This window comes from Lynx rufus, unplaced genomic scaffold (assembly GCF_022079265.1).
Source record: "Lynx rufus isolate CCGP_SWC_20201006 ecotype Redwood Valley unplaced genomic scaffold, mLynRuf1.p SCAF_34, whole genome shotgun sequence".
Classification (NCBI taxonomy): domain Eukaryota; kingdom Metazoa; phylum Chordata; class Mammalia; order Carnivora; family Felidae; genus Lynx; species Lynx rufus.
Window position 1 is genome coordinate 510545 of NW_025814850.1, and position 103617 is coordinate 614161.

At 53.8% G+C, this 103617-nt stretch overlaps 5 protein-coding genes across 7 annotated transcripts; 2 read left to right on the plus strand and 3 right to left on the minus strand.

Annotated features, from left to right (window-relative positions):
- The first annotated feature begins 8086 nt into the window (after positions 1-8086).
- EIF1 (eukaryotic translation initiation factor 1) lies at positions 8087-11098 on the plus strand. The gene is made up of 4 exons (XM_047093522.1): positions 8087-8261; positions 8970-9133; positions 9272-9373; positions 10226-11098. The coding sequence occupies exons 1-4, from the start codon at positions 8231-8233 to the stop codon at positions 10268-10270; spliced, it is 342 nt and encodes a 113-aa protein (XP_046949478.1). The 5' UTR covers positions 8087-8230; the 3' UTR covers positions 10271-11098.
- A 20703-nt stretch (positions 11099-31801) lies between these two features.
- Positions 31802-32238, plus strand: GAST (gastrin). Its single transcript, XM_047093329.1, has 2 exons — positions 31802-32012; positions 32135-32238. Exons 1-2 carry the CDS (start codon positions 31802-31804, stop codon positions 32236-32238), a joined length of 315 nt encoding a protein of 104 aa, XP_046949285.1.
- Positions 32239-36756: 4518 nt separating this feature from the next.
- Positions 36757-44835, minus strand: HAP1 (huntingtin associated protein 1). The gene is given in 12 exon segments (XM_047093246.1): positions 36757-36803; positions 37970-38270; positions 38272-38416; positions 39479-39567; positions 39702-39836; positions 40593-40723; positions 42133-42233; positions 42436-42581; positions 42714-42860; positions 43225-43319; positions 44360-44696; positions 44698-44835. Coding segments are annotated over 12 exon segments (1812 nt in total).
- Positions 44836-60684: 15849 nt separating this feature from the next.
- On the minus strand, positions 60685-85164 carry JUP (junction plakoglobin). Of its 2 annotated transcripts, none has more exons than XM_047093564.1 (15): positions 84955-85164; positions 74171-74380; positions 72273-72532; positions 71817-72055; positions 70860-71061; positions 69906-70050; positions 69692-69795; positions 67924-68262; positions 66615-66770; positions 66309-66428; positions 63303-63453; positions 63070-63191; positions 62220-62259; positions 61806-61971; positions 60685-61484 (listed from the first exon to the last, which is right to left on the minus strand). In XM_047093564.1, the coding sequence occupies exons 2-14, from the start codon at positions 74373-74375 to the stop codon at positions 61820-61822; spliced, it is 2235 nt and encodes a 744-aa protein (XP_046949520.1). In that variant the 5' UTR covers positions 74376-74380; positions 84955-85164; the 3' UTR covers positions 60685-61484; positions 61806-61819. The 2 variants fall into 2 exon arrangements, with proteins under 2 accessions (XP_046949520.1, XP_046949519.1); XM_047093563.1 differs by having other exon boundaries at positions 74171-74383; positions 84955-85163.
- An 11606-nt stretch (positions 85165-96770) lies between these two features.
- P3H4 (prolyl 3-hydroxylase family member 4 (inactive)) lies at positions 96771-103010 on the minus strand. Of its 2 annotated transcripts, XR_006964722.1 has the most exons (9): positions 102531-103010; positions 102023-102175; positions 101725-101896; positions 100924-101052; positions 99854-99999; positions 99143-99226; positions 97526-97670; positions 97045-97210; positions 96771-96946 (listed from the first exon to the last, which is right to left on the minus strand). XR_006964722.1 is itself a non-coding variant. In XM_047093581.1 (8 exons), exons 1-8 carry the CDS (start codon positions 103008-103010, stop codon positions 97188-97190), a joined length of 1332 nt encoding a protein of 443 aa, XP_046949537.1. In that variant the 3' UTR covers positions 96771-97187. The 2 variants fall into 2 exon arrangements, 1 of the variants encoding a protein (XP_046949537.1); XM_047093581.1 differs by having other exon boundaries at positions 96771-97210.
- Positions 103011-103617: the final 607 nt, after the last annotated feature.

The following is a 103617-nucleotide window of genomic DNA, read 5'->3' on the forward strand; positions in this document are numbered from 1 at the left end:
GTGGGCGAAGGGCCAGCTCTCCAGGGCAGGGACACCTTCTCAGTCAAGGTCACAGGCTCCGGGCCTGAAGCCAGCCCTGCAACTGGCTAGCTGTGATCTTGCAAAAACAATTTCACCATTCTAAACTTCAAAAGGAACAGCTCCTCTGGCTTGCTGGGGTGTCCGGCGGATTCGACGGGACAGTAAATATAAAGTGCGTAATGCCAGGCACTTGGAAGCCCGTAATAAAACAGTAGCTCTACAGTGAGCCATGGACTCCCTATTACCTAACCAAAGTGTCACAAGTTTCCCCCACCCACAGCCCAGGCCTGTGTTGAGGCAGAACCTGAAACCTCGCTCTGTCCCCAAGAGAACATCCTCTCTGCAAAAGAACCAGTGAGCCGTGGGGGTCACTAAAGATTCTGGAGGGACAGTGTGGATGCAGCAGGTAGAACACTGGGCACCAGGCTTCCCCCCTCAAGGCCCCCCAAAAGCTGTCATCTCTCCCAGCCCCTCCCCCTCCACCTGCCACGCCACCCACGGTTCACTTCACTGACCCCAGCTTCCCTGTCTGCACCGCCTCATCCCCTCAGGTCTCCCCTGGGGTGTCCATCCTCCACCCAGCGTCTTAGCTACATCCAGCCTCCCCCATCTGACAAGGAAGACCCCCAGGGCACCTGGAGCTGATCTCCTTAGAAACGGAGCCAGGGGTATCGTTAATAAATCCAGTGTGATTTTTTTCCCTGATACATACAGGAAAAGACACAGGCTCAGAGAGGTTATGCGAGTCGCCTGAGGACACAGAGCAGACAAGTAACAGGACAACATCTTTCAAATAGTCCCTTGACTCAAAACCCCAGTCATGCCAGCAAGACCCCCTTATAAGGACTGGCACCCCTCCCCTCGACCTGGCTGTCCCCAGGAAGCTCTCAGATCCTCCTGAGCATCTGGGAAGGAAGAAAGGACCACACGCGCCTATACATGCTCCCGCTGGCTCAGACGCACAAACATGCGCGCGTGGGCGCTCATACACATGCAGTGTGCACGCCGCACTCACCCGCGTACAGGCACACCACCCACACCTCCGCACACTCACACACACGTGCCTCTGTTCCCACAACGCCCACCAGTCTCTGAACAACAACTGAACTCTGTCATCTCCCTGACTCCTCCCGGGGCAGGCATGCGCCCATCTCAGTGTCGACCGGAGTGGGAGCTTCAGTCGTTGTTGAAAGAACAACGTTAAGTATCCGTTTTTTTTAAACTCCTGGTCTGTGTGCTGCAATGGCTGCCCGTCCACAGCATCACGGGTCACCCAGACTCACTTTTCAAATGTGTAGTCACACCGCGCAGCTCTGGCAGAGAATTGGGGTGCACTCCCAAGTGCTGGCCCCATGAAGGGCACGGCCAATGCGCTTACAAGGTCAGAAGCAGCCCAGAGGTTCCTCCTGGGAACCCAGCCCCTCCGAGTGGCCATGCAGCCCAGTGGGAAGGCCACTGCCACCCCAGCCTGTGTCCTTGTGCAAGCCCAGACACCTTACCTGCAGGAGGGCACTGACATCTGCTTTGTCAGGATTCCATGGGACGTGAGTGAGAGACACTCAGCACAGCACCCAGAATGTAGTGGGTACTTGACTTTAAAAAATTGTTTTAGGGGCACCTGGGTGGCTCAGTCGGTTAAGCGTCCGACTTCGGCTCAAGTCATGATCTCGCAGTTTGTGGGTTGAGCCCCGCGTCAGGCTCTGTGCTGACAGCTCGGAGCCTGGAGCCTGCTTCGGATTCTGTGCCTCCCTCTCTCTCTGCCCCTCCCCTGCTCGCACTCTGTCTCTCTCTCAAAAATAAATAAACATTAAAAAAATTTTTTTAATAATTATAATAATAAAAATAGAAGAGGTGCCTGGGTGGCTCAGTCAGTTGAGGGTCTGACTCTTGATTTCCCTTCAGGTCATGATCCCAGGGTCCTGAGATCGAACCCCACATCAGGCTCCATGCTGAGCCTGAAGCCTGCTTGAGATTCTCTCTCTCTCTCTCTCTCTCTCTCTCTCTCTCTCTCTGTCTCTCCCGCTAAAATTAACAGAAAGAAGTCACAGGAGCTAAGGTCTCAGGGGAAGCCAGGTGTGTGCTGATCTCCATTCCAACACGTCTAACACTCTTCACTTGATCTGGACCATCTACCCTCCTGCACCTCCCACCCCGCCTAGGGGACTCCTACTCCAGTGCCCCGTCAGAATGCAGGGTCTGTGCACCTGTGCCTGGCACTTCCAGCATCCAAAGCCTGGGCTGTCGGCTCCTTGAGGGCAGGTGCCAGGTGTGGCCCTTCACTTCCTCCACGAGCCCAGGCTCACTTTATCCTCCCCACCAGAGGCAACTGAGTCTACAGTTTGGCCACCCAGGTGGCCCTGACCAGAGGAGGGGAACCAGGGGCTCTGGCCTGTACCCCCCTGCCAAAGCAAGGCCACCCTTCCCTCATCCCATCTACAGGGGACTCCCCAGGGGAGGAGGAGGAGGAGGAGGAGGAAGAGGAGGAGGAGGAGGGGAAGGAGCAGAAGGCGGGGTAGAGAGGGCAAATGCTTTGAGCGAAGAGGCAAACAGGAACTGAGCGGGGTTCCCACCTTGGGTTGGCAGCAATGAGTCCCTGGCAAGGGGAGGAAACACCAGAGCAAGAAAGCTAGGCTGGGGGGGGGAGGCGGGGGCGGGCAGGCAGGGAGTTGGAGGAGAGTAAAGAAGGCCCGTCATATATACGAAAGCACCTTTGCTCTAAGGGTCCAGCTCGATGAGTTTTTGCCACTTGAATCAAGATGGAGGTCATTGCCAGCACCCCATAAGATTCCCACGTGTCTCTTCCCAGTTATCACCCTAGGGGCCAGGGGGAGAGGGGAGAGGAGGGAGAGGAGATACACTGTCAGCAGAACCCCAGCTTACTCCTAGCACGCACATCTTAACAATAATCACATGCGATCCAGGTCTGAGCCACAGCAAGCCCAACTCTGCCTGCCTCCTTTCCCAAGTGGTAACAATAGCAGATTCATTCACTTGGAGGGGGAGGGAGGGGTGGGGACACCATTCCAGCCATCTGTGTGTGTGGGCAGTGGCTCCCAAACGAGGAATGCAAGAAATATCACATGTATTTGACCTTCTTTAAATCAAGTTAAATCCCATGCCAGTTACCGTCCCACCAGCTGCCCAGAAAACCGATCTTGGATGTGACAAGGGCTTCAGCATGTCGCAAGATTCTCTCTAGGTCACAGGGTTTCCTGTAGCATCAGAGCTACAGGAAGTACCCTTGGACCAGATCATCCATCTGCACTAGTTCTCAAGAAGACACCTGTTTCCCCAGAGGATGCCACCCATTCCTGATGGGAGATTCTGCCGCTTCCATGCCAAGTTTGGGGCCCCGGGGAATTCGTATTGAGGCTGAGGGTCCCCAGGTGTCCCACACAGCCATGCCCTTGCCACACGGCCTAAGGAGATCACCACGAAGAGTCACCCACCTCTGTCCTGTCCCCATTCTGAGGGACTTACACCTGTCCCGTACTGCTTTCAGGGCTTCTCTCTCCCCTTTCACCTCTGGGAATCTGGCATAAACTGCTCAGTGACTTCTAGTAACGCTACATTTTTATCCCATCCCACATGATATATCGTCTTGAAATCCCCTTGAAATCCTCTCAAACGCCTAAGAGAAAGGCATCATTATCCCTTTGTACAGATAAGAAAATGGAGGCTGGGAGAGAGTGAGTCACCCTGGCAGGAAGAGGTGGAGGTGATACTCAGGTTCAGATACTCCAGAGCCTATATGCTGTAGTGCCCCCAGCTGCCGGGCCAGGACCTCAGAAGTAGGAGCACAGTAATGACTAGGCCAGCACTAACAGCAGGCACGGACGTCACTTCCTGATGAGTTTGTCCTGGCCCCATCATTACTCCCAAAGCTCCCAGAGCTGGGGCCACCTCCACACTGGACTGTGGACTCTTACAGGCCCTCCTTGGAAATGCTCCCAACCTGGAAACACAGAGCTTCAGACTTCAGTCCTGGCAAAAGTCCTGGCAAAAATTACCCGCTCCTCTTAGGGGGATAAGATGGAAACCCTGAGAGGGGAGCAGGACCACCCAGGAAATCGGTCCTAATCAAGAACCGGGTCACCTGCTTCCCTGACCACCTGCCCCAGGCCTGATCCCTGAACTGCATCCTGTCCAGGGCAAAGCAGGGTGTGTTTGTGGTGACAACTGTCTACGGTGCACTGAGGTCAGGCCTGGCACAGGGCACCAGGTCCCTGCACGAGAAGCTGGGGGATGTGGCTCACGTAGGGCTACCCTCCCTGCCCTGAGCCAGGAGGCCAGACCTAGAAGCTTTCTTGGGAGCCCAGAGTCAGACCTCTCAAAAGGATTTTTTCTCGAGGCGCCTGGGTGGCTCAGTTTGTGTTAAACATCCTACTCTTGACTTCAGCTCAGGCCATGATCTCACGGTTTGTGAGATTGAGCTCTGCGCTTACAGCATGGAGCCTGCTTGGGATTCTCCCTCTGCCCCTCCCTCTCTCTCTCTCTCTCTCTCAAAATAAATAAATAAACCTAAAAAGAAAGAAAGAAAGAAAGAAAGAAAGAAAGAAAGAAAGAAAGATTTTTTTCTTAATCCTCCACCCCAGAACTAGTAGAGTAACAGAGGTTACAGCCCAGAGCTAGGGAGCAGCCATTCCAAACAACTGAGCACCTACAATATATGTCCACGTGTCCATTTGACCAGCGTCGGGCTCCCACTGCATGCCAGGACTACACTGTAGAGGAGATAGGCATGCACCCTGCTCTTTGAGCTCACAGCCTGGCGGGGAGACAAAAAAAGGAAGGGGCAGAGCCAGGTTCATGGGCACGTAGCCTGCACAGTCACACGGGGCCCCAAGCTTGGAAGCGCTGTGTTTGGTTTTGCTGTCACCGTCTTGACATTCTTAACCATTTTTGAGCAAAGGGCCTCACATTTTTGATTTTGTACTGGGCCCAGCAAATCATGTAGCCAGTCCAAGGAACAGGCAAGCCAAGATGCCGTGATACATGCCCAAATAGAGGAAGTGGGGGCACAAAAAGGGCTCCAAATACAGTCTTCTCAAAAGAACGGATAAGATAACCCCAGCTGAATCCGGACGGATGAGCGGGACACATCACACAAAGAAGGGGGAAGAATGTACCTAGCAAAGGGAGAGCCTTTAGGGGCACCTGGCTGGCTCAGTTAAAGCATAGGACTCTTGGTTTTGGCTCAGGTCACGATCTCGCTGTTCGTGAGATTGAGCCCTGCATCAGGCTCTGTGCTGACAGTGCAGAGCCTGCTTGGGATATTCTCTCTCTCTCTCTCTCTCTCTCCCTCTCTCCCCCTTTCTGCCCCTGCCCCTCTCAAAAATAAATAAACATTTTTTTTCAAGGGAGAGCCATTGTACAAACACCCTGAGATGAGAAAGTTCAGGGTGCTTCATAGAAGTGGTGAATGCGGGGGAGCAGAAGGGCCAGAGCATTCTGAAGAACAACAAAATGGAGGGGTGCCTCCTACTGGGCATCGAGACTTTTGGTAAAGCTCCTCTAATTAAGGGAGAGTGGCTTTGGGAAAAACAGACCAGTGCAACAGAACAGAGACCCCCAAAACGAACCCACACACAAATGGAAACATGGTTATGACAGAGAAGGCATGAATCAGTGGGGAAATGATACATTATTCAATAAATGTTGCAAGAACGATCGGCTATCCATATAGGTTAAAAAAAAAAAATTAGACCTCTGTTTTGCACCACACACAGAAATAAACTCCAGGTGGCTTAAACACCTAAATGTTAAAAGTAAAAAAAAAAATTTAATATTTATTTTTGAGAGAGAGACAGACAGAGTGTGAATGGGGAAGGGGCAAAGAGAGAGGAGGACAGAGGATGTGAAGCAGGTCCGAAGCTGGAGTCGAAACCACAAACTGTGAGGTCATGACCCGAAGTCAGACCCTCAACCAACGGAGCCACCCAGGCGCTCCAAAAAGTAAAGCTTCAAAACTTTCAAAACAAACAATCAACAACAACCAAAAAAAGAGTATCTTTATAAACTGCAAAGCAGAGAAAGGATTTCTTTAAAATAGTGCAGAAAGGATCTTTTCCTAAAAGGAAAGATAAGCTGGACCACACTGCTAATTTAAAAATTTTGTATAACATAAGAGACTCTTAAAAACTGAGAACTGAGGGTTGATGGGGGTGGGAGGGAGGGGAGGGTGGGCGATGGGTATTGAGGAGGGCACCTGTTGGGATGAGCACTGGGTGTTGTATAGAAACCAATTTGACAGTAAATTTCATATTAAAAAAAATAAAATTTTGTATAACAAAATGTGTGCATACTCGGATTTATTCACTCTCTCCTCAAACCCCCTGTCAAGCACAGCCTGGTCTAGAAGGGTAGAGCTTCCCAGGTGGAGGGCAGGAAGGGATGGACAGGAGACTGAGACTGAGACGTCTAGCCATGCGTCTAGCCATGGTTCCCAACTTCCTGTATCAAGGAAGTCAAATTATTAACCAAAATTTTACTTAGTTAAGACGCCATCAAAACAAACTATCAAATACACCTAGCTTTTCCTTCCTCGGGGTTTCCCATCTGGCAGGCTCTCACCTTGCCCCACAATGGGCTCTTTCCCACCCCTAAGTATCAGCTGGGTCTCACATTGCCCTGCTTGTTCTTGGCATCTATCACAATCCGTCAGGTTTGTCTATGATCTCTCTCCCACTAGATTCCACGTGGCCAGTGACCCTGACTGTCAAGGGGTCTAAACAGGCAGCCCATGGGGCCAAGACACACGTTTTTTTGTTTGACTTGTCTACTGCTTTCCCAAACTTCAACTTATTGGCAATATTTAAAAATCAAGAGATTTTAGGGGCGCCTCGGTGGCTCAGTCAGTTGAGCATCCCACCCTTGACTTCAGCCCAGGTCATGATCTCATGGGTTCGTGAGTTCTGAGCCCTGCATCAGGCTTTGCGCTGACAGCACGGAGCCTCCTTGGGATTCTCTGTCTCTCCCTCTCTGCCCCTCCCCCACTCAAGTTTTTTCTCTCTCTCACCCAAAAATAAACATTTTTTTAAAAATCAAGAGATTTTCTATAAATATCAGAGGGTCCAAGTTGTCTTGAAAAAGATCCAGCACAATAGGCTGGAGGTGAGTAGCTGTTACAGCCTCTAGTTCTCACCCAGGCCCCCTCCACACCCCATTACATCACACTTGGCTGTCTGCACTCCTTTATCTTACCTGAATGGCCCCTGGACGTCTTTGGAATCTAAATCCACTCTATTCTCCCTTGCAACAGAGCAGTTCAATTTATATACTGAAAAAGCAAGAATGGTTGACTGTTTTGAAGAAAATATTTTGACTACTCTCTGGGAAGGCTCTCCCCCACACAATTTGGAGGGCACACAGGACCCCTTAGGGTGCCTGAATTCTTCTTTGCCCCCAGAACCAGAGTTACTCTCCCTTGAATCCACGCTAATGAGGTGGGCATTCTTTCCGTAGATTATATAAGTGACATACTTAAAGCAGATTAATCCAGTTTTAGATTAGATTCATCTAAACAATACGTGATTTAGTTAAGGTTTGGATTATATTATTTGTTGATTAAATACAAGTGCTGCCCTAAAGAAAGAGTTCGTGGGTAACTGGGTGGGCATGATAGTGGGAATGTGTCGCGTTTGGGAGGTTCAGCATCGAAATCCCATTTAAAGGGTGCCAATCTACCGCACGAAAAATCTTCTCCAAGCAGGTAGGGCTGCAACAGGGTCAAGAAGGTGGAACGTGCCAGAGAACAGAGGACTCAGGCTCTCCCGAAACCTCTGCCACTTTTCTGCGCAGCCCTGACACCTTCCTCCCGCACTGCGCAGGCGCCTAGACGGACCAACCTTTCCCTTCCCCTTCTACCACTCCCGGAATCGAGAGGACGCCCTCCCGCAGCAGAGCTCCTGCGCAAGCGCCGTCTCGCGTCCTCGCCCCCGGACCAATCGGAAACGGCGGCGCCAGGGGGCTGGGGCCACGACGTCGTGGGTGGGGCCAGGACGTGAGGGCAGCGCGCTGGCGTCACAGGGGCGGCTATATAAGTGAATACAGGCGCCGCCCCTCCGCCCCAGTCACTGAGCCGCCGCCGAGGACTCAGCAGCCTCCCCCTTGAGCCCCCTCGCTTCCCGACGCTCCGTCCCCCCTGCCCGCCTTCTCCCGCCGCCGCCTTCCGCAGGCCGTTTCCACCGAGGAAAAGGAATCGTATCGTATGTCCGCTATCCAGAACCTCCACTCTTTCGGTAAGCCGCGGAAAAGTCCCGTGGGGAGAAAGGCCTGGGTGGGGTGGCGAAGTGCTCCGGGCCCGGAAACCTGCCAGCGCTCCGGGCTTTCGTAAACTTGGGAGGAGGGAAGATCTTCGCGCTCGCAGGAAGCGGGGCCCGGCCGGGGCCCTGGGGTCGGTCCTTAAGTGCGACCGGAAGGAGCGGGCAGGGAGGCAACCCTTGGGCAGTCCCAGTGTCTATCGGGTGGCGCATTTACTAATGGCTCCCGGGCCGCCTTGGGCCCCACCCGCCCCCTCCCGCCACCCCTGCGTCACGTCCGTTACGTCACCGCCGTTGTCACGGACCCGGGAGTGAGAGGCGGTGCCAGGCCTAAGTGACAAACGCTCCCGCCAATGGGGCGGGAAGCTTGGCCCCGCCTTGGAGCTTTGGTTCCGGCCGGTTGCATCAGCCGGGTGGGGCACTGCCTGCCGTCCCAGGCTCCCCCGGCACGTGATCGGCTTCCGAGGGCGGGCCTGGGGCAAGAGGCCCGGGCTTTCCCCCGGCGCTGGGGAAGCCAGCCGTCCCGGACTGACCCGTTCCGGGGACGGCCAACAAGGACTTGTCTGACCTGATCTCAGCCCTGGCGATTTCAGTAGTTGTTTTCTGGGCGCGCCAAAGATCCATTGGGAGGGTGACAATGGCACCTGAGCCCCAACAGCTCTAACCGAGTTTGATCTTTCTTCCCAGACCCCTTTGCTGATGCAAGTAAGGGTGATGATCTGCTTCCTGCTGGCACTGAGGATTATATCCATATAAGAATTCAACAGAGAAACGGCAGGAAGACCCTTACTACTGTCCAAGGGATCGCTGATGATTACGATAAAAAGAAACTAGTGAAGGCGTTTAAGAAGGTAGGTATTCGGTGAGATCGTAAGAATATCACATTTAACTTGCTCAGGAGGGGGTGCTCACTTGTATTCTCAGGAGGAATTGTTGGTGCACTCGGGCTGCACTTCGTCTAATTTGTTTTGCTTCATTCATGCTTGCAGAAATTTGCCTGCAATGGTACTGTAATTGAGCATCCAGAATATGGAGAAGTAATTCAGCTACAGGGTGACCAGCGCAAGAACATATGCCAGTTCCTTGTAGAGGTGAGTTCCATCACTTGGTGATGATCCATTTGTGCCTCTACCCTGTCTGCATGTCCGATCCTTCCTACTCTATACTCAGTCTCCTGAGGACCTAGAAGTTGGTATTGTAAGACTAAGCAAAACAGTTGAGTTGAAGTAGATAAGTATTCCCAAAAACAGAAGGGACTTGTCTGCCTTATTTAATTCGTATATGGATGTACTTTTTTTGTTTGTTAAGTAATCTCTACACCTAGCGTGTGGGCTGGAACTTAAAACCCCCAGATCAAGAGTCGCATGCTCTACTTGACTGAGCCAGCCTGGTGACCACTTTAAAGATGCACGTTTTTTTTTGTTTTTTTTTTTTTTTTTTTTTTTTTTTTGTTTTTGTTTTTTTTTTCGAACGTTTATTTATTTTGGGGACAGAGAGAGACAGAGCATGAACGGGGGAGGGGCAGAGAGAGAGGGAGACACAGAATCGGAAACAGGCTCCAGGCTCTGAGCCGTCAGCCCAGAGCCCGACGCGGGGCTCGAACTCGTGGACCGCGAGATCGTGACCTGGCTGAAGTCGGCCGCTTAACCGACTGCGCCACCCAGGCGCCCCTAAAGATGCACGTTTAAATGGCACACAGATACTAGAATACACACGATGTCTGGTTGGCAGTTCCTAAGTGCTAAAATCCTCTTTATATCATTGGTTCTTTCCTGAGTACCCTGAGTTAAGAACCATTGTGCTCCTAGTGGTTGAGGTGTGTGCCTTGGCTCTTGGACTTCTCTTGCCCAGTGTAGGAGCAAGAAGACAGTTGTTGGCATCAGAAATCGGTGGGGGGGGGGGGGTTGATCCCCTATTATAACTTTGTCTTTTTTTCTTTGCAGATTGGACTGGCTAAGGACGACCAGCTGAAGGTTCATGGGTTTTAAGTGCTTTTGGCTCACTGAAGCTTAAGTGAGGATTTCTTTGCAATGAGTAGAATTTCCCTTCTGTCCCTTGTCACAAGTTTAAAAACCTCACAGCTTGTATAATGTAACCATTTGGGGTCTGCTTTTAACTTGGACTAGTGTAACTCCTTCATGCAATAAACTGAAAAGAGCCATGCTGTCTAGTCTTGAAGTCCCTCATTTAAACAGAGGTCAAGCAGTAGGCGCCTGGCAGTGTCCGGCCTGAAACCAAGCAGTAACGTCATGTTTCGGTCAAGCCCAGAGCCCCAAGATCACAGCCGGCTATGTCTGGCCAGAAGCTCCTCGGCTCTCCCTCTTCAGAGTTCCCTGCCCTAAGAGAATGTCACCACCTGAGCAGCCCGCGGTGGAGCTGAGAGGACAGGATGGGGTAAGCCGGCCACAGCAGCGGTGCTGCCACAGGGAGTCTTGGTAGTCAAAGAAAGATCCCTGGTGTCTCCAACCTGACCGGGCGGGCGGAGCTTAGAGCGGCCACCTTCCCTCTAGCAAGGTGTGATAGGACGTCTGACTTGCCACCAAAGTCTTTTTGACCAGACATATCCTAGCTATTTGATGTCCGAACACCAGAATGTGAGGCCAACCTTCTATCCGAGTTAAACTTCTGACAAGGGAACAAACTTCAAACCGATGTATGAGTCCTGTAGCTGGCTGTAGAGCTTGCACCTTACTAGCAGCAGCTGCCCAATGCCATGTGAAGTAACAGACTGGTTTTTTGGTTTATTTTTTCCTTCAGTTTTAATGTTATGTAATGTATTTAAGCCCTTATTTAAATAAAACTTGTTTTCAGAAACACCTGATTTGCAGATTGTATTTTATGTATAGTCAGTCTTGTACGTGGGAAGGAACCACAGAAAGGGGCAGTGGAGGGTAGTCTACGCCTGCAGGCCAACGGGGACCTCAACCTCTTGGCCAAGAAAACCTTCAGTGAGCCTGTCCCTTGCATGTCGCCAGAGCTGCAGTGTCCTTAGAGTCCTGAAAGGAGGGACTGCAGGGTGGACGGATTCACTGGTGGTCGTTGGGCCATCCCGGTTCAATGGCCATGGAGGAACTCACCTCGTGAACTGATAGAGCAGTTTGGTCGGAAACCCTTGAGTCCCCTCAGTGACAGGATCTTGCCTTTCTAAAGGTTGTAACAAGGGACAAACGTGGTGTGGGATTTAATCTGATCCTCGGACCCCTGGGAGGGACACAGAAGTGCTTTTTCCAGGGGATACGTTTATAGGGTTAACAGTTAAGGGACTATAAAGCAGTTTAAGAAAAAGGTCAGGCCATCCCTTATAGAAGAACAATGAATGTGATTCATTCTATTAAAATTCTGTCCGTATGTGGATCATGAACTGGTACCAATTGCAGATTGTAAAATACAGGCTTCAAACTACTGAGTAGTCATGAAGAATCCCCTTTTCCTATTGCTAGCCTCTTGTAGATACTGGTCAGCCTTGTGAAGAAGTCTGTATAGAGGCCAGCCTAGAACAAGGTGAAGTGTGGGGGAAGGCTGGTGAAAGGCTGAGCCAGTGGCAGCTGCCCTGAAAATAGGATTTTAATCTGGGAGGTAGAGGGTTATAACAAGGTCTTAACAAAACTCATGTGTTCAGCAAACAAGATTTGAGTGATACTTTTGCTTTTTAAGGTTTATTTTTGACAGAAACCGACTGCCAGCAGGGGAGGGGCAGAGAGGGAGAGACAATCCAAAATAGATTCCAGGCTCTGAGCTGTCAGTGCAGACGTGGGGGGGTGTCAAACTCACCAAGGGGTAGATCACGATCTGAGCCGAAGTCGGACCCTACTGACTGAGCCACCCAGACACCCCTTGAATGATAGTTTTAAATCAGTAAGATTGCATTACAAAGCAAAGGGCTATTCAGAAGCTTCTAGCAGCAACCCAGGAGGCCAACCCACAGAAGACCACAGTCAGGAAATAAGATAAAACAGTAAGAATTCCTGCTATAGGTTGATAAGCAGGTCCTGTGCTAGGCTGTTGAGATATCTTGCCTTTTAAGGACTTCCAGCATTCTAGAATGAGATTATTGAGAGTTAAGCCAGCAACATCAGTAATCCACCATCTGTAATCAAAATGGTTATCCGTGAACATGACAGGAGGTTTGAGAACACTCTTAATTCAGTATCTCAGGCCGGAGATAAAAGTATAGTTGTGTCCGTTGGATGGTTGGGGAAATTTGCAAGGCTAAAAAGTGGTAGGGTTTCCTCCAGAACCCAAGCTCTCCGTCCTTGCCCTCCCCACCAGGTGACCTGTACATTTCCAATTTAAAGAGTTCGTTTTACCAAGATCCGTATATGCAGTGTCGAGTGTGGGGATCGCGGGGCACACAACAGTAATCAGGAAGACACCCTGTGCTCTGGAAGCCGGTGGCCTGACAGGAGTGGAAAACCAGCACGCGGCCTTGACACGAGGCAGAAAGGAGCCAATGCCACCCCTGGCTTGGCCAAAGAGTCACAGGTTTGGGGGACTGGCAAATCTTCCCCACCCCGTCCACACCCACGGGGGCCAGGGAAGGCTTCATAAAGGAGGTGCCATCTGAAGCAGCGTGTTAACAGAGGAGTCAGGATCCAGAGGTGGGAGCACCCAGAGTATATGAGGGCCCTAAGGTAGCGCTTGGCTGGAACAAAGGCCTTATATAGAGCAGGAATAACAGTACTGTCTCTATGCCAGGCCTGTGCTGAGAGCTGGTATACACTGACCTGTTCGCTTAACAGGAGGGACTCGGCCCTAACGTTCTGAGAAGTGGGACAGCTGAGCCAGCAAGCAGGTGATGAGATGGAGCAGAGGGGAGGGAAGGCTGGAAGGCTGGTGTGATGTCAGAGTGGGCTGAGCCACAAGCTAAAACATTCAGATGTCAGCCTGCAAGAAGTCACGGTGAAGAGCAGATCTCGATGAGAAGCGTCTCCCAGCTCTGTGCTCTCGGTTCCTCTCCCCCCCCCACCCCGCCCCCACCCCCAGTCTCCCCTCTGCCTCCTCACTCTGTCTGTCCTCCCCTTCCCTCTCCTGTTTCCTCCCTTCTCACCTCACTCTCCTGGCCCCAACCAAGGCCCACCCTCTGCCACAGGGACAAGCCGACACAAACCCAATGTTCCTTAAAATTGTGTTAGCAAGACGAAATGAATACTGGTCAGCTAAAGCTGCACAGGAATCCACAAAAACTACTTTAAAGCCTATTCAAAGCTCACCCATAAATAGGACAAAGAAACATGGTCTATTTGGGAACTGAACATTCTACCAACTAGCTCTGCAATTGACCTGCTTCCTTATTTACCAGCCTGGTGCTGCCCCCTTGTGGCATGAGTGTCAAAACACAGTTTACTGTTCACCTGGCTTGGAAACGAAGCGCGAGCTCCCTAACTTTTCAGGAGATACACACTGTTTCAGAATTAGCAAATCGTGTGAGGCTCTGGCCATTTCTTCTCTTGGACTCCCTTAAATCCTCCTAGTTTAAATATTCATAAAACGTACTGTTCTTGGGAAGCTTGTTAAAAATTGAGATTCTCGGGGCGCCTGGGTGGCTCAGTGGGTTAAGCGTCTGACTTCAGCCCAGATCATGATCTCAAGGCGCATGGATTCAAGCTTTGCATCCGGCTCTGTGCTGACAGCTCAGAGCCTGGAGCCTGCTTCAGCTTCTGTGTCACCTTCTCTCTCTGCCCCCTCCCCCAATTGTATTCTCTTTCTCTTTCTCTCTCTCTTAAATAAATAAACTTTAAAAAAAATTCTAGGGGCATCTGAGTGGCTCAGTTGGTTAAGTTTCTGACTCTTGATCTGAGCTCGGGTCTTGATCTGAGGGTCGTGAGTTAAAAAAAAAAAAAAAATCAGATTAGAGGCCCCACCCAGGATAGCTAAGCTTTGCTGGGTGTCAGCTGAACAATCCACCTGCTTTTCAAGGGCCTACAAAAATGTCTGGGAACTGAAAGAAATTCATCATTTCCCAAATTTGACCCCCAAACTGCAAAACTCAGAATGCATAAGTGTTTAACACTACAAAAGATACCACTGGCTGTAACTGTAATATAATTCCTATATAACTATATGAAATTGTAATAAACATTTCTAGAAAAGGAACATTATTTGTAACAAAACTTAGATTTGTAAAGTTTACCAACATCTTTCCAAAAATACTACAGAAAACGTCTATTTGGCCTGTGGGTGTACTTTATTCACTTGGTATGAGGCACAACAGAACCTCTGAGGTCAGAATGTCTGGCCCACAAACTCCAGGAAATGACCCTGCCTCTAGAGCCACAGACTCTGATCCAGAGATTCTGATGTGGGGCCCAGGAACCTGTCTTTTTAACATCAGCCAATTCAAATGGGGGGAAATACTGATGTGGCTAATGGGGAGCTATTGAGGAAACATGAGCAGGAGAGAAGCATTACCAGAACTAAGTTTCAGGGAAAGAAATCAGGAGTACTGTATTTAAGGGGCACCTGGCGGGGCGCCTGGGTGGCCCGGTCGGTTGAGCGGCCGACTTCGGCTCAGGTCATGATCTCGCAGTCCGCGGGTTTGAGCCCCGCATCGGGCTCTGTGTTGACAGCTCGGAGCCTGGAGCCTGTTTCAGATTCTGTGTCTCCCTCTCTCTGACCCTCCCCTGTTCATGCTCTGTCTCTCCCTGTCTCAAAAATAAATAAAACGTTAAAAAATTTTTAAAATAATAATAATAAGGGGCACCTGGCTGGCTCAGCCGGTGGAGCGCACAACTCTTGATCTCAGGATTATGATCCAGACTCACGTTAGATGCAAAGATTTCTTAAAAATAAAATCTTTAGCGGCATGTGGGTGGCTTAGTCAGTTAAGTGTCCAACTCTGGATTTCAGCTCAGTGTGATCTCACGGTTCATGAATTTGAACCCTGCGTTGGGCTCTGCACTGACAGTGTGGAGCCTGCTTGGGATTCATTCTCTCTCTCTCTCTCTCTCTCTCTCTCAAAATAAAGTTAAAAAAAAATTTTTTTAATCTTAAAAAAAAAAAAAAAGAGTATTTAAGATGGTTTGAAAAGGGGGTGGCCAAGAGTCAGAACTTGGTTACCAGCATCTGAGAAACCAACCCCTGACATTTTGGCATTTTCACGTATGTGAAAATGTGGGCATTTCTTGCAAGACTGTCCAGAGCTTTTATCAGATTCTTTTTTTTTTAACAAGATTTTTTTTATAATTTTTATTTTTTTTTTATTTTTTTTTCAACGTTTATTTATTTTTGGGACAGAGAGAGACAGAGCATGAACGGGGGAGGGGCAGAGAGAGAGGGAGACAGGCTCCAGGCTCCGAGCCATCAGCCCAGAGCCCGACGCGGGGCTTGAACTCACGGACCGCGAGATCGTGACCTGGCTGAAGTCGGACACTTAACCGACTGCGCCACCCAGGCGCCCCTATAATTTTTATTTTTAAGAGAGAGAGAGCACGAGCACAAGCCAGGAAGGGGCAAAGTGGGGGGGGGGGGGACACAGAGGATCCAAAGCAGGCTTTGCACTGACAGCAGCAAGCCCGATATGGGGCTTGAACTCACGAACTGAAGATGGAGGCTCAACCGACTGAGTCACCCGGTCGGCCCTGCTTTTATCAGATTCTTAAAAGAGCCTGTTACCCAAAACCCCTAAGAATCACTGGCCTGTGGTTTCCTCCCCAGGCTTACAAAGCCCCAGGGACTAACAAAGGTTATCCAGGCACGGCAGTGCAAGCAGCAACATGCCTTTTCCAATATCGACTTTGAAAATTAATAACTATTTAAAAACATTTCTAAACAACTCCCAAACCGAGCGAGGGCCGGGCAAAAGGCACACACGCAGCAGCCGGACTCCACAGCCTCGGATGCCCCAGTGTGACTCACTCGCTCCCGAGCCGCTGTCGCCAGCCGTCACCCGGCCTCGGCGGTCTGGGTGGTTGCACAGTTTAAATTGTCTTTAATCTTGGTCCTTGATGGTCAATTTGTACCCAGAACGGACACCTAGTTAAAAACAGGAAGCACAGGGAACGCAGAGGTTGAACATGTTAACGTGGAGCGTGAAACACGACAGTCTTTTGTGTGGGTCACGTCACTGGCTCTCCATTTCTATGGAACAACAGGAAACAAGCATGAGGACAAAGTCAATGCAGAGAGATGTGACCGAGCTAGGTCCCACGGTCCACCTTGGAGACAGAACTGCAGACTCTCGCTACTCAGTATCCCCGTGAGCTCGTTAGGATTTTAAGCCTGATCCCAGACCTCCCAGACCCATCTTCATTTTTTTTTAAATTTTTTCATTCTTTATTTTTGAGAGAGCAAGCGAGCAAGCGCAAGTGGGGGAGGGGCAGAGAGAGAGGGAGACACAGAATCCGAAGCAGGCTCCAGGCTCCGAGCTGTCAGCACAGAGCCCGATGCGGGGCTCGAACCCACAAGCCGTGAGATCACGACCTGAGCCGAAGTCAGACACTTAACTGACTGAGCCACCCAGGCACCCCTCCATTATGGTTTTAGATGTGCATTTAAAACCCACAAAAATAGTCCAAGTATGGAAAGCAACAGGTATGAGCTGAATATGGACTGAGTTCATTGCACTAGCTAAGAGGTGCAGAAACCTGGCTGTCACATCAGCTGGGGAGTTCTTCGGTGGTACCAAGCCTGGGCTTAGCCCCCAAAGCCTCAGGCCAGAACTAGGGGGTGGCCCATGAGTGATGATTATCTAGCCATTCACGCCCATGGAACCCCATCAGACCTGCAGTTCCCATCCATCTGACTAAGAGGACTCCAGAATGTCAAAAACAATGCTGAAGAAGAAAATATGGTGTTGGCTAGATCTAATTGGACTTTTCCTTCATTGGAGCCAAAGACAGCCTGCATCTCTCATGTGGGATTTGCAATGTGCTTGTATGTGAGTAGCCTGAAACTCTTCTATCACCCCCTGGGAAAAATAATACAAAAGCTATAACAAATGTAAGGGGACCCCAATGAACATTAGATTTTTTTAAGTACATAATAAAATCTAAATCTACATTTTAATATACATTTGTTCTCAGAACCAAATGTGATGCAGTATCACTTTTTAATTGGTCTAAAGTCATGCTTTTTCTTCTAATTAAATCTAAACAGTGTTCTGTCACATTTTTATGGGGAAAGTCAAAATGTGTCTATGATTACCACAAGTTATATTTTAAATTGAACTTTAAAGAGAACCAATCATAACTGACCCACCTCAAATTACCTTTTAATTAAAATGCTGGGCATATGCCAGGCATTGGAAAGAAAAAGATTGAAAGTTTCCAGGTTGGTCCTCTAGATCATTGATATGACAGGGAAAAGGATTTTGAGTCCAAAAACGTCAAGACTCACTGAGCGAGAACTCAGCTGCTTTGCTGCTGGACGCAGGACAGAAGACATTCATGTGGACGGCTTCGTGGAGAGCTTGCCTGGGCTTTTGACAATCCCCAGTGGGTTCATGTAACTGGGGGCATCACGTAACTCAGCACCATTAATATTTGGGCCCCGAGAATTATTTCTTGGGGAAGAGGGACTACCTGTGTATCAAAGGGTGTTTAGCAGAATCTCAGACCTCCACACCCAGGCATGCTGGATGACCAAAATTATCTCCAGATTATTGCCAAATGCCCCTGGTGGGGGCAAAACCACATACTCCTTTTGAGAACCACTGGTTTAGTTCACCCTTTCCCTCCTGTTCTGCCAAACAGAAATGCAAAGGAAGGAGAGCAAATCATGATATCACAGAAGATAACCCTGCTAATTTTAAACTTCTCATAGAATGAACCATTCGTTCATTCATTCATTCATTCATTCAGTAAACATTTATTCAGCACACCGTACGTGCCCGGCACCCTTTGAGCCACTGGGGATACAGCACTGAACAAAGATCCCTGCCCATATGGAAGTTACATTCCAGAAGGGGAGGACGGACTGGGTTTCGGATCTCCTCGTCCCCTACAATTGTTTCCTTGCAACATTTGGTGCTGCATGCCAGCCCTCTTTGCTTCTCAGATGAGGTCTCCCACTAGCCACCCTGTGACCTCTCCACCTGCTTGAACCTTTCATCCCTCCATTCTCCAAATGTAGGAGTTCCAAAGGGACTAAGACAGTCTGGGCTTTCCTTGCCTCTCCCTTCTGGTCTCACCCTAGGTCATGACTGATTATGGCCTTCAGGGTTCATGCTCCTAACACTCTGTTTCCAGCTTCAACTTCTCGTTCGAGTCCAGAGCCCACTGCCAACTCTTTGTTGTGTTCATTCATTCGTTCACTCACTCATTCATTCACATTTATGGAGTATTCACTCGGTACAGGTGTCCACAAGGGGTGTGGGTTCAGCAACCAATAAGGCAAAGCACACCTTCTTTCTCACGGAGTCTATACTCCAGCTGGGGAGTCAGGCGCTAAACCAACCACTGCACAAACACCTAAACTATTTCAGCCATGCTTAGGCAAGGGGTCACATTCAGCCTGTGACAGGGAGAGGCACTCTTTCTCTGCTTTTTTTTTTTTTAACATTTATTTATTTTTGAGAGAGAGAGACAGAGCATGAGTGGGGGAGGAGCAGAGAGAGAGGGAGACACAGAATCCGAAGCAGCTCCAGGCTCTGAGCTGTCAGCACAGAGCCCGATGCGGGGCTGGAACCCACGAACCGTGAGATCGTGACCTGAGCTGAAGTCCGACGCTTAACCAAATGAGCCACCCAGGCGCCCCCTTTTTCTCCGCTCTTTTGCTCCACAGCACTTATCACCACCTGGACAAGTCTATAATTTAGCTTTGCTTGATTTTGACCATCTTCTCCCATCTCTTAGAATTCCCATGGCTGTAATATGCTAGTATTTTGTGGTTTTGGTTTCCTTTTTGCGTGCTATTTGAGAGAGCAGCTTTAAATTTTAAACAGTCGACGAGGAAGTTCTTCTTAAGGTGATCTCCCAGCTACCAGCTCTCTGAGTAGTTTGTCACAAACCTCTTTTTCATGTCCTAGTCTTTCCCTGGGAGAAGAGAAATGAGGAGTGAATGCAAATGAGGTTTTTCCTTTTGGGGTGATGAAAATATTCTGGAACTAGATAAAGGTCATGGTTGTGCAACGTTGTGGATACGCTATAAGCCACTGGCTGGTGTACTTTAAAAGAGTGAATGGTGGGCACCTGGGTGGCTCAGTCAGTTGAGTGTCTGGCTTCAGTTCAGGTCATGATCTCACAGTTAGTGAGTTAGAGCCCCGCATTGAGCTCTGTGCTGACAGCTTGGAGCCTGGAGCCTGCTTCCGATTCTGTGCCCCTGCTCTCTCTGCCCCTCCCCTGCTCTCTCTCTCTCTCAAAAATAAACATTTAAAAAAAAGAGTGAATGGTGGTGTGATATGTTCACTATATCTCAATTAATAGATCTTGTAGGGGTGCCTTGCTGGCTCAGTCAAATATCTGACTCTTGATTTCAGCTCGGGTTATGATCTCATGGTCATGAGATCAAGCCCCGAGTCAGGCTCCACACTGGGCGTCGAACCTGCTTAAGAGTCTCTCTCTGCCCCTTCCCCACTCATTCTTTTCTCTCTCTCTCTCTCTCTCTCAAAAAAAAATATGGATAGATAGATCCTATATATGTGGGTTGTTGTTTTTTTCAAGAGGTGCAGGGAGCACAGAGAGATAGGGACAGAGGATCCCAAGCAGGCTCCACGCTGACAGCAGTGAGCCCAATACGGGGACTGAACCCACAAACTGTGAGATCACAGCCTGAGCTGAAGATGGATGCTCAACCGACTGAGCCACCCAGGTGCCCCCCTATATACGTGTTTTAAATTGTATCATGTCAAAGCTGGATGGATGGACAAATTACGAGCAGGGGTTTTGCCCTTACCAAATGGAAGTACCACTTTGGGTTTGGTGACTAGAAATCTCCTTACCCTCTGCCAGGGAGAGTTTGGGATTTGGCTGGTTTATAAAAGCAGGAGAACCTCGGTAAAGCCTAAAGAAGCACACTGCCCCTTCTCCCTTCCCTGAAACAATTTTTCACAATAACCAAGTAAGATTACAGGTAAAATCAGACACCAGAACCTCCCTCATTTCCTTGGCCCTGAGACCACAACTCCCACCAACCCCACTCATTGGCTCAATAGATCACAGAGTTCAGGGAAGAGAAGGTTCACTGTCGAGGAAGCAGGAAAGCAGCAAGGGAAGGCTTTCCCCCCCCCCCCCAATGCTTACAGAATCCAACTGTCCAGGTTCAAGCCTCAGCTGTGCATTTGATGGGCTGTGTCCCGGGCTAATCACTGGGTTGAGTCTGGGATCTGACTTTACCCTACTCACAAGCTAATAAGCTATCCTATTAGCTTTTCACCAAAGGCAGAAGACACAAGACTCCTGGGTCAGAGACAAATAACTGTGTTACTCACAACCCAGCTGACCACATAATTTGCATCAATTACCCTTGCTCCCCAAGTTCCTTGGTGGTAACACAGCAGAGATGCTACACGGACAGTAGTTGTGAGGCAGCCGAGGACACTGAGCCTGGAAATCTACTGCATTTGTAGGAAGTAGTAAGCAAGTCTGCTCTACGTCCCGGAGGGAGACATTACCTCCTCTCTCAAAGACACTCACTGCAGACACAAACCCAAGAAACGGCCTGAGAAAAGAGTGGTCACGACCTTGGCATGTTCAGCAAGAACATTCAGGGAGGCTCAAGCCCATGGCGAACTGCTTCATTGCTTTGCCTAATTTCTCTGTGCCTCAGTTTCCTCACCTAAAACTGGGGGCAATAGTATTACCCTCCTTGTGGGGTCGTGGTGAGGACTCCAAGACATAATGCCCTGTAAAGTGCTTAGCATGGAGACCTGGCCAAAGAAGGGGTCCCTAAATTGTAATCACCATCATTAGGGGAAGAGGGAGGTGAAAACATGTCATAAACATGAGAAAGCTTGCATTTAAGAGGGCTTCAAGGTCCGGAGGAAACAGAAGGCTTCCCCACTTACTTGCCCCCCAAACTGTCCATGGCACCTTAAGCTCATATCACACTGTCTCTCCCCAAGAGAAAAGGAACAAAGACCCTCTTGATCAACATTGTGTTCCCAGGGTCAACACAGCACCTGGCACGAAGTGGGCACTGAATGAATGAATGAATGAAAAGTGAAAGCAGAGGAGTGCCTGGGTGGTTCGATTGGCTGAGTGTCCAGCTTCGGCTCGGGTCATGATCTCGCAGTTCATGAGTTCAAGCCCCGCGCCGGGCTCTGTGCTGACAGCTCGGAGCCTGGAGCCTGCTTCGGATTCTGTGTCTCCCTCTCTCTCTGCCCCTTCCCCACTCATGCTCTGTCTCTCAAAAATGAATAAATGTTGAAAAAAAAAGGGGGGGGGAGAAAAAAAGAAATGTGAAGGCATTAAGCGTCTGAGCTGGCAGGAGGGTCCGGGATGAAGGGCCACCGTGGGGGCACTGAACTTGACAGGACTGCATACCCTCCAGTGACGAAGGAAAGGAGAGCAGAAGGTGGGCTCGGACAGCTGTGGTCACGCAAGGAGAAGGAAGCTGAGGTCAGATGGCCTTGGGAGGGAAGGGAACGTGACTCACAAGGTTGCCAGGCAACCACCCAGCTGCAGAATATTAATTTGCAATTGAATCAACTGGCCACTTTGAGGAACTATCCTGTTTGCAGGGGTGGGGAGACAGGAGCTGAAGAAGGGGTCAAGGCTTAAGGATGGGGACAAGCCTGGCAGGTTCTGAAGCAGGACAGGGGCAGCGACCCAGGTGCATCGCCCATAAATGAAGTAAAAAACCGTGGGGGCCAGGCTGGGGAGGGAGGAAAGTGAGACCAGAGGGGGAAGGTGGGCTGTGAGAAGGAAGGCAGTCGGACTGACAGTTACAGCAAAGTCAGATTGAGCAGGAGCTGGGCTTCTGGAGAGAGGGTAGGCCAGAGGCTGTGGACCAGGAGAGGCAGCAGCACAGCCCAGAGAAGACCGGCCACGCGCACAGCTCCATCCCCTCACCCGTCAGGTGTCAGGCGTGAGCAGGCAGCTTCCCCTGGCCAACCCCTAACCCTAAAATGCACCTGAGGGCACCTGGATGGCTCAGGCGGTTGAGCTTCTGACTCTTGATGTCTGCTCAGGTCATGATCCCAGGGTCACGGAATCAAGGCCCGTGTTGGGCTCTGCGCTGAGCATGGAGGCTGGTTAAGATTCTCTCTCTCGGAGCACCTGGGTGGCTCGGTCAGTTAGGCGGGTGTCTGACTTCGGCTCAGGTCATGATCTAGCAGTCCGTGAGTTCAAGCCCCACGTCGGGCTCTGTGCTGACAGCTCAGAGCCTGAAACCTGCTTTGTATTCTCTGTCTCTCTCTCGGTCGGTCCCACCACCCCCGCCCCAACCCCTCTCATGCTCTCTTTCTCTCTCTGTGTCAATTAAATCAAGACATTTTAAAAAAATTAAAAAAAGAAAAGATTCTCTCTCCCTCCGCCCCTCTCCCTCACTCATGCTCTCTCTCTAAAATAAAAAATAAGTAAAATAAAATACACCTGAGTAAAGATTCTTCTCACATTGGTGCTTTTAGGATTTGTTTCCCATCTTAAATCCACTGATAGTGCTAAACAAAATACTCTCTAACATTTTATTATAAAAATGTTCAAATACTCAGAAAAGTTTAATTTTAATGTGAAGACTCATATGCCCACCACCTAGATTCCATAATTTATATTTTATTATTATCGATCTCATATCTATTCATCTTTTTTTATGCATTTCAAACTAAATGTACAGTAATACACTTTGACCTAAATACTTCATTAACTAGACTTCAACTTTGTTACAGTTTTTTTTTTAATAAAATTTATGTACAATAGAGTGCACAGTTCTAAATGTGCCCTGCAAACAGGGTTCTGGGCTTGATTTTGATTGGTAAGGGAGATAATAGGCCCTGTCAGCACCTCATCCAACAGTGGAGGTTGTTACGGTTAAGATATGGGAGGCAAAACAGTCCCCAGAGGGGGGTAGCCAGGATGTGACCCAGGGCTGTGGGAAGCAGAAGGTGGATGGACCTGAGGAGCCAGGGTGAGGCCAACCTGGAAGAGGCAGCGTTAACCTGTGAGGGGAGACTCTAGGGACTATTACCGGGAAGAGTGGAGAGAAAAATAATCAAGGAAAAGGGGGTAGAATATTCTGGAAGTCAGCAAGATGTAACAGCACAGATAAGTTGCAGGTAAGGCTGTGGTGATGAAAATACCAGTAATAAAGGTGCCTGAGTGGCTCAGTCAGTTTCTGACTCTTGATTTCTGCTCAGGTCATGATCTCATGGTTTGTGAGTTCAAGCCCCACATCCGGCTTTGCACTCACAGTGCAGAGCCTGCTTGGGATTCTCTCTCTCCTCTCTCTCTCTCTCTCTCTCTCTGCCCCTCCCCTGCTCCCATGCACCTTCTCTCAAAATAAATAAATAAAAACTTTAAAATATATACCAATAATAATAGCAGACCCTTACATAGAACTTACCATGCATCAGAGACCAAGTGGAGGCTACAGGTGTCTCATTTATCCCTCACCTTGACCCTCCCAGAAAGGTATGGGGAACATCCTAAGTGCATGACTTGCCTTAGATCACAGCTGGGAAGTGGTGAAGCTGGGATTCAACCCAGGGTCGCAAAGCCTCCTTGTCCTGACCTTCCACAATACACAAACACTAGTCCCGCACACGGACACCAGCCGCAGCCTGGGTCTCACCGCGGCTTCTGATTCGAGAAGACTTCTCATTGGTGCCCTGGGCACAGGGGTGGGCTTAGAGCTCCGCAGGCGATCCCAATGTGAGGTGTGGGTTGAGAGCCACCGCTCCAAAGACATAGGTGGGCATCAGTTGGGAAGGAGAGGGGGGCCAGAGAGGAGGCCAAAGCTGGAGTATGGGGGTGCCCTCTGCTCTCCCCTCGAGGCAGCTGGGCAGTCACCTGGCCCCTGAGCTCCTCCCGGGGCCCCCTCTCCAGCTCAGCCTGGTCCTGCTACCTTCCTACCCTGGGACAGCAGCGAGACGTCATGAAGCCACTTGTTCCTCCCCAGCCCCCCACTCCAGGAGGGACCACGCATGCCCAGGCTGCCTCCGGGGGTCACTGTCTCAACACCTTCACCCCTCCGAGGCCCCATTGCCTGGGACAGAGTGACTGAGGCATCCTCAGCTTCTCCCTCACCCACCATCAATAACCAATGAAGAACCCCGGGGGGCTGGTGGCTTCTGACAGCGGTTTGCAGCTGCCCGGTACTATTTCCCAGGACCGGCTCTGGCAGGGAGGGGAGTGGGGTCAGGCATGTAGAGTTGCCCCGGGGAGTCTCCCGCCCCAGGGATAGTCCTCCCCGCTGTCGTTATTAATTCTATTTTGTGTGCGCCCCCGCCCTGAAATCTAAATGCCAGGAAGCCATGACCGAGCCGATCACATCCACCTGTTACTCCTGGGGTCTCATCCTGTCCCTGGCTAATGGCAGGTGCTCACCACCTGGAAGGGAAATGGAACAGAAGAATGGCCCAATACTTTAGCAAACGTCCCCCTTCATCGTATTTGAAAAATCCCATGCAAATTCACACCGGGCCAGTTCTTACCTTACTTCACAATTTCAAAAGAAAACTTCCTGGTGCTGGAACCCCTAGCATTGGTGGGGCTGTTGCAGCCCAGTAAATTACCACAAACTGTAGAAGCTTAGGACGACGTCAATTCATTCTCTGATGGTTCAGTAGGTCAGAAGCCCCAGGTACAACAGGGCGCCCCGGGCGGAAATGAAGGCGTCACCAGGGCTGCGCTCCGTTCTGAAGGCTCTGGGTTTGAACCCGTTTCCAAGCTCTTCCAGATTGTTGGCTGAATTCAGTCCTTTGCGGTCCTAGGACCTCGGCTGGGGGCCTCTCTCAGCTCCTTAAGGCCACCTGCACTTCTCGGCCTGTTGCCCTCCCCCTCCCATCTCCAAACTGGCGAGGGCGGGTAGAATCCTCCTCGGTCCTCAAATCTCTGATTCATTCTTCAGCCGCATCACTTCTGCCTTTAGGCAAAGGACATTTGAGCCAGAGGACATTTTTTTATGTTTATCTATTTTGAAAGAGAGAGTGTGTGAGCAGGGGAGGGGCAGAGGGACAGAGAATCCTAAGCAGGCTCCACGCACTCAACTCAAGGAGCCCGACCCAAGGTTGGATCTCACAACCATAAGATCATGACCTGAGCTGAAATCAAGAGTGGGATGGACACTGAACCGACTGAGACACCCAGGCGCCCCCAGCCAAAGAACATTTTAAGGGCTTATCTGATTAAATTGGGTGCACTCAGGGGCGCCTGGGTGGCTCAGTTGGTTGAGCATCTGACTCCGGCTCAGGTCACGATCTTGTGGTTTGAGCCCCGTGTCGGGCTCTGTGCTGACAGCTCAGAGCCTGGAGCGTGCTTCAGTTCTATCTCCCTCTCTCTCTGCCCCTCCCCTACTCGCACTCTGTCTCTGTCTCAAAAAAAGTAAACATTTAAAAAAATAAATTTAAAAAAATTGGGCCCACCCAGACAATCCAGGATAATCTCCCTACTTCAAAGTCTATAATTACATCTGCAAAGTCCTTTTGCCATGTAACCTCATATATTCCCAGGTCCCAGGAGTCGGGCTGTGGACGTCTTTGGGAGATGATTATTCTGCCCTCCACACCCCTCCTGGGAGGAGAAAGATGCCAGAACTAGGAGTTTCAGGCCCAGATCTCCTTGGTCCTGTAAACCCAGGACAGGGATTGCTTCACCTGGCTGAGCCTTGGTTTCTTCACCTGTGGGACAGGGACACACTAGTCCTTACATCCAAGGACCATGGTGAAGAACAACTACGTTTATTCATGCAGAGAGCTTGTCAGCCCAGCACACAGCATTGTCACTCTTGTGAGAACAAGGACGGGGCCCACAGGGAGAGGGAGGGAGCTGGCCCCAAGGTCTGGGATATGATCTTCAATTTGGTAGACTCAGAAACTTGATTTTCTGGTCGCCCAGCTAGTCAAAGTGTTGGAGCCAGGAGTCCCCTCTGGCCTCACCAGTTCCAAAATCGTCCATACATCAGTCGGTGCTGGCCTCTGAGAGATCCAGCTTCCACAGATCCCATCCCTGCCACCGCCTGAGGGTGCAGCCCAGGACAAGTGTCCCTCTGAGTCACGGCCAGCGGGAGGGAAAACCTTAGATTCACACACGGTGCTTTTTAGGGAATCACCCTCCATAAGCCTTGGGAAAGGAGGAGCTCTGTGATGTGTGCAAAGCGTGTGCACAGACCTTGTGACCCCTCCCCTTCACAGCAGCCCTCTGAGGTAGGAATGAATGATTCCCATTTCGCAGACGAGGCTAACTGAGGCCCGAAGAGGATACAAACTCACGATGTTCCAGGCACTGTGCGTGGTGTTTTCTGCACATCACCTTCACAAGATTCCCCCCCCACCACCACACACACACCCAAGTTATTTTCCTCATTTCTTGGAGAAGAAAATAGCTCAGAGGAGGAGAGATCTGCCCAAAGCTCAACATCTGGAAAAGGGTGGGGCCAGGAATCCCTTTTCTTTCCCATTGGACACGATTCCCGGGAGGGCAGAACATGCAGTTTGGTGATTATGAGCACCTTGCGGGGAGTGCTGTCTCTCCACTCGGGGCAGAGCCCCCCCTGCTTGCCCCCCAGTGCCCGCAGTCGCCTGTTGAGTGGGATACACAAATCTGTTTGGTGCTGTCCCCAGCTGGTGTGACCAGCCTGTGAAGAAGAACCGGGGAGGGGGGGTGGGGTGGGCATAACCCCCTCCACAGCACAAGTCTTGGGTTCCGGTGCAACCAAGGCTCTGCGGAAAGCTTCTCACTTCTTGTCACCATGGCAACACGAATGTCTCCATGCCTCTCTCGTGTGAACAGAGCTGCTCCCCGTGCCACCCTGTCTCCCAAGGCCCCTCAAAGGCCCTTCTGCCTCTAAGATTCTGGTTTCGATTAACTGCCACCAATGCCTGCACTGGGTTTGTCATTTTCACTTATTCCATCCGCTGAGTCACTGAGCCCTGCTCTGAATTAGAGTGCTTATTCACCAGAACATTCTGCTCGCTCGTTGCCATGGACACCTCCCAGCCTGCTTCATCACCTGTTAATTTCTCAGCAAGGCTGGCTGTGAGCGTGGGTACCACTGCCCCTTATCCAGGACCCAACGGGCATCAAAACTCCCCCGGAAAAGGAGGGGCCGTGATGACGCATGAACAACAGCTAAATCTCTAATGCCAACTGTGGAAAAATCAAAAACAGCCTAGAGCTACTTACATCTGTCCAAACCAGGTCAAGGTGGCAATTCATCAAATAAGTCAACAAGCACACTATTTGTTTGGTTTTCTGGCATATCTTGGGCAAACTCTTTAGTCTCTTTGCTAACCACTTTAGGATGTATTTTTAGGGACACCTGGGTGGCTCAGTTGGTTAGGCATCCGATTCCGGCTCAGGTCATGATCTCGAGGTTTGTGGGTTCGAGCCCCACGTCGGGCTCTGTGCTGACAGCTCAGAGCCTGGAGCCTGCTTCAGATTCTGCGTCTCTCTCTCTCTCTCTCTCTCTCCCCCTCCCCCTCCACTGCTCATGCACTCTCTCTATGTCTCTCTCAAAACTAAACATTTTTTAAAAAATTTTTTTAAAGATGTATTTTTAGGGGTGCCCGGGTGGCTCGGTCGGTTGAACGTCTGACTTCAGCTCAGGTCATAATCTCACAGCTTGTGAGCTCGAGCCCCGTGTCGGGCTCTGTGCAGACAGCTCAGAGCCTGGAGCCTGCTTCAGATTCTGTGTCTCCCAGTCTGTCTGCCCCTAACCCACTCACATTCTGTCTCTCTCAAAAATAAATAAACGTTAAAAAAAAAAATGTCTTTTTACATTGAAAGGTGGTGAGTGCATTATGCAGATTGTTATCTTCCCTTGAAAATGAAAGGAGGGAGTCTCCAAGTATAGGGGCCTGAAGCAACTGCCCCGGGGAGGGGGTTTGCAAGAGGCAGGGGATAAAGGGCAGACCTGGGATTGAGAGGAGCTGCAAGCTGAATCCAGCCAGCACAGAGGGCACACATGGGGGGGTGGGGAGAGGGGTACACTCAGGATTTTCCAGGCAAAGGAGGTGAAGAGGCAACCAGGATGCAGCCCCCAGGCAGAGCGCGGGGCCATCAGCCCACGGCCCATTGCCCCCAATAACTACCTCACGTCCTGTTTGCAGAGCCCGGCAGGGGGACAGGGGATCAATACATCACCCGACATCCACACACTCCCTGCTCTTCAAACACCAATGTACGGAGAAATACGCTTCCCCTGAATCCAAGGTCACTAGGGGCATCTGTCTCATCTGCCCCCCAGTTGGACATACCGGAGGGATGATGCACACCAGGACTGTGACCCCAAGGACTGGGCACGGGGGCGGGGGGGAGTGGGCACTGCTCCCGACCCCAGGGAGCCTGTCTCCTGCCTGCCCTCGTGCCCAGCTGAGAAAATGCCCGCACCCTGCACCTGCCCCCACCGCTAGGAGGTCAACTCCCCTCCCTTCCCCCATGCGATGACTGATTGAATGACCGGGTAGGGCAGGGGCGAGGTACCTGTGCCCACCCCCTTTTGTCTTGCTGCAGGGGAGGCTGACCTCATGGGGGTTTGGGAGGGGCCACGAGGGCTTTAAAAGGTAGGGCTGGAGCACCAACTAGCACAAAGCACGGAAAGGAACCAGGCTGGCTATAGCATCACCAACCTCCCGGCTCTGCAGGTGAGAGGACCCAGGAGGGGGAGGAGAGGCTCTGCAGGTGAGAGCACCCAGGAGGGGGAGGAGAGGCTCTGCAGGTGAGAGCACCCAGGAGGGGAGGAGAGAGTCCGGGAGAGGGCTGATGGGACGTCTCCCTGCCCCAAAGGACCAGGCTCCCGCCTCGGTGTCTCCAGGGCCACCACCCTCCTCTCAGCTCAGGGCCGGACTAGGTCTCAGCTCTAGAACCCACCCTGGAGTGCCCTTTCCCCTCCTGCTGCTTCAACCGGGGCCCTGCCCTGCCCCTCTGCCTCCATGCTCACCCCAGTCCTGCAAGGTGAGAAGGACAAAGGCTATTCTCCCATTTCCAGGTGAAAAAACTGAGGCCCAGAAGGAGAAGTGACTGGCCAAAGTCACACCAATCATAGAGCAGGGCTGGAACTGGAACCCAGGGCTTCTGGATTCCATCTCAAGCTCTTTCCTACACCAGCACTGTCTGAAAGAACTTCCCATGATGATGGGGACTGTATCTGCACCATCCAATAGGGTACCCACCAGCCAAAGGTGCACCAGAAAGGAGGCTAGTTCAAAGAAGGAGTTTTTACTTTTAATTAATTTAAATGTAAAGAGCCATATGTGGCTAGTAGCTACCGTGTTGGACAATAACGTGGCTAACCTTGCTTCTTTAGCAGCAAGAACCCTTTCTCCTTCAAAGGAAATCTAACACAGAGCTCCACGATGACAGATAAAAGCAGTATTTTATTCCTAGAAACGCGTCCCTCGAGGGTAACATCTTTATAATTTACTTCTGATGAAGCCAATCAGAACAATGAGGCAGAAAGAACACAAATGCTGAGAAGAGAGTTTTAGATGTGAATTTTATTATTTTATTTTATTTTTCAATGTTTATTCATTTTTGAGAGAGAGCGAGCATGAGCGGGGAAGGGGCAGAGAGAGAAGGAGACACAGAATCCGAAGCAGGCTCCAGGCTCGGAGCTGTCAGCACAGAGCCTGAGGCAGGGCTTGAACTCACGAACCCTGAGATCATGACCTGAGCCAAAGTGGGACACTTAACTGACTGAGCCACCCAGGTGCCCCTAGATGTGAATTTTAGACTCATTTGAGGATCCAGTTTATTTCTGTATGATAGTTTCCCCCCAAACTCAGGTCATGCTGACACACGGGTGCCAGTGGTAACTGCTTAACTTTTTACAAAGACTTTTTAAGTTTATTTTTCAGAGAAAGAGAGAGAGAGGAAGAGAGAGCCTGAGTGGGGGAGGGGCTGAGAGAGAGAGAAGACAGAGAACCCCAAGCAGGCTCCGTGCTACCAGCACAGAGCCCCATGCAGGGCTCGAACCCATGAACCATGAGACCATAAAAAAATCAAAAGTCAGATGCTCAGGGGCGCCTGGGTGGCGCAGTCGGTTAAGCGTCCGACTTCAGCCAGGTCACGATCTCGCGGTCTGTGAGTTCGAGCCCCGCGTCGGGCTCTGGGCTGATGGCTCAGAGCCTGGAGCCTGTTTCCGATTCTGTGTCCCCCTCTCTCTCTGCCCCTCGCCCGTTCATGCTCTGTTTCTCTCTGTCCCAAAAATAAATAAACGTTGAAAAGTCAGATGCTCAACCAAGTGAGCCACCCAGGCGCCCCTTAACTTTTTTTAACAGCTTAATTTTTAACTGCTTAATTACAATCACAGGATATTCCTCTTAAGCAAAAATGGCAGGAGAACTTTCCTTCCGAGGGCTGCACAGAATCGGTGGGACCCGACCACACAGTGAATACACCAATGGTCTCCAGAGAGATAACCATACCGTGCTGTCTGGAATGCACCCTTTGGTATCACTATTTAAAAGTTCACTTTAGGGGCGCCTGGGTGGCGCAGTCGGTTAAGCGTCCGACTTCAGCCAGGTCACGATCTCGCGGTCCGTGAGTTCGAGCCCCGCGTCAGGCTCTGGGCTGATGGCTCGGAGCCTGGAGCCTGCTTCCGATTCTGTGTCTCCCTCTCTCTCTGCCCCTCCCCTGCTCGTGCTCTCTCTCTGTCCCAAAAATAAATAAACGTTGAAAAAAAATTAAAAAAAAAAAGTTCACTTTAGGGGTGCCTGGGTGGCTCAGTCGGTTGAGCATCTGACTCTGGATTTAGGCTCAGGTCATGATCGCAGGGTTGTGGCGTGGAGCCCGGCACTGGGTTCCACCCTCAGCATGGAGCCTGCTTCAGATTCTCTCCCCCCGCCCCCGTCCCTCTCCCCTGCTCGTTCTCTCTCTCTCTCTCGAAAATTAAAAAAAAACAAAAACAAAAAAACCACGTTTAGCGGCACCTGGGTGGCTCAGTCGGTTAAGCGTCTGAATTCAGCTCAGGTCATGATCTCACGGTTTATGAGTTCGAGCCCCACATCGGGCTCCATACTGACAGCTCAGAGCCTGGAGCCTGCTTCAGATTCTGTGTCTCCCTCTCTCTCTCTGCCCGTCCGCACCCCCCCTCTCAAAAATAAATAAACATTAAAAAAGTTTTAATAAAAACATAAAAGTTCACTTTAAATTACGAGATGTAAACATCTACAGGACCACTCACATGGCCTCAAATTCTGCAGAAGTTTGGAAACCGTTGCTCTAAGTTGTAAATTCCTTGGAGAAAAGCCAGTGTTGTAATTAGGGTGGGTGAGGAGGAAAAGGGCAGGGCTTGGGAGTTGCAGGGAGCAGGGGTTGCGCAGCTGGAACTGGAACTGGAAAAGCGAACTGAGGACCAGCCCACAGCCCCACACGGCGCTGCACCTGCCAGCAGGGAGGCACCTAGAGTCCATCTGGTCCAGGCCCCTGCCTTTGGGTCCCCAGACGGCTCCACCTTTCAGCCCCGCCCCTCTTTCCTTTGCAGACAAGATGCAACGACTGTGTGTGTGCGTGCTGATCTTGGCACTGGCTCTGACCGCCTTCTCTGAAGCTTCCTGGAAGCCCCGCTCCCAGCTGCAGGATGCACCCTCGGGTCCAGGGGCCAACAGGGGCCTGGAACCACATTGGCTGAACCGGCTGGGCCCAGCCTCTCACCACCGACGGCAACTAGGGCTCCAGGGTCCCCCACAGCTGGTGGCAGGTAGGAGCTGTGACGGCCATCCCTGCTTCCCTCACCCAGCCAGGGTTGGCCCTGGCCTTGGTTTCTAGTGGCTTAGATGTCCTTCCCATATGCTCACGTCCTCTCCCACCTCTGACCCTCAGACCTGTCCAAGAAGCAGGGACCGTGGCTGGAGGAAGAAGAAGCAGCATACGGATGGATGGACTTCGGCCGCCGCAGTGCAGAGGACGGGGACCAACATCCCTAGAACGGAGCTTCAGAGCCCAGCCTCTCCCAGCCCAGCCCAGCCCCATGAAAAACCAATCAAAATAAACTAGCTTCCAATGGATCACATTGTGTCAAGTGTGGGGCAGGAGAGGGGAGTTGGTGGAGACACGGTTGAGGCAACAGAGAGAACGGAGAACCCTCTTGGGGACGGGGACCCATGACTCATTCTTCTCGGTATCCCCAGAGCCTAACATTGAATGAGAATCTACTCGTGCAGGTGGAAAACAGTGGTAGGGTCACAACCAGAGTCCTCTTCCTAAAAGAGAAATCAAACTGTGCCACTCCAGGTTTTCACCTTCCAATGCCTCCTGCTGCACTTAGAATCAAACCTAAACTCCTTGTCGAAGTCCTAGGTCAGCCCTGCTGTCCCCATGGCAGGTGCCAAGTGTCTCCCTCCTGTCTCCCTTTCCCTTCCTTACACAATGCACCAAGCTCATTCCTGCTCAGAACCTTCGTCCTTTCTGTTCCCTGTGCCTGGAAGGCTTTTCCCAGGCATAAACCTGGCTGGCTCCCCTTTTTCTCCCTAGGTCATACCCTGTCATTGTTTTGTATGTTAGTTTATGGTCCGCCTTCCCCAGTTAGAAGGGAGACTGTAAGAGTGTGGATCCCACATCCCTCCTCTCTGCTGTATCCCCTGTTCCAAGGATAGGGGGTTATCCAATAAATATCTGTCACATTGGGGGGGTGAGTGGCTGCTACAGGCGTTGTTGACATTTCGCCCGTATTGCCCTCACTGTTCTGAGCCCGTGGGCAACATCCTTCCACACGCACCCTCGATTGGAGGATAAATACCCTAGTTCCCTCATCCCTTGGGCAGGATAATTCCGTCTCCCCAAATTCCAGAATCCCCCTGCAGGACCGAGCTCAAGGCTATCCTTTGTTCATGTGCTTCCCTTCCCCATCTCACACCTCGTGGTCCCACTTGAGATCACCACCCAAAAAAACCACTCACACTCAAATCCTTATCTCCAAGTCTGCCTCGGGGCAGGGCGGGGTGTGTGAGGGGCCCTCCTCTGAAAACAGAGGGTTTTAGGAAACAACACACTCATCTTGGGATTCTAAAATGTGATCTTTCACTAGCCAGCCCCCTTTGCAGGGTGCTGGTAACCGCTGGAGTGTTGTGGCAACACCACTACTAAATTCTCATCCCGGTGAATCAGGATGGGGCACACGTGGAAGAAGGAGCACTGGCTTATGCAACTGCTCCAGCACTGGAGAGAGAAGAGGGGGGGATGCTTTTGGCCGTGGCATTGATTAGCTACCGTTAATCATCAGAGAATCTCTGGAGGAAGAAAATGTTAGGCGCAGGTTAGCCAACCATTAACTCAAGCCCAAGATCTGAATGTAAGAGTGCAGATAACAAAGGAAGCCGAAATTGGAAGCCCAGCAAGTCTCCCCCGTTAAAGTCCTAGAATGAGAGGTATCTGGGTGGCTCAAGTAGTCAAGCGCCTGGCTCAGTTTCGGCTGAGGTCATGATCGCACGGTTTGTGGGTTCAAGCCCCTGGTCCGGCTCCTTGCTGACAGTGCAGAGCATGCTTGGGATTTCTCTTTTTACCTCTCTCTCTCTCAAAAGTAAATAAATAAACTTTTTTTTTTTAAGTCATAGGATGAAAGGCATGAGACCATGACACCTTGCATGGAACATCTGAGAAGATTCCCTTAAGAATTTTGAACTCCTAGGGGCCCCACATGACTCAGTCCGTTAAGCACCTGACTTCGCCTCAGGTCATGATCTCGCTGCTTGTGAATTCGAGCAAGCACCCCTGTCAGGCTCTGTGCGGACAGCTCGGAGCCTGGAGCCTGCTTCAGATTCTGTGTGTGTGTCTCTCTGTCCCTCCCCTACTTGCTCTCTCTCTCGCTCTCTCTCTCTCTCTCAAAAATAAATAAACATAAAAAAAAAAAAAGAATTTTGAATTCCTAGGGTGCCTGGGTGCCCCATTCAGGGAATTGTCTGACTCTTGGTTTCAGTTCAGGTCATGATCTCATGGTTCATGAATTCAAGTCCTGCATTGGGCCCTGTGCTGACACCATGGAGCCTGCTTGGGATTCTCTGTCTCCCTCTCTCTCTGCCCTTGCCCTGCTCATGCTCTCTCTCTCAAAAATAAGTAAATAAACAGAAGAAGAAAAAAAAAAAGAATTTTGAACTCCTATGTTCTCTTCCAGGGATTTAGTGTTAAGGACTTGGGCTTTTTTTTTTTTTTTTTTGGTACCATAATGAGTTTTATGTATAATTAGACCCTATCTTCTTCCGCATAATGTCTTAGTGTCTTTTTGCCTCCTGGTATTCTTTATCAAGAGTGGGGAAGGTGAGGTCTACTTTGTTTAAACCTGGAAAACCTTGGGGTTCCCGGGTGGCTCAGTCAGTTGAGCATCCAACTGTGGCTCAGGTCATGATCTTAACAGTTTGTGAATTCAAACCCCACATTGGGGGGGGGGGGCGCCTGGGTGGCTCAGTCAGTTAAGCGTCCGACTTCAGCTCAGGTCAGTATCTCGCGGTCCGTGAGTTCGAGCCCCATGTCGGGCTCTGTGCTGACAGCTCAGAGCCTGGAGCCTGCTTCGGATTCTGTGCCTCCCTCTCTCTCTGACCCTCCCCCGTTCATGCTCTGTCTCTGTCTCAAAAACAAAAACTTTAAAAAAAATTTTAAAAATATAGCGTAGCCATTTAAAAATACGCATTCCGGGGGCACCTGGGTGGCTCAGTCGGTTAAGCATCTGACTCTTGATTTTGGCCCAGGTCATGATCTCAACATTGTTGAGTTCGAGCCCCATGTTGGGCTCTGCGCTGACATTATGGAACCTGCTTGGGATTCTCTCTCTCTCTTGCTTGTGCCCCTCTCCTGCTCATGCTATCTCTCAAAATAAATAAATAAACTCTTAAAAATATATATCCACTCCAGCATGTGCTGTCCATATTCCACTGAAAGCACTGGTATTTTGTACCAGGGGGCTTTCCTCTCCCACATACAGGGCACAGAACACAACATGTTAATGCCCCCAAGACTGCCAGACACAAATGTCAGCTGGGCGAGGCATACCCAGCCTCCTCCCCCTTCGGGTGGGGTCCATCTCGGTGGGTCCCAAACTTTAGTATGCGTGTGCCTTCCCCGGGGTCCTTGTTACCATGGAGATTCTGACTCTTTGGGTCTGGGGTGGGACCTGAGAATCTGCATTTCTGACAAACTCCCAGGAGATGTGGGTGACGCTGGTCCACAGACCACACCTGAGTAGCAAAAGGCTACACTTCTCCCCAGAGTTCCCTGTAGGGTTAGCCTCGGTGCCTAGCACTCCCTTTCATTAGCTTTCCTTCCGTTCTCAATTCCCCACTGTCCCCAAGAGTGATTCCTGGATCATCTTCCAAACAAACTACTTGTTTTCAAATGCTGTTCCAGGTCTGATTCCAGGTCTCAGGGACATTTACCTAAGACAGTGGGTGATTCTCGCCCGTGCCTTTCCCCTCACAGGCAGGGCACTGGGCCAGAGTCCCTGGAGAAGAAAAACAGGGAAAGGAGACTGTCTGAGCATGAGCTCCAGAGGCCTGAGGGCCTGGGTTCACATCCCAGTTCTGCAACTAGCTGTTAGACCCGCCTGGGCCTGTTTCATCCTCTAATAACCATTTACCAGATCACCCACCACCCCCCAGGGGTTGTTGATATGACTAAGTAATGCATTTAACAAAAGTCCATGGCACATGATTCAGTATTGGAGCCCATCCTCTTTCTACTACTTTGCCCCAGCAAAGCTGCATGCAGGGGCACACACACACATGCACACATGCTCCCAGAGAAAGACGCCGGAGTCCAGGCCAGGTAGTGCACAGGTCCTTTATTTCCTGCACCAGCAGGTGCACAGGCTGACAAGCGAGCAACAGGAGAGTGAGCAACACAGCAGGAATAGAGCCAGACTGAAGTGGGCAGGAGGTGGGGGAGCCCCAGACTCCAGCTGTTTAGGAGTAAAGAGTGGGAAAGGGCAGAACATCTAGAATGAAGAAAGGAGAGGCACAGAGGACTGAGGGGAGGACCAGGGGGAAGGAGCAATGGGCAGGGAGCCTGGACACATGGGCCACAGGCAGGGAGATGGGGGCGGGGCGGGAGGAGGCCCCCAGTGGGCGGAGGGACCCCTCACCCACACACAGAGATACTCTTGGTTACCAACAGTAGTTAGGGACTGAGAAGAAAGGACCAAGAATGGAGGAAGAAGGCCAGATCCCTAAAAGTCAGCAAGGACTCAGGGGCCACCTTTAACTTGAGGGTCAAGGGCCTGTCGTTACAGACCTCCCCTCAGGCACCCCCATCCCCTGGGCTACCATGTGACCCCAGGCCCAGCAACCTGAACTAGCTTTTGCACCAGCTGCAAAGGTCGAGGCTTGGGTCCTCAAGCCCCAGCCCAGGTTCATGGGGACAGAAGGCAGGCCGGTGACAGACAGGGGGGTCCTGTTTGGGAGGATGGGAAGGAGGGTCTGGGGTAGGTGGGACTTGGCCAAGCAGCTGAAGGAGGGGCCTCAGGCTGTCTGTGGGGCCTCTGCAGGCTGCTGGGAACCAGCAAAGCCTGGAAGAGAAGGGAGGGGTAAACTGAGGGCTTGGACAGCAGGCAGGGGCCGAGGCCTTGTCGCTGTATCAGAAAGACAGCCGCGATTGATAGTTTTACAGGCTGCCCACTGGCTGGCCAAAGAGGTCACCGTTCAGTTTCCAAACTGCACAACCTTACACGGTGACCCTGGTGAGGCTGCCCAGCAGTGACCAAGCGGCCACTGGAGTGGGGGCAGCCCACACATGCTGGTGAGGCTACAAATTTCACGGCTGATGAGCAGGCCAGGCAGGCACCAGGACAGGGTCAGAGGGGAGGGACAGGCCTGGAAAAGTCATTCTGGCATAGCAGTGAGGAGAACAGGCTCAGACCCACTCCAGCTAAGTGATCTTAAGTTCTTAAGTTCTTAAATGATCTTAAGTTCTTACTTAAGTTCTCCAAACCTCAGTTTTCTCACCTAACAAAGGGCTGGTAACAGCTACCTTCAGGGGTGTGAGGACTAAAGGAAACAATGCCAGTCACTAAATCACCTTTGGTGTCTCTGTGAGCTCCTTGAAGGCAGGGCTCACACTCAGCAGGTGCAACTCCCCAAACTTTGGGGCTTCCAGCTGGGGAGAGGAGACCCTGACCCACCCCCCGGCACCCTGGAGGAGACCCAGCCCATCTTCAGACTCACCCAGGGGGCTGGTCCAGCTGCGACCCTTGCTGGCAGAGGCCTTTGTCCCAATGGCCTGGGTGGCCCCAGAACACCCCTCTTCCTCCCAGGCCCTGGGAGGATGGTTGGCCCAGTCCTCCTCCAGCCTCTGAAAGGGCTGGGTCAGCACCCAGGGCTGCTGCTCTGATCCGCTCCCTGTACCTGTTGCTGTCACTACTGCAGGGCTGGGGAGCCTCGGGGATTGGGTGGCAGAGTGGGAGACAGGGAGAAGGGGGCAGCAGAGACAGGAAGCAGAGGCACAGTAGGGGGCTGCAGTCCTGGTCATGACCTTCAGCCCAGACCCCCAGGAGAAAAAGGGGTAGAGACCTGGAATCCTAAGCAAATTCCACATAAATGAGCCCTGGGGCCATAGTTCCCACTGTAGGAACCTGGAGGTGCCTATGCAAATGATATGCAAATTCCACACAAATCATCACACTGGGTGAGGCCAAACTGGGGTAAGTGAGCATTTGGGGGGCTCACCTACCCTCACCTTTCATTGATGATCTGTAGCTGGTCTGGCTGGCCGGAGGGAGGCCCCTGTGGGAGCACTCACCTTTCTGGAGCATCTTCGGCCTCAGCTGCCGACTATAACGCGCATCCAGCCAGTTAGTCAGCTGCTGGAGGACGCGCTTCATGTTTAGGCGAGAGGGGCCCAAGCCGCTAGCCTCCGGCGCTGAGGTCCCTACGTTCCCCTGCGTTGCCTCATCCAGCTCCGGCTCCACCTCCTCCCAGGCCTCGGCCTCCTCAGACACCAGCTCTGCCTCTTCTGTTGCCCCCTCCTCAGCTGACGCCACCTCTTCTGTGGCCCCCCCGTTCCTCCTCAGGCACCAATTCCTCCACAGGCACAAAATCTTCCGCCACAAAATCCTCTGCTGTCAGTAACCCCTTCTCAGCCTCTAAGCCCCGGTCCTGCTCTCGCACCTCACTGCGGCACAGCCTGTATGTGGGCAGGGAGACAGGAAAGTCTTTCTGTGCCCCTGAAGGCCAACCCCAGGCAGAGCCCCCAGCGCCCCCCTTCCACCTGCCCCTAGGACATCTCCAGCCACCAGGGTTGAGGAGCTCTCCTGCTCTCTGCCCCAGTCTACACATAGATCCAATGGCTATTCCTCAGTTCTGTCCCAACTAGAGGAAAAGGGAGCTGGGTACCCGCCTCAAGGCTTCAAACACCCAGCCCAGGCACCAGGTAGGAAGGAGGGTCACAAAACCCTGCACAAACCCTGCTTTCTCCTAGTACCCCCCACCCTGCTGCACAGAACAGACCGGCAAGGATAATAATATTCCTTCTGCTCCCCTCCATGATTTAACCTTTACAACCCATCCCACAGCTAGTTGCCATAGGAACAAATCCGTTTTAGTAAGGCTCAGACAGTTCAAGCCATTGGCCAAGGACACATAGCCAATAAAGGGACCAAGTTGGGACGCGGTCCCAAATGTTTCCAGCTCCCAGGCCAATGCTCCTTCACTCTCAGCCTCTGTCAAGGTGAAGGAAAGCCTTCGGTCCCCACCTGGAACAGCCTAAATCAGATGACCACCTACGGGGCAAGATTTGAAAGAAAAGGGAGCAGCCCCTTCCAGAACAACTCAACCCAGCCAGCCCAGAGCATAGGGCCTTCTCTAGGGCGGCGGGATTGCAGGTGGTTGTCTGACTGCTGAAAAGTGAGGGTGGTTGATGGGAGAGCCCCTAGCCAGCTTACCCCAGGTGTGACATCTCCTCCTTCTCAGTCTTCCCATGATTTCTTCAACAGAGAAAAGGGCTTTCACTGTCCCAAGGCAACATTAGCTGAAACCGCAAAGTCCCTGTGGGCCCCAACATGTGAAAAAGTCCTGGGGAGAAATGACGGGCCCAGACATGGGGACGGAGAAAAGGGTGGGGCGGGGGAGGGGCTGGGGCAGCGAACGAGGGGCGCCAGGAGTGAAGGAAGATCAGAAGCAAACCCCCTCCCCACTCTGGGAAAGTGAGTGTGGGTCAGGCAAGGGCCTGGGGGTCCCAGCAGCGCACCTTTCCATAAAAAACACAGGGTCCGAGATAATCTTTATAGACCTTCTGAGCTCCTCACCCAGGGCCTCCTGAAAACCAGGAAGGGCCTCCTGTGGTGGAGAAGGGGTATTACCAGGGGATCCCCACAGAACTCCAGCCCCTACTCCCAGGCACAGAAAGGAAATCAGCCAGCGGGCCTGAGGCACAAGCACACAGGCAAAAGCGGGCAGCCGGGGGTCCTCACCAGAGGTACGGCGTGTGTGTAGCGGGTGACAGGGTCAGCGGACCCCGGCACTTGCTGGCGGAGGGTCTTCACCTCCTCCTGAGCCTGGGTCAGCATGCCCCCACGCTCCGTGTACTTCTCCTGTAGGTCCTGCAGCTGGGAAGCCACTTGCAGATTCTGTTGGGGCCCAGGCCCACCCAGCCCACCCTTTCCCCAGGGGGCTAAGAGGCAAGAGGCCCAGACTCTGACACAGGGTGCCCCCAGGTAAGTCCCTGGACTCTACTCCACTCAGACACCACCTGCTAGGCCCCATGCCAGACGCTGAGGGTGTGCAAAGGGACAGACCCAGTCCCGGCTCAAGGAGCTTGTCCTCCCAGGAAAGTCAGGCAGCCGACCAAGGGCCCCGAGCTCCCTGCTCTGGGTCACGGTCTCTCGAGGGCAGGGGCAGGAGCCGAGGGCAGTTTCACCTCATGCTGGAGCAGCATCTGGATTACTCTCTCCGAAGCCAGCTGCCGCTGCAACTTCTCAGTCTCAGCCCCATGCTGGAAGGACCCAAGACTGGTAAGCACCTCTCCCCCCAGGCCTCCCCACCACTTCCGACAGGTCTTCCCAGGCACATGGGTGAGGCTTTGGCAGCCCTTTAAGTAAGAAGTCACGTAGAGTGAGGCCACGTAAGGCAGGAGAGTCATGCGGCCTGGTTCCTGGAACACGCTGTGACCCTCTCTGGGACTTGGTCCCCTCCCTGGGACAAGGAGGGGGCAGAATGAGGGCTCTCTGAGATCCCCTCCAACTCGGACTCTGACGCAGAGAGGGGTCTGGGGCCTGGCCGAGCCAAAATCCCCGTGAGGTGAGGACAGGGAGGAGGCGGCTTGGGTGTGGCGGGGCCATGACAAGAGGGAGCCCTGGGCACACCCGGACGCAGCGTTGCTGCAGCTTCAGGACCTGGGCCCGCAGCTGGGTGACCTCCCTCTGCTACTGGTCCTGGGCCTCCCTCCTGAGCGCCAGCACCTCTGACAGCTCAGCCATCCGCTGGCTGGCCTCGGCTGGCGACAAGCGGGGACAGAAGGTCGGCTCCGGTCCCCTTGGCCTTCGAGGACCAGTCTGGCCCTCCCACTGCCTCTGTCCACCCCGCCCCTCAGCTCCTGCGGGGCGGGGGGGGGGGGGGGGTCCGCCTTTGCAGGATTCGCCTTCCTCACTTGGTCTCCTTTCCGTAAATGTTAGTTAACTGCCACGGAGCAAGGCCCTGGGTGACCAGTCTGCCAGGCCTGGTCCCAGCACACACGGGGCTCAAGTCTAGTGGGGAAAGTGATGGGCAAGGAAATCCTGCCAGTGCGTAGTCTGGGCTCCGATGGAGCGAGTACAATGGGCGCGCTGGGGGTCTCAGCTGCGACACCCTGTCCTGCCTTACGAGGTCTGCCTCTGCGGGGCAAGCGGGGCTCCGCCAGGCACAGAATGGCAAACAAGGCCCAGACGGGGTGGAGAGGCCCGGAGGCAATCACAAGACACTGGGAGGGCTCTGACGCTGGGGCTGGGGTGGGGGTTGAGGTTACCCTCTGGCCAATGGGAAACTTGGGGTTTTAGGCAGAGGATGACGTGGTCAGATTTGGTTTTAGGAAACTTATTTGGGCTGTGTGCAGAATGACCCGGAAGGGCAGCAATCCAGGCAGGGAGACCGGTTAAGACGGGGGGCCTGGGCTAGAGTCAGGGAGGTGAGGAGGAGAAAAGACACTTGAGCCTCTCTGAGGAGGTGGAAGCAACAGAACTTAGGGACCAGTTCCCATGCCAGGGACCTGGGGACCCGTGGGCCAACGGGGGAGCTGAGGAACCCAGGGGGAAGGAAGGTCAGGCCTGGGGGGAGGGGAACAGCATGAGTTCAGCCATCTTGTGTCTGCAGCTCACAGCCAGACCTGAGCTCCCCAGGGACCAACGCTATGCCTCCCTCTTCTTCATAAACACACAGTAGCAGCACAGCCCCTGGCCTGGCCCCGGTGCCTCAGCGCCTGGTCTCTGGCAGCTCCCGGCTCCTTCCCTTCCTTGCTTCCAGGCCCCTTCTTCCTGTGCCCCAAATAACAAAAGGCCACAGGCTTAGAGGGACCCTGGGGCTTCTGTACAGCATTTTACAGGGTGCAGAAAGCACTTCCTCAGCTGTGCCTCTGGAAGGGTCCACAGGGCTGAGAGTACTCCTCCCCATGCTAACAAGGGAGGTTCAGCGGGTCAAGGAACACCGTCCAAGCTCACACCGCTAAAAAATGCCAGAGTGGGGACTCGAACTCAGGTCTCCAAACTCCGAGTTCTGAGTTCTTCCCCCCACCTCAAGTTACAACTTCACGTACAAAACTGCTCCACACAATCAAGGGGGTAGAGCTGAGAGGCCTGGAGGGAGGGAGAGAGGCAGGGGCAGGGGAGTCAACACCCCCTGGCCATGGATGTGCCCTCTGTCCACCTGCTCAACTCCTCCTCAGCTGCTCGTTCTCCTCCAGCAGCCTCAGCTGCTCCTGCAGGGCTTCCAGCTGCGGGTAGTCGTGCAGGACCTCCGTCTCCCGCAGACAGGTCCTAGGGGTGAGAGCCACAGAAGCCAGGGGGTGGGGGACCCAGGTCCCAGCCCACCCGGGGGCTGCCCACCCGGGCTCAGTGTGGCGGTCTCCATTAGTCCCAGCAACCCTGCCGGCAGGTGCACCGTCAGTGTTCCTGTTTGCACACAGGGAAACTGAGGCACAGAGAAGGGGCTGCCCAGGTGAAAAGGCAGGACACTCACGGCTCAGGGGCTCCATAGGAATGATAGTGCTGCTGCTCTTCCTCCTCCGGCTCCTCCTCCTCTTCTTCCTCCTCCTCCTCCTCAGAGTCTGAGTAGAGCTGAAGGAGGTCATCTCTCAAGCTCACCTGGTATCTGAGGTGTAAAATCTGGCAGTGGGGGAGAGGGGCCCCGTCAGAACGCAGGCAGGGGCGAGCACAGGTCCAGGCACGGGGTGGGGTGGGGGTGCTGTAGGTAGGTCTGAGATGGCACACTCCCTCCCCTCCTCCCTGCCCGGTTACGTCCTCCCTGGCTGAGCCCAGCATAGCTTCCAGTTTGCTGTGCTCCCCCATCAGAACACTGTTCTGTCTCACCAGGGACTGGCCAATGCGAGCCGCAGTATTTAGGTCCCGCTCTCTCTGCAGAGGGACCCCCATCCACGGGGAATACTTTCCTGTTTTCTGGGCTCTCCCAGACAGGTGGGAGAAGCAAGGGAGTACACAGGGGTCAAAGGGAAGCTAGGCCACTAGGGGAAACCTTCCCCACACCCTAGTTTTCCAGGGTACTAGAAAAAAGTCTGCCATCGACACACTGTGGGGCCTGACTCAGCTTCCCCTTATGGAGAAGAGCACATCAGACCAGATGGCTCTACAAGCAATTCCGGCCTGGATATCCGGCATATACCTGCCTTCCATAAGAGGGACCCCTGGCTCGGCTCCCAGAGAAATAATCAAGCAGGAAAAAGACAAGACTGCTACCCCTCCAGGGGAGAATGAAAACAGAGGCCTGGCTAAGGCTCAGGCTGGGCTGGACAGGGAAAGCAGTACACAGCTTCTCTAGCAAATTTAACATCACTTTGACATCTTCTTGGGTGATCCCGGCTGGCGGGGGTTGGTCAGGCCACAGCGCTGCAAAAGCAGGAATGGAGGCCAAGGTGGGAAAAGGGAGGACATATGCTACCCCACATCCCACTGTTTCCTACCCGATCCTCAGTTCTCCCTCAACAAGAGTCAGCGACAAGAGAGCTCCCTTCCTGCCCCCACTATTCTCTCCAGACACCCCCAGTACCCAGCACTCCTTTCCCCTGCTCCCAGGGCCAAATGGGTTCTTTTGTGCCCTGGAGGGGTCTGGGTGAGGTCAAGGGATCACAGTCTTCCAAGCGCAGGTGGAAATGAGTTCTCAGGATGCCCGGGTCCCTGGTACCAGGGGAATGCAGGAGGCTAGCGACAGTACAGCCCCAGACTGCCTCATCACCTCTTACCCGGAGGGCGCTCTCGGCCGACTGGAGCCTCATGGGTCATAAAACAGACGCAGTCACCCACCCTGCACCTGCTGCGTGTGGAGAGGCGGGAGAGATTTTTCCAGCACGCACTAGGGGCTCCTGAGCCTCTAGACCTAATCCAGAGATCTCCCGCGACCCAGGAGAGGGTACAAGGGGAAGAAACCTGAGGCCCCGCCCACCCCGAGGCTGGGAAAAGCCGGGCTTCGACACCCGCAGCCAAAAGGTTGACAAAACCTTCCCACCCACCTCCGCCCACCCACCTCCCCAGCTTGGTGCGGCGAGCGAGCACACGCTCAGAGCGAGCCTGGCAGCGCCCTCCCGCAGCCCCCTGCCCCTCTCCTGGAATTGCGGTTGACTGAGTGGGGCGGGGCAGGGGGGACCGCGAGAGTGCGCAGATCTGGGGGGCAACAGGCGCGCAGAGCCGGGCGGACGAGTGCGCGGGTGCGCCGACCTGACCCTCCGACAGCAATCAGGGGACGACACAAGGTTGGAGAAGAAGGGCAAGAGGCGTCCGAACGGGCACCGCAGTGACAACGCAAGTGGGTGGAAGGGTGAGACTGAGTGCCAGAGGGGGCGGGGCGCCTGGAACCGCCGCCCCCTCCCCCCCCCTTCTGCCTGGAAATACCCAGGTCCCACCCGCTCTGGGGTCCCGGGGACCCGGTCTACCTTTCTCCAGCTCCCGAATAAAGGCGGCGTGCTCGGGGCCCGACACCCCAGGCCGCCGTCCGATGTAGGCGGCCGGCGTCTTCCAGATGCCCGCCGCCTTCTCAGTCCCCAGGCCAGTGGCCCGGGGACCAAAGGGCCCTCGGAATATGAAGCGAGTCCACTGCGCGTCCGAGTTGCCGGGCCCAAACTGGGCATTCCGCTGGGCGGCTGCGAATGCGGACGCGCGCGGTGTTCCTGTCGGGGATCCAGCCTTGGAGGTCGGGCGAGCTCCGGCGGGGGCGGGTCCCGAGACGGATGGGGATCTGGATCCCGTTCGCGGTCCTTCCGTCAGTGCCTGCGCAGGGGCCGGGTGCAGGCTGCGCTGAGGGCTCTGGAGCGGAATGGGCTGCGGGTGGGGGTGCGGGGGTGACTCCCGCTGGAGCCCGGGTTCTGAAGCGGTGCCCCACGAAGCCCTGCCCGGGCTCTTTCGGGCGCATCTTGAGTCCGCAGTCTGCCGCCGCAGCCCCGCCTTTATAACCCGCGCCTGGAGTGCTCGCCCGCCGGCCCGTACCACGCGCGGGAGGGGGCAGCCAGGGAGCAACCAGTGGTGCCCGGGACTGGGAGTCGCGCGCGAGGGGACGGAGGTGGCGGAGCAGAGCGCAAAAAATCAGAACAAGGAGAGAGTCGAATGGCGGTTCCGGCCGGTTCCATGGGCTTGGTTCCGAGTGCAGGGTTTCTACTCTCCTCTCCACCTCCGGAGAATGGTTCTGCCCAAAGTCGCGGCTTCCCTGGACTTCGGGTACCGGGACTCCGAGGTCCCTACCTGGGGGGCACAGCCTCCCTCCATTCCCGCGGGGGTTGCCGGCTGCCCTCCCTGGATGTGATCTGGGAGGTAGCGCAGGGTAGTGCTTTCCCCGGTGGCTGGGAGATGCATCCCGACCCTAGGACTGTTTCAACGCGCTGCCCAGTCCGGCGCGTCACACGCTGGTCCTCGCGCTCACGCTCCCGGGGCTCCAGCCGTTTGACAGCCCTTCTTCTTCTTTCTTAATTCGTCTTACTACCTTTCCTCGTGCTTTACCTCTAGCCCTCATTCGCTTCGCCCACCTCCTTCCACCCTGGCAAACACCTGTTCTTGCTGCAGACCCCGCTTAGAGGGCTCCCCCTGAAGACTCCTCCAACCTCGCCCCTGTGGCCCCAGAGCGTCCCTCATCCGGCGGCCAGCAGTGCTCAAGAGTGTGTCTATTTCCAGTCCAGACCTGCGCCCCTTCAGCGCAGGGAACGGGTCCCTCAGAGTGCACCACGGGAGACGGGCCGAGGAGTCGTGGGGCCATTTCTGTGCCTTTAGACTGGAAGAACCTGCAGGCCCAAAAGAGATGGTTATGGCACTAATTCTTCTTCTTCTTCTTTTTTTTTTTAATGTTTACTGATTTTCAGAGACAGCGCAGGGGAGGGACAGAGCGTGAGAGCATGCCCACCCACGAAGGAGGGGCAGAGAAAGAGAGAGGGAGGGATAGAAAGAATTCCAAGTAGGCTCTGCGCTGTCAGCACAGAGCTCAACGCAGGGCTCTGTATCGTGAACCGTGAGATCATGACCTCAGAATCAAGACTTGGATGCTTAACCGACTGAACCACCCAGGCGCTGTCTTATCTTCTCACCCTGGTCGTCACGTAGTGGAAGGGTGGAGGGAGCTCTCTGGGGCTTCTTTTATAAGGCCACCAGTTCCCACGCCTGAGGGTTCCCCCCTCAAGACCTAATCACCTCAGAAAGGCCCCACCTCCTAACACCATCGCGCTGGGGGTTAGGATTTCAACATGAATTGCAGGGGGACACCAACACTTAGACCATAACAACCCTATCACTCTTTAAAAACAAAACAACAGCAATAACAAAAACCCACCAGCTTTTGGGGCGCCTGGGTGGCTCAGTCGGTTAAGCGTCCGACTTCAGCTCAGATCAGGATCTTACAGTTTGTGAGTTTGAGCCCCACGTCTGGCTCTGTGCTGACAGCTCAGAGCCTGGAGCCTGCTTGGGATTCTGTGTCTCCCTCTCTCTTTGCCCCTCCCCTGTTCATGCTCTGTCTCTTTCTCTCTCAAAAATAAACAAACATCAAAAATAATAATAATATTTTATTTAATCCGGTATCTCCAATACTGATACATGAATTCAGCAAAGTCGCAGGGTACAAAATCAATGTGCAGAAATTGGTTGCATTTTTATATACCAATAGTGAAGCAACAGAAAGACAAATAAAGAAACTGATCCCATTCACAATTGCACCAAGAATCATAAAATACCTAGGAATAAACCTAACCGAAGAGGTAAAAGGTCTGTATGCTGAAAACTAGAGAAAGCTTATGAAGGAAATTGAAGAAGACACAAGGAAATGGAAAAGCATTCCATGCTCATGGATTGGAAAATAAATGTTGTTAAAATGTCAATACTACCCAAAGCAATCTACACATTCAATGCAATACCAATCAAAATTGCACCGGCAGTCTTCGCAAAGTTAGAACAAACAGTCCTAAAATTTGTATGGAACCACAAAAGACCCCGAAGAGCCAAAGTAATACTGAAGAAGAAAACCAAAGCAGGAGGCATCGCAATCCCAGACTTTAGCCTCTACTACAAAACTGTAATCATCAAGATGGTATGGTATTGGCACAAAAACAGACACATGGACTGATAGAGAGAACCCAGAAGTGGGCCCCCAAATGTATGGCCAACTAATTTTTGACAAAGCAGGAGAGTATCCAATGGAAAAAAGACAGTCTCTTCAGCAAATGCTGCTGGGAGAACTGGACACCAACATGCAGAAGAATGAAACTAGACCACTTCCTACACCATACACAAAAATAAACTCAAAATGGATGAAAGACCTAAATGTGAGACAGGAAACCATCAAAACCCTAGAGGAGAAAACAGGCAACAACCTCTTTGACCTCAGCCACAGCAATTTCTTACTCGACACATCTCCAAAGGCAAGGGAATTAGAAGCAGAAATGAACTATTGAGACCTCATCAAGATAAAAAGCTTCTCCGCTGCAAAGGAAACAATCAACAAAACTAAAAGGCAACCGACAGAATGGGAGAAGATATTTGCAAATGACGTATCAGATAAAGTGTTAGTATCTATAAAGAACTCACCAAACTCCACACCCTAAAAACAAATAATCCAGTGAAGAAATGGGCAGAAGACATGAATAGACACTTTTCCAAAGAAGACATCCAGGTGGCCAGCAGACACATGAAACACTGCTCAATGTCACTCCTTATCAGGGAAATACAAATCAAAGCCACACTGAGATACCACCTCACACCGGTCAGAGTGGCTAAAGTGAACAAATCAGGAAACTATAGATGCTGGTGAGGATGTGGAGAAACCGGAACTCTCTTGCACTGTTGGTGAGAATGCAAACTAGTGCAGCCGCTCTGGAAAACAGTGTGGAGGTTCCTCAAAAAATTAAACACAGAAATACCCTATGACCCAGAAATAGCACTGCTAGGAATTTACCCAAGGGATACGGGAGTGCTGATGCATTGGGGCACATGTACCCCAATGTTTCTAGCAGCGCTTTCAACAATACCCAAATTATGGAAAGAGACTAAATGTCCATCAACTGATGAATGGATAAAGAAGATGTGGTTTATATATACAATGGAATACTACTTGGCAATGAGAAAGAATGAAATCATGCCATTTGCAGCAATGTGGATGGAACTGGAGGTATTATGCTAAGTGAAATAAGTCAGAGAAAGACAGTTATATATTTTCACTCATATGTGGATCTTGAGAAACTTAACAGAAGACCATGGGGAAGGGGGAAAAATAGTTACAAACAGAGAGGGAGGGAAGCAAACCATAAGAAACTTAAATACAGAGAACAAACTGAAGGTAGATGGGGGAGAGGGGAAAGTGGGTGACGGGCATTGAGGAGGGCACTTGTTGGGATGAGCACTGGGCGTCGTATGTAAGCCAATTTGACAATAAATTATATTTTTTAAAAATAAAATAATAACAATAAATAAAAATAAATAAAATAATATAATAATTTTTATTTAACCCAATATCTCCAAAATATTATCTTTTCAACATGTAATCAACATAAAAAATTATTAATGAGATTATATATTCCATTTTTTATAATGAATTGAGTGCATTTTATTCTTATGGCCCATCTCAGTTGAGACTCAAATTCATTATTCTCTTTATTTTTCTAAATATAATTTGTCTTTTTTCCACTATATACCTTTAAATTTTTTTCTCTTCATCACTGGATTTCATCAATTTGATCATGATGTGTCTTAGTAGGATTTTTCTTTTATCCTTCTTGAGGCTGATCGAGCTTCTTAGATTTGAGGGTGTATAGCTTTGATCAAAATTTGGAAATTTTTCAACTCTTATTTCTTTTTTTTTTAATATTTATTTTTATTTTCGGTTGGGGGGAGCACAAGTGGGGGCAGGGAAGAGAGAGAGGAATAGAGGATCTGAAGCTGGTTCTGCAATGACAGACTGACAGCAACAAGCCCAATGTGAGGCTAGAACTCACGAACCGTGAGATCATGACCTGAGTCGAAGTTGGCCACTCAACTGACTGAGCCACCCAGGTGCCCCATCAACTTTTATTTCTTTAAATATTTTTTTTCTGAGCCCCACTTCTGGGATTTCAATTACATGTATGTTAGACCACTTGATACTGAACCACAGGCACTAGGACTCTGTTCATTTTCTTTTTCCAGCCTTTTTCTCTCTGTCCTTCCGTTTCAGTTGTTGTGACTGGTATATCTTCAAGTCCACTGATTTTTTCTTTTAAGGAAGTTATTTTTCAGGAATCTCTACACCCAACATGGGGCTCAAAGTTACAACCCCAAGATCAAGAGTCACATGCTCTACTGACTGACCTGAGCCAGCCAGGTGCCCCTCCACTGACTTTTTAATCTTCTTTTAGGCCATTCAGGAACTTTTCATTTCTGATCATGTATTTTCCAGTTCCAGGCATGCTAGTTGGTCCTCATTTGCGTCTTCCATTCCTCTCCTTATTATACTCATATATTTTTTTTAATCCTTGTACTTAGCTATAAGGAATTTTTAGAAGTCTTTCTCTGCCATCATCTCTGTCATTTGTGGGTCTGTTTTTATTGACTGATTTTTCTCCTGTCTACAGGCCACATTTTCTACATCTTTCTTGCTCAACAATCTTTTGGATGCCGGATATATTGTGGACGTTACATTGCTGAGATGCCAGCTTTTTATCCTCCTTTGTTGGGTTTCATCTTGCCAGGCAGCTAAGTTGTGGATCAGCTTGATCCTCTTGAGGCTTGTTTTTAAAGTTTTGTAGGGCAGATCCAGAAAGGTCTTTACTCTAGAGATATTTTAGCCCTATTACAAAGGAGTAATCTTTCTGGGGTGTCTACTGAATGCCCCAAATATTCAGTGAGGACTCTCCTCACTGGCTGATCAGAACCTAAACATTTCCCAGCCCTGTGTGAGCTCTGGGCATTCACGTACGACTTTCTGGGAGTTGTTCTCTCCCCAGTGGATATTCTTTTCTCAGCCTCATGGAGTCTCACCCTACACACCTCCAGCTTCGTATTCAACCAAAGACTCAAGAACATTCCGTTGTAGGTTTCTGGGACTTGTTGAGAACTGCATGGCTCTCTCCTCCTGGGAAAAAATCTGTTCCACAAATTCCAGCCTCCCTGAACTCTGACCTCTGTCTCTGCGGGTCAGTGGACACCAGAGTCTGCTTGGGTTCCCCCTCCCTATACTGCCCTCAGAAATTGCCTCTAGACAGAAACCCAAGGTCATCATAGGACTCACTTAATTTGTTTCTCCCTGAGACCACAGTCCTGTGATGCTTATTGTCCAATGCCTTAAACCTTTGTTTCACACATTTTATCCAGTTTTCTACTTATTTTCTGCAGGAGGGAAATGTGGAGCTAGCTACTCCATCTACTTGGATAGACATTGAATTAGAAGCCTATCCTGAAGGTAGAGCCGTAGGACTTCCGGAAGGATTGGATGAAGAGTGTGAAGGAAGAAGAAAAGTCAAGAATGACTCCAACTGTTTGGGCCAGAGAGAGCTGCCATACACAAAGATGAGAAAAACTGAGGGGAAGTCAGCTTTGGTAGAGAAAATCAGGAGTTCAGATTTATCTAAATATCTTTTTTTTTTTTTAATAAGCTCCACATCCAACGTGGGGCTTGAACTCATAATCCTGAGATCAAGAGTCACACGCTCTACCAACTGAGCCAGCCAAGTGCCCCAGGAGTTCAGTTTTAAATAAGTTAAATCCAAAATGCTTATTAAGTATCCAAGTGGATAAACAACTAGTTGGGTTTATCCCAACCGGATATATAAATCTGAGCATAGGGGAAAGATGGGGGCCGGACACTTCAACTGGGGACTCATTGCTCTAAGGTGAGAATGTAAAACCATGAGACTAGGTGAGACCCCTGAGAGACTGAGTGTAGCTAGATAAGGGGGCCCAGGGTTAAACCCTCTGTACATAGAGGGCAGGGAGAGGAGGAAGACTCATCTAGGTGACCAAGATGGATGGGACCCTGAAGAAGAGGTAAACCAGAGAAAAGCTGGGTTCCAGAGAAAGTGTTTCAAGCAGAGAGAGCCACCTGTGTTGAGTGGTGCTGCCACAGGAGACCAATGAGGACGGAGAATCAACTCAGCAAGATGGAGGCCATGGACAACGTTGGCAAGAGCCATCTCGGTGGAGACGGAGGTGAGAGAGACTGAGAAGGGTGAGGAAGTAATGGGAGGTGATGATGTGAGGATGGAGAATATAGAAAACTATTGGAGAGTTTTGCAGAGAAGGGGAGCTGAAAGAGAACAGTCACTGAAAGACAACACAGGCACTAGAGAAGGTGGTTTTTTGTTTGTTTTTTTAATTTTTCTTTAATGTTTATTTATTTTTTGAGAGAGAGAGAGAGACAGAGCACGAGCAGGGGAGGGGCAGAGAGAGAGGGAGACAGAGAATCCAAAGCAGGCTCCAGGCTCTGAGCGCTCAGCACAGAGCCCGACGCGGGGCTCGAACACATGAACCGTGAGATCATGACCCGAGCGAAGTCGGATGTTTAACCGACTGAGCCACCCAGTTGCCCCTAGAGAAGGTGGTTTAAGGACGAGAGATGAGGGGTGCCTGACTGGCTCAGTTGGAAGAGACCACAGCTCCTGATCTCAGGGTTGTGAGTTCGAACCTCACGTTGGGTGTAGAGTTTACTCAAATAAATAAACTAAAACAAAAAACAAACAAACAAAAAAAGCATTTAAGGTTGAGTGCGGTGACAACATGTTTATGTGCTGATGGGGATGTTCCAGCAGGGAGGAGAAAACTAATGCCAAAGACAGAACCCAGAGCCCAGGGATCATTCTGAGATCATTCTGGGAATGGACGAACCCTGGTAACCAAATCCGTTCTCCTCTGTGCTCAAGCATGCGTATTTTCTTTTTTTTTTTTTAATTTTTTTAACGTTTTATTTATTTTTGGGACAGAGAGAGACACAGCATGAACAGGGGAGGGGCAGAGAGAGAGGGAGACACAGAATCGGAATCAGGCTCCAGGCTCTGAGCTATCAGCCCAGAGCCCGATGTGGGGCTCGAACTCACGGACCGCGAGATCATGACCTGAGCTGAAGTCGGACACTTAACCGACTGAGCCACCCAGGCGCCCCTCAAGCATGCGTATTTTCTATGGTGTCTTTGTCACCAAAAAGTTTGAAGGAGACACAACCCAACCCCAGGGTTTGCTGTGGACAGTGAGATTGGAGAACCTCAGGGGTGGCGACGACAGGGTCACCTGTCCAGACTTCAGCTTGGCCAGGCTGCTCCCTCATTAGTCTCCTGAACAGCTTCCTGGACAGTCTCACTGTGCCCTAGACATCTCTGCAGCTCCGAGCACAGAGGGGGACATAAAATAGGGGCCCATACCATTCCTGCTGAATGGATGTTTGCTGAACTGGATTGTCCCTGCCCATGAGAAAGCAGCCCTGAGGCCCCTGGGAAGTTGGGGTGAAGAAGAAAGACACAGAGATGAAGGGGACCCCACAGGCTCCCAGTTGACTTGCACCCTCTAGCTCCCAGCACCAGTGCATAGCAACTCTAGCTACAGCCACCAGAGGGCAGTGTCGGCCCACATACCCCCTACCCCCACCCAGCCCTTCACCCGCACATCTGTAACCCCACAAAAGAGGCGGAGTAGGGATGGTGACTTCATTTTACAGACAGAGAAGCCAAAGCTCAGGCCCCTGGTCACTCCACACGTAAGCATTTTGGCCCGGCTGATGGATGTCTGCCACAGCCCAGGGCTGCCCAGGAGACCCAGCAGGCCCCTCTCCAGCGGTGTCATTCAGTCTTGTTCTCCTCTGCCCTGCTGCTGTTCTAACCAGAGAGGCTGGCAGAACAGACACCCTAGACCTTCTGCCCTCCCTCCAGTATGAACCCACTGACCCCTGCTGAGGACAGGGGACAGGAAGAGAGGACAGGAAGGGGCTCAAGACCCACCGCACCCATGAACTTGAGGGCACAGTCACTCAGACAGCACACAGGCTCAGGCCACCTCCCCTAGCCTGACCCTGGAAAATGAACCTAGGACAGGCTACCCCATGGCTAGAGCCCTTGAGAGTGTGCCTGGGATCTGGGCGGGGCCAGACACCAGGACCAATCCCTGCAGACCAGGGAGCAGGGCAGAGGGGAGCGTCCAGGGAGCATGGACGGGGGTGCCGCCTGCCCCCCTCCCCCATTCCTGCTCTTCTCCTGTGGGATTCCCAGGAGCTCTCCTCCTTCTCCTGGCGTCTCCTCCCTACCAGTGCCCAGGGCCCTCCACGACGTCAGGCCTCTTTTCCTTTACTCCTCTTCCCCAGACCCCGCCCAGACTCCTAGGCACTGAGCCAGCCTCTCCGGGACCTGGGGCGAGGAAGTGGGCGTGCTGGGGGCCTAAGCCCCTCACCTGCTGTCCTCTGGGTTCCTAGGTCCCCCTCTGGTCAAGACAGGGGAAGGAGAGAAGCCAGAGAGGCGGCAGAGAGGAAGTACCTGCAGTGACGGTGGGGGTGGGGATCTAGCAGGGATGGCCAGGGTCCTAGAAGATGGCAATTTCCTCCACTCCAAACCCACCCGCGCTTCCTCCCACCTGGGGGGGGAGGGCTTGCCTTCCTGGAGCACCCGCCACCTGCCACCCACACAGCCTGCAGGCTCACTCCAGCTTGTCTCCAGCTCTCCTGCTGAGGGCGGCCTCCTCCTCTGAGAAGCCCTCCAGGCTCCCAGAAGGGACGTCTCCCTGTTGTACCCTCTCCTGGCGTCTTCCTGCCTCTCACTGTTGACAGTGTAAGCTTCTGTTACTTATGAGATAATTATTTAACGCAGAGGGCACTTCTGTAGCCTTAGGGGCTCTAATTAGAGTAAGCACTCAGTATCTGTCGAGTGAACCATGATGGATTCTCCGGGTGAGTCTGGGTATGCGTCGGGGGCAGAGAGTGGTCCCCAAAGGCTCCAGAGAGACTTACCCAGTCAGGGAGAGATTCTGCATCCCTGGACCCTGGAGAGTGCTGCACATTCCCCCGACACAGGTGAGCTCCACCAGGAAACTGCCCAGGGGCACAGGGACAGCAGACTGTCAGGGAGTGGGCAGTGTTAAGGGACTCCAGCATAGTCCCCTCCCCTCTTCTCACTTAGATCCCCTCAGCTCAGCCTCCACTCACTTCCTCCAGGCACCAGCTCTGAGGCCTAAGTGGGATAGGAGCTATCTGCAGGTGGCAGGTCACAGGGCCTGCCCTGGCCTGGGGGGAGGGGGGCGGCGCTCCAGGGGAAGCAGCTGGGAGCCAGGTGGGGGGAACCAAGCACACAGTGGGGGGGGGGGGCAGGGGGGGCAGGGCAATCAGCCGTGTCCAGCCTGCTGGGCAGACACAGGTGGCGAGCTTGGGAGGACTTTCTACTGCTCTTGGGCCTCTGTCAGCTACCGCCAGGTTCAGGGAGAAGACCCAGGAGCCCTTCACCGCCTGACTTCTGTCCCCAGAGTCAATGACTTCTTCTGATCCTTGGGTCCATGTCTAGACTCTGAGCCCTTCTGGGAACAACTCACGAATCGGGGGACAGCAAAGAAGGGAGAAACACAAATTCACTGAGCCCCAACTAGTCTATGCTTTGTATATGTTATTTCATTTTATCATCACCCAGAGGAAAAAAATATATTACTTTTCACAGATGAGAAACGGGTTGGCACCACTGACCACTGAGTGAGGATTCCTGGTATTTCAGCCATTCCCGACAGAGGAAACCTTGCTTATCACAGGGACCCCATTGCGCCACCTGACATGGAGAGCTTTTCCCAGATGCTGCGGAATCTGTCCCATGACCTTCCTACCAAGTGGCCTTCCAGCCTTTGCCTGCATACCTGCATAATGGGGAGCTCAGTAGAATAGTCTGGGCACTTCTAGATAGCTCTTATTCTAGAAAGGGCTTCCTTGAGACTTCTGCTTAGAATAAAATTTTTCTCTTTGTAATTCTCACCTGCGCCCCCACCCCTACCCCTACCCCACCCCCATCCCACTTTCTGTTTCCGGCTGTGCCCTCCAGGGATCCCCAGAAGGAGGCTGCGCCCTCCTGTGCTCTGTGCACACCAGACGGGTGTTTTGCTAGTTTGCTTTTCTCCAGGCTCCCCATCCTCCAGCCAGGCCTGAACCCCTCCCCTTCTGATCTCAGGGGGATGCTCCGGGCCAGCCAAGGAAGGTGGCCTGGGCTCAGAAGGTGGAGGCTGGAGGCAGCGAAGAGCCATGGGATGAATCCACATCCAAGCTCTGACTCTCACAAGCTGTGCTGCCTTCCGCACATTTCCTAATTTCTCTGAATCTCGGCAGCCTCACCGTGTATAATTTACCTCCACTTTACACACCTCACAGGGCTTACCTGAGATTACGCAGTAAAGCACCTAACACCTACCGAGGGCTCAGCAAATGGTAACTGTTGATGTTCACATTATTATTAACAATGTCACCTGGGCGCCTGGGTGGCTCAGTCGGTTGAGCGTCTGACTCCGGCTCAGGCCATGATCTCACGGTTGACGAGTTCCAGCCCCATGTCGGGCTCTGTGCTGACAGCTCAGAGCCTGGAGGCTGCTTCAGATTCTGTCTCCCTCTCTCTCTGCCCCTCCCCTGCTCATGCGCTCTCTCTCTCTCTCTCAAAAATAAAGATTAAAAAAATTTTTAACAATGTCACCTGTCACTTGGGCCTCAAAAGTAAAACAAAGGCAAAAATCTCCAACCTCAGTTGCTCTGAGGATGTCGCCTGCCACAGGGCCCAGCACAGAGAAAGCTCAGCCAGTGATGGGTATGATCAGGATTGCTAGGACCGCTGTCCCTGAACGACCCCAGGACAGAAAACCTTACCCTCCAGGCAGGGTCGCAACCGCCTTCCACAAAGGCCTTTCAGTGGTCCCCACCCCCTTCGTATCCACGATCCAGTTCGTTTGGACACTGCCCAGCCGCACGAAGCCCTCCAACTCCCTGACTTTTGCCTCATTTTCCAGCCTGTGTCTCGCTGTCACCCCTCCAAGCCACTGTCATCTCTTGAACTCTGTGCTCAGTTTCCCAACTTCACGTCTTTGGCTGCTCCCTCTGCCGAGAATCCGGCCCAGGTAAACGCCACGATGTCCATCGAGCACCTCCTTATTTGAAAGGCAAGGCGACTCAGATGTCACCTCCGCCTCCACAGGCTCCCTGAACCCACTCAGGCCCCTGCACACATGCGCGCTCTGCTGCTAGCATTGCTTTGCTGTGTTTCCCACAGGAAGACGAGAATGTGGGGCATCTCTATCCCCAAGGCCTGGAGCAAAGCCTGGCAGAGAGCAGGTCCTTAGGAAGCAGTACAGACCGGGACTGCACTTGGACCGGTTTTCCACAGCTTCGTTGCACCAGTAATTATTGTGAACCAGGAGTCAACTGAATTTTTCAAATCTTTCCCATGCGTCCTGGGTGTTACCAAGTTTCCCTATATTTTCTTTTCTTTTCTTTTTTTTTTTAAATAATTTTTTTAATGTTTTTATTTATTTTTGAAAGAGAGAGAGAGACAGCATGAGCGGGGGAGGATCAGAGAGAGAGGGAGACACAGAATTCGAAGCAGGCTCCAGGCTCTGAGCCGTCAGCACAGAGCCCGATGCGGGGCTCGAACCCACAAACTGGGAGATCATGACCTGAGCCGAAGTCGGATGCTCAACCGACTGACCCACCCAGGCGCCCCTTAAATAATTTTTTTTAATGTTTATGTATTTTTGAGAGAGAGAGAGAGAGGCAGAGCATGAGTGGGGGAGGGACAGAGAGAGAGAGGGAGACAGAATCCAAAGCAGGCCCCGAGCTGTCAGCACAGAGCCCGATGAGGCGCTCGAACTCATAAACGTCAAGATCATGACCTGAGCAGAAGTCAGACGCTTAACTAACTGAGCCACCCAGAGCCCCCCCACCCCCAACAGGCTACATTTTTAAGAGTAGCTTTAGGTTCACAGATGATAACTTGTTTTGGATTTATTTTGTTAACTTGATGTTTTTCTTTTTTTTTTTTTAAATTTTTTTTTTTCAACGTTTTTATTTATTTTTGGGACAGAGAGAGACAGGGCATGAACGGGGGAGGGGCAGAGAGAGAGGGAGACACAGAATCGGAAACAGGCTCCAGGCTCTGAGCCATCAGCCCAGAGCCTGACGCGGGGCTCGAACTCCCAGACCACGAGATCGTGACCTGGCTGAAGTCGGACGCTTAACCGACTGCGCCACCCAGGCGCCCCAACTTGATGTTTTTCAAAGTGCTATCTATGCCCAGTGTAGGAACCAATGGTCACATGCTCCACCAGCTGAACCAGCCAGGTGCCCCCTGATAATTTGATATTGCAATCCACTGTAGGGTCCAAGGGCAGTCTGCCCCTAGATGGGCCACTTGGGCATAAAGAGTATGTCGGGTTAAAAGTAATTAAAACCCAGCACAGAGCATCTGGGTGGCTCAGTCCATTCATTAAGCTTCCAACTTCATGATCTCACGGTTCAAGTCCCGAGTTGGGCTCCACACTGGCAGCGTGGAGCCTGCTTGGGATTCTCTCTCTCTCTCTCTCTCTCTCTCTCTCTCTCTCTCTCTCTCTCTGCCACTTCCCCACTTGCACGTCCTCTCTCTCCCTCTCAAAATAAATAAACCTAAAAAAATTTTTTGGGGGGGGCGCCTGGGTGGCTCAGTTAAGCGTCTGACTTCGGCTCAGGTCGTGATCTCGCAGTTCGTGAGCTTGAGCCCTGCATCAGGCTCTTGCTGACAGCTCGGAGCCTGGAGCCTCCTTCAGATTCTGTGTCTCCCTCTTTCTCTGACCCTTCCCTGCTCACACTCTGTTTCTCTCTCTCCCTCAAAATAAATAAACATTAAAAATTTAAAAAAAATTTTTTTTAGGTAATTAAAACCTAGCAGATGCAGGAAAAGCTCCCTGCCTCCCACTTAACTACCAAAATTTACATTGAAAAGGAGAGCCTGTACCAAGAAGAGAGCTTCACCAAGGAATCTTATCTGCCTAATTGGGCAAACTTGTTTTTCCAAACATCTTCTCTCACCTTCCTGCTAATGAGCTTTCTCCCCCTTTTAACCCCCCAGACCCTTCCTCTCTCCTTAGCTCAGATAAACCTCTTGTTGCCTCATCAGCTTTGGAAGTTCATGTCTGTGTGGACTCCCCATACATACAGCTATTCAATTTGATTTCCTTCTGTTAATCTGTCTTGTGTCAGTTGGATTCTAAGTCCAGCTGGAAGGACCACAGGGCCGAGGAAGGTCCTCCGCCCCAACACCACCTTGTTGGATTCTGCCCCTCGTTCTGGCTCGTTGCCATTTCGGGGTTGCCTTCAGCGTGGCACCTGCTATTGTAATGGGTGGGTGTTGGTTTCCATTGGTACTGTTGACACCAGGCTAGATCTGTTGAGTGTGGTGAGTGCAGACACTGACATTCCCCCAGACCACCAGGGCCAGGTTTCCGGCCCCTTGGCCATGGCTGCTCACCCAGTAAAAGGAAGGGGCTGGTAGGGGAGACTAGTTCTGAGTCACAGCAGACAAGACTGGAGCTCTACCCCGTCTTCCATGCCTCTTTCCTTTCATACTTTCGGAACCCTGATTTCTACCGAGGGGCGACATGCGCAATAAACTACCCTCAGCTTCCCTTGCAGCGAGGGTCATGTGGCAGTTTCCTGCCAATGTCTCTGGGGGGAGATGTCCCTTCTGGAAAACAGAAAGGCAAAACTCCTCTGGGAAAAAAAAGACTTTTGCGTTTTCCCCTTCTTGCCTGGAAGCCCTGTGCTTTCATCCCATCTTCATGCGCATTATCCCCATTTTACAGGTGAGGAAATTGAGGCTCAGAGACATGAATTGATTTTTTTCAAGGTCACAAGGCTCAGATAACTCCTACAGGAAAACTAGAAGCGTCAACTCACTTCGTTGAGATTAACTAACTTAACTTTCCCTTTTTGCCCAGGCTGCCAGGAAGCTCAGGGCCTAATATAAAGCTCAATCATGGCTGGTATTAACCCTTAACACTGGTGCTTTACTGCCCTTTCCTTTCCCTTGTCCTCAATGTCTCTCATGAGACCTAAGAGGCCAATCCTTTCTGCTAAGCCGCCTCCTTCTCTTTTGGAAAGCTTGGGGTTGCCCAGCTTATCGTTCCCTGGCCTCTGCAGATCTCTCCACTCTGCTCTGGGCAGCAGTGATGTCAATGGACTACATGGTTGGGTTCCCTGGTTTCTGCCTCAGTCTGACCAACAGGGAGCCTTGGGAAGAGGAAGGAACCTCCCCGTCAGTAGCCTCGTCCAGAGTCCTGACCCCAAGAAGCACTTCCTGCCTTTTTGCCTGAGGCCACGATAATTAGCCCAGGGTGCTGCCCTCTCGCTTGCTGGTCCCTCTCCCTGCCCACACCTCTGTAAACTGTCCCTTTACCAAATTCTCAAGTTACCCAAGCTGAGTGGTTCTTGCCAGTGCCCCGTTGGGGGCTGTCTGTGTCCCCCCCAAATTCATATGTTGAAGCCCTAGTCCCCCAGTGTGATATTTAGAGGTGGGCCCTTGGGGATGTAATTAGGTTTAGATGAAGTTTTGAGGGTGGGGCCCCGTGATAGGATTAGCCCCCTTCAAACAGGGAGAGAGATCTCTCTGTGAGGGTCATGCCCTGAGGAAAGGCCGCATGAGAACTCGTCCAGGGGGCAGCTGTCTTGTACAAGCCAAGCGGCCGGCTTTTCCCAGGCATGGAATCTGCTGGGACCTTCATCTTAGACTTCCAGCCCCCAACCTATGGTATTTTGTTGTAGCCGCCCAAGCAGAATAAGACAGGCCCTTAACACAGAGCACAGAGGAAGTGCTTTGTCCCTAAAAGTCCTTGTGATGCCTGAAAACTGTCCTGTCCCCTCCCCTCAGGGGAGCTCGGCTCAGCATCTCAACGCCTCTTGCCTGCACCCCACACCTGCCTCGCAGTCGGGCTCGCTGTCCCTGCCCCCAGCACATCCGTCCTGGAGCCACAGGACCATTGCGATTAGCTGTCCCCGGGAAGGGGAATTCGGGGATGTGGGTGGGGAACTGTCACACAAGCCAACGGTAACGTGTGGTGGGTGAGATGATGGCGTGCACAGGGCATTACAGGGCAGAGAAGGGGCACCAGCTCAGCCCGGCTGGGAGCTGTGGGAGGTCACGGAGGAAGCGGCATTCCTGGAGTGAGGGCTGAGCTGGACCCCAGTGCGTGAGCAAGTGAAGGTATTCCGGGCAGAGGGAACAGCATGGACAAAGATTGGGAGGCAAGAACCAGCAGAGAGGATGCTGGTTGAGGGGACAGAAGGGAGGTGGGCAGGGGCCAGAGTGGGCCCACCACAGACTTTCAAAAAGGGGCCCAGACTCGAAGCCATAGGCCACAGGAAGTGTTGCGCCCAGGAGAAATCCACCAAAGGCACATTAAGGCTGGACGGGACAGGGCCAGAGGTTGAGGCCAGCGAGGAGGGCGCCCCTTGGAGAAAAAAGTGAGGCCTGGCGTCCCTGGAGGGGGGACGCACCTCCAGGCATCTCTTTACCCCTCCCACTCCCTAAGGTTCCAAGACGGAGCCCTGTGAGTGCGGACTGAATTAAACCTACTCCAGATACTCAAATGTGCCTTTCTCCCTGACTCCCCTCCCTGTGTCTTTCCCACACACAAGGTGGTCATGAGTGCACGTGGGACCCAGCCAAGGAGGCATCGGGCTGCTAGGGGAGCCCCCAACGCCCCATCCCACCCCCACCCCGCACAGCTTCCATTGGATCTGTGTGTTAGTTTTATTTCCTTTGCTTTGGTCTATACAAAAAAAAAACAAAAACCAATAACCAAAAACATAAAGCGATGATAATAAAACTCTCCGCTGGGACCTCCCCCAGCCCCCCACACCCACGTGCAGGAGGTGGTGGTGGGTTCGAAACAGGAAGGGGAAGAGAAAGCCCCTCACCGCACACCAGAGGGGGTCAGCCAAGAGCACTTCTCAGGAGTCAGCTAGGGCGGTGGAGTGGGTGGGACGGGGCGGGATGGGGTGCCAGGGAGCTGTCCCCAGAGCTCCCAGGAAGGGGCCAGGTCCGGTTGAGGGTCCTGGAGAGAGGAGCAGGCAGTGTCCTGGAGTGGGGGACTCACTCTCCGCGTCTCCATCCCATCTCCTTGTCGGTCCCTGAACTTTTCAAGACAAGCTTTGGATTCTGGGATTTGGGGCCTTGAACCTGGGTCCTGGACACCCCAGGGGCTCGCAACAGTCGGTCGGCTGGAGTTCGGTGAGAAAATCAGGCCCGGGGGAGGAACCAAAGCTCTGTGGGGCCCAGGCTGCTGGAGTCAAGCCGCCTGGGCTGGGGGGTGGGAGTGGGGGTCGGGGGGTGATTGCCAGGTGGGGGAAGAGAGCAGGTGATTGAGTCTAAAGCTTTAGTTCCGGGGCCACAGAGGTGGGGAGGGGGTGTTGGGCCCTGGACCCACGGCCCAGGACAGAAAAGCAGGAGCAGATCACCATCCCAAGAAAGACGCTACAGAGGACCTCTGGAGGCGTGGGGTTCGGCGAGAAGTTGCAGCCCCGCTCCCCTGGGCTCAGGCACTTTTCTGTCTCGCCCCATCGCCTGCACGGAGAGCCTCTCAGATGAGGAACCGCACCTGGGGGGTGAGGCAGACACAGAGAGGTCAGGGCAGGCCTCTGTCCCCTAGGAGCTCGTCCCCCCCGCCAGGTCACCCACCCACTACCCACAAAGGGGCAGGACTCCCCACCCCCTCAAGATAAGAGAGTAAGGTAGGCCACAGACACCTTCCTTGGCGGGTGCTCGACAGCAAGGGACCCACATTCATACCCCCCCCCAAAAAAGAGCCAAAGGTTCCAAGGAAACATGAGAGGGCCTCTTCCACGAGAAGCAGGTTCCAGCAGGGGGTGGGGGGGAAGCGTGTCTCCACAGCCTGCAGGCACGACAGAGGGCACCGTACTGGAAAGGAGCCAGCTAGGCCAGCATGTGGTCCGCCGCAGGGTAGGGGGGCCTCAGGCCGTCGCTGTAGGTGTCGATGGGATAGTCTCCGTCCATGTCCATGTGCATGTCCAGAGGGTCCAGGGGCACGTCACTCGAGTACATGGGGCGGTAGGTGGCATCCATGTCTGGGGGGGGAGGAGAAGGAAGGAGGACCTTCTAAAGTCTGTAGACCACCCTGCTGGACAGCCCTCCATCCATCTGCCGTGGGCCTGACCCCGTCCTCAAACTCCCACATCAGGGGACCTCCACGGGGATATCTGTGGATTCTATATGGTGTCTGCCACCGGGGACACAATGCCCCCTTCGCTCACACCCACGGACGCCCCACGCCCCGGGCTCTTGGGGGTCCCTGAGGAACTCTGCACACACTTACCATCTGCGTAGGGTTCACTGATGGGGATCATGCTCTGGGCCTAAGGAAAGAGACAGAGAAACATTGAGGGAAGGGAGAAGGGTGGGAAATGTAGGCTCTGGGCGGGGGGTGGGCGGCTGGAGGTGCTTCTAGAAAAGGGGGCCAGGGAAAAACAAAGACCCCTTGAAAGAACAGAGGATGGAATGCGGTTATTCAGTGCCTCCGTGGACCCCTCCTGTCAGGCACCTCCCGAGCGTGGAAGGTCCCACCGTTCATGCTTGGGGGCACCCACAGAACTAGAGCAGCCCTGGGGACGGGAGTGGACCCGGGATCAGGGCAGCCGCTAGCCTATAGAGCACCTCCATGCAAGTTAGAAAAAGGCACCCTGCCTCAAATGCTTAGAATGTATAGTGTGGACAAAATAAAATTACCATTCTGGCAGGTCAAAATCAGAAAGACAGCTCAACCTATTACTTCCGTCTGCTAGAAACTGTCGTGGATGATCCAATTATAAAATAAAAATCAGGGTGCCTGGGTGGCTCAGTCGGTTAAGTGCCTGACTCTTGATTTCGGCTCAGGTCAGGATCTCATGGTGATGAGATCGAGCCCTGCCTGGGGATCCACACTCAGCATGGATGGAACCTGCTTAAGATTTTCTCTCTCCCTCTCCCTCTGTCCCTCTCCCACTTATGTGCATATTCACATGCACTCCCTCTCTCTCAAAATAAAATAAAATAAAAATTTTAATTAAAAAAGTTAAAGAAATAATTACAAAATAAAAATCTATGAGGTAGACAGTATGACAGGAGCTGTCTTTGTGCAGTGTGCAACTTGCACGACCAGACGTCGCAGTCCAACCCAGGATACTCACGGCCTCCCAGGCAGCTGGGTCATGCTTGAAGAGGGAGTTGGTGAGCTCCACAGACACACGCTTACGATAATCTGGGTTCTTGTCCTCAGAGATGCGGAACAGGACAGCGGCAGCATAGGTGGCTGAGCACAGAGGAAAGGAAAGACCGATTCAGGTGCCTGCCTCCACTCTGGCTGGAGGACTAACACTCAGCCCTCCTCTGTTACCCCCTCGCCCACAGCGCAGCCCCTCACCTGTGCCCTCGTTGCGAGAGTGCAGTAGCTCCATGAGTGGGGACGAGGCCCCCTCGGCATCAATGGCATCAGCTGCCTCCTTGTCCTGGGCCAGCTCACACAGCACCCCGGCGGCTACACGCTGGATGTTCTCCACTGATGAGTACAGGAGCTGGGGAGAGGGCATGCAGGGTGGGGAAGGGGCGGAGGTGGATGAGGGGTAAGGCAGGCAGGGGGGCAGCCTGCCTCCCGGCCCTGTCCATCTCTGCCTCCCTTTTCTGGATTCAACACAAGCTCATACCAGAAAGGGTAGAAAGTCTAAGAAAGGTATAAAGAAACAGAAAGCAAGCCAGCCATGATTCCCCACCCACATACAGCCTCTCTTAACACACTGGCATATTTCCATCAGATTTTTATCATAGTCCTGTTTTTCTATCTATAATTTTTTAAGTTTATTTATCCATTTTGAGACAGAGAGCGAGAGCGTGTACACATGTGCACATGAGCAGGGGAGGGGCAGAGACGGAGAGAGAGAGAAAATCCCAAGCAGGTTCCGCGCTGTCAGCAAAGAGCCCCATATGGGGCTCAAACCCAGAACTGGGAGATCACGACCCAAGCCGAACCCGAGTCAAATGCTTAACTGACGGAGTCACCCAGGCACCTCATTATCTATAAAATTTGATCTGTAAACATTTTGGATGTTTATTTATCTTTGAGAGACAGAGAGAGAGAGAGAGAGAGAGAGAGCGGGGGAGGGGCAGAAAGAGAGAGGGAGACACAGAATCTGAAGCAGGCTCCAGGCTCTGAGCGGTCAGCACAGAGCCTGACGTGGGGCTCGAACTCCCAAGCCGTGAGACCATTATCTGAGCCGAAGTCGGAGGCTTAACCGACTGGACCACCAAGGCACCCCTAAGATTTTGTTTTTAAGTAATCTCTACACCCAACGTGGGGCTCAAACTCACAACTCGAAGATCAAGAGTCTCATGCCCCACCAACAGAACCAGCCAGGCACGCCCCCCCATAGCATGTATTTTGATACTTTGATTCCTATTGTTTGGGTTTTTTTTTTTTTACCTAACGTTATAGCATAAGGCATTTTTCTACATTATTAAAAAACATTTCCTAGAAATCTATGAGCTCATATTGATAAGAGAAAAAGAGTAATGCTAAAAAGCAAAACAATAACAAAAACAAAAAAAAAACCCATTGGTCACAATAGGAGGTCACAACAGTGCCAATCCCTCACTCTGAACTCTAAAGGGAAAAAATTTCTCAGGGAGCCTGGGTGGCTCAGCCGATTAAGCATCCAACTTTGGCTCAGGTCAGGATCTCACACTTTGTGGCTTTGAGCCCCAGGTTGGGATCTGCGCTGACAGCTCAGATCTTGGAGCCTGCTTTGGATTCTGTGTCTCCCTCTCTCTCTGCCCCTCCCCTGGTCACACACGTGCTCTCTCTCTCTCTCTCAAAAATAAACATTTAAAAGTAAATTAAATAAATAAATAAATAAATAAATGGGAAAATTTCAAAAGCAAAAATTCATTAACATCGCTATATATGGCCATATGATATAATGGCCATTCTTTTTTAAACCATTCCCTTATCATTGGACATTCATTTTGTTTTCAATTCTTATAAGTAACATTGCGATTGTTGGCTATAGGTATACATTTCTGCCACATTTTAAATTAATAAATAATTATCTCATAAGACTTGTACTACTTAGTCAAAGGATATGAATATTTTCAGGCTCTCTATATAGATTGTAGAACTGCCTGCCGGAGAGGTTTTATCATCTTCTCTCCTCACCGGCAGGATATGGGACTGCCTATTTCATCACATCTTTGCCAGCACAGGGCACTCCCATTTTTTTTGCCTTTGCCATTTTGATAGTGGAAAATAGGATCTCACTGGGAATGTGAGCTTCTCTTCTTCTTCTTTTTTTTTTTTTTTCCAATGTTTATTTATTTTTCTTGGGACAGAGAGAGACAGAGCATGAACGGGGGAGGGGCAGAGAGAGAGGGAGACACAGAATCGGAAACAGGCTCCAGGGTCTGAGCCATCAGCCCAGAGCCCGACGCAGGGCTCGAACTCACGGACCGCGAGATCGTGACCTGGCTGAAGTTGGACGCTTAACCGACTGCGCCACCCAGGCGCCCCGAGCTTCTCTTCTTTAAATTCCTGGGGTTGGGCACTGTTTATGAGCCACCTGGGAACTGCTTCTGCCTCTGCCCATCTAACCCCCGGGGTCTAGTATTAATGAGCTCTTTTATATGAAGGATATTAGACTCTTGTCTATTGTGATACCTGGAAGTATTTTCCTAGTTTACTGTTGATTTTTTTATTTTTATTTTTTTATTTTATTTATTTTATTATTTATCTTATTCTTTTATTTTGAAAAAGAGTATGAGTGGGGGAGAGGGGCAGAGGGAGAGAGAGAATCTTTTTTTTTTTTAAGTTTATTTATTTTGAGAGAGAGAGGGAGAGAGAGAGAGAGAGAGACTGTGTATGTCTGTGTGTGTGTGTGTGTGTGTGTGTGTGTGTGTGTGTGTCTGCGTGTGCATGAGTGGGGGAGATACAGTTGACAGAGAGAGAGGGAGAGAATCCCAAGCAGGCTCTGTGTTGTCAGCACAGAGCCTGACACATAGCTTGAACTCACAAACGGTGAGATCGTGATCTGAGCCGAAACTGAGTCAGATGCTTAACTGACTGAGCCACCCAGGCACCCCTGGTGTCGACTTTTTAATGCTTTTTAGGCTGTTTCTGACATACAGATGATTTTAGTGGCTATGTGGTTGAATCTTAAGCTATTTTTTTTCACTTGTGATCTCTTCCCTTGCTTTTGAGTTTGGAAAGCCGTTCCTATGCAGGGATTTGCTAAGTGGTCACTCCTGGCGTGGCCACTTTCCTCCAAACTCCTCCAAACACCTCATGACGCCTGGCCCAGAGAGGCTGCCAAGCTCCCCCTTTCAGCAACGGGGATGCGTGGGGACTGGAGGGAGCTCTCCTGCCTCCCTGCCCCAGACTCACCTGCACAAACAGGGGGATGGTGTTCAGTCGGAAGATCTCCATGCGGTTCATGGGGTCCCGGGCGAGGATGTGCAGGGCTCCGGCACAGCCCTCCACAATCTCCTCCATCCTCACGCCGTCCTGCATAAGAGGAGGCGGTGGGACATTGCAACAGATGGCCCTTGGACGTGGCCGCACGCCCCCACCGTGACGATCTGACAAACCTCACTGATCCTCACAGTGTGCATCCACCACAACCTGCCTCCCCATTTACACACACGTGCACACACATTCACAAAAAGGCCACTCTGACCCCCGGGGACTGACCGTGTATGGCTGCTGTGTGCCTGCAGCCACGTGGCGCTGGGCATCCTGGTGAGCCTTGACCAGCAACTGCACGAGGCGGGGAATGACCGCCGCCTCCTGCAGAGGGGCATGGTTGGCTGGACACAGGGCCAGATTCCTGATCAGGCCGATGGTTGCCTGACAAGCAAAAAGGACAACAATCAGGGACATTTCTTGGGCATCTGGAGAATCCCAATTCCCCAGCACCATCTCCTCCTTCCCTTGTCGTCTCCGTTTGCCAGACCACGAGACCACTCCCAGCCCACGTCCCTTATTCCATAGGAACAGCCCCTGCTAAAATGAAACCCCATTCCAGAACATGCTACCAGCCCCAGGCCCTGACTCTCACCCTTGCCCCTTCTCTCAGTACCCCTTCTCCCCCAGACACCAGAGTCTTACCCCTTTCCCAGTAATTCCCAAACCCTGCTTGGTTGACGCCCAAGCTTCCTGCTTTAGTGACACTCGTATTGTGATCAATCCTCAGTGAGGCCGCTCTGGGAAGAAGCCTCCTCCCCAGGGCGCCCGTCTCCCAGGGGCCACTCTGGCCTCCCAGGGTCCCTCGGGAAAGCAAGCTCTCATCTCATCTGACTCTCAAAACAAGCAGCCAAGAGAGCAGGGACAAAAATCACGAGAGCTGGGGACGTCAGCACAAGGTAGATGACCTGCCAAGGTCACTCTGCCACTTAGCTGCTAAGTCAGACCCTCCCCCCACCTCGGGCTCGCAGCAGGGACCAACCCGCGGGAGGGGCCACACACTACTGCTTTTTTTCTCACTATGGATTTTAAAAATTCAGTGTGTAACTACTTAGAGGCATTCTTATCTGTACTGTCAAAACTGTCTACAATTTCGCCAGTGGGAGTCCCTGCCAGCTGGCCCTCCTCTACCCGGGCAGCAACCTACAGAGAAGGCTGCACCCCTTTACGCCCTTAATCCCTATGGCAGACACTAAGTGCCCCCCCCCCCCAGAACCCTTTCTGATTTTTGTCTTTTTAGTATCCCTTCTGAGTTGTAGCGGGACACAAGGCCTTCAGGACACATGAGGCTTTGCCAGCTTCCTTGTACCTAGACGTGGCAACGTGATCAAGTTCCAAACTGTGAGCCGAAGCCACGTGCCCCGTGGACCAGCAATATTGCCTGGGAACGCGTTAGAAATGCAGCGTCTGGCGGCCACCCCAGCCTATGGACTCAGGGCCCATTAGAGCGGCTTTGCCTGCACTGATTCGGCACCTAATCCCGACGGCAGAGAGCTCCTTCCCCTCGCCCGGCCCCCACGGCGGCCACAATAGGTACCTTGACCAGCGGCCACTGGTTGGGCTGGTTGAGCAGCTTGACGATGGCCGGGATGCCGTAGTTGAGGCGCACGGAGTTCTGGGCCATCTCGGCCTCCGGGTGACGGCTGGTGAGGTGGCGCAGGGCGCAGACCGCAGGCTCCGTGATGTCGTCCTTGTCGCCGGCACGCAGGATGGCGTGGATGAGAGCCTCCACGCCGCTGTTCTGGGTCACCAGCGTCTTGTTCTTGCTGTTGTTGCACGTCAGGTTGGACAGCGTGCCCGTGGCGCAGGTGAGGACATTGACGTCATCCACACTCAGCTGGTTCACCAGTATCTTCAGCACGCTCTCCAGGCCCTCCTGCGAGTTGTGGGGGAGGCAGTGGAGAGTGAGGGGGATCCCCCACTCCCAGAAGTCTTTCCCAAATACGCCCGAGGGCAGCAAGATGAACTCACGGTCTGAAGCCCACCCAGCTGACAGCCACTGGGTCCTGCCTGCGTGCCCAGGAATCTTCATCCCTGTGATTCTGCCGACACCCCACGGGAAGGTGGTACTCTCAGGGCAGTTGAGGGGCTTGCGCACAGACAAACCGCCGGCGGGCCAGCTCCAAAGCCAGGCCTGACTCCAAGTTCGTGCTCTTCCCTCCACCCCCCTCCTGCCCCTCTCTGCATCCTCAGAGCCAGGCAGGGCCAGGAGGAAGTTGTTGAGGAGGCCACATGCCTTGGTGGCCCAGCTGACCCATTTTTCCCGGCTCCTCATCTTTCTGGGCCTTTGCTGCTGCCCCCTCAGCGGTCCTCAGACTAAATCCACTTTCAGGAAACATTCCTGCCCCAGAAGCCGCACTTCTCCCAGCGGAGCCACGTGGGCCTTGTGAACAGAAGGCCCCCAGGCTCTGGGATGACAGTTCTGGGTTCAAATCCCATCTCGGCCAATTTACTAGCTGTGAGCGAGGGCCATCATGTAACTCCCTGGGACTCTGTTTCTTCACCTAACCAACTGGGTCCCACATTCCACCTCCAGTTGTTGAAAGACATAAGCGAGCCAATGTTCACAAGTGCCTAGCAGAGTCCAGCAAGTGGCCAGAGCTGAATAAACAGCCTACGGATGGGGGTGGGGGCCTCTTAGGAACGGTAGTCAGGTTGGAAAGGGAGACCAGGAGTCTTGTCCTAAAACTGCATTTTTCTTTAAGTTGTGTTTTTATCCAGCAGAGGCCCAAGCTGTCTCTTGGTATATTACTGTTCCTCGCCACCGGGTCTAGGTCAAAACTATTCCCCTGGTACCATCTGGGAACGTGTGGCTTAGGAACATCAGTGCCTTCATCTATTCTCCTTCCTGAATCTTTTTTTTAAAATTTTTTTAAATGTTTATTCATTTTTGAGAGAAAGAGAGAGACAGAGACAGAGACAGAATGCGAGCAGGGGAGGGGCAGAGAGAAAGGGAGACGCAGAATTCAGACAAGGCTCCAGGCTTTGAGCTGTCAGCACAGAGCCCAATGCAAGGCTCGAACTCATGAACCTCGAGATCATGACCTGAGCCAAAGTCAGACGCTTAACTGACTGAGCCACCAGGCACCTCTCCTTCCTGAATCTTTAACAGTGATTAGAACCTTAAGCCAAAGGGATGAGGGTCTGCTGGGTATTTCCAGCCTCAGCCACAACAGGGCAAGATTGCGAGGCCTCAGGCCTCCCACGGCTCCTGAGGTCAGAGTCCCAGACAGGAGCGTGCATGTGGCAAGAGGGGAGGACAAGGTGGCTGAAGAGGTGGACCCAGGCCCGAACGCCTCCCTCACCTGTTTGGTGGCCACGTCCGAGAGATTACGCAGGGTCCAGAGGCAGTTCTGTACGAGGCGGGGGCTGTTGCTTGTCAGGTGTTTGCCCAGGGCCTGCATCCCACCTGGGGCACGGAACAGGGGGCATGTCAGCCACGGGGAGCATGGCTGGCCAAGCCTGGCTGCTGGACAAGGCCCTCACCCTGCCCCTCCTGGCCACATGGGCCATACTCACCAGCCTCCACAATGGCGGGCTTATTGCTGGGACACACGGACAGCACCTTGAGCACGCGGCTGGTAGTCCAGAGCAGCTTCTCATAACTGTAGTTGCGCATGATCTGCACGAGGGCCTGGGGTCCTCCGTTGGCTAGGATGATGAGCTGGGGTGGCGGGGGAGACAGTGGAGAACAAGTGTGAGACAGACAGGAAATACGACAAGGAACAAGGAAAGGATTGGGGGTGACAGAGCTGTCGTTACTGAGCTTCAGCCAAAACCCGAATAGCTTTTGTGACTGGCAAAGAAATCCAAAATTTTGAAAAAAGGATAATACACAATGCTGACAAGGATGAGGTGAAATGGTACTAACATACACCACCAACAATGACATTGTAAATAATACAATCCTTTCGGAAAACGATCTGGAAATCTGGGTAAAAGCTCAGAAATATTAAAAATCCTTCGCCCCACTGATGAAAAAATTTTCTATTCCCTGGGAAAAGCTGTGTGCCCAAAGATGTTCACTACAGCACTGTTTATAAGGGCGGAAAATTGAGAGCAATCTAAATGCCCTCAGAAAAAAGTCTCGGGCCTCCACTTAATGAGATGCTATTTGCCCCTACAGAGGGTGTTTTGAGGATGATACAGCAACAACAAACAAAAAAGAAAATGTAGGAAACAGATGCAAAGTTGCACATTTGCCATGACTACAACCACGGACAAATATGCCCACAGGACAGCACTGCAGGAAGCACGCGGAGACAGCAGTGGCTGTGTGAGGACGGTGCCTTTTTTCCTCTCCTTTTCCTAATCCTCAGAATATTTCAGTTACATAATGAAACATGTACAGCTGCATGTACTCATGTATTTAACCTAAAAATGGTGAGGGGGCAGTGGCCGGAAGCTGCAGCGGGACAGAAGGCGATGCGCGGGAAGGCTGCGGCTCTCGGCTGGGGGCGGGGCGCAGCCCACCTTGCTCTCCTGGTTGCCGTAGGCCAGGAGCTGCAGGCAGTCGGTGGTGATGGCCAGGAACTTGGGGTTGTTCTTGTTAAGCAGGGGCACCATCTTCTGCAGCCCGTCTGCCAGGCGCACCGCCATCTTGGCGCCCTCCTGGTAGAGCAGCAGGTTGTGCAGCGTGGTGATGGCGTAGAACAGGACCGACTCCACGGGGGAGCTGGGAGGGTGGGCAGGGGGTTAACAGGAGTCGGGTCCCTGGCATAAATGCAAGCTAACCTCCCCCAGGAAGCCCTCCCCTTACCAACACCCCTGTAGACATAGCCCTTTACTAGAATCTCATTGTCCCCTGAGCCCAGCCCCACTCTTATGCATGGAGCACACAGCACCGCCCCTCTCCCCACTGGGAGACCACAACTCTTCCTGCTTCTGGGCTCCTAGCCCAGTGCTGAGTGCCTAGTAGGTCCCCTGGACATCTGTCTCTACTAACTAACTACCATATGGGAGGCCGTGTGCTAGAGAGGTCCTGCAAAGGGGGGGGGGGGGGGGGGGCGGTCAGAGTATCTCCAACCTCAAGGAACTCACAGCCCAGGATGGAGATAAGGAAAAAGGCCAATCAATATTAACAGGATGGGAAAGAGAAAGGTGGCAAGGGACTTTGCACATGCTGTTCCTTCTGCCTGGAATGGCCTTCCCTTCACCTACACAGGCCAAGCCCCACTCATCCGTCAACCCCCTGCTGCTAAAGTGCACAGTGTCTCGCGGCTCTGAGAAATCCTGGACAGACCTCTGCCCTAGCCTATACTGTATCCTAATAACTAGTGTGCCAGTTACATGCCTGCCTCCCCTGCTGGGCTGTGAGTAGCTGAGCACCAGGACTGGGATGGTTCTTTACCTGGCACATAGTAGGGCTTCAGTAAATGTATGAAAGGGAGAGGAAAGCCCCAGTATCTCACAGCAAGCAGGGGCAGTCACCTGAGCATGCGGACCAGGGCAGGGATGCCGCCTGACTTGAAGATGGCAAGGAGCCCCTCGCGGTGGTGGGAGAGGTTATGCAGGATGCTCGTGGTGCAGCGGGCCGTGTCCAGGTCACTGGTGTTCTGCATCGTACGCACCACGGCTGCCACCAGCTGGGGTGAGCCCATCAGGGCCCGCCGCGACGCCTCTTTCTTGGACAGCTGGTTCACGATCATGGCTGCCTTGGTCACTACCACCTGAGCGGTAGAAGGAAGGATGGGAAAAAGTGAGCAGACGGGCCGGGCTGGCTGACACTGGAGATGGAGGGGCCAGGTGACCCCTCCACAGAGCTCGGAGGGACCCGGGTCAGTCTTTCCCCGCTGATGGGGCCCCAGGTAGGGCCATCCCCTGCAGACACCTGACCTTTACCCCCCTCTCTGCCCTGCCCCCACCCTGGCCAGGCCCCTCACGGACCGGGTCCTCATCGTTGAGCAGTTTGGTGAGTTCGGGCAGGGCCCGGGTGGCCAGCTCGGCGTCGTCCTGGTAGTTGATGAGATGCACGATGGCTGACTTGAGCAGCTGGGACGGCTCGGCCAGCCGCTGCAGGTTGGTGGCCTGCCCCTCCACCTGGGTGGCCAGCAGCAGTGAGCTGTCTTCACCTGTCACGCCAGGACACATGGCCTCCCGCACCCGCTTGGCTCTGGCCGTCGTGGACATCTGGTACTCCAGGTCTCCTGGGGGCCAACGGGCAGGGACTGAGCTGCAGGAGGTGGGTTGGGTGGGGGGACACTGGGGAGCAGGGCAGGCCTTGCGGACAGCCCACCTGGGTTCTGTGGCCTCACTCCCCCCCCGCCCCGCCGACCAAAGCCCCGGGACACCACTCGCAGTCCTGCCTCTAACAGAGGGGAGGTCACCATCGCCTCAGTTACATCAGCTGTAAAATGGGGTGCCACCTGTTCTGCCCATCACAGGGAATTCTTATGGGAATTAAGTGAGATAATGGTTGTAAACTGCTCTGCAAAGAAAAGATGTAGTGCAAATGTCACTACAAAACCGTGAGTGAATATTACTATTCATAGGAATAATTAACATTTTTGGAGTATTTGCTATGTGCTTAGCTGTGAATTAAATGCTTTCCTTCTATTTTCTCAGTTAGTCCCACCATAACCCTACAAGATAAGTACTATTATTATCTCTACTTTACAGATGGGGAAACTGAGGCACAGAGCGCTTATAGGAGCCCAAGCTGGGGTGTGAACTCAGACAGCCTGACTCCAGAGCCCAAACCCCAACCCAAGGCCCCTCCCTTAACAATCAGGTCGGGGTAGCATGAGACAACCTAGTCTCCTTTCAAGTCTGATATCTCATGACTCTAATTATATCCTCATCATCTCTAAAGGAGGCAACTCTCCCATTACATAGGCTAGCAAATAGAGGCCCAGAGGGCCAGCCAGTATCACACAGCAGATCAGAGGGAAAGTCGGGACTGTGGGTTCAGAAAGCAGGAGGTGGGTTCTCAGCTCAGACTGCAGGTTCCATCCATCCCTGGGTGGGTCCAGGAGTCCCACGGATAGGTGCCCACGCTCCCCAGGCAGCCCTACCCTGGCAGGTGTCCCAATGCCCTGAGGGGAGACAGGCGGAGGCTCCATCCCCCAGTTAGTGGGGGAAGGAGACCGCTGGGCTTTCCCTTTCCCACCTCGGTGCTGTACTTGGCCCTGCCAAGCCTGCTGTCCGGGAGGAGACCCCCAGGGGCAGGGGCTGAGCTCCACCCACACGGCCCACCCTACACCTTCCCCAGCTCCCACAGCTCATCCCGCTCAATGTTCGGAGCCCTGCAGACAGCTGCAGACAGCAGTCCTAGGGCTCGGATACTCCTCTCCCCGCGAGAGGCTTGTACCCTGGCCGGTGTGCATCCCCACTCCTAAGCCCCAGAGCTCAGAGCCAGAAGCCAGGTTGTCCCCCCTCCACCTGGCCTCAGCCTATCTACAGGTCTCCTCCTAGCCCCACCAGGGGCCCTGTCTCTGCATCAAACTTGAGACTCCTGGAACAAAAGGACCATCTTCCCCTATAGTGCAGGGGTCCCCTGAGGGCAACAGTGATGCCTCCTCGTTATACTGTAAGTTCATTGAGGGCAAGGACCACACAGGTGGGCAGAGTCTATGCTTCCCCCTCTGTACTAGAAGTTCAAGGATAGGAATCTGCCTCCCTCTCAGATGGGGGCACCCTGAAGTAGCTGTGCCTCCTCCCTCAGAGGGGAGGCCCCCTAAAGTCTGTCTCCTTTGGCCCTGACTTCCCTCCAGTGTCCAGACTGGTTTTCTGCTGAGATATTTCGATGTAATAGTTTCCATGAAATAGTCCCCAGGGATCCTGACCTTGGCTCTGGGGCACCTGAGTGTAGGTGGTGGTCTTCTTGAGCGTGTACTGGCGCCCGCAGGCCTCATCCTCCTCCATGATGCCCTTGCTACTGACCGAGGGCACACAGGTGTTGGCCCCTGAGTGGATGCCAGAGTCATAGGTGTATGTCTGTTGCCACTCAGTCACCTTGATGGGTTGTTCGATCAGGTTCATCACCTCCATGGTGGCTGCTGGGGACACAAAGGAGGGGCAGGAAATCAGCTGGCTCCAGTGAGGCATCCCATCATCTGGCCCAGCCCCCAGCTTCAGCCCATCCGCAGGCCCAGGGAGGGACTGCCCCCAATAGGATACCCAGGTGTGAGTCCTGGGCTTCGATCTCTGACCTCCAGCCCAGGGTGCAGTGAACCCCATGGGGAGTGGGGCAGTAAGAGCAGTTGCCACAACCCAGCCCTCGGCAGGCTCACCTTGCCGTCCCTGCCCAATGCTCCCAGAGCAGGAGGCACTCGGGGCCTCTGGCAGCTTCTGGGGTTCTGCAGACCCACCCCCACGCACTGGGGCTCCCTGGGAAAGTCTGTGGTGAGGCAGCTGCACTCTGAGCATTGGACAGGAAACTGGGTGGGGCAGGGAAGCAGTCAGACAGGTTTCTCTGGAGAGCCCCGGAGGCTGCTGGGAGAAGTCCAAGGCTCCCTTGGAGACTCTGGGATCTCATGATCTTTCCTGAAGATGGGGCAGGATCACAAGTGATCCCAGAGGCCCGAGCCCTAAGACCCCTGTCTCTCCAGCACCCCAGTTCCTGCCAGACTTTTCCAGAATTCCGTGCCCCACTGACCGGTTCAAATAACAGCCACATACCAATTCACCTCTCCCCAGAGCCCAGCCCTTGTTTGCCAAATGGGGTAACAGCACCTCCCTCGCAGGTTGTTGTGAGGCCCAGATTGGTGAAGGACCCAGCCTGGTGCCTGGCACATAGTAGGTGCTCCGTGTTGGCGGCCACGGCCATGTATCAGGGCTTCCTCTCCCTCAGGGATGTTTTCCCATTTCTAGTCTTCCTAGAACCCAGGCTAGAGATGAGGGGTGGGGCAGGCCTCAGGAGGGGTCACTGCTTTTCAGGCACCCCTCCTGCTCTTTGCAGGGACTTGGGGACCCTTGAGGTTAATGAATCGCTGGCCCTACTCTGTTCCAGGGTGGTGAATTCCCACTTGGCCCACTTGCCTTCCCTGCCTTGGGAGCTGATTCGGGAGGAGAGGCGAGGCAAGGCGTGCTCTGGTTGAGGGCCGGCCTTGTGCCAAAGCTTTTACTGATGCCTCAGCCCCACAAGCGGGTTTTGAAGCATATGCTCTGCCCCCGCCCCATTTACAGACGGGGAAACTGAGGCTCCCCAGGTGAGGTGGCACAGTGGAGAAATGGCAGAGCTGGGACCAGGCACGGGCCTGAGTGACCCCCAAGTCTGTGGCCTTTGCACACACAGTGTGGCCTCAGACAGCAAGCAGACCACGGGCCAGTCCACCCATGACAGTGGACAGTACTCAGCACCTCAAACCCATGGTCCCGTCGTGATGGGGGACCGGGTGAGGCCAAGGGTGGTTCAGCTGGTTTAGCCTGACCCCACCCCAGGAACAAAGATCACCAGGGATACGTCTTCCCAGCGCTACCCTCGAGGAGGAGGCTGACTGAGCCTTCGGGCCTCCCTGCCTTTTATGGCGACATGGGCTCCTTCCCCGCCTGTGAGCGCACCTGGAGCAGGCAGAGGCAGGAGCCAGCCCAGCTCCCAGCCGCCTCCTCCTCTCCTCCCTTCACCCCGAGTGACTCAGAGTTTCGAGCTGACAAACAGAAGCAGGCCCAGAACACCAGACAGCAGGCTCCGTGCCACCAGATGCACCCAGCTGCTTCCCAGGCCTCGGCCAAGTGTGGCTATTTCAGGAGGAGCCCCCTCCCCCGCCCCCACCCTAACCACACACCGCCCAGCACTCCTGCCTTCCGGGGTGGGAGACAGAAAGAAGAGAGAAGTTTGGAGGAGCAAGCTTGTCACTGAGCCGCCATCGGGGAGGAGAAACCTCCGGGGAGGGGGCAGGGGACATCCAAGCTCTGCAGAAAGAAGGTGAAACTGTATCAGGATATGCAGTTGCGTTAACCCTGTAAATGCCACCACGCGGGGGGCAGAGGGCTGAGCGGACATCTGGGCACTGGGCCTCAGTCGGACATCTGGGCACTGAGCCTCCGTCGGATCTGCTCCGGACAAACTGGAAATCTCCAGTCCTGATCAGGAAGAATACCCCATCTGAGCCAGAAAGAGCCCCTCCCCAGCAGAGATCGCAGCCTACCCCTGCAGCTTCTGGGCCCAGGCAGGGGGTCGCGGGCCTCACCCTGAACCTCAGGAATCAAACACCCTTCCCTCGCCACCCCCATATCCACCGGGACCACCAAAGTCAAGGCTGGCCATAGGTGGGGCGTTTTGCCAGCAGGCCTCTCACCACCCCTCCCAGCTCAGGCTTGGAGCCAAGAGAAGCTGAGGGCTGGGCAGCTGCCCAGGGCCAGAGAGGGGCCACACGGAGGTCAAAGGATCCATGGGGGAGGGGACACTCAGCTGCTTTTACTATCAAATGAGTCTCATGCTTGCCTCAAGGCTACCGGGCAGGCATTTTATTATTCCCAATTTCCAGCTGAGAAGACTAAGGCACCACACTGAGAAAATGGCAGTGTTCCGCTCAAATCCAGGCCTGCCTCACTGCACACCAGCCCACTCAACAGGGCAGCTCCCCTCGCTCCTAACAAGGGACCTGGGGAAAGAGGGACACCCTGCAGTCAAGGAGGGGCAGCCAGGCCCAGGTGTAGAAGAGAAGGCGGCCCAGCTGATCTGGGAGGAACGATGATCCCTAAGATTCTGGGCATAAGGAACCCCGCTTCCCACGACCAACGAGAAGGCCGAGAGGGTGGGCAAGGTGAGAGTCGGGACACAGTTCAGAGCGGACACACTCCAGAACTCTTCTGGAGGAAAGGATCCGGGGAGAGAGAGCTACTCCGGCAATAGGAAGGTCTAGAAGTCAGACGGCGCTGGCAGGACAGTCAACCCGCCCCACCTTTCTCCTCACCGACTCCCAGGAGTGGCGGAGGAATTCTCCCACAAGAAGCAAAAGTGCCGCTTTGGCAGTTCCCAGGGCGGAGGGGGCCGCACCCAGCCTGGTGTCGCCCCTCTCCGCCCTGGACCTGGAGTGAGACCCGCCACAATGCCCCTGGACAGAGCCAGGGTGGAAGTGGGTGAGACAGACATGGCCCTGCCCACGCACTCAGGCCAGAGATGGGCAGCGCCAGACACAGGGCGGTTTTCTGAGTTGCATGGGGGGCCTTTGTTGAGCAGCACGATCTATTGTTGGCCACACAGGAGGCCGAGAAGCTGGCTCAGAGGTCACAGGGTGGGGTGGGGGACAGTACAGGGGGCAGGAAGAGAAGCCTGGGCCCTGGATGGGGAGTGCAAAGGAGCCTCCCTCCACTGGTCTATGCTGGGTAGGAATCTGCAAGCAAGCTTTGGACACACCCTGCCCTTCATTCCTGCTTCCTCCCCAGCATGGCCAACCCAGCAGGCCAGCAGTAGGCACTCTAAGTCCAACACGGTCCCAGTCCCGGCAGAGTGTGGTCCAGTCCGGGCATTAAAAACAACTGCCGTCGGCATGATCTCACAGTTCGAGAGTTGGAGCTCCCTGTTGGGCTCTGTGCTAACAGCTCAGAGCCTGATTCCTGCCAAGGCAGGAAGCTGTGACTCCTTCTCTTTCTGCCCCTCCCCCACTCACGCTGTCTCCCAAAAAATAAACAAATGTTAAAAAGTAAAAATACAAATACAAATAAAAATAAATAACTGCCACCGGGGCGCCTGGCTGGCTTTCAGTGGAGCATGCGACTCTTGATCTCAGGGTTGTGGGTTCGAGCCCCACTTAGGGTGTAGAGATTGCTTACAAATAAAATCTTTTAGGGGTGCCAGGGGGGCTCAGTTAGTTGAGCATCTGACTCTGCTCAGGTCATGATCTCACAGTCCGTGACTTCAGGCCCTGCATCGGGCTCTATGCTGACAGTGCAGAGCCCTCTTTGGATCCTCGGTCCCCCTTTCTCTCTGCCCCTCCCCTGCTTGCACTCTCTCTCTCAAAAATAATCATTAAAAAAAAAACAAAAAAGAAAGAAGCCTCTTTTAAAAAATCTTTAAAGAAAATTTGAAAACAAAAAACTGCCACCAGAGCTACCTCAGGCCCCTGCCACCACCAGCACCGCCATCGGGGTTGGGCTGGGCTGGGCTGCAGGATGCCAAGTGTCACTAAAAGACCTGGGAATGAGCATAGGAATGGGCCGCCCAAGAAGCGTGCTGGAAGCAGGCTTAGACACACTGCACGAGGGAGCTAGAAGTGCAGGCAGAGCCCTCCAGAAGCTCCTTGGGCCAGTGGCCAGCATCCTATGCAAACTCCGATCACGGGCTCAGACAGTGACAGAGGAAGGGGGCTATGGGTAGGGCAGGAGAGCATGTGAGTCAGGGAAGGGGATCCATCCATCTGGCTGTGTGCCCATGGGCAAGTCGCCCGATTTCCTTAAGCCTCATATTCCTCATCTGCAAAGTAGAGATGATCAAGCCGCCCCTTTCTTCAGACCGTATGTGGATCGTGGATCTAACACAGCCGTGACCATGGAAGCCCTCTGTTGGCGGTCAAGACCCAGGGAGGCCTTCTTCTATTAGCAAAGCAAAGAAATGGCAGAGGAGGAGGCCAGCAGGGTCGGGCCTGCTTTTGGGGACCTGGGAGCCAGGACCCAGGGAGATCTGCCTCCCAACCCTAAGCCAGAGCCCCGGGGTGGGGTTGAGGGGCTGGGTAGGAGGAGTTATATCCGGTCTGGGAGAGGAGGCCAGGTGGAGACACTGCTCTGCCCTCTCCCCTCTCCCCGGTCACATGTGCCGCTTCCTGCAGCCAGGGGCGGTGAAGCCAGTGAGGCCTGGACATTCCCCACATAGCAGCCCCAGGAGAGGCTGGGCTGAGCAGGGTCACAGCCCCCACCCTTCCCCACTGTCTCTGACTCCAGCAGAGATTTGACCAGCCGTCCCAAGCAGACAGAAGCAGACCCCAGAAAAGGCCAGAGACAGACATGACTGCTTCCCTTATGAGCCCTGTCTACCTCATCGGGCTGGGACTTCTCAACTAGGCCTCTCCCCTCAGACTAGGGGCTCCAGGAGGAAACACCCCACCAGACTAGAGGTTCCTTAACAGAGACTGCGGTCTCTCCTTTCAGAATGGTCGTCCCAAGCTGGCAGAGACCGAAATGGGTGCCACCTATGGCCAGGGCCCTGGGGACAGGACAAGACAGAGGAGACCATCCTCCCGGATGCTTCCAGAGGAAAACCCTCACTTCCAGTCTGGAGGACAGCCCAAGCTGCTGCCCAGGACTGGCTGGGGGTGGGGGAGGCTCAGGTCAGACCGTCCCAGCCGGTGTTTGTTTTCTTCCTTCTGGGCTCCTTCCCAAAGCAAACAAACCAGGGTGGGGAAATGAAGGGAACTTGGAGGAGAGGGAAATGCGGGGCCAGGTGGCTTGGCCCTGGAAACCTCCGGGCTCCCCCCCTGGAGAGGGCTCCAGCTGGGGCTCTGGTCTCTGCTGGTGACCCTCTGAGGACAAAAACCTAAACCAGCGGATGACCCCAAACCGGGGCTCCTGGGAATGGAAAAATACTTCACCCAGCCTCAGAAAATAGCCAAGGGTGGACCTGTGCCAGGGACCGTATGGCACACAAGTGCCCCCATGGGGGGACTCGGGCGGCCCTGACCCCAGCTGGTATCCTCTCCTTAGGGGGTGGGTCCCCAGGGTTTCATTCTGTGAGGATCTGCCCCCCCCACCCCGCCGCTGCCCCCGCCCCCGACCTTCTCCAGGAAGTACAGGAAAAAACCCACTATTAGTTCCCTGTTCTGCATTTGCTGGAGAAAACTAGGATTCGGAAGAAGGTTTGGTTAAAAATTTGTTATTGTAGTCAGAGCATGAGATCATCAAGATCAAGGCTAAGAAAGGAGAGGATGCTAAGAAAAAGAGAAAGGAAAGAAATGTTAGCGGTGGGATCATGGGTGATTTTCTTTTTCTTCTTTTATAAACTTCTCTAAACTTTCCAATTGTTTTTCACAATGATCAGATATTACTTTTTCAATCAAGAGGGAGGAGGATTCACATGGACCAAATTCCTCCTCACCCCCAAATAAGAAGCAGACTGATTGCCCAGTGTCATCCCAACTCTCCCTGTCCCTGTCCAGGCCTGCCACTCAGTCCAGTGTCCCCACAGCGGGGAAGGGACGCAGACCTGTTAAACCCATACTCTGCGGGTCACAGAAAGCTGAGCTTCCTGCCCTGAGGTCCCCCAAAGGCTGAGGTGCCAGGAGGCTGAGCAAAGAGCTTTCTCTTCAGGCCTGGCCAAGGAAGTTGCTAGAAATTGAGGCAGTCCATGCCCCCAGACCTCCACCAGATTCAACCGTGTCCCAAGAGAGAGGCCTCAAAATGTCACTTGCAGGGACACAAACCCGGGTGACCTGGCCCAGCCACACTTCTCTTTCTCTTCACAGGAGTCACAGGGCCGGCCGGCTCATGGATACCTGTCCCTCTCACTGCCAGGACTCTCTTCTCCCCAAAGACACAAGACTAGGAGTTTCCCCAGGGACCCCTGCAGACCTCAGACTGGCACCAGAGGTACTGACTCCTGCCTGCCCTCTCTCCTGGGCAGGACGGCCCCCCTCCAGCTCCCGTAGACAGAGCCCTGCTTCATCCTCCTCAGAGAAGAGTCTATTCTGATCTTTCATTGCTCTCTCTCACTCAGCAATGCAAGATCTCATCTCTAACAGACAGGAAGTCCTTCCTCTTGTCTAGCCTCCACTCCATCCCTAAGAGCATCAGTCCCAATTGCTCAATGTCCCCAGGGGTGATGGAAAACTGCAAGCCTGGCACCCCCTTTATAGCATCAGCCGGGGCTGAGATCATTCTCTTTCCTTCTCGGTCACATCAAGTGCCCTCAGCCTTCCATTCTCCAGGATCAATAATCGCCATGTCTTGGGTCCCCTCTGGACCTCAAGGGATCCAGAAGCCCAGTGCTGATGACATTGGAGCCCAGGCTGCACCCACACAGACGGAGGCCCCATTTCCCAGGCCCATCCTGGTGTCAGGTGCCCAGTGGGCAGAGGTGCCAGGAACCAGGTAGCTCTGAGAGGACCGTGACACCAGTGCCTCCCTCAGGGACCAAGGCTCTGGCTGACCCAACTCCCATCATCAGAAAGGCCCTCCTGGCCCCTCAGTCGCCTGGCCCCAGAGCAGCCTGGCAGCACGGACTGGTACAATCCTGCAGGACGTGGCCCAGTCCTAAATCTGACTCTCATTTCTGTCTACTCTCCAGGGACCAGCCCTCCCCCCCCCCCCTTATCTTGGCACAGGCCCAGCCCCCAGCAAAGCAGGAAGCCCCGCTTCCTCTACAGGGACAAACCCAGGACAGCCCAGGGTCTGGCCCAGCACAAGCCTGGAGGCAGCAGCAATTTTGACCCCTGCCTCCTCTCTCCCCCACCAGCCTCTTCCAGACATGGCCACTGCCCCTGGCCTTGGGGAGATAGCCCCCTCCCCCAGGAACTAAAACCCAAGCCAGGGAGGTTTCAGAGGGCTGGAGGCTAGGACATGAGTCACCCCCTCCTGACCAACCTGCCCCCACCTTCACCACCCACACATACCTTCCTGGGTCATTCAGAATTCTCCTCTCCCCAAACTCCCAAGCAGAGGCTCTCAAAGAGAGATCACAGATTCATCCCAGGGCTGTAGTGGGGCAATACAGCAGGATGAGATCTGGGCTTGGAACCAGAGGATCCAAAGGCTAGTCTTGGCCCTGCTTGGGTCTCGCTATGCAACCTTGAGCAAGTTACTTAACTTCCCTGAGTTTCAATTTCCTCATCTGCTGAATAGGATAATGATACCTGCCTCTAGGGATAGTCATGAAGTGAGAACAGTTGATGAAAGTGCTTGGCATCTGTAAAGTCCTCCCTTACTTTTTTAGCCACCATTTATCAAGTACTTATTGGGTTGATTATTCCCATTTTGCAGAGATCACTGAGGCTCAGAGAGATGAAGTGACTTGACCAACACCACACAGGTTAATGAGTGACAGAGCTGGGATTCAAACCCAGCTCAGTCCACGCCCAAATCACTGCGCTCAGAACCGCCCTACTGTGACATCTTCCCAACTGTCCATGGACAATCACTCTGTCTCATTCTCAGGTGGATCCTCTCTGCAACCCCTCATCAGTACCTGCCCCGGGAGGGAATCCTTCCTACACACAGCCCCGAAGCCCAAACAGAGAGAGGTTCCAGAGGGCTGGAGATGGGGGCGGGGCTGGGGCTGGGGCTGGGTAGAGAAGGCTCCTGTCACCCAAGCTAGGGCTTGATCTAGCAAGAAATGACTAATTGGGGGGGCGCCTGGGTGGCTCAGGGGGTTAAGCCTTGGACTTCGTCTCAGGTCATGATCTCACAGTTGGTGAGTTCAAGCCCCAACGTCGAGCTCTGTGCTGACAGCTCAGAGCCTGGAGCCTGCTTTGGATTCGGTCTCCCTCTCTCTCTCTGCTCCTTTCTCACTCATCCTTTCTCTCTCTCTCTCTCAAAAATAAATAAACATTTAAAAAAAATGACTAATTGGGTCCTACCTTTCCCCCCCTCTACCTCCCATCCAGAGAATCACCAGTTTCCACTAGGTACCCCTAGAGATACCTCCTCAGTATTATCTTTTCATCACAGCCACAAACCAGATTAGCTAAACTAATCATTTAACCGATGTAATTATAATGCCTGCCCCTCCTCCACTTTGGCCCACAGAAGAGGAAAAACAGGTTATTTTTGCCCAAATTCCATCTCCTTGTGGTTCCCCAGAGGTACACTACCCACTAGAGCAAAAGAATGGGTTCCCTCCTCCGCCTCCCCCTAACCCAGGGCATTCTATGGGGGCTGGTCTGACCCCTTCCCACTGCCCCAACTACAACCACCAGAGAGGTGGTAGGTCTTCCCAAAGGAGTTAGGCGAAGCAGCCCTGATTCCCCCCAATACTCCCTTCACCCCAGGACCAAGGGAGAGTCTGGCTTTTTGTATTTCCCCTCTGTTCCCCAGGAGGCTGGCATCCAAATCCCTACAAAAAGACCACACTTTAGATTTTTAAAAACCAGTGCTGAAAGCCTGGTGATCTCCAGCTCTGCGCAGGGAAGGGGTTCTCAGGAAACCAGGGTGAGGGCCCGTGCTCATGTTGCTCTCCTGAAACCTCCCCCTGCCCCCATACCTTCCTCCTGTCCCACTTTCCCCACGCAGCTCTCTCAGGAAGGAATGGTTGGGGAACGGACTGCAAAAGCCTCCAGAAGGAATGCACCTTCAAAATCCAGAAATCAAATGGAAACCAAGCCCCAAGCTCCACACTCTTCCGCCTCAAAACCCAGCCAGCTATACAACGTGGGGGGATGGGGTAGAGGAAAAAAAGGCTAGAACAATCGCTCCCCCCACCCTCGTCAATTTGGCCCTGCCCTGCCCCACCCCCATTCCTGGGGAGGGGGGCAAAGCTGGGGAGAAAGCCACTGGCGCCGGCCTCAAGCGAGGGGGTGTGGTGGTCCCCGGAGACAGGAAGAGAAGGAAGAAGCTGCTTCCCCTTTGCCCCCCTCCCCCCACTGCCCCCTCGGGCCCCAGGGGCCCAGCAAACAGGATGGATGTGGGGGCAGGGAAAACAGGGTCAGAGCGCAGACACCAGCCCCGGTTCAGCTTGGCCAGCTGGGAGAGGAGGCCTTGCCCCAAGACGGACCCCCTAAGCCTGGGGAAAGCCCTGGAACAAGGAGGCAGGAAACCCCGCAGTGAAAGCTGCCGTGAATACTTCCTCCTGGAAAGTTTGTTTGGGGTGATTTGTTTCGACAATAAGAGGTTAGAGAAGAAGAGTAGTCCCGTTCCCCTATCGACACTCTGGAAGCAGCAGCTACTGGAAACTGGGCCAGTGAATTTTCCAGCCATGCACGACCCCTCCGCCCAGACCCCAGTCCGAGCCACGGGTGCCAGACACCAGCTGGGCGCGGAGCCGGGCCCCGCGCCAGTCCCGCTGTCATCGCATCCCACCTCCGCCGGCGCAGCCCTAACACGGCACCCACCGGGGCGGAGGGAGTCGCCGCAGGTACAGTACCGACGAGGCCCGGGAGCTGGAGGGCAGGGCCTCTGGACTCCGTGTGCTCACCTGCTCCGCAGGTGGGGCCCGCGTCGCTGGGAAAATGTGCGCTCGGCCCCCACAGTTGGGCAAGCCGGGCGCAGACAATAGGGCCCCACCCAGGCCTGGGGGAGTAGAGAGGGAGGGAAAGCGAGGATGACGCGTGAGGTGGGGTGAGAGTGGCCCCAAAGACACCAGCGGCAGCAAGTTTCCCGAACTGTGCATTCCTGACTACAGAGTGAGCCCTGGGACGCAGACGAGCAGGGCAAAGTCTCCCTCGTCAGCGTCGGGGCGAGAGTCGGGGACGCGGCGTCGGGCGAGCTCCACGGGCCCCAGGTCAGGCGCGACCCCACAGCCACCTGCGCTCATCCCTCCCCGCCCTTCTCAGATCTCCAGCTCACGCAGCCCCCAGCGCAATCGGCCCGAACCTCGCGCCCCCTAAGTGGCCGCGCCCAAGGGTCCCAGCGCGCCCCCTGCCGCCGGTGCAGGGTGGCGCTCCCCGGCTCGCGCCCTCACCTGCCCCGTGACGGCGGGGATCGGCCTCTCGGCCGCTTGCCGCCCTTCCCTCGCCCCAGCGATCCCTGCCCCGATCGTCCGCACCTGCGTGTGGAGCCTGGCCGGGCTGGGTAGGGGTCGGGCCGGGCTGGGAGCCGGCGCGGGCAGCGAACTGAGCTCGGCGCGCTCGGGCGGCGGCTGCTCCGGACTCTGGCCAAGGCAGCAACTCAGTAACCGAACAAAAGGCGAAGGGACCTGACAGCCAAGCCACGCCTCTCGCCCCCTCGAAGCTCCGCCCCTAAGGAAAACGCCCACCCGCTGATGAGGGTTCACTGGCTGCCTCCCCTGACTGTCCCATCGAGGGGCGGAGCCTCACGCCCAGCTCTCTTCCACCGCCGCCTCTGTTTATCCGCTGGCCATTGGCCCCAGGGACTGCTAGTCGGCTCTGGGGACGGCCTCCAACTTGAGGTTCCATCCTCACTCCGCACCTATTGGCAGACAGAACGTTACTTCCTCCTGATTGGACAAGGAATTGTCAGTAAGACTAAGGAAAGAACAAATGGGGAGGGTGGGGTGTGTCTTGCCCCACCCTAGCTCTGAGCAGGTGAGACTCATTACTCTCCCCTTCCCCCTACCTGTCCAACAGGTGAGTCAGGAGGCGCCATGGGAAAGGACAGACGCCTTCACAGGGCAGCCAACTCAGCGTCAGGCATGATGCTTCTTTGGGCTTATTCACCCTTGCCACAGAGTGGTAATAACATATTTGTATGGCATTTCATAGGCTTTTTTTTTCTGGGTTGGGATTTTTTCCCCCCAAATATGGAGCGCTTATGAGATTTAGCATTAGGAGGCCTGGGTTTGGGTTCTGCCACTTAGTAGCTATATGATCGCAAGCGAGTTACCTTCATCTCTCATCCTGTTTCTCCTCATCTGTAAAATGGGTACATTATCTGGATCTCTCTCATGGGGGGGTGGGAATAAAATTAAGGTTTGTGAAATCACTTGGACGACTGCTAAACGTTAGAATTTAATGATATGGGTTGTTGTTTTCAGTTTATTTTTGAGAGAGAGAGAGAGAACCAGCGGGGAAGGGGCAGAGAGAGAGAGGGGGACAGAGGATCTGAAGCAGGCTCTTCGCTAACAGCAGAGAGCTGGATGCGGGGCTCGAACTCAGGAACCGTGAGACCATTACCTGAGCTGAAGTCTATGATCAACTGACTGACCCACCCAGGCGCCCCTAATGATATGGGTTTTTTTTTTAATTTTTTAAGTTTGTTTATTTATTTTTAGAGAAAGAGTGAGGGGGGGGGGGAGGCAGAGAGAGAGAGAGAGAGGGAGAGAGAATCCCAAGCAGGCTTCACCCTGACAGCAAGGAGCCAGACTCGGGGCTCGAATCCATGAACCTGAACCGTAAGATCATGACCTGAGCCAAAACCAAGAGTTGGGTGTTTTTAAATTTTCATGACAATTCTGAAAAAAAAAAAAAAATTAGAACATCTAAATGAACCTCATTTCAAAGATAAGGAAAGTGAGGTTCAGAGAACTCAGGAAACAAGAAAGTGGCCAAGAACCCCATTCTTCTCATTTCAAGGCCCACCAAACACATGGTCTCCTGGTGAAATAATAGCATAGACATAAAATGCGAAAGCAGCAGGGAGGGGTGGGGGGAAAGGCAAAAACAAATAATCTGGGCAGAGACAGAGAACAATAATTTGGAACAAAGATAGAGCAAGTATGGTGGATTTGGAAAAACTCAGGCAGTAGATCTCACAGCCCCCTCCGTGGTAGAAGATTGTGGGCTGGGTACCAGAAAGAACTTCCCCACAGGAAGTTAGGAAGGTGAGGGTCTTTCCTTTCTGTGGTTAATGAGATGAATGCCTGCCGGTGGATGTACAGCATGCTGAGTGTACCATAGACATTCATTCATCAACACTGAAGTCTTGAGCACCAACCGTATGCCAGGCACCGAATTAGACTCTGGTAACACAGAAAACCAAAACGATCCCAACCCTCAAAGGGCTCCCAGAGAGTTAAGTGGAAACAGGTCCCCTTAGCCACATGGAGTGTGTGGGAATTTGCAGGCCGGGGCGGGGGTGGAGGTGGGGGTGTTCAGGAAAAGGTCCTCCTTCAGACAAGTTCTATAGCCCCAAAGTCAGCACCCAGGGTGGTCTGGGTCAAGGCACCCCAGCAGTATCCTTGACCACTTTCCCACCAAAGAAAGGAATGAAGGCCAAAACGGTCTCACTTCTGAGGCTGTGCCATCCAAGAAGCCTTCCTGGAGGAGGCCAGGGAGACCATCAACATCCTTAACCAGATACCATCCCACATGCCAGGGTCACTCCCCTTTGCTTAGTTTCCTTGATTCCCCCTCCTCTTGCTTTTCTAAGTGTCTTCCTCCCTACCTTACCCCTGCCCCACCTGCTCTCTCCCTCCCCTGCTCCAGCCAGGCAGTAGTGGCCAGCCCTCAGCTCAGAATAGAGCTCCCAACCTTAGGGATTCACTTCCTTCCTCTCCCACCTCTCCCCATCCCCTACCCACCTCCCCACACCCACCCCTGCACACAGACACACACACACACTCCCCAGACCCAAGCCTGGCTTAAGTCCTTTCTTCCCCCTTCAGCATACAGGCTGGGAGGACTGGTTGACTACAGAGGGGTGGAAGAGCCTGGTGGAATAGAGGGCCACAAATAGGGCTTCAGAATAAAGCCTCTGTGTGTGTGTGTGTATTCCCAGAATGTTCCCTAATGTCAGCCTGGAACATGCTGCAACACGCTGGCCCCAAAGCTAAGCACTCAGGGTGGGACCGGGTGGAGGTAACACCCATAGCAGCAGGAAAGACTGGAATAAGAGCTGTGTCTCCTCCCAGATCAAGGGATTTTCTGCACATTTACTAAGCACCTACTGTGTGCCCACCAGGCACTGAGGAATCATCTGTAGGATACAGAAAAGAATCCGAAAATGATGTTTACTCCAATGAGCTGTCTGTCTAGGGGATTTGGTCTCAAGGGGGGAGGATGAGCCAAGGGACAGGGATGAGAATCACTGCAACCACTGTCTCCTCAGTAGCTTGAACTTGAAGGAAAGGCCACAAGAACATCCTACCCAGTCCCCTGCCTCCAAGCCTTTAAAGGCAGGGATTTCTCTGACACATCTCCAGGAAGGGAGATTCTCTAGCCTCCCTTACATGAATACCCTTGTCTCCTTATTCTAAGCTCCTTCTTATGGCTAGCTTCACTTTGTATTCCTGAATTTTGTGTTTTTCTTTTATTTTTTAAAAAATTTTGGGCGCCTGGGTGGCTCAGTCGGTTGGGCGTCCGACTTCAGCTCAGGTCACGATCTCACGGTCCGTGAGTTCGAGTCCCGCGTCAGGCTCTGGGCTGATGGCTCAGAGCCTGGAGCCTGCTTCCGATTCTGTGTCTCCCTCTCTCTCTGCCCCTCCCCAGTTCATGCTCTGTCTCTCTCTGTCCCAAAAATAAATAAACGTTAAAAAAAAAAATTTAAAAAAAAAAAAAAATTTTTTTTTAATGTTTATTTACTTTTGAGACAGAGAGAGACAGAGGATGAACGGGGGAGGGTCAGAGAGAGAGAGGGAGACACAGAATCCGAAACAGGCTCCAGGCTCTGAGCTGTCAGCACAGAGCCCGACGTGGGGCTCGAACTCACGAGCCGTGAGATCATGACCTGAGCCAAAGTCTGACGCTTAACCGACTGAGCCACCCAGGCACCCCTCTTTTAATTTTTTTTAATGTTTATTTATTTTTGAGAGAGAGAGGCAGAGCTCGAGTGGGGGAGGGGCAAAGAGAGAGAGACACAGAATCCCAAGCAGGCTCCAGGCTCTGAGCTGTCAGCACAGAGCCTGACGCGGGGCTGGAACCCACAGACGGCCAGATCATGACATGAGCTGAAGTTGGATGCTTAACCGACTGAGCCACCCAGGCGCCCCGACTTATTCCTGAATTTTAAACTCATTTCTCTTGCCCAGAGCTCAGTGGAAGCAGACTTCTTGAGCCGCTAAGAACATAAATGGTTAATTCAACTTTGCAGCTCCCTGGGTTCTCCAAGTAAAGAAGGAAGGGGCACCCAGTGACTCATCCCAAGTTTCCCCAGAGACGGAAGTTACTGGCAAAGAGGGGTCTGATGAGGGTCCAGTGTTGGGGCAAGGGAGCTGGTGGGGGATGGGAGGTGCTTCCCTGGGGGAAGGTAAAGGACAACAGCAAGGCCACCCTCCTCAGTTCATCCTCCACAGACCTCCGGGGCTACAGAAGGAGGTAGAAGGGATGCCGTTGTCTTCTTCGCCCTGTCTCTGTGGGGCCCCTTCCCCACATGGAGGCAGGCAGGGGCTTAGATCTGGACAGACAATCTTCTGTCCTGACACCTCAGGGGTATGCATCGATGGACACAGATTCAGACACACAAACACCAGGCATGTCAGTGCCGTCTCCTCAGCGTGCACACACATGCACTCACACACATCCTTCTTCCCTCCTCTTCCGCTTACGGTGGTCTCAGGGATGGCCACCTCTATAAATGAGGATGGGGTGAACAGATGGGTAGCTAAGCTTCAGGTTGATGATGTTGCCTTCCCACGGCAGGAAAGAAGCTGCTGGAAGTTATTCCTGGTGGGCCAGACTAGAATCAAAGGCAATGCAAAGAGCCAGCGGTATCTTGAGCCTGGGCCTTCTCTCAGCCTTGGGGCAGAGCCATCCACAGCCACAGGGAAGGCACCTCTGCCCTGGGTCCTGCCTCTGCTCTGGTCCTCCCAGGGATGCCCCCCGCCTCCGCCACAGAGGGGTTGGAGCCTACACGGCATTCGTCCCTCTCCCCTCTGAGACCACACTCTGGACCAGAAAGGAATTCCCTACCCACAGCTGACCCTGCTTTGGGAGCCTGCACTTCTCTCATTCTGGCTCCTTCTCCCGACAATGGGCAGCAGGAGCATGCGTGTTATGTGCACACTTAGGCAAAGGGGTGACGGGGCAGTTATGGGGGAGGGATGGACACAGCACGGACATGCAGCTGGGGAATCAACACACATGTGCTGGAAGCCCTTTGTAGCCTGCTGGGTGTGGGACGGAAGGGCAGATGACCCAGGGGCTCAGGGCCAGGGGACCTTCTCCCCAGGCCGCTGCATTCCCATTCTGAGAAGGAGTCAGAACTCTCAATTCCATCCCGGCCTTTCAGATCATCCTGGGGCGATACTTGTCAAGGTACATCTTACTTAACAGTGTGGCAGCTTGGTCTGTAACTAATTGAGATCTCTGTATGTGGGCCTCCATTTGCCCTCCGGCCCCTGCCTGCTGGTGTTGGGGTGGGGGGACTTGCTCACTGTGATCGCTTCAGGGCTGGGCAGAGGACACTGGTGGCAAAAGAACCTCTAGCTCCCAAGCTCTTCTGGCTGGAGGGGGCCCAGGCATCCTGAAAGCAAGAGCACATAGAATGGTGCATGGCGCCTGGGGTGGGGGAAGTGATCGTGATCACAGGTTTTTTTGTGCTGCCCTTTGTCCAGGGGAGGAGCCTGGAGGCCAGAGACTGCCTACTGCCTGGTACTGAGGGTGTGTGCCCAGCCAGCCCAGGGGAGGGCTCTTAATTATAGAGGTAGCTCCCAAGACACTTCACTGGAAGGCGTGTGGGTGGGGATGGAATGTCAAAGGGAAAACAGGGAGACAAGAAAACAGAGATAGGGTGGCTAGAAATAGCCCAGGCCAGGGTGAGATACCAGGGGCTGGAGGTGGCGGTGGAGGGAGAGGAGGTGGAAGAGAGAGGGTCAGGACCTCTCCAGGGAATGACTATATCTGGGCAGGTGCCCCCTCACCTACGCTAACCCCCCACCCTTCAACAATTTACAATTCCAGTATTTCAGGGACTCAACAGGGTGGGCTCCAAGCATTGGGATTGTATTCTAGAGTTGTGTCTCCCTGGCTTTCTGAGTAACCCCTCCCCCTTCTGAGAGTTTGGTTCGGGGTGGGGGGGAGACCTTGCCACCTGAGTCACCCCTTTGCTGTTCCTTGTCTGGGCGACTCCTGGAACAGGCTGACACAGCTGAGGCCCCACCCGCCTGCCAGCCTGCCTGCCCCTCCCTCTCCCAACAAGCCAGGAGAGATGCTTGCCCTGACAGGCGCCCTTCCCACGGACAGGCCACCCCTCCCCTGGCACACACGTGTACAAGCACGCGCGCACACACACACACACACACACACACACACACACACCCTGATGGCAGGAATTTCTCCCACACCTGTAGAGAGTCCTTGGGAAGAGGAAGGAGAAACAATCAGAGCCCCCTTCTTTGTATATATGGGGAAACTGAGGCTAGAGCCAGGAGAGGAACTTCCCCAAGTCACACAAGCAAATTCCTGGCAGGCCTGGGACTCGAACAAACCTGGTTTCCTGCCCACCAGCCCACCAATTTAGGTCTTTTCCATCCCAAACAAGGTGGGGTGCAGTGTGTGTGTGTGTGTGTGTGTGTGTGTGTTGGGAGGAGATGAAGACCAATTTTGTGGGAAGTCAGCTCAAAGTGGGACTTGAGGGGAAAAACTTGCAGATTCAAGAGCCAGGGCTGGGGGGTGGGGTGCGGTTAGTGGGGACTTGCTGACCCCAGGGGTCAAAATCAGTAACCTCTGCTCACTGGCGCTGAAGCCTCTGAGGGGGAGGGTGCCACCCAGAGGCACAGCTGAGGGCGGTGCTGAGACCTTTCCCCCACCTCCCTAGTCTCCCTGCCCCAGACTCCGGCAGGGTGGGAACTGGGGCCAGGGCTTGGAGGCCCCTGACCCTGTACTGTAATGCTGTCTTCCCCAGTCCCATCCTGTGGCCACCAGGGAATTTGAAAGTTGAGATCTCTGAATATTTCATTAGCACTTCAGCCTCCCGTTGAAGACGCAGCCAACTTACAGCCCATGGATAATTTATGGCCCCAGAAGAGAGTCTGGAAGTGGTGGGAGGGAGGGGTGGGAGCGTGGGGGCGGGTGAGGCCTGGACTGCACTGTGCAGAGGGTGCCGGACAGAAGCCAGATCCATCCAAAGAGTGTGTGTGTTTGTGTGTGTGTGGGGGGGGGGGGGGGCTGCTCCGAAGCCAGGGACATTTCCATTTTTGAGGATTCTAATATATTACAAAAACAAAACAAAACAACACCAACCACCATCACCAACCAGGTTTGTCAAAATAATTGTGCTAAAGGTTAAAGTCATACGACAAGCATTTTCTGACTTCATTCGTATCCCTGTGTCCCTGTAACTATGAGCATAACCTCATTTGGAGATACCAAAACCTTTTTTTTTTTTTTAAAGATTTTATTTTTAAGTAGTCTCTACACCCAATGTGGGGGCTCAAACTTACAACCCCAAGATAAAGAGTCACATGCTCTACCGACTGAGCCAGACAGGTGCACCTCAAAAGCTTTTTTTTTTTTTTTTTCAACGTTTATTTATTTTTGGGACAGAGAGAGACAGAGCATGAACGGGGGAGGGGCAGAGAGAGAGGGAGACACAGAATCGGAAACAGGCTCCAGGCTCTGAGCCATCAGCCCAGAGCCTGACGCGGGGCTCGAACTCCCGGACTGCGAGATCGTGACCTGGCTGAAGTCGGACGCTTAACCGACTGCGCCACCCAGGCGCCCCGCACCTCAAAAGCTTTTGATGGGATGTCCTTCATGGCCACGAGGCCTCTTTAGCCCCCTGCTCTCCACACCACCACGGCCAGGGAGAGAGACCAGACTCACCACTAAGACTGGCTGAACCTTGCTCCTTCCCAGCTTCCTCCAGGAAGGCCACCAGGATTTGACCAAGTGGTCAAGGGAAAAGGAGGGCATCTCATGTGGCCACTCCTTACTTTGCTCCAGGAACATAGCATCCCATTCTTCTAAAAGAAAAGATAAGGGGCGCCTGGGTAGCTCAGTGGTTAAGCCTCTGACTCTTGATTTCCTTTCAGGTCATGATTTCCCGTTCCTGGTATCAAACCCTGTGTTAAGAGTCTCCCTTTCCCTCCCCCTCTGCCCCTCCCTTGCTAGTGCACACACTCTCAAAAAATAAAAATAAAAATAGATATATAAATAAATAATAGGAAAGATGAAAAAGGTGACCCCAAATAGAAAATGTTAAGTTCTCTTGGACTTTGGGAGTGACTTACCTTAGTGAGTTCTTCCCAGATTCAGAAGATTAAGGTGGGGTGTGTATGAAAAAGCAGGTATGTCCTCCCCCTTACCTCAGTTTCCCCACCTGAGTCATGGGTATGAGAGGCGCTCCCACCCCAAGGGCTGTTTAGGGGACAGAAGAGATGCTATCCAGGTGCCCTGGCGCCAAGTGGGACCCAGGCAGGTGGTGGTTACAGGTGACGTGTCCGCAGGTCGGCCCGGGGTTTGGGCCGGGGCTGGCTCTGGTGGGTAGCCTGGGGCCCCAACATATTCCCACCTCATCCTCGAGCCATCTTGGGGCCAAGCCAGCCTTCTAGCCTCAGTGGGCCTCGGTTTCCCCATCCATGAAGGTAGGGCCATCTGCCAGGGCTGTCCTTGGAAAGGAGCTGCAAGACTGGATGAAGAGCCCAGAATAGGGAAGCTGCAGGGAGGTGGGGGCGCTCGGGCCCTGCGGCTGCCGGGACTTCTGTCAGGTTACGCTGTTGGTACCAGTGCCAACTGGACACGGCCTTCCGCCCCAGGGAGTCACGCTCTGTCCCCAGGGGGGCCCTACTCTCCCAGAGAAAGGGGAACACCAGGGTGAGACTTTAAGAGCTGATTCTTGGGGCACCTGGAGGGCTCGGTCAGTTAAGCATCCGACTTCGGCTCAGGTCATGATCTCCTGGTTCATGGGTTCAAGCCCCATATCGGGCTCTGTGCGGACAGCTCAGAGCCTGGAGCCTGCTTCGGATTCTGTCTCTCTCTCTCTGCCCCTCCCCTGCTCACGCCTCTGTCTCTCTGCCTCTCAAAAACAAATAAAAGCATTTTTTTTTAATTAAAAAAAAAAAAAAAGAACTGTTTCTCAAACCTAAGGGGGGAATTTTTTCCATTGGAATTCACTGGAATTTTGGAAGAGCCTTGGGACTTTCCCCCTGCATTGGCCGTGACTTCTCAGCATTCAAGACCCCCAAGAGTCTGTACCCAGGCTCCCTAACATGGGCCCAATTACCAGGAGCTGACAATGGTGGGGGAGGGGGCAGGCTCAGGAATCCAGGCTGGGACACAGAACCTGACAGCCTGCTCTTCCTTCCCCCTCCCTCCCGGAAGCCCTCGCCTCCCTCCCCGGGCTGCGGCAATGTGGGGGCTTTGTCCACACATCTTGCCCCAAAGCCGACACCTTTCTCTTTCTCTGAGCAGCACTGATTTGGGGGAGAACAGTTTCAAACCCAGCTCAGCCACCACTCAACTGGGACAAGTTGAGGAACCTTGGACAAGTTGCTTCTCATTCCTCAGCCTCACCTGTAGCACAAGGGAATTGCTATCTATGTCACAGGACTGTTTTGAGTACCTGCTGAGTGCCCAGCACGTGGTGGGCACTTGCTACATCGTAGCAGTGATGCTCGCCTTAGGATGGGGTCTTTCCGGGTCTGGGCACCTCTGTGGCATCTGTCTGGCCCTACTGTGTGAGGTCATCATCCCCCGTGCCTTTTTGGCCTTCCCTAACCTTCTACCCATTATACTACAGATGCTATGACTGATGAGGTGCTGGGTGGGGTGGTGGGGGGTAGGGTAAGGAGGGAACAGGTGAGACAGATGTGGAGGAGGCGAGGGCATCCCCACAGGGTGGGGTTGGGAGAATGGGCTGGAGGGCCCACGCTGGGACTCGGTCTCACCGGTTTGGGGAGCTGGCCTGGCAATGGGGAGACGCTGGCATCAGGGAGAGGCGGGAGGGGCTGGTGGCTGCCTAGGAAAGGAGAGCTGAGTAAGGGACATGGGGCTACAGGGCCTGGGCAACAGCCTGGACGTGGGGGGAGCACCTAGGCAGGAGCTGGGGACATCCCCGTCACACCCGCACTCTGTCTCGCCACCACATGCTCAGAGAAGCCACTCGCAGACGCACACTTAGACACACACAACACACATCTTAAATGGCCACCCCTCAGGTCTCCCCTTCCCTCCTACCCAGCTCTATTTTCCTGTCTTGATTTATCAGACTAATCATGTAACTTTATTATAACACCTATTGCTTATTGCATAGCTCCCTGCTGGAACACAAGCTCCATGAAACCAGGGTGCTTGGCCTGCTTGGCCCACTCTTGTATGCCCAGCAACCTACAGTGGGCTTGGCACATACTGGGTGCTCAATAAATATGTGCTGAGGGGCGCCTGGGTGGCTCAGTCGGTTGAGCGTCCAATTCCTGATTTCGGCTCAGGTCATGATCTCATGGTTTATGAGATCGAGCCCCGTGTTGGGCTCTGTGCTGACAGTGTGGAGTCTGCTTGGAATTCTCTCTCCCTCTCTCCGCCCCTACCCCACTTGTGCGTGCTCTCTCTCTCAAAATAAATAAACTTAAAGTAAATAAACATGTGCTGAGTGAGCAAACCCCTCTAGAAACACATTCATGAATGCTCACGCTCATGTGCAGAAATACAGTCACCCCCCAAACTGCCACAGACATTCTCAGACACAGGTACACAGGCTCACAGGCTCACACCCAGACCCACACGTCCACGCAGCACACAAGACACAGACCTTCTCGCTCCCGAACACACACGCTTTCAGACTCACACCCAGCTGTCCAGATTCCAAAGCTCCTACTCACAGCAGGCACGCTCCAGCGCATCCCAGCTCCCCTCCTCCGCAGTGCCAGCCCCAAGGGCAGCCCCTCCCAGAACCAGGGGGCGGGGCCTCGGTGGAAGCTGACAGCACAGCAGCTAGAAAGGGGTGGGGCGCAGCAGGGCCACCCTGGCACCCGGGAGCTCTGAGGAGACGCTGCCACTTTAGACCCACCTACGTGGAGAGAAGGGAGTGAGGTCACCGGTGCCCTCAGCCTTGACCCAGCCCTGCTGCAGCCCGACTCTGGCCTTCCTGTCTTTGTCTCCACCAAAGACCCAGGGGAGGGGTTTGGGGTGAGGCAGAGAGTCCTCCCGGGCACAGAGATGGGCAGGGCCCAGAACAGGTCCCCTGGCCCATCAGTAGGGAAGGCAGGGGTGTGGGCAGTGAGAACTGGGCCTTCCCAGCATCAGTTCCACCCTCCAGTAGCAAAAGAAGCCTCCTACAGCACCTTGCCCCCCGGGGCGGCCTGAAACATGGGGAATCGGGCAGAACTGTTACCTGCCGTGTCCTGGCCCAGGGTCCCTCTCCAGAGAGGCCCTTTTTGCCCCCACCTTCCCACTGTGGAACATGGGGAGGACGCTGGTGAGTCACAGCGCCGAACAGCCACCTGAAATCATCCTTACCTCGGCACCTCAGGACTCTCTGCCCCCCTGGAGCTGAAGCAAGATTGGGCAAGAGGATCTGGCAGTCCCAATGCCACCGTTAGGTCTCATGTTATCAGACTGTGTCCTTAGGGCCCCTCTGGCTGTTCCGATGGAGCCCCAACCTCTGCTGAGGAATGGGAGAATGGGCACACAGCAAGGCAGGGCTTGCTCGCTCAGACCCTAGAGAACCTGGGCCAGTAAATGCCTGAAAGTAAAAACCGGAAGTAAATGTCCTTAGCCCCCTCCCAACGCTCACCACACTCCCTGAGGGGAAGTAATGCTGGACTAGGAAAATACAGCACAACCCATGTTAGAAATCTGAAACCATCTTCCAGGGACCAGGAAAGGAACTGTGTGCTCACGCCCCCTGGTGGCAGATCTGCAATTGCACTCTGCTCTCACAACCACCCAGGGTCCCCCGAGGCCAAAACTGTGCCTTTGGCCCCCTCGCCCACCACTTATTTACAGATGAGGGGAGATGGACGCAGAGGGAGGCAAGGAAGGATCTGCACCCTCAGCCCAGGGGAGCCTGGAACCCAGGTGCTGCAACTCATTCAACAAGAAACTTTTATTGAGCACCCACTGCCAGCGTGCCAGAAACCGCTGGACTCCTGGTCCAGTGCTCTTCGTGACACTGGCTGCCCCTCTGCTGTCTCTGAAATTCAGGCTGAGACCCCAACTTGGAGGAGCAGGAACCTTCTTCAGGAGACTGTCCGGGTGAGGAGAGCCCTGGGGAGGAGGAAGGGCCATCAGCAGCTGTAGCACCACCAACTTGGGGTCCAGAGACCCAGAGAGGAGACAGGAGGGACCCGGGGAGCAGCGCTCACAGGTGGGATCGGATGGGGCCTGGTCAGCTATGTCCATTTTACGTTTTTAATAAATAGTTCTTGCTGCTGCCCAGGCTGGTGAGGGTGGTCCCATTGGGCCCAGGCTTCCCCAGCAATTCAGGGGTGCAAGGGTAGCTCTCTTCTCATGCTAGTTCAGGCTCCAGCTCTGAAAAGGAAAGGAGGGAGCACCAGGTTAGTCCCCCCCACCCACTCCCAAAGAGCATCTGGGGGCTGTCCTGGGGGCAAGGGGGCAGGCAGGAGCGAGGCTCCCTAGGACAGGTCTCAGCTGGTCCCAGCTCTGAGAAGGATGCCACCCCCTCACACACAAAGTGGGACAGGGTTGGCTAACAGGCTAGAAGCCCCCCGAGGCGGGAGGTCCTGGCGCTCCGACTGCCTCTGCAGCCCAGTATGTGGATCCTTCTGTGGCCAACCTCCATCCCAGGTTGCATCCCCACCCTCCACCCCGACTCGAGTCACTGACCGGCCTCCGCCTCATCACCCTTGGCATCCGGTTCCTGCCACCAGTCAGCATAGATGCCCTCCTCGTAGTCCCCCTCCCCCTCGAACTCGGCATCGGATGGGGGATCCTTGGGCTCCACAGGCGGCACTGTCTCTTCCAGCTCCATCTACAGCAGCCCCAGGGTAGGGAAAGAAAGGAGGTCACAGCAGGCACAAACCCAGACCGGCTCCCTTCCTGGCCGAGGGGCCCCCCATCCCATCTCAGCCCCCAAAGCCCCTCCTTCCCCAGTCTCAAGATCCCACACAGGACTGATCTGAGGGTTTCTCCCACAAGGTCCCATTCCCAAACTGCCACTTCCCGCACCGATGTATGGGGCTCCCCCGACAGAGAGTCAATGTTAGCGTAAGCACTGCTTTCTCCAAGGCCATCCTTTTAAGCATAAATTCCATGGCCATAGCGGATGCCGCTACTCCCTGCATGCTGTCTGCTCATGCAATTTCTTGGCCAGAAACACGGTTGCCCCCCCACCCCCACCCCGTGCCTGGATCGCTCTCATTGACTCACCAATGCCAGGCATCAGCTCCAGGATTCAGCCCTGGCCGATGACCCTGGCTGGATATGGAGCCCTCCTCTGGTGCCCCGTGCTGACCTCTCCTGAGCACTGTTTGTGCCTCCCCAACTAGACTGTGAGCTGCTTGAGAAGGGGACTGTACCTTTTCATCAACTTACCCCAGCCCCACACATTGTCTGGCAAACAGCAGGCCACAAATAAGTGTAATAAAAATGGCCACCATCCACCGAGCACCTGCTCTGGGCCAGCTCTGGGGAAGATGCTTTCCATACTTGATCTCATTTCACGGTCACCACAATGCTGTGACACCAGCATCACCCTCCCCATTTGAGATGCAGGAACCGAAGTTCAAGAGGTACCTGAGACTTGCCTGGAGGCTGCCCAGCTGGTAAGCAGAGGGGCCAAGTCTGGCTGTCACCAAAGCCGGGGTGCAAACAGCATAGCCCCTCCCCCATGCATGATGAGTGGGGGCACGGGTGAGTGAACAAAGTGGGGGATGGATAAATAAATAAGCGCCAAGCAGCCACACCTCACAGAAATTTGGACTCCCAAACCCCCTCATTCAGGATCAAGGGATCACACTTCAGTCCTTCCTTCCTGGCACCGGCATTCATTCATTCACTGGTTCATTCAAACTCAGTTTCCCGGTGCCAGCTCTGGGGCAGGCGCTGTGGAAAAGCTGGGAATAACCTGGTCCCCCATCCCAAAGCACGAACCTCTGAGAGACTGGCTGGAGAAGGGATGGATCAGGGCTGCAAGTAACTCCAGGGTCAGGGAGGCACAGAGGGTCACAGTTGGTGTTGCAAGCCCAGAAGGCAGAGCCAGAACATGCAGGGAGGGCTTCCCGGAGGAGCGCCACTTGAGCTGGGCTGGGGGAGTTATGTGGCAACATTCAGACACGCAGAGAAGGAGAGCATGAGAACACTGAGTGGGGAGCAAAGAGCAGGTATAGATAAGGAGCAGCTGACTGCCCCCCGAGGTAGGGCCGAGCTTTGGCACAGAGGCCCTCCAGGAAGAGATCAAGGGTCCCCGCCATGGCCCAGCCTAGAGAGCAAGTGGCCACTTACCTCATCATCTGGCTGCAGGTACATATGTGCGAACTCCAGCAGTTCCCGAAGCTCTGCTGTCTGATTGTGGTAGAGCGTGGCCTCCTGAGAGGAAGGGGGGAAAGTGAGGTAAGCCAGAGCCTGCCGCCAGATGGTAGAGGAGCCAAGTTGGGATCTGGGTCCCCCCCCCCCCCCGCACGCTTTTTCAGCTCAAGGAGCAAGGAACAGGTATCAGTCACATGCTGACTGAAAAATCATAGCTGTTTGGAGAGGTTAGGGAGGATTGGGAGGGCTCTGTTAGAAAGAGCTCTTTAATCGATTAGCAATGTCTGCCACTAGTAAGGAAATCGAGGGTGGCACCATGTGCCCCATGGCTGCCAGTCTTGCCCTAGATTCCCAGGGGTTTCCTTAGTGGGTCCAAGCTAGGGAGTCCCTGGGAAGGAGGGCAAAAGCCAGCAGTGAGAGTGGTGAGGGGAGCAGGTGGTAATGGACGGGTATTTTTGCACCTCCCACAGCCTGGGCGCTGTGCTACCATTCTGTAGGTGAGGCAACGTATTCAGCAAGGATCAGTAATGTTCCCAGGCCCGTTGAGCGGGTGGGGCTGGCTTTGAACCCAGGACTCCAATCACCACCCATAGTCTTTCTTTTCACTTCCCACCCTGCCTTCCAAAGAAGCCAGAATTTTTTTTTAAAACCACCTGTCCCAAGAGTGCCTCCAAAGGCAGTGCCCACCTCCCGGGGCTGGAAGTCCTCCTCCTCCAGGCCCCAGCGAGCCCGGTGGAAGCGGTAATACACCAGGTTCTGCTGCATGACACTGTCGTCAGGGTCGAAGAGCATGTAGCTGGCGGCGCTGCGGGCGGCCTGGCGCACATCATTCACTGCGGGCAGGACAGGAGTGAGGAGTAGCCCCCATACTTCCCCGCCTTCAGGGACAAGCCATTCCTAGACCGTCCCCCTTTCTCACTTCAGTCCAGTGCTCCTGGCTCCCCAGCTGTCCCCCCCACCCCACAGTATCTTTTGGCCCCTTCACCCCACCCAAATGATAATGCAAGCTAGAATGTACTGGGCATTTACCACATGCCAAGCCCGTGTAACTCATTTAAGCCTCACCATTATCATCATCCCCAATATACAGACAAGAAATCTGAGGCACAGAGAGGTTAGGTAAACTGCTCAAGCTCACACAGCTGGAGAATAATGGCACTTGAGAATGAGAGCCCAGCAGCCTTGCCCTCAACCTCTTCACCAACGGACCCATGAATGGTCTCCTGGCCCCTTGGTCCTTAGCTCCTCCACTCCAACTCCAGCCTCCATCTGAATTTTGGCAGCTCTGCATGGCAAGAACTCTGGAGTTCGTCAATCCCGGCCCCCGTGGATGCCAGGCTCTCCCCCAGACGAGGAGAGCCATAAATCCTGGTGCTACTTTTCATTGGCCATGTGACTAATGGCCCCTTGAGCTCTATGAGCCTCAGTTGCCTCATCTGAAAAATGGGTCCCGTAATGTCAGCTGCAGGGGATGGGTGAAAGCACCAAGTGAGATCAACAGATGTGGTAGGCCTTTGTAAACTGTCGACTGTGGTGGAGTCGTTGGCTACCCATTTACCCAAGAGGTTTCTGAATTCTCCTAAGGTTGCTCTTTGTTCCTTCCCCTCCTCTCACCTGTTTGCCACCCCCAGCCTTCCCTGCCGTCACGCAGGGTCCTCACATATGAGGGACGGCTCCCCACGACCCTGTAAAACTCTCAGGGCAATGCTTTCTCTTCCCCCGCCCCCCCCCCATCCCAAGCCCACCAGGATGCTCACACTTGTAGTAGGCAAACTGCAGGTAATGATACATGGTGGCCACGAACTTCTCCACGAAATAGCCGCCCACGTTGGGGGTCAAGTTGGCCTCACAGTCCACCTTGCACTGCAGGGACTCTGCAAAGAGATCTAGGGGGTGGGAGGCAGTGGTGAGGAGCCGGTGCCTGCCCAGCCGATGCCACCACAGGAGGTAATGCCAGTAAAGACTTGGCTCAGGATACAAAGGGCAGTGCTGAGGCAACTACTGTGGCCTGGGCCGCCTTACCACCCCCGCAGCTCAACCCCCACCCCAAAACCGGAGGGAGTTGGGGCATTCTGAGGCAGATGAGGTTTGGAGGTGGGAAGCCTAGGTAGAGAAGCTCAGGAGAGTTCTTTCTGTCCCCGCTGAGGCACCCCGTGGTCAGGGATCCCTAACCAGGTGCGATTTCTGGCCACAAACTGCCTTCTGCACACACCTGCCGGGCTGTTTCTGTACACATGACCACGGCACCTTTGCACCTGTACTGCCCTCCGCCTGAGGCCTGTGAAACCAACGTCCTCAGGCCTTTTTGGGATGTCACCACCTCTCTGCACCAACGCCTAGCACCTTGGACACTCAGGACTGTAGCCTTTCTCACTGACTGAAGGCTCCCAGGGCAGGGATAACACCTTATTTCTGTGCACCTCCCAAGAACCTCCTGAGTGCTCCATACACGCGTTTGGGATGAATACTTACACGTTAAGAGGCCTTAGGAGCGCTGGGAAGCAGGGCCCTGTGGGTGAGAGGGTCACCCACAGGGATCTGGAGGAAGAGGGGAATACCTGCTATGGCCGGGTAGAAGTCCTTGAAGTCCACCTGCTCGTGGGCCCCCTCACAGCCAGCCAGACACCGGGCAAAGACGGCCAGGTACTCAGCCAGGGCCCGCTCCATGTCCTCGGTGCTGCTGCGGAAATCTCCGCTGTTGTAGAGCTTCACAGCCCTGAGGAACACCGCCTAGAGGGGTGCGTCAGAGGGGTCAGGGAGACCTCCAACACCTCCCCTCCGGTACAAGCCCCGCGGGGGGCGGGGGGACGGTGGTCAGGAAGGAGCGTCAGGGCCAGCCCTACCCCTCCAGCCCACCTCATAGGGCTGCGCCTCCAAGTCCGTGAAGGGCTCCTCGGCGGCGTCCAGCAGCCCCCGGTAGTAGCTGAGATACTTGGCGGTTAGCTCGTGCTTCGGGTTCCTCTGGAGGAAGGTGTAGGCCGCGGCCGCCGCCTTCTCCAGCCGGTTAGCCTGCGGGACAGGGACAGAGAGGGTCGGAAGGGCCAGAGATCGAAGCCCTGAGTGCACAAGGGGGCTTGGCTGTCCTTGGTTGTGCGATCGATGCTGCTCCGAGACCGGACGGAATCAGATGCCGGCTCCGAACGACGCGCCCCAGCTGCGCCCAGGAGACGAGGCGGGGCAGGGGGCGCCAGGGGCGAGGGGCACCCGGCCTAGGGGGGCGAGGTGGGACGGTGGCTCCAGGACCGGGGGCGCGGCGGGGCTGGAGGAGGGCGAGGCAGGGCGGAAGGATCCGGGACTGGAGGAGCCCGGGTGGGGCCGGTGGGTCTCGGGGGTGGGGGGTGGGGGCGCAGGGGAAGGCACCCACCTTGAACAGCGCGTAGTGCAGGTACTGGTAGGGCAGGCGGCTCTGGAAGTCGCGCAGCAGCTGCCGCGGCGGGTAGGGCACCTGGAAGGCGGGCAGCGTCCGCTTGCAGCGCCGCAGACAGGCGGCGCGTTCCAGGACGTGGCCGAAGAGCCGCAGCTCGCGGGCCCACTCGTCGCCGCGGCCGCCATCGGGGCCGGGCTCGGGCCCCGGGAAGGAGGCCGCGGGCGGCGCAGGGCCGCTGCAGTTGGCGTGGCAGAAGGCCTCGCTGTCCCGCAGCAGCCGGTGCAGCCGCAGCGCCGCCTCGAGGTAGCGCGCGCTCTCGCGCCAGCTCTCGCCCTCGTACTGCTCGAGCGCGTGCCCGTAGGCCGCGGCCAGGGGCATCAGGTCCTCGGGCGGGAAGCCCCGGAAGCTGTACTTCTCGTACTGCCCCGCGGCGCTGCCCAGCAGCAGCCACAACAGCCCCCACGCCGCCCGCCCCATGGCCGCGCCGCGCCGGCCGGCTCTCCCGGGCCGAGGAGGCGTCCAGGCCGCGCGGGCGGGCGGGGGCGCCGAGGGGGCCGGGCGGGGGCGCCCGCTGGGTCTTAGCGCCGGGCAGCGACGGCAGGAGGGCGGAGTCGAGGTCTGGGTCAGCTCTCCCGAGGGGCACAGGGCCCACCGGGGCCCTGAGGCCCCTACGTTGGCCGACCTCCTGCCCTTTGGGGGGGGGGGGTCTTCCCCTTGACAGATGGTAAGTGGGTGGAGGAACGCTTCCCGCAGGGAAGGGGACCCGCAAAGCCCCTCCCCACGCAAAGACAGTCCCCCACCTTAAGATCAAGACATTGAGGGAGCGCCGCCTCCACCACTCTGCCCAAACCTTGGCATCTGGTCTTCTTTCCATTACAGAGTCCCTCCTGCTCCTTCTCCGCCCCTAGCCCGAAGCAGTAACTTCTAGTGTCCCTCCGCTCCAGTCCGCGACTCGGAGGCGCACTCCTGGTTTCACCCCGCACACATCACTCTCGCTGCCGCCCACCTATGTCCATCCCCGCGCGGGATCGTCCTGACTGTCCAGCTTTTGCGGGACCACGCAGCTCGATCCTGGAGAGGCCAT

What these genes read in the sequence shown, in the direction of transcription:
- EIF1 (XM_047093522.1), top strand. Translation starts at nt 8,231, where the DNA reads ATGTCCGCTATCCAGAACCTCCACTCTTTCG. An exon ending in CCAGAACCTCCACTCTTTCG is followed by an intron (nt 8,262 to 8,969) that starts GTAAGCCGCGGA and finishes CTTTCTTCCCAG; the next exon opens with ACCCCTTTGCTGATGCAAGT. An exon ending in TAGTGAAGGCGTTTAAGAAG is followed by an intron (nt 9,134 to 9,271) that starts GTAGGTATTCGG and finishes TCATGCTTGCAG; the next exon opens with AAATTTGCCTGCAATGGTAC.
- GAST (XM_047093329.1), top strand. Translation starts at nt 31,802, where the DNA reads ATGCAACGACTGTGTGTGTGCGTGCTGATCTTGGCACTGGCTCTGACC. An exon ending in TCCCCCACAGCTGGTGGCAG is followed by an intron (nt 32,013 to 32,134) that starts GTAGGAGCTGTG and finishes TCTGACCCTCAG; the next exon opens with ACCTGTCCAAGAAGCAGGGA.
- JUP (XM_047093564.1), bottom strand. Translation starts at nt 74,375, where the DNA reads ATGGAGGTGATGAACCTGATCGAACAACCCATCAAGGTGACTGAGTGG. An exon ending in ACGGCAACCAGGAGAGCAAG is followed by an intron (nt 70,051 to 70,859) that starts GTGGGCTGCGCC and finishes CCGCCACCCCAG; the next exon opens with CTCATCATCCTAGCCAACGG. An exon ending in CGGACGTGGCCACCAAACAG is followed by an intron (nt 68,263 to 69,691) that starts GTGAGGGAGGCG and finishes CACAACTCGCAG; the next exon opens with GAGGGCCTGGAGAGCGTGCT.
- P3H4 (XM_047093581.1), bottom strand. Translation starts at nt 103,010, where the DNA reads ATGGGGCGGGCGGCGTGGGGGCTGTTGTGGCTGCTGCTGGGCAGCGCC. An exon ending in TGCACTACGCGCTGTTCAAG is followed by an intron (nt 102,176 to 102,530) that starts GTGGGTGCCTTC and finishes CCTGTCCCGCAG; the next exon opens with GCTAACCGGCTGGAGAAGGC. An exon ending in GGGTGATGAGGCGGAGGCCG is followed by an intron (nt 97,211 to 97,525) that starts GTCAGTGACTCG and finishes TTTCCTTTTCAG; the next exon opens with AGCTGGAGCCTGAACTAGCA.